Source organism: Pinus tabuliformis, chromosome 6 (assembly GCF_031772625.1).
Source record: "Pinus tabuliformis cultivar Carrire ecotype Pingquan chromosome 6, CPIR1, whole genome shotgun sequence".
Lineage (NCBI taxonomy): Eukaryota > Viridiplantae > Streptophyta > Pinopsida > Pinales > Pinaceae > Pinus > Pinus tabuliformis.
Window position 1 is genome coordinate 1,370,411,601 of NC_142292.1, and position 144,179 is coordinate 1,370,555,779.

Sequence of the window (144,179 nt, forward strand, 5' to 3'; positions counted from 1 at the left end):
CTGCAGCCACGACACCTTGTAAGGTGTGGGGTGCTTCAGCCGCTTCAACCCCAGTTTTTCCACCATCTCTGTGGCAACCAAGTTATCCGTACTCCTGCTGTCTATTATTACCTTGCAGCATTTTCCATGCGATTTACAGACTGTCCGGAACAGTGACTTCCGCTGTGTGGGTTCAGCCACTTCCTTGGTTGGCTTTAACAGCACTTTGTTCAAAATCAAAGCTTCCCCTGTCTCCGCCATGTCTTCCACCTCCCGGGGTTGTGCTTCAGCTTCTTCAGGCTGTGCCATCAGCGTTCCCCTCTGACCGGCCTGTTCAACTTCTGGACATTCAAAGGCTCTGTGCCCCCATTTGTGGCACCTGTAGCACTGGACATTAGTCCCTCTTCCGCGGCCATTCCCTCGTCCTCTCTGGTATGACCGACCTCCTCTGGTGCTATCTCCTTTTTCTGCTGTCCCTGAAGTTTTTGAGCTGCTGCCTTCTTCGCTGTTCACAGCACTCTTTCCTCTACCGTAGGATTGTCCCCGTCCTCTGCTACTTCCTCTCCCTCTTCTGCTGTTCTGTTTTCTGTTAATCTTTTCCTCAGCCTTTACAGCGCTCTGAAAGGCTTCTTCAATATTTCGGGGAGAAAGAATGCTAATTTCATCCAGAATTTCCATCCTCAAGCCATTGACATATCTCGCTGTTTTTTCTGGAGTTTCATCTGTATAACCAGCACGTAGATTTACCCGGTAGAACTCTTCCGTATACTCTTTGACAGTCATACCTCTCTGTCTCAAATTCTGTACTTGCCGACATAGTTCAACCTGGTAATCTTTCGGCAGAAATCTGCCCTTCAATTTTGCTACCATCCTTGACCAATTCCGTATAGGTAAGTTCAGTCTCTTTCTGTCTGCTTGGACATTATCCCACCACAAGAGGGCATGTCGCTTCAACTTAGTAGCAGCGAACTTGACTCTCTTATCCTCCTTAACTTCCTCATTTTCGAAATACTTATCTAGTTCGCTTATCCAATCCAATAGGATATCAGCAGACAGACTGCCATCGTAATTCGAAATCTCTGTTTTGGGTTTACTGCTGGCCAATAAAATTGAACGCAGCAGTCTCAATTCTGGAGCTTCTTCATCAGACCCGTCTGTAGCAGCTACCGCTTCTTCCTCACTATCATCTCCCAGTTCCGGGTCTCTTCGTCTACCCGCTTCCACTGCTTCCAAGTGAGCTGTCAGAACTCTAATCTGTTCCCTCAATCCTTCATCTGCTCCTCTACGTGCACCTCTTCCACGTCCTCGTCTTGGCACTTGCCCTTCTGCCATCTTTCTCTATATATATAAAAAAAAAAAAAAAAAAACGGCTCTGATACCAATTGATGTGGGCCCAGCCCACGTGGTCCCACACTAGCCCAATCCTTTGTGGACCTGCACTGATATTTTGATTTTGGATATGGTGTGATTGCAATTTATTTGGTAGGTGATTATTAATCAACCCACGGTATTGACTTGGTCTCTTCCCGCGACACCTGTTCTTCTCGAAATTACCAAACCCTAATTTCACTTTTCCCTTTTCACTGCCGGTTCGCGCCTATTCGGTCATTTTCACTCCGTCACTTTGCTCTCTGTGTTTTGCTCAGGTATTCGGCTCCGCCTCTGGTTCTTGTCCGACGTTCGGCACTGTGTCTTCAGGTAAGAGATTGTTCCTTGCTATATTTCATTATCCTCTGCTCGAGCTGGTGCTAACTCTCGCAGCCCCTCTGTGGTCAGGGTTTCACTTTGTTTCTGCGGCTTATGGATTCGGTTCACTTCAAGTATGGCTATGCTCCTTAGCCATACAAGGGTTTCACTTTCTGTCAACTCCTTTACAGCTTCACGACGTTGTTTCTGTTGCGAGGGTGTTGATTTGGTTATGAACCCTAACGTTGCTCTTCTGTGGTGGTTGCAGGTGACCAGTCCCGTGGCTTTGCAGGGACTTCGACTGCTTGTCTTCCGGGTAGCTCTGTTCTTACCTTAGTTTCTTCTGTGGTTCTTCGTCTTTGCCGTATTTACTTGCATCTGTGGTATGTATGTGAGATAGTGGTAGAGTCTGGTCTTTATGTTATTCCAACCCGTAGCCATAGCTTGGAGGGTTTCTGTAAGTTCTTTTATTTGGTGGCCGGGACCAACGAATCCTCGTTGCACAGTCCTTTCATGTTATGGGAGTCTTATAAACCTGCAATGTAATTACACAGTGGTATGTAATATATATTTAAGTTCGGTGCTGTTGCTTACCAATTTTGACTGTGGATTGTATCTTGCGTTATTGTTTGCCTCTCCTCGCTTTATGCTCGCTCTCGGTCTCGGCTGGTCATGAGACTTTTGGAGTCGTGATACTCCGTTACTGTGTCTACCTGCAATGAGTTGAATGTACAGCAAATAGATATGTGTATTCCTTTTGGGGTCGTGAAACTCGATTACTATATTTGCCTGCAATGAGTTGAATGTACAGAAAATATATATATATATATATATATATGTGTGTGTATTCTTTTGAAGTCGTGAAACTCTGTTACTGTATTTGTCTGCAATGAATTGAATGAACAGAAATATGTATGCATGCGTATTCTATCATAGAGGATATAAATCTTGCAATCTTGTATTTAATTGTGCATTGAACATTTGATGAAGGAAATAAAATGTATTTTTCTTATTCTCTTTTCAATGCTTCGCTCCGGAACCCCTCTGGGTTATTTCATCTGTCTTTTTATACAATAGTTTCAGCAGTTAGATAACTGCTTGGTAGTTACTACATTACAGTTTCTCGGCAGTTACTATCAACTTACGTGACTTGACTATTTGTTTGTTTACCTGTTTCCTCTGTTACATAAGGGTTTGCTGCTTACATTGATTATTGATATTAATCTAATTCTTAACAACTCTAACTTAAGACCGGTTACTACAGTCTCTTAACAACTCTAATTAAGACCTGTTACTATAGTTAAAACAAAATAAATAGAAATTTAAGCTAACAGAATCAAATGCTGTAGTTGACCTTGGAAGAAACAAAATAAAACATAAGAACTCTGACAGACTTGTTGTCCATTTGTCGAATTGTTCATCTTTCCCAATCTTCTTCAGAAACTTTGTCTGCCCCTTCTCGGTCTTCGCCCTGTCGACCAGATGCTCCTGCATCATGGACCCTTAGGCACGAGCAGTGATGGAGGGTTGAGATGGTACCATAACCCACAGGTCCCAGGACTTAGGTGGCACTAGGTTCCAGGTAAACCTATTGAGGATAGGATGGGCTAGAGGACTGTTTGGGATCTAGGTATTGAAGGATCCATTCAGGATAATTTAGCATGGAGGCATGGAATAACACACTTGTTTGTTTGGGATCCTGGTACTGGTATACATATACATTTGTTGTGGATAGAAATGGATTGTTTGAGGGAAAGCAATCTTTGGATAGGAGGATTTGTAATATTCCTTTTTCTTGATATTGTCAAAATGGATGGAATTAGTACCCATGGTGTTTAGCATGGTATTTTCCATGGGATATGCCCATGGTATTTTCCTTTCTTTTTGGAGGGAAAATAAAAAATTAAGATTTCTGCAGAGATCATCAAGCGTATAAAAGGGTGTAGAAGCTATGGCTTTGGATCATCCTGAGTTATCTATATCTTTTTTCTTTGTTGAATACTTGGTGGGTCCAGTTCTAATTTGATCCCAGGAATGAAAACCCCATGGGTGTAATTTGTATGGTGAGTCCATCCATGGTCCATAAGTAGGCTTCGAAGTTCAGCTGGTTGAGTTTGTTGATGAGCAACCTTGCATGCCATTCGCAAGGGTTCTTATGTTAATCATTCTGTCATGTGTTATTTGTAGTTATTAATTAAATAAAGTTGTTGTGTTTTCAAAACCCTTTGTGTTCTTGTTCTTACTGAAAATTTATTTTAATCAGAACACTAAAGTGTGCTACAACTGTTATAATCTTTAGTTTTTCGGATCTTACAAAAAATACAGAGAATATTTGTGTTAGCATTAAAGTACAAGCATATCTATTGGAGTTGTATCATACTAGTCTCCCATAGTGCTAATTGGAGTTCGATGTCCTGGATGTACAAGGTCTACGCATATACTATTATCTAAAGAAGAATTAAAAATATATAAATCTATTTTAAAATCTATACTTTTCTATATGTAATTTTAAAATTCCCATTAATAATTTAATATTTCTCTTTCTTCCTATTATCAAAATTGATCAACTTTAGCTTTAAATCACACTAAATTGATTTATTCAACATAACTTATGGTTACTTTTCTTGGAATTTCAAAGAAATGAGAGTCTCTTAGTGTTATCGCTCTTTTCATATAGTTGCATAGAAAAAACGACAGAAAAGGAAAAAGAAACTAACTAATTAACAATTATAAGCTACTCAATAATTATCACAATGGAAAATATGCCAAAATAGTTAGGATTGTGAGCATATGAGAGGAAGAGGAGATGATAGTTTGAGGCCGCAACCTAGCCACTGTAAATTGCAACACATAATGTCGAGGCTGAAAAGGGTTATTTTTCCTTGGAGGGTTAATACAACCTCCTTAAATTGTCCATGTGGAGGTAATCTCTTGTGAATATTCTCTAAATTATTCTACAACTTTCATTAAATATTCGAAGTGGTTATGAAAAACAAAATATTTAATTAAAGTGGAAATTATGCTACTCACTAATTATATATTCTAATGCATTTATTTTCTAAATCCATTCTGAATAATGTTTTTTACGTCATCATATTTATCATAAGAAAAGTGATTGATAAACGTAATCAAGCATTTTTCTCAAGTCTTTACCTAGAGGTCACATAGAGTTGAAACCCATCGAAGTATATATTATCAAATTGAGATATTACATAGATTTTTTTTTGTGTGATTTCAACATTGAAATGCCCATAAGACTTAAAGGTTTGAGCCTAAGATCTCATTCCATATGTAATAGCCTGGAATTAATATATAAAACTAATTATATCAACTTATGCGATTACTAATCAACACACAACTATTCAACTATCTAGCATAGAATTTTCGAAAATCACAAACAAAGAATACTTACCTGTAGTGAGGATATACCTTACACGTGATTCCAAAGTTGTAATGAAACTGAGGTCCTGCTGACTGTAGAAAAATTTTGGGGATGACTCTCCACCCAACCCTAAGCTCAACTGCACATAATCTTTCTACAACTTGCCACCCTGAATTCTCAATCACCTACTATTTACAGGGAATCCTCTATCTGAAAGTGCTTTCCTTCCAAAGGAATGAATAATGTTTTTGATCCCCCTTTTCGTCCATTAAATAGAATAAACATTAGCAAAAATGGAAAGGGATTGGAAAGGAATCCATGTGCACCCAATCTATGTGTCAGCATGCCAACTTTTGATTTCTTTTTTTTTTAAGTTTTACTTCAATATTTTTCTTAATCTAACTCCTTATTAGTTTATTTCTTTTTTACTTTTTTTTTAACTTTACTTACTCTTACAATTGATTATGAGATTGTATTTCAGGCTAATTACATCATTAATTTATGCTCGATGTTTCAAACCATATAATGTGGTTTATCCTCATGACAAAGGTGAAAAAATCAGTCTATCCAAAAGTTTAAATAGTAAATATGCATCTGGTTCTAGAGTCACTTATAGGGAATTAGTCATTATGGATTAGCTGTTAGGAATTAGTTGTTGAATTGACCATTTTATTTATTTATATTATATTCATTTATTTAAATTTATATTAAATTAATATGTGATTAAGAACTATATGAACTCTATTGACAATAATGTTTAATATTATTCAACTATTAATTTTTTAAACTTATTAAACAATGAGTTGAAAATATTGAAATATATAAGTGAGAACCCTTCATGTAGGTGAGCGATGTTTATTCTGATTGCATTCAAATCACCTTGGAGACTCTTTAGGTCAGGCACTAAATAGCCTTGAAATAGCTTAAATTTCTAATGAATCCATAAATAAGGTAACCACGAGAAAAAAATTAGAATTTTGAGGGAAGAATGTAAAAAATGATTTGAAAAAATTAGATAAATAAATAAAGTCAACCAAAATAAAAATAAAAATAAAATAAATTGAAAATAGAAAGAAATGAAATGAAATAATTGATTAAAAATAAATAAATAGCAATTAAGAAGAGAGGGTTAGAATTTTACTCCCTCTTAATTTTCAACCATTTTCTCTGTTAATAACAATGGAATGCTTCTCAATTTCAATGGCTTCTCAAAGCTTCCTATGAGGGAAGTGATCAACCTTCACGATGACTCGGGAATCCTCAATGCACACATGGTGTTTTGACTTCTCCACATGTTTAGCTAAAGCTGACAAACGAGAATGATTGTGCTTAATTTCCACGACATGCTCTTAGATTCTTTGGTTAATGGTGCGGCCAGTTTCCCCAATGTAAGGAATCTCGCCGGAACAAGGGATTGAGTTGACTCCCTTCAATTCCTTGGGGTTTATAAAGTCATTAACTGATCTAAGGGAATTCCTAATGGTAATGAGGGGCTTGAAAGTAGTAGAAAATATATTATTTTTGAGAATATAAGGAATCTTCTTAGTAGTCGCCTCGATGAAAGGAAGTTTCACATTCGATATTTGACTGAGTTGAGAATGTATAATCTTTGATTCTTTACTGACTCTTTGAAAATCTCTAAGACATTGATGCTTGCTATATCCATTATTTTAAAAAACTTTTAGAAGATGAGATTTTTCCTCTTCTAAGTGATTTTCATCAAAAATCATAAGGGAATGGGTGGCATGGGTGTTAATAACTCTGAAGTTTTGTGTCAGGAAAATATGAGAGCTATCATGAAGAAAAATCACACATAACAATATCTTCATGCTAGCTCTCATCATTTCCTAGAGCAAAAAAATGCAGTTCTTAACACCCTTACCACCCACGCCCTTAGGATTTCTGATGAAAATCAGTTAGAAGAGGAAAAATCTCATCCTCTAAAAGTTTTTGAAAATAATGGATATATCACACATCGATGTCATAGATATTTTCAAAGAGGCAGTAAAGAATCAAAGATTAAACCTGCTCAAGTCGGTCAAATCTCTAATGTGCAGCTTCCTTTCATCTAGGGGACTACTGATAAGATTGCTCATATTCTAAAAAAGAATAGAGTTTATGCTACTTTCAAACCCCTTATTACCATTAGGAATTCCCTTAGATCTGTTAAGGACCCTATAAACCCCAAGAATATGAAAGGAGTCTACTCAATCCCTTGTTCTTGCGGGATTCCCTAAATTAGGGAAATTGGTCAATCCATTAACCAATGAATCCAAGAGCATGATGTAGACATTAAACACAACCGTTCTCGTTCCTCAGCTTTAGCTCAACATACGAAGAAGTCCAAATACCATGTCTGCATTAAGGATTCCCAGGTCATCGTGAAGGATGATCACTTCCATAATAGGAAGCTTCGAGAAGGCATTTGAATTGAGAAGCATTCTATTAATATTAAGAGAGATGATGGTTGGAAATTAAGTGGGAGCTGGATTCCCGCCCTCTCTTCTTCATTCCTATTTATTTATTTATTCTAATTAATTCTTTCATTTCATTTCTTTATATTTTAAATTTATTTTATTTTTATTTTTATTTTAATTGGCTTTATTTACCATTTTTTTCAAATCCTTTTTTATATATATTTCAATACTTTCAACTCATTGTTTAATAACTTTAAAAAACTAATGGTTGAATAATATTAAACTTTTTTATTAGTATAGTTTATATAGTTCTTAATTAAATATTAATATAATATAATATGAATAAATAAATGAATATAATATAAATAAATAAATAAATAAAATGGTCAATTCAACAACTAATTCCTAATAGCTAATCCATAATGGCTAATTCCCTACAGCTAACTCTGGAACCATATACATCTTTACTATTTAAACTTTTGGATAGATTGATTTTTTCACCTTTGTCGTGAGGATGAACCACATTAGATGGTTCGAAATATCGACCATAACTTAATGATGTGATTAATTCGAAAGAAAATCTCAAAATCAATATGGATCACAAAAGTCTAAAATCAAGCATTACTCTTACTATTTTTATAGTTTAACTTTATGTATATTTATTTAGAACTTTAATTTATTATTTACCATTTAATTTATTTACTATTATTATATTTTCTTCATTATTTGTTATTTATCTACTATTACTATATTTTCCTTACTATTTATTATTTATTTACCTATATATTAATATTATTTATTATTATTATTGTTATTATTTATTAAAGGACTTTACAACCATTCTTAAATCATTCTTATTACACAACAAAAACTCTTCTTCGAGATGAAAAACTAAAAATAAGTTCATCATACATACCTCTTCAAGTTGGAAAGGTTTCTACTATGTGCTCACATAGATACTACAAGGTCCTGTAGATACCCATAGGAATAGATCCCCTAAAATATAAAAGTTACATGTGTAACTATGGTTATAATTGAAGTCAAGTTGCATACATGTATGTTCCTATATATACCTCATATTACCAAGGAGATCACATAGTTTGCAACCATATATCTCAAAGAAACTTATGGATAACTCAAACCATTGTTCTACATTTTAAAAAAAACATCAAATTAAGTACTTCCTCTTAGGCTCTCAGCGGCAAAGCCTGCATCATAAATCTCTTTTCACTACCTAAAAGGATAAAATTTTAATAAGTTAATCATTAGTAACAAGAAGAGCACAAACATAACTATTAACAGCAAGTTAAAGAAGGGCCAACTAAATCATATAGACTTTCACATTGACCTGTAAATTTTACCAATACAAATAACAACACAATATTAACTTAATACAAATAACAACACAATATTAACTTAAACATATGTGTTTAACCATATAAAAAACATGTAGAACCTATAACTTCTACCAATACAAATACCTCCAAAATACTGACTTAGTTAGGCCACATATAAAGAATGTAGCATTTATACAATAAAACATGGTTGGGAATGAAAGTCTAGCATGGGGTGACTTCACTAATTGAACTCAACAGTTGGGTTGTAACAACGCTGAAAAATCGTGGGCACTCGATGGCATTAGAAATCCTCTAATGAACTTTACCTCCATATCTTCTTTATTTCAAATCCCTAGGTGTAGATAATGCTAATATTTTTGTTATTTACTAAAAGCATTTATCATGGATCATGGCTCCCTTGACAATGTATGAAACTCCTTTCCAAATTGTTTTCTAATAATATAATTTTATGGATTTGAATGAAAGTATTTATGGTTTATTTTGCAATTGGTACTTCTAATTTTATTGGACATGTTAAACATGTTAAAGGGAGAAAGAATAGATAATATCATTACCAAAGGAAGCATTATGCATTCATATCATCATAGTTAGCCTAATTTGATGTAAGGGCATTTCATATTTAATTTTATGTAATTATTTAATTAAAGAATTTAAGATTTTCTAGATTTAGCTAGTCATTCTAGAATTAATTAGGAGATAGAGAAGTTAAGATATAATCATAAAATTGAAAGAATAGCTCTCAACTTCCTCTAAATATTTAGGAGGACGTTTCTCTAGAAGAGATATAAGAGACTTCTCTCCTCTAAATAAATAGCCATATAATTGTTTGTAGTGCTCATGTTTTGAGTGTGATTTAATTTAATAAAATTTCATATTGTTTTAAGTTTTGAGCGTTGCACCATTTTTGGTAATCCTGGGTGAGGGATGACTATGATTGCGCAGTGATTGAATTAGTTGTGTTTTTTAATTCATCTTGGGGGAGGCACATAAGTTGGTTGATGGTGGACTGTGTCTTTTGATCGTTGCTTGAATCGTTGCTTTTACAGAAAGCGTTGTTGGAAAATTGTAGGAATCATTGGGTTTATTAGCATCTGGGGTGCGATGGTTTGTCTATTAATAAATCATTTGCGTCAGAAGATAAGTGTGTTTTTTTCTAGTTTGTATAAACTGGTGTCCATGTGGAGAAGCCAAAATCAAAGGAGGGGAAATTTATTTGAACAACGATTGTTGTTCATGTGGGTATTTCCTTTAAATTATAGATGTTGAGTTGAAATGGCGTGAAGGCTATTCGAAAGGTGTTGAAGGCTATCCTTGCGTAATTTTACGTGGATTGGAGGCGTATTGCAGCTGATACTACATTGAAGATATTGCGAAGGACGTTTTCTGCGTGTGAGAAGCCGTGAGGAAAGTCTGTTGATTGAAGCTGTGAAACTTTTAAAAGAAAATTTCTGCGTGGAGACTTGTGTGGATGCTGCAAAAAGAGATTTGCATGGATGCAACCAGGCGTGGGAAAATGTTGAAGTATAAAAAATTACATTGAATATTATTCGGTCATCTCCAAATTTACCATATTTCATTTTCATACAGATCCCGTTGAAGTTGAAGCTGGCGGTGATAGTTTTAAAAAAATGGAAAAGGTATTTATATAGGGTGGCGGCTAATAATGTTTAATATAACTTTATATAAGTGGAGATTACATAAGGTGACTTTATACAAGTCTTAATGTTGGATGATTCATAAAGCACTTTTCATATTTCATTATTATTTTAAAAAGTTATAAAATTTATAAAGTGTTTTGATTATTTATTAAAGAAGGCTTTAAGTGAGAATCTGTAAGGAATTATTGCTTTTATTAAAAGATGGCTCATAGAGATAGAGGAGCCAAGGGATATGGGATTGGTCGAGGAAGACCAGATGCAAACTAGGTCTTACTTGATGAACTAAGACATATTACAACCAGATTGAACGCATTGGAGACAACACGTCAAAAAGATGTTGACATCGATGATATCAGTGAAACAGAAGAAAGCTTAGAAGAAGAAGCTACAGAAGAAACTCTAGGAGAGAAGATGGTCAAGATGATTGCAGGAATAAGTGCCAAACCAAGATTGGACGTGCCTATGTATGAAGGCAGTTTAAATCCTGAATAATTGATCGATTGGATCAACGCCATCAACAAATATTTTGATTATGAAGGTGTAGCAGACAAGAATAAATTTAAGTTCACACTGACCAGATTAAAGGGACATGCTGCATTATGGTGGGACAATGTGCAAACTAAAAGGATAAATCAAAACAAAGGAAATATCAATAGTTCGGATCCAATGGTGGCTAAAATTAAAGGTAAATTTCTTCCTCGAGATTATAAATTAAATGCTTTTCGCGAGATGCAAAATCTCAAGTAGAAATTTACATCTGTAAAATAATATATAGAGGAGTTTTATAGATTGAGTATAAGATCTGGTCATTTGGAAATTGACGAAGATAAATTAGCTAGATACATTAATGGATTGAAATTAGAAATACAATATGAATTGAATATTTTGTCTCTAAAAATGATTGAAGAATCTTATCAGATAGCTCTTAAGGTTGAAGAAAAATTGGAAAGAAAGCAGAGCCAAAGAGAAAGAGAATGAAGCAGAGGATAATCAAGTCGAGGGAAATCAAGCAGAGGAATTTTTAGTGGAAGATTTCAAAGAGAAGAAGGCAGGAGTTTAAAATAGGCAGAATCATCAAGAGCAGACTTCAGAGGATGAATACCATATCAAGGAGGAAGAGGTCGATCTTTTGTGGTAAGATGTTATATATGTAAAAAAGTTGGTCATAAGGTTAATGAATGTCCAGAAATATTTTCTAATCAAGGAAGCACACATATAACACAAACTGATATAGAAAGTGTAAAATCCTCTACACATGAAAATGCACCTGAAACTGGTGAATCTTTGATGATGAAGAATCTACACAAAGAAAAACATTGTTAAAAAATGTCTGTAAATCAGGAGGAAAGTGTTGTAAATTCATTATTGATAGTGGACGTACTGATAATCTGGTATGCACGGAAATGGTAGAAAAGTTGAATTTAAAGGAAACTAAACATCCTACTCTGCATGCATGCAGAAAGGACATCAGATACTAGTTAATGAACAATGTGAATTGGAGTTTCAAATAAGAAGTTATAAGGATAAATTTCTTTGCGATGTTATGCTTATGGATGTATGTCATATCTTTCTTGGCAGGCCATGTCAATATGACAAGAAAGCAATGCATGATGGAAGGAGAAATACCTACACTTTTGAAAAGGATGGTGAAAAGCATGTACTTTTGCCTTTGAAAAATTACTAAGCACCAAAAGAAGACCAATCCAAGGTAATGTTACATAGTGGGAAAGAATTTATTCAAGAAATCAAGCATGAAGAGATAAATTTTGCCTTCATTGGTAAGCCAAAGGTAGCCCTAAAAAATACAAATTTGAATGATCTTCCAAAAGAAATTAAAAACATGTTGAATGAATTTATTGATATTGTAGTGGATGACTTGCCTGATGGCTTTCCTCCCATTAGAAGTATTAGCCATCATATTGACCTCATTGCAAGTGATAGCCTTCCAAACAAATCAACTTACAGAATGACTCAAAAAGAGAATTAAGAGATTAAAAATCAAGTGCAAGAACTGTTGGATAAAGGTATTATTCGAGAAATCTTAAGTTCGTGTGTTGTTCCAACAATAATAACTCCAAATAAGGATGGTGGATGGAGAATTTGCATAGATTCTCGAGCAATCAAAAAAATTGCAATCAAGTATAGGTTTCCATTACCCCATATTGATGATCTTATAGATTGTCTATGTGGTGCAACATATTTTTTTTAAATAGACTTAAAAAGTGGATATCATCAAATCAGAATTAGAGAAGGTGATGAATGGAAAAGAATATTTAAAACTAATAACGGTTTATATGAATGGTTGGTAATTCCCTTAGGACTTACCAATTCTCCCACAACTTTTATGAGGCAAATAAATGAAGTTTTAAAAGAAGTCATAGGAAAATTTGTTATAGTTTACCTTCATGATATCTTAAGCTATAGTCAATCCAAAGAAGAGCACCGTAGACATCTTAAGATGGTTTTAATGAAGCTACAATAGGAGAAATTGTTAATAAATCTAAAGAAATATAGTTTCATGAATACAGAACTATTATCCTTAGGCTTTGTGATTTGAAGGGAAGGACTAAAGATGGACCAGGAGAAAGTGAAGGCCATAATCAATTGGCCAACTGCAAAAGTCATTTTAGAGGCTGAGACTAATGCCAATGGAAATGCAATAGGAGTTTTTCTAAGTCAAAAAGGAAAACCACTTGCCTGCTACAGTGCAAAACTTAATCAAGCCAAGCAAAAATACTCTTCTTATGATAAAGAAATCTATGTAATTATACAAAATTAAAAGAAACAAAGACAGAAGGTGAGATACAAGTTGAAGGAAGAACTCAGAGCAGCTGAGTATGAAGAATAAACTCACAAAGGTTTTTATAGAGGTGATGAACAATATTTTGAAACTATCGTGAAGATTGAGAAAGATGAAGAAAGAGAAAAAAATCCAAATTTTGTTCTTATGAGAGATGAAGAACAATACTTGAATGGAATGCTCATCAGGGATGATGAACCAAAGATAGAATGTGAGGATGGACAACTTCTAAAAGTTGTTGTAAATCTGAAAATTGAAGAATTTGTTGGCAACATCGAGACAAATTTCAATCAAACAGAGCAAAGAGTTTAGGAAACAAGTTTACAAGCATGGGATAAGAGTGAAGTTATATTGGTCTGGTCATGTACCCTTCTTTTCATTTTTTTCATGGTTAGGAAAATTCCTCTTGAAATGGTGAGTAGAAGCATGGTGAAGAAAAATGTTCTGTAGTGAGAAACACAGGAGTGGAGTTAGAGTAAAGTTAGAGAAGCAGATGTAAAAGGACAAGAACATGAACAAAATTATATACAGGATCCACAAAGACACAACAAAAAGACTCATGGTCAGGAGGCCATAGAAATTTTCTACTTGGGTATTATGATGCAGGAGCATGTCATATTTAATTTTATGTAATTATTTAATTAAAGAATCTAGGGTTTTCTAGAATTAGTGAGTCATTCTAGAATTAACTAGGAGATAGGGAAGTTAGGGTCGAATCCTAAAATTGAGAGGATATATCTCAACTTTCTCTAATTATCTAGGAGGAAGTTTCTCTAGAAGAAATAGAGAGTCTTCTCTCCTCTAAATTAATAGCCATGTAATTGTCTGTAGTGCTCATGTTCGAAGTGTGATTTAATATAATAAAATTTTATATTCTTTTAAGTTTTGAGAGCCACACCATAATCTCTAGTAATCGAGAGACATATTTGTATACATCAAAAAAATGAAATACTTGGATGAGATAAAACACTTTTGTATTACTATCCCCATTGTTAAAGTGATTATTCAGTTATGTAAATTTCCATACATAATAAATCGAGTATAAGGATAGCTAAAGTTTTGTTTTCTAAGTTCAATGACACTTGTATCCTGCATAGAACTTTCATTGAACATTCTTATATATGAAAATATCTTGAGTATTTATAACAAATCATTGTAGCATACAAATTATATTTCTTATGCCACCCATGTAGAGGTAACTTTCAGATATCTAGTCATGTTCATTTTCCTTTTTTTTTCTGTTATCATAAAATGGAAATTTAGTAGGAATAATTCATTAGAAACTTTCATTTCTTTGATTAGAGGAATTGAATGGAAAATGATTGATGAAATATATATATAGCACTAGAGATAAAAAATTAGGAAAAAAATTTACTAGTCATTTTTCCAAACCCATAACAAAAATTTGTTATCGACTCCACTAATATGAGTAGGGTACCATGAGGGATAGACATGGTAGAATAGCTTTAAAACTTGGCCCCATGAAAGTTGATCAATTTTACCATAAACTGAGTGAACTCGGCCCTCTGCTCATGTTAAGGACTGGTTTGGTATCCAACTGACATATTCAATGCATGGTTGGTCAGGATCAATATTAGACTAGTCCAACTCAGTCAATTTCGTACCTACTTGTCTATGTTAATCATCCTCCTCATGATAAAAAAAAAATGAGGAAACATTAAATTTAGACCAAAAAAGAAACTACATGAACCCTAAATCCTATCACCTTAACACATGGCACTATCATTTTGCATCTCATGCTCATACTAGTACAACTAATTTAGTTTCACATGTCCCTAAGATCTAACAAGCTTCAAGACTACAAACCAAACAATGATCATGTAGCTCATACAAAGGATCTAATTTCAAATATTGGCATTGTGTTTGATAATTGATCATGTTGATCAATGATTTATAGTAGGCCAATATCTTGTAGCATGTTTTTGGAATTTATAGACCATTTAGAGCTTCATTCATTAGTGTTTTGTTTCCAATATGTATTGCACTTGGTTCCATTTTGATATATTCATCCTTACATGGTACATACATGAGCATAGTTTGCATATTTTGTCTATAATGGTCTAGACACTTTCAAATACATCTTTTCATTAAAATTTCATTAAAATTTCATTTTTTATTATAGTTTGTAGTAAATAGAGTTATTAAGATCAAACCAGTCAAAGTCATGGACGATTCTTAGTTGACTCTCAATCAATTCCAAGGTTGAGTTGGAGTTTAAAAAAAAATGCATCATACCACCTTTCTAAGAGGTGTAATGCGAGTATTGGTTGCAGTTCAATCTCTCTAAAGGGTGTAACCCAAATCAATTTTTGAATGCTTGAAAAATTAGCAGTATGTAAAATTTTAAACATCCGGTAGAAGTTGAACTCCTTAAAGTTGAAAAATTGTCCCTCCACTACCACTTCAATTTATTATATGACCATTTCATATCATAGGGTTTGGTGCAATGATAACATATGAAAGGATTTCCCTATATGGAATTCATAAGAGTTGAATTGGTAACAAGTTCTTTCGATTACATTTTATATAGTTGGATTTAAAGTGAAATGTTTTTATAGCCAAAGGGGAATTGGTCCACTAGTGAGCTTGATAAAGTATTCAACTTTCCTCCAAAGTTCCATTCTCACTATGATCTACCCTGCCCAAATGACATGTTAAAAAGAGGTGAGATTGGATAAAAGTCTCTGGTGAATTTGGTGAAATAAATACCCATTAGATAAATTTTTAGGTTTAGAATGGGCCTCAAACAAAAATGTACAACCAAAATCAACTTTATAAGAACTAATAGGATAATATATTATGATGTCAACTGTGGGGGATGATTGACCATTTATGGAGTAAAAGAAAGCGAAAAGATATAAAAATAAAAAATAAAAAAAAATAGTTTTCAACTCATATTTTTAACTTATCTCCCTACAATTTTACTCAAATTTTGAGTGGGATCATTCGTTGGGTGCAGAATTTAATTCCTCATCCAAGCAGTAACCATGTTATATACTTTCAATGGACCCTTCTACATGAAAAATGAGAAATACATGAAAAAACATGATTGCAATGAAACTTTCATGTATTTCTCATTTTTTGTGTAATAGGGTCCATCAAAAGTATGCAACATGGGTAATCATTAGACGAGGAATGAAATTCCACATCCAATGAATGCTCCCACTTGAAATTTGAGTTAAATTGTAGGGAGATAAGTTGAAAAGTAGTTTTTTCTTTATTCCCTCCAAAATTTGATGACGTAATGTAATTGTATTTCATTATTTCCACTAATATTTTATAATATTACTTAGGAACCAATCTTAGACCTAAAAATTTCTATAATGCCTCAAACTTAGAAACTAAGCTAAAAAAATTGTGTTATGTAGATGAGCATCCACTCCTCGCATGCACTTTCCAAAGAAAATTCCAAATAAGAAGTAGCACTTGTATAATTTAATCACTAACAAGAAAAAATAAAGTTGCATCATATATTCCTTTACAAGATGCAATGTGTTGGATCAATGTTGTGACTGAGCCTATCTTATAGAAAACAAACTAATAGTTGTTTAGGGAACTGTGTAGCATTGTCTAATGGAATGTTGAGATTATAAGGAGATTGTTGATCTATGGTGAACATTACAACAAACCCTACTAAATCCAAGAAAAATACATCAAAAAAATATAACAAAACTTAAATAATGACCACAATATACATGACCCATACCATGTGCTTAACAAAGAAATCCAACACAAAGGGAGAAGATTGTTGTCCAATTACAAGTACTCAAAAGAAAAGTGTTAAGATACCCTTAGGTTTTTATTAATATAGAAAATTGAATGAATGATTTACAAATGAGAAGGGTGATGTATTTATACACCTTAGATAGTGTTAGTCCCAGGAGCATGAATAGTCTAACCTAGTAAAGTAAAGACAAATACAATAAAATGGGTTAATTTCCCATATGCAAGCTCAATAAAGCTACCAATACATCAAATAGAGGGTCAAAAAATGGCCTCATCTATAGATTAGCCATAATCTCAACAAACAAAAACCTTTCCCCAAAAGGACAACTTCATATCCTAAGAATGGGTCATACATCTAAAATATCCCAAAGGGATTTTTTCCCTTAGAGTTTCAAAAACATAGAATATAAGGAAAAGAGGGTGGAAAATCGTAAAATATTGTTTGTTGTCCAAACAATGAGTGTTGAAACCATTGTTTTAGAAATAAAATAGGACTAAAACAAGTGAAAGAAGAATTCACACTATCTCTAATACCATGTTGAGTTCATAAGGAGATGGTAGATCTATGGTCTAGCAATCATCCATACAAGGTCTAGCAACTTAATAGTAAACCACCACCAATGTACAAATCCATCACATAACACCATGGATCAATCACACACAATTCACATGACACATCTCATGAAGCACTTCCAAACATGGTGTAAATACTTCCAAAGTAACCCTAAAAGCTAATGTTGCATATAGGGAGACAAAAAAATTTACAATTCTTAGTGGGGAAAGATTAGTGCCTACATTGCTAGAGGCACAAAGAAACTAATCAAGTACAAAACTCTTCAAGATCTACATTATATTGATTGTTTAGAGGATGAATGAAAAATATTAATATAAAGTCCATCATTTCTTCTAGAAGTAGTTACTACAATGACCTAGAGTGGTCCAAATATTACCATGTGAACATAGAAAAAAGCAACAACAAAAAATGGCATGAAATAAAATGTGATATTATGTCAATGAAACTTGCTTCAATGAAGCTACAACTAGAGGATATCACGAATTTTAGATTCCAATAAAATGATCAACTAGACATGAAGGGGATAGGACCTGCTAGATCTTACCTTGTTTGAAGAACATATAAAGCAAAATCCCTATAGAGAAACAAAAACTAGACTTCTATATTCTATGGAGGGTGAAACATCCAAGAAATAGTTGCATATTTGAACAATATTTTCCAGGAGATAGGAGCATTCATATGAACCAATAGACTTGATTTTGAATAAATGTATGAGGCAAATCTCTCATGATACTTGTAGCCTTCCTTCCCATTTCAGGAAGCACGTGAACATAAATTAGTCAACATATCAAAGCCAGATGAGGAATGGGTTAAATGGATCTTCTAGTTGCCAACTATTTGCTTTGTTTAGCCTGTTTTATTATAATTAATCATAGGAAAAATATGAATTCACTCTTATTGATTTTATATTTCTTCAAATGGAGGGTGGATAGAATGCCATATTGTAATTTGTTTGACAATTCAAGATGATTGCTTCTGAAATATATTATACATATGCAAGTGGTGAACAACCAAAATTAAAGGAAACATCAGACTTTTATTTGAAACATAACTAAAAACAATTATTCATTAGTGTTCTCTACACAAACCATGTTCACCATGCAATTTCAATCATCAAGAAATAAAGCCTCACAGGGCCTGTGATGGGAAATTTTTACAAACCAAAATTTTCTAGGATATGTTCAAACTCCATAATACAATTTGATTGAATGATCAAAGTAAATTTCTACATTAATTTGCTTTTTATTACTCCTATATAATTTATCCTTAAAGTTAGACTGAGATCAAGATTTTACTTATAAGAATTACAGTAGAAACAATAAATAATTTCACTTCCAACCTCTTTTGCATGGTTACTCCCTGAATCAGAACAAGAGTTGAAAAGGGATGTTACCTTTAATAGTTCTCCCCTACTCTATTGTGAATGTGAAACTCTTCAGTCCTGAATCTTTTGTGTTGTGGAAGAAATAATGGGGGATTCACTCAATGAGCCTTTGACATATCACGTGTGTTTCTGACATACTAAACAATACCCTTGATTTGACTATATATTGGAAAATACCTCTAAAAATAACATTATTTTACCCCTACCATTATGAACCCAATACACCTTCTCAATTTAAAAAAATCATTGATTTCACTAGGTATTGTAGATATCCATTTTTTTATTAACATTTTTTATACCCCTTTATATTTTTTCATTAACTCTGAGCTCCATTTTTTGTACCTATCAATAGAAAAACCCTTTACCCCCTATTATATGGTCAATATATTATGTCATTTGTCCCTCAATATATATCCCCCAATATGAATGCATGTGGTATGATATTTCTCCCTAGTGAAGCCGCCATCGAAGAAACAAACAACAATGAAAAAAAACATTAAAATTCCTACCACATAGAATTAGAATACACATTTGCGATTATACCTAAAATTACACGAGTTGTATATTTTATTTTAATAGAAAACAATAAAATAAAATAAAATATGGGTATCAAAAAACTTACCTCGAAATGTTTTGAGAAAGCTCCTCATTGTTACATACATTGTGAACAAATGAACAAGACCCAGAAACATTAGATCTCATTTTAGCTATATTTATCAAGTTATAAATGTAAAAGATCAAATTAATAGGAACCATGTATGAATTTTCTTATATGGCCATGTGTTTCCCCTTCAAAATATTTCAACTTTAGTTAAAGTATAAGATGTGGGAGTTTGTAGATCACCTCTAGCCTACATTTGTGTAAGAGTAAACCCTACCCTCATTTTTAAATTGTGATCAAGTGCATTCCTTACATGTGATAATCCTCTACTTTGGTTCTCCAATTTACATATTTTTTAAGCCACCTTAGATTACAAGTGTCCAAATAAATATCTCTGCATAGAGTAACCTACATTGGATTCCCTTTAAAGTCCTAATCAACATCCTTCACACAATATCTATAGGTTTGACTCCCAATGAAGATTATAACGGTGATTCAAATTATTTCCCATAAGTAGAAGTAATTTCCTTCTTTTTGAATCAGTAGTCATTGAATTTATAGTATTCATAGTGACAACCTCTACCTTTATCATTATGAAATATTACATCAAAGAGACCTTTAGCCTCCTCATTGAGTTCAATTTGCAATTTGAAATTTGAACAGACATGGTATCGACTGTTATTTGCTACAAAGAAAGAAAAATAAATGTACATGGAAGCTAAAAGTTCCTTCCTACATGTCCCAAAGCTGACTTTGGAATTGGAAGTTGACGGAAAATACCAGATGCCTTACAGTATGGGGGATTCTCCATGTTCCTCAATCGTGGTCTTGAAACAGACTTGCATGAAAATGCACCTATTTAATTGTTATTCTACCAAACCCCTTGAGTGAGGAAATGGAATAGAACCCATCAAAAAGCTTACCATGCAACTCAAACACACACAACCAACATGACATGATTTTCATGTCCATTCCACCATTACAAGGTGGGTTCACTAATTTGTGGTTCAATCAATTTACCATATCTACTCTCACCCATTAAAAATAGAGAATATAACAATGAAACCTATGGGAAATAATAAAATAAAAGGAATTATGTAAACCCCATAACAACAACCTTAGTCATCACACTTCGTAGCCCCTAATTAAAAGGAAGAGGAGAGGAAAACCCAAAAAGAGTACTGACATAAAAATTTACCACCACTCTAAGAATAAAGCTCATGGTGATCTATGCATAAGATAAAAAATAAAAAAAATGAACAAACAAAATCATAAAGGCATAAAAATTGTAAGAGAAAGATAAAATCAAATTCCCTAGTAGAAGAAAAACCAAATAGGAGATGCGACAATCATGAAGTTTAAGACATATAGTTTTGATTTCATGACATCTCGAAGAAGGGGTCTCCCTCAAATCCTATGTTCTCGATTAGAAACTAGCTAATGCTCAACCATGGTGTGGGAATATCATTACATAATACAAAAAAATGTATAAAATGTTAATCATTCTTATCAAATTCTCAATTAACTTAGTTGTTTAAGGAATGGGTTTCTTATGAGCTTGACATCCTTTATATGACCCTTTGAGCCATAAGTGAAACATTTTAAACTATGTCACATTAGGTTGCAAAGCACAGGAACAAGGTGGACATAGGAACAGTTGACCAAAATGGTTAGAAGCTCACCCCAAATTTCCATGAATTCACAAGTTGCGAATGGAAAAGATGTATGTTAAAAAAAATTAAAAAATACATATTTAAAAAAGAAAAAAATTACAAAAATTTACTTATGAAATTGAAATTTTAAAAATTTAGCGATGATACATATCATAAAATTACACATGGTTAACTATTTATGGTTGTGGACTAGCTTTTGGGTCAGGAAAAAATGGACTCTATAATGGCACAACTAAAATCCAACTTTGTGTATCATAAGATGGAAATTACTAATTACTACATTGAGCACTACCCAATAATTATGAGTTGCGCAACAATAAATTGATTGTAAATGTTGATCTACATAAACTCAATGGTGTCCTGAAAATTTATGTTAATCCATAATGAGTTGTTATCATGTTCACAAAAATATATTTACACCTGAAACTTGGGGAAGACAGGTCTTATGTTGAAGGGGTGAAATATCCTCCCAAAATAATTCTATTTTAGCCTAATGCACATGATATGTTGCATATCAAGGACCAGAGTTTCATTCTTCTACTTCTAGTTAGAAGTGTTGTGAATCCTCATGCCAACCTTAATGTTATTGCTTTGGGTCCTAATATTTCAACCCCCAGTGCTTTTGTCATTCTTTTAATGTCACATAAGAGATCTAAGAAGTTGAGTAGAGGAATGGATGACGATAGAATCAACCATAAGACAACTCCATGGCAAGGAAAAGGTTGGAAGGATTATAGTCAGTGTCTAATGTTTTTCCCTCATATGAAATGGTCACCTATGAGTTGAAAAGTGGTCTGTCTTCTAGAAAAGTGTTTGATGAGATTCCAGCTTGACAAACACATTTTTAGATCATGATTAAATAATCTTAGGGAAAACCCTGGTGATGTGGGTATCTTGTAAAAAAAAACCCTAATCCAACAAATAAAATATATAGCATAAGAATATAGAATTACTTCAATAATGAATGTAATAGAGATTAACCAACATCATGTGCTTAAAAGAGAAATCCAGCAAAAAATAGAGAAGATTGATGTGAAAGCATAAGTAATCAACAGAGGAACACTACATTTAAACTTCACTTCATCTTTTATCCAAATAACAAATCACATGAATGATTTACAAACTAGAAGAGTGGCGTATTTAATCTTTTGTTGATGTTGTGATCAACACCTTCCAAAATTTAGTCCATGTTTGAATTTTCGAGCCTAATAAGGATCTCATGACCTATTGTCTATGTTTACTTCATGGTCGATTGATGTTTTTAAAGTGTTTAGTTCTTTTCCAAGTTTTAACTGACAAGACATTTTCTCACACATGCATAGTTTCGGTTCATTTCATCAGAACACTTTCAATATGCAATATTAAAAACCATAGCATTCTCCATTAAGAATTTACTTGTGTGATGTTGGAATCATGTTGATAGTCAGTTCACACTTTCATTAACAATTTCCCTCTCTTTAGTTGTATTTGTGCTTTTATTCTGGTTACTTTTCTCAACTGTTGTCTTTTCTATACTTTCTCTTTCACAAGTGTCACTTTCACATTCGTGGTTGTCATTTTGACTTACTTTCACTTTAGTAAGTGGAATTTTCATGTTATCTTCACTCTAGCATGTGTCTCTTTCAAGTTTTTTTGCATTTATAAAGTTGTGTCTTCATGTTTTCATCTTATCGTAGTTGTCCCTTTTGTTGCTTTCACTCTTGCATGTGTTGCACCTTTACATATCACCAATGTTAGTTCTGGTGCACCCTTCTGTATTACATGTTCCTACATATGATTGGAATATGGACTAGACACATTCCTACAACTTAGTTCACCTTTTGGTTATAGTCGTCAATCTTGTCATAAATTATGTTCTAGGTATCGTAATGTGTCGTTTCAGGTATTTCACTTAGAAATAGGTGTTTCTTGGTTGTTGTTTTGAAGGTGTGATTATTGTTCATGTGTCTTATGAATTTTTTTGGTTTTTATTCATGGAACTTATGTCTATGATCCTTTTTTGAGTCACGTTAGGATGAATTTATTTCTCCTACTCTTTGCGTCGCACACTTAGCCATTTTTAGAGCTCTTCGTGGTACTCCAACTTAGTGCAAGTTATCAAAGATTAAATCTCTAATCAGGTGATGAGCACCACTTATTGATGAGCCTAATTAACATATCTTTTCCTCCCATACTTGTGGACTAATTCTTTTCTAAGGTCTCCTCCCTCTCACAATGCATTAGTACCTCCTAGGATAAGTGACCTAGCCTTTTGCAGTCTCCTGTGATGAAAAGTGAATTCTAGATGGACAAGAAGCCACTATTCGAGAGAATTTCCCCTCCCAAGCTTGAGCACACTTTAAAACATTGAAGATCACTTCAAAACAATTAAGCACATTTTGAAACAATGAAGTGCACTTAAGACCAATGAAGCCCTGTCTCCTCTTGAGTGCATGGCTCACACATGAAGCATGAAGAAAACCTTAGGGCGCATGGTGCATTCATGGAACACAAAGCCTTAGGGCCCATGGAGAACTCATGATGGATGAAAGCTTCATCCTTCCCTTAGGGGGCTTGGTGCACTCTTGAAGAACAGAGCCTTCATCATTCCCTTAGAGTGCATGGTGCACCCATGAAGTATGAAGCCTTAAAGGGAATGGCATGCTCGCAAAGCCTAAATCCTTCATCCTTCCTTCTTCTCTTAGGGTGCATGGCATAGTCGTGAAGCTTAAATCCTTCATTTGAGCAAACCCTTCAACTCAAAGAACTGTGCCCTCCTTAGTCCTCTTGAGCGCATGAGTGCATTAGGAATGCTTAAATCCTAAACCCTTAATACCTTCAATATGTGCCCTTGCACCCTCCTTAGCCTCCTCGAGCACATGAGTGCACCTCAAACCCACAAATGATTCTCCTTCATGCTTTGGAATTGTGCCTTGCACCCTTGAGCTCTTTCTCTTCCTCTTTCTTGAGAACACAAGCCCACCTTAAAGGCCTCTTGTGAAAGTTCACCTTTCACTTCCTTCAACATAGTAAAAATGAATAATGGAGACTTTCTAAGCCACTAATGAGTTTGAATGCACTCTCCTAATCAATCATTCTCCTTTCAACTCTCTCACAGGCATATTATGTGTCGATCATTCCATGAGCTAGGAAGTGATAGAATAGATGTTTTTAAGATTGATTTCTCTTTTTCATGAATGATTTTCATTGGAAGGAGTACCTTCCTATAATTACAAGTTAATTCCCAAGTTAGATAGCATGGGGAAAGCATAAAGAATCACGTGTGATGAAGAAGAAAAAAAGAGAGTTGTCACAGAGACATGAAGTGGATCATGGATGGAGACTGAAATAAAGCATTTCCTGATGACTCAAAGGATTCTGATATTAATAAAAGACCCTTTGGAGGGTGAAGATAAGAAAAAATTCAATCCTTCATGAAGATGAAGCATAGATCAGATCTACCACCAAGGATGCAAGATGAAGCAACAAGGAAGATAACTTGGAATTGGCACCTCATCATGAATTCCATGCCATCATTGTCAAGTTGTACTTGTACACATATCATCATAATAGTAAATGTGTCTCCATGTGTCATGTTGCATCATCATTTGGAATGTAGTGATGTATTCTTAAGAAAAGGACAAAATATAATGTGTGGAAGACTAAGATTCATATGTTGAATATGAAAAGTCACTTAGTCATATATGGACAAAATGTCTTTAAGAGAAGTCCAAAAGTCACATGGAGAAGTCCAAAGGTCTTTTATAAGTTCAGGAGTTCTATAGAAGTAAAAATAACACATTGCAAGTACAAGAGTCATGTGGGTAAACCAAGAGTCAAGGGAAGATGAAAATGCATTCCTCTTGTTATACAAGAAACATCATAACTCAAGAAAAGGGCCTTTGGAGGCTCAAGCTTTGGAGAGCTAGTCTTGGCTTCTCTATTTGGCACAGGAGAGAAAACTATTCTTTGGAGAATCAAGAAGTGACTTAATGTCCCACTACTGGAACTAGTTCCTATTCATTGTAATTATGTACTTGGATCTTTCACCTTATAATTGAATCTCTATGAGCGAACACATTTTCATGCATGTATTGTGAATGTATTAGTAATATTTTGTAGATGTTCTCTATATGTTTCATTCATACATACTATGTAAATTGAAATATTTTGGTGGATTTTTTACTTAACTTGTTGAAGGTGTGTTGTATGTGGTGTAATGATCATTGTGTCTATGTGAACTATGTCACTAGGCAACTAACAAATCTTTATTTCCCGTGTGTCTATCTTAGTGTTGGCATTATTATACAAGTGTTGTCCTTGATGGAAACTCTCTCACAAGTCAGTTCAGTTTCGATGAAAGGAAACCCACAGTGTAATAGGTCCATTCAGATGTAACAAAGCATTGGTACAAAAGAACAGGAAGATGGAACCAAAGTATACTAATCATAATGAAGAAGTTGAAGGTAAAGGATAGTGAAAAGAAATTTAAGATGTATACGCAAGTCTGATTAGTCAAAACAATGTATACATGTGGGTTCACATAACAAAAAGAGCGTATACGTATACACATACTTTCACAACAAGAAAAGCACGTATATGTTGGAAAATCAAGTAAATTCAAGATGAGACAATACCAGGGATAAATACCATGGTATTAGCCCACAATATTGAGCGGAGTAATGACTATTTGATCCTATCCAAGAATACGATGGGTCCTAAGTGGTTTTGGTCCGAGGTATTGAGAAAGGCATAAAACTATATAAGGAGGAGAAGATCATAAGGCAAAGGTGTGTAAATGAAAAGGGTTTCTAAGGAATACTTCTACCTGAAGTATATTGTAGGGGCTATGTTTGTGATTTGATCTGAAATATTTTGTGCACCTTGAATTCAATGGTGGACCAGGATCATGAGACCTAAAATGACTTATCATTGAATGATATGATGTTGGTTGTGCTAGATTTGATTGTGTACACCTTTTTTATTTTTAAATGTCATGATATGAGTTTGCCTAGAGTCCAGAGTAGCAACGAAGTTATGAGTTAATATTTGCAGACCTATACGCTATATCATCTCGGTAAAAGTGTGTGTACACATAGGTTCTACTTTTCCAAGTAGCATACACAAAAGAAAATCCTATTCTTCAAGATCTGACTGATCTCTATGATCTGTTATGTTGTTTTATTGTTGTCTGTTAATGAAGTTTTCTTAGATATGAATGTAAAACTGAATGTATAAGGAGTTTGATATACGATTCATTGATTGTATAAGTGATAAGGGTGATCTCTGTTACTACCTATGTAAAGCTCTGTAAATTGACAATAGATGTTCAATATATTGTTGGTTCATACAGACTTGATTCAGACGTTTTATGTTTCTGTAATTTTGAAGGTATACATAGGTTTGATTAAAGGAAGTAGCGTATACATGCAAGTTGGGTTCAGTAAAGTAGTGTATACATTATGATACATGATTTTTGAGGTTGTAGCTGGTTCTGAATGATAATACAAGTTTCTGGTTTTAGCACAACGTTCTAGTCACAATGGTCTAATTGTTTAGATTAACTGATTATTGGTTGATGCAGTTTGAAAGTTATGATGGGTCTAGTATGAAAATATGATGAAACAAGGCCTTCATGTGTATTGTTGTGTATCAGGAGCATCCAGTCTGAAAATTTATGAAACATGGTCAGTGGAGGAAGAGAGAAGGTCATATCCTTCTGTAGGCCGACACCCATGTACTAGTAAACACATTGGCTAGTACAAGAACTAGGGGGTTGTAGCTCCCTTCTAATAGAACCTGGAAAACAAGAGAAGGTTGTAGCCTTCTACAGGTGCATGCCTTAGTACTGGTATGAGTCTACACCAGTAGAAGATTTTAAACATATTTTATTATTATTAAAAGAAGAGAGAGACGACAGCAGTTGGTGGTTTTCACCCACATTGGGTTTCCACCTTGAATCTTGGTGTTCATGTGTGTTTCTTATGTGTGATATTTTATTCTATTTTTACTACGTTGTTTAATAAGTTACTAATGCACTCGTTAAATATCAACACATGATAAATTAACTAAATCACAAGTTCTCTAGCTATACATTGGTTTCACCAATCATAGTAGCACGTACATGCTAGTTAACCTCATAGAAGTAGCATATATAAATCTATTTGGGGAATGAAAAATTATTGATCTGATAATACTAATTCACCCCCCTCTCAGTATTATTTCCAACAATTGGTACCAGAGCAGGTCCTTTAGAAGAAGCTTGATTGCTTGAAGGAAGATCTTTCAAGATGAATAATCACGAAGGCATGGGATCTATCAAACCACCAATATTCAATGGGTGCAACTTGGTATATTGGAAAATAAGAACTAGAGCTTATCTTCAATCACTTGGAGCTAATGTTTGGGAAATTTTGGAAGGAGGGTACCAATTTCCAGCAGCAATACCTACGGACTCTGCAGGTAAGAAGTTATATGAAACCAATGCCAAAGTTGTCAATACATTATTGGGAAGTCTGTCAGAATCAGAATTTGTCAATGTCATGGAGCTCAAGACATCCAAAGGGATATGAAACAAAATCATTCAGAGCTATGAAGGAGACTCTCAGGTAAAATGTGCTAACCTTCAAACTCTCAGAATTCAGTATGAAACGCTTAAGATGCATAGTGATGAGAGCGTTTCTAGTTACTTTTTACGTATATATGATATTGCTAACTGTATGAAGAATATGGGTGAAGATATAAAGGAAGCTACTTTAGTTGAGAAAATTTTGAGATCTTTGTCTTCTAAATTTGAGTCAAAAATGTTTGCTATAGAAGAAAAATAGAATCTTCAAACTATTACTGTGACTCAACTCCATGTAATCCTAACTGATTTTGAAATGAGGAAAGGAGTTCCATCAGATATGAGAGAAGTCGCCTTTAAAGCTTCATCAAAGGGAAAAGAAAACAAAGAGCACAATGAACCAGGATACATTTCAGAAGAAGAAGATGAGGTAAATTGTGTCAAAAATCTTCAACGGGGTTCCCGAAGATTCAGAGGTAAGTTATCATTCAAATGCTTTGCTTGTGGTAGAGCTGGCCATTATGCTGCCAAATGTCCTCATAAGTATAAATTTGGAAAGGGAAAGGAATATGCAAAAGGCAATAGAAAACGAGTTGTCAATAAAAGGAGTTACTATACGCATGAAGATAGTGATGTTTTATCCAATAGTGATGAAGATGAGACTGAACAAGATTATAGACTACTCATGGCTTATGAAATTGATGATTTTTTGGATGCTTTAGAAGAGGAAGAATTTCTTGAAGAAGTCATAAAACTCAAATCTGCTTAGAAGAAAATAATATGATCATAGAGATGTTGACACACCAACTCACTAAAAGAGAAAAACACAATGAAAATGTAGAATGTGAAATGATGGGTCTAAGAAAAGAACTTGAGAAGACAAAATCTCTTAATCTTAGATTTGCTAAAGGATATGAAACATTAAATGAAATCATCAAAGTTCGGCATTCTCCTATGATAAAGACAGGTCTTGGTTATACTAAAGAATCATCTCAATCACAAAATCTGTTAGCCTCCACCAAAAGCTATCTTGATGCAGCAAATACCAGTGAACAATATGTCAATCGTTATCAAAGGCCCAAAATTAATAGTCAAGGAAATCGTACCCAATTTATTCCAAGAATGAATATCAGAAGAAGCTTCAACCAACAGGTAAAAAATGCCAAAAGATACTATGATTGCAAAAACTTCTTTAATGGGCAATGTTTTTCATGTCATAACTTTGGGCATAAGGTCTCTCAATTTGTTGCTTACAAAACCATCATGACTAGAAAAGCACGAAAGTAAAGGGGTGTAACAAGAATCAATAAAATTTTCTATGATAACTTTTCTCCTCTTGAAAATGAAGCAGAATGTTTGATTTGTAACAACTTTGGTCATGAATAATCTAAATGCAAGAGCAAATTTCGGCCATCTCTTCCAAAGGAGCAAACATCATTAAATCCCAAGATATGGAGAAAGAAGGAATCTCAATTGGAAAGATGTGGCATAGCTCTGTATGTAGAAGTACAAGAAAATTAGTGGTACATCGACAATGGATGCTCCAAACACATGACAGGTGATAAAGAGAAACTTCATTCATATAATGCTTTAGAAAAGGAAAAGAATGTCTCATTTGGAAATGACACTCCAACTATCATTAAAGGTAAAGGTTCTATATTCTTGAAAGAAAAGGTTAAAGCTGGAAATGTCATGTATGTAGATGGTTTAAATCATAACCTATTGAGTGTCACTCAAATGTGTGATCAAGGAAATGAAGTTGTGTTTCAATTAAATGGATGTGTGGTCTGTGAGATTGATACATGAAAGACCATGATAGTGGGAACAAGAACTCCAAACAACTTATGCATACTCAAAGGAGGACAACAACAATGCTATCTAAGAAAAGCAGATGAAAGCTGGCTATGCAATAGAAGATTGGGACATCTAAGCTTTTGTCAAATAAGAAACACATGTAGGCTCAAGGTAGTTCATGATCTTCCTGATATCAGCATCCTAGAAAATAACATATGAAAACCATGTTAGGTCAGTAAGAAAACCAGAGTTCACTTCAATCAAAAGGAAGGATCAACAAGTAAGCCTCTTGAACCCATCCATACTGATTTATGTGGTCCAACAAGGAAAAAACCACCTCGTGGAGAAGAATACTTTATTTTATTGCTTGATGATTTTTCTAGGATGTGTTGGATAGGACTACTAAAGCATAAAGATGAAGCATTTGAAAAATTTTAAGCCTTCAAATATTTAGTAGAAAATGAATCAGATCAAAAAATCAAATGTCTCAAATTTGATCGAGGGGGGAATTCATATCAGATGAATTCTTTGACTTTTGTGAACAACTTGGAATAAAAAGGAAATTCTCTATCGTAAGAAATCCTCAGCAAAATGGCATGCTGGAAACAATGAACAAAACAATTCAGCAAATGGCTCGAGCGATTCTTGATGAATCTAGAACTCCTGCAACCTTCTAGGGTGAAGCTGCGTTTTTTGCTATGACTATTCTCAACAAAGAGAATGTTTGGGTCAATAGCAATCAAACTCCATATGAATTTTGGTATGGTAAGCCTCCTGCTGTAAAACACTTTAGAGTTTTTGGAAGAAAATGTTTCATCGAAAGGACTCATGAAAAACTTGGTAACTTTGAATCTAGAGAAGACAAATGAATTCTTCTTGGTTATTCATCTAGAAGTAAAGGATACAAATGCTATAAAAAAAGACTTTGTAAAATTGTTGAAAGAATTGATGTTGTAATTGATGAATCATGCAGAAATCTGGAACAAATGAAATCAACAAAGGAATATGACAATGAGGAATATGGGGAATGTTTTACCGCATCAAATAAAAATGATATAGAAGAAGAAACCAATGAAGCACCAGAAGAAGATACAACAGACAGCGAAAAGATTCCATCTAGATATGTTCAAAAGAATAATCCAGAATCTCAAATTCTAGGAGGAAAAGGGGCTGATGTATCGACAAGAACTCTTATCGGGACCTCAAGTTATCTAGCATCACTATCCTCCACTGAACCTCATAATGTAAATGAAGCTTGTAAAGATAACTATTGGGTCAAGGCCATAGATGAAGAGCTGGACCAAATTGAAAAGAATCATACTTGGGAATTAGTTCCTAGACCTCATGATAAAACTATTATAGGAACAAAATGGATATTTTAGAATAAGTCGAATGAAAAATGGAGAAGTTATTAGAAACAAGGCAAGACTTGTTTGTAAAGGGTATGCTCAACAAGAAGGTATAGATTTTGAAGAAAATTTTGCACCTGTTGCCAGATTTGAAGCCATAAGGATGTTTCTTACTCTCTCTAGTTTTCGAAAATTCAAAGTATATCAAATGGATGTAAAATCAACCTTTATTAATGGAGATTTAAAGTAAGATGTTTATATTGAACAACCATAAGGATTTGTTCCTGGAAATGATACAAAACTAGTACGCAAGCTCAAAATGGATCTTCGTGGTCTAAAACAGGTTCCAAGGGCTTGTTATTACCATCTTGACAAATATCTACAACAAAAAGGTTTCAGAAAAGGTTCTGCAGATAGAAATTTATACACAAAGATTGAAAATGATAAACTACTAATTATTGTTGTTTATGTTGATGATATCATCTTTGGTAGTAATGAAGAATCCATGAGTCAGAATTTTGCTTCAGTAATGCAACAAGAATTTGAAATCTTCTTACTTGGTGAACTTACTTATTTTCTTGGTCTACAAGTACAACAAACAAAATATGGTATCTTTCTTTCATAAACCAAATATCTCAAGAAGATATTGAATAAATATGTAATGGAAGATTCTAAACGAGTATGTACTCCAATGGTAACAAGATGTAGTCTCAGTTCTAACGATGAATCACTAGTATTGAACTGACCAACTTACAGATCTTTGATTGCAAGTCTGCTTTATCTAACAGGTACCAAACCTGATATCATACATGCATTAGGAATTGTTGGAAGGTTCCAAGCAAATCCAAAGGAATCACATCTTCAGGTGGTAAAAATAATTTTCAAATAGCTTCAACGAACTCAAGACTTTGGTCTATGGTATCCTAAAGATATAGATCTTACTCTTCATGCTTATACAGATGTAGATTGGGCAAGAAATGTGGATGATCGAAAGAGTACAAGTGGAGGAGCATTCTATATGGGTTCACGATTGGTGTCTTGGTTCAGCAAGAAACAAAGTTCGATTTCCTTATCTGCAACTGAAGTAGAATATGTGGTTGTTGCATCTTGCTGCACACAACTACTTTGGATGATGTAAATGTTGCAGGACATCCAGGTCACATGTACTCCACCCATCTCCATTCTATGTGATAACACAAGTGCCATCAGTATTTCGAAAAATCTTGTCATGCACTCCAAGACCAAGCACATACCCATTAAGTACCATTTTCTACAAGAAGAAGTTCTTGAACAAAAGGTTAAATTGGATTATGTTCCCTCCAAACAACAAGTTGCTGGTATATTCACTAAACCGCTTCCTAGAGAAACATTTGAATATCTCATACAAAATCTAGGAGTAGTTGTTACATCATCCTGTTGTTAAATCTAGTTTTCAGAGGAAGGTTATTATATGCGGGTTTCATGAAGTATAGTCATGTATACACGCAGGTTTTTATGGCTGAAGGAGCATATATTTTTTTTTGATAGAAAAACAGTGGGTCAGACTCTGATATGGGTGCTCTGTCTGATATTGATGATTACAGTCTGATGATATGCTTTGTTCATTGATTTTTATCTGACTGACAAAGATGCCTTGATGAATGACTTGTTGAAAATGCACAGGTAGCACAGGTTCAGGGGGACCATTAGGCTTCACATACATTCAACATTTTTGGCATCATGATTTCTAAGTTCAGCTATGGCTTTAGATACTTATATCATTTGTTGCATAAGTCATGTAAACATCTATGGTGTGATATGACTTCTTCTTTCATGGTCTATATTTGAATGTGTCCTATTAGACATATGATTTAATTTGTATCCCCACTTTCCATGGGATGGATGATGTAATAACTGCTTTATTTATGTCATGTATAGACAATTGGTATATCCCCACTTGGCTGGTTGGATGAGTCAAATATGGTGTATCCCCACTTGGTTGGGTGATTGATGTATGTATGAGTCATTTTTCATTGGGAGGTCATACTCACTTAGTTGAGTTATAGAGTCATGTTATTCTTTTGAAACATATCTCTTCTCAAAGGGATCATGGATAGCATAATGTATATCAAAGGGGGAGAAAATCTTGGTCCACCCTTTTCCCTTGATGTCAAAGGGGGAGAGTATTTTGGTGTTGATTGTTATCTCTAACAGTGTCTACAACTTGCAGTAATCAACATCAGCATGGTTTCCATCAAGTCCAAAGGGGGAGATTGTTGGCATTATGATAAAAGTGTTGTCCTTAATGGAAAATCACTCACAGGTCATTCAGTTTTGATGAAAGGCAACCCACAGTGTAACAAGTCCATTCAGATGTAACAAGGCATTGGTACAGAAGAACAGGAAGATGGAACTAAAGTCTACTAATTGGAATGAAGAATTAGTAGGTAAAGAAAAGCAGTTTAATATGTATACATAGATCCACATAGTCAAAATAACGTATACACACACTTTCACAAGAAGAAAAACACATATATGTTGGAAAATCAAGGAAATTCAAGATGACACAATACCAAGGGTCAATACTATGGTATTAGCCCACAATATTGAGTAGAGTAACAACTATTTAATCATGTCCATGAATACGATGGGTTCGAAGTGGTTTTGGTCTGAGGTATTGAGAATTGCCTAAAATTGTATAAGGAGGAGAAGATCATAAGGCCAGGGTGTGCAAGTGAAAAGGGTTTCTAAGGAATACATCTATTTGAAGTATATTATAGGGGCTATGTTTGTGATTTGGTCTGAAATATTATTTATACTTTGAATTCAATGTTAGATCAGGATCATGAGACCCGAAGTGACTTATCATTGAATGATCTGATATTGGTTTGGCCAGATCTAATTGTGTACACCTATTTTATTCTTTAAATGTCATGATTTGAGTTTGTCTGAAATCCGGAATAATATCGAAGTTATGAGTTAATATTTGCAGATCTATACGGTGGCTCATCTTGGTAAAGTGCATGTACACGCAGGTTCTACTCTTCCAAGTAGCTTATACCAAAGAAAAGCCTATTCTTCAAGATCTGACTGATGTATCTAATTAGTTCTATTGTTTTACTGTTGTCTGTCAATGAAGTGTTCTTAGATCTGAATGTAAAACTGAATGCATAAGGAGTTTGATATCTCGTTGATTGATTGTATAAGGGAGAAGGCCGATCTCTACTACTGCTTGTTTAAATCTTTGTAAATTGACATTAAATGTTCAGTATATTGTTGGTTGGTACATACTTGACTCAGAAGTTTTGTGTTTTAGTAGTTTTGAAGGTATACATAAGTTTGATTAAAGGAAGTATCGTATAAATGCAGGTTGGGTTTAGTAAGGTAGTGTATACATTCTGATGCATGCTTTTTGAGGTTGAAACTAGTTTTAAATGATAATGTAGGTTTCTATGTTTAGCACAGTGTTCTCGTGACACTGATTTGACTGTTCAAATTAACTGATTATTGGTTGATGCAGTTTGAAAGTTATGATGTGTCCAGTATGAAAATGTGATTAAATGAGGCCTTCATGTGTATTTCTGTGTACCAAGAGCATCAAGTCTGAAAATTTATGAAACATGGTCCCTAGAGGAAGAGAGAAGTTCGAAGCCTTTTGTAGGTCGGTGCCTACATACTAGTAAACACATTGGCTAATACAAGAGCTAGGGGGTTGTAGCTCCCTTCTAGTAGAAGCTAGAAAACGAGAGAAGGTAGTAGCCTTCTATAGGTGGGTGCCTACATACTGGTATGAGTCTACACTAGTACAAGATTGTAAATATATTTTCTTATTATTAAAAGAAGGCAGAGATGACAGCAGTAGGTGGTTTTCACCTAGATTGGGTTTCCACCTTAAATATTAGTGTTCATGTGTGTTGCTTATGTGTTATGGTTTATTCTATTTTTACTACACTATTTAATAAGTTACCGATGCAGTGGTTAAAGATCAACACATGATCAATTAACTAGATCACAAGTTCTCTAAGTATACATTGGTTTCACTAATCATAGTAGCGTGTACACACTAGTTCACTTCACAAAAGTAGCATATATAAATTTGTTTGGGAAATGAAAAATTATTGATCTGATAACACTGATTCACCCCCCTCTCAGTATTATTTCCAACATCATGCTGGTATTATTACTTCCTTATACTGGCTAATTTTTCTCTCCTCGCTCATGAAAGTATCTTTTTATACATTACAAATGATGTTTCACAATGTCAAATTACTTTCTTGTTCAAGGGTTATGTATATGATATCTTATGTCATTAATTCAAAGCAAGAAAAACCTTTGTATTATGGTGTTCAAGTAGATAGTATGGATGTGACTCCTACTACAAGGGGTGTGAGGTCTAATTGGGACTTCACATCGGGGAGACCCCTTGTATGTTGGCGATATCTAGCACCATCAACATTTTGGGGATAGAATGAGGGTCATATGATAATTTGTCCCTGTTTAGTTTGTTTTGAATCTCTTATCTTAAATGGATATTTCCCAAATAATAATATCGAGGTTTTTTTCTAAAGAGCTTGTTATTCCCTTCCATGTGGAATTATTCATAACTTTTCTCAATTTAGGTTTGATGGTGAGAATGAACTAACTGTCCTCGAACACTTATTTTCAATTATTCACTTTTGTCTCTCTAATGGAATTCATTCTAAATATCTCATGTCCAGGTTGTTTGCCCTCACATTTGAAGGTTGAGTTAAGAAATGGTGTCATACATTACTAGTTTCTTTTATCAATTAATTTGAGCAACTTGTTAAGGAGCACCGTGAATCTTTTGGCATATATGATTATGAAGATGTATGCGATAGAATTGATGTTCTTAAAATGGAACATGGTGAATCCGTAGCTGATTTTCTTAATTGGTTTCTTCACCTTTGTTATGAATTTCCCAGAGTGGCTGACTCAGGTTTCATCATGGAAACAATTCTTATTTTGGTTCTACTCACCTTGAGATATTTTGGATCTTAACCTCTGAATGATTATCCCTACCCAACTTCTTAAAACCATTATACACCTCAATTTTTTCGAGGAGGAACCTATTATTCATTTTGTTCCTTATCCTCCTCATTTTCTAATACCAATTTGGGTGCCCCTTGGCGATGACGTTAAAGTTATGAAATCTGAAAATCAATATGTTGTTATTTCGATTCAACCTACATCCACTTCTTATGATCCATGTATTATTGAGGAAAATTTTGAATGGTTCAGTAATTTCATGGATCCGAAAGTGAAGGTTGATCCCTTGGGTTTTCAAGATCATATTAATGTACATAGGTCCAATCTTGAATATGATCCAAATGAAAATTTGATAGTATCTAAGGATGCTCTAAGACTGTTGTAACCTATGTTTCATGATTACATGTTTTGTAATCCGCTTGATCAACCTACTTCAAATTTTAATGATGTTCAACATCTTGTTTCAAGTGGTAACAAAGAACAAGGTAATTGTCTTTCACATGCATAGGAGAAAAGTTTTTAATATATGGCGTGCACTTTTCCTATCTTTCAAGATGATCTCACACTCTTGTCTGGTCACCGATTTTGTAATCTTGATAACATGTCAAATGAATATGAATTTTACATCCAAATTGAGACTTTTGATAACCATCACCATTACATCCCTGTTTCCATTAACACACATGGTGGTGAACATTCAGTTATATCAGATGGTATTTTCTCTTCTTTTGAGGGCTTGGATTTGCAAGGTATCGATTTATAATCTGTTTCTCATAGTTTAAAATCTCCATTTGTGAATTGAGATGCTCTTGTAATTTAGAATGATCCCAAATCTTCTTTATTTCATACATCCTTGGATGAAAAATCTGAAGTGGAAATTTTTCAGGTTTTCAAATCTTTGGAAGATCCTGGTCAATATTAGTGTCATATTGGTATGTATATCTTTGACCATTATACATATAAAAATGATGTTGATTCTTTTTTCTTTCAAGTTCAATTTGATTTAAGTACAATTGTTGCTCCTCCTCCCGAGTCTTTCGTTCCTCCTTCACCTCTATCACACTATTCATTGTAGCCAAATATGTTTGATAATTTTTTCATGCCAACGACACCCCTAAATCATTTCAATCTTTATCTGGTTGATCATGGTTGCAATCAGGTACAAGATGCTGTGATACTGCAATCGGAGGATGAAAATATTGAATCTATTATTCACGATCTATTCAACTATAAATATTTCATAAGTCAGGAAGAATATTTCCCAACTATGAATGATCAAGGACATTTTCAAATTGATGTATCTCAATTTTCTATCCATCAAGATTCTAATATGCTTAATCTTAAATATGATCAAACCAGTGGCATTGACAATGTTTTAATTAATACATTAGATAATAATGGTGCATGCCTACCTGTTGATTTTTCTAAGCCACCCAAATTTGATGATCAAAAATCAAAAAGTTTTGATACCTGCCAGGGAGTCGAGGAACTTCAGCTCTTGGTGATGGCTATGTTAGGTCCTTGCAATTCTATTGAGATATCCAAACTAATTTGGATCAATATTTTCACACATAATTCTTTCCTTAACATTTATCCACTAGTTATGAGATCATCCTTAGAGAACGTTTGATATTTTCAAGTGGATAGTCAAGATATAATTTCTAATCAGATGAAAGGTTCTTGTTTGGTTAGTTCTATTTATTGTCAACCTTGTGGGCTATACCAAGGGTTGGTGAGAACATGTTTCACAGATCCTTACAGTTTCAAGGCCTATCATTTTGACAATTAAGATAATGTTCATTTTCAGTTGAAGTAGTTTTCTATGTTAAACTCTTTTGAATTTGATCATACTATTATCTTTGTTGTGCACATCATGAAGTTAATCATCTCCCTGGAACATTTCCTCTTAGGGAGTGATTTCAATTTCTTCAATAATTCTACTGACCAAATCCATTTTTCTCGTATAAGTATTGGGTTTGATTCAACACATGTTTCTAATCATTTTTCAACTCAATCTCCTAGTTAGTTTTCTGGATTCACAATCTCAGCAGTTATTTTAAATTAGATATCATTTTTGGATTCAACTGCAATAAGTAAGTTATTCATGTATGACAATTTCCATGAGAAATTAGTCAGTTAAGACTACCTCTCATGGAAATTGTCATACATGAATGACTTACTTATCGCAAGTCATTCATGTATGACAATTTCCATGAGAGGTAGTCTTAACTGGCTAATTTCTCATGATTTTTGAATAGTTCACTTAGCACTCATTGCATCAGGTGATGCTCACATGGGTGAAGAAGTGGGACTAAAACTAGTGAAATGAATCACATAGCATCAATCATCACTTTCGGGGCTTGCACCCGGTAACCAGGACTTCCCAGGAGGTCACCCATGCCAGATCACCTCTGGCTCAAGCGCACTTAACTGTGGAGTTTTCCCCACAATCAAGCCCACTTAGCTTGCTACCCCATTTTCAAAACCTTAGCAAGTATTGTGTCTCATGAACCATTCAAGTAGAGATCCCCTCACCCATTTTGAATTTAAGTATTAGGGGGTTTACGCAGTGCATTATATAGATATCATTTTTGGATGCAATGAGTGCTAAGTGAACTATTCAAAAATCATGAGAAATTACTCAGTTACAACTACCTCTCATGGAAATGGTCATACGTGAATGACTTACTTAACACAGTTGAATCCCAAAATGATATCTAATATAATGCGCTGCGTAAAACCCTAATACTTAACCTATTTTAAACGTTGTAAGCTTTCATATTGATAATTTTTCATTTAATTAGATACAAATGGAACTGATAAAGACTTGAGAATATTATATGTTAATCGACCAATATGATCATTAATCTAGAGATTCTCTTTGTGATTTGAACGTTTTAACTAAGAATTTATCTTCTCATCAATATCAAGTTCTTAAAAGTGGTGGTTATGAATATCATGATCCAATTACTAAATGGTTAGAGAAATATTATGTGGAATGATTCATTGCAAATAAAAATTTTTGATATCTTCTGATGTTTGTAAGAACTGAAAACATAGATGAATGTGTATTTGAAGGTAACTAGAAATATTTCTATAGTCAATATTTTAATAAATAAGGTAAAGCTCATAAGTGGTTAAAACTAGCCTGTATGGAACACTCTTTCATTAATAAGCCTGACCTTCAGTTAGTAGTCCATGTTTTCCAAGTTCTTCTCTTTTCTATTTCACATTATTTTATATTTCTTTTAATTTTTCATATTTTTGTGGTTTCCCGTTATGAATTATTTTGGCTACATTGGAAATATCATTACACCTAACCCTCACCTTCTAGCTGATTAGATTAAGAATAAGCTTAGTTGAATTTAGTTTCCCTTGCATTGCATTCACCCTATATCCTGCTCTCCATCCAATCTCTGCATTTTTTTTTCTTATTGTGTATTCTGCATGGTGTTTTATCTTCCACCTCCATTCACTTTATATTTATGTTTTGTTTTGTTGTATTGTTATGTATTTTCCTTTTGTTTTATTTAGTAAGACTTTGTATGACAAATGCTCCATGAGGAGAATTTTGAGGTCTAATGGGCCTCCTAAAAATATATATAACCAAAATAAAATTTATAAGAACCAATAGTGTTCAAGATGATGACATCAACCGTGGGGGATGATTCACCATTTTTGGAGTAAAAAAAGTAAAAAGATTATAAAATAATATAATAATAAAACTATTTTTTCAATTCATATTTTCAACTTATCTCCCTAAGGTTTTACTCAAATTTTGAGTGGGAGTACTCATTGGAGGCAAAATTTAATTCCTCCTCCAAGGAGTACCCATGTTGCATACTTTTGATGGACCTTGCTACATGAAAAACAAGAAATGCATGAAAAAACGTGATTTCAATCATGGTTTTCATGTAATCGAAAGTATGCAACATGGTACTCCTTGGATGAAGAATCAAACTTTGCATCCAATGAGTGTTCCCACTCGAAATATGAGTAAACCCATAGGGAGATAACTTGAAAATATGAGTTGAAAAAATAGTTTTTCTTTTTTCCCTCTTAAATTTGATGATGTAATCTAATGACATTTTATTATTTCCACTGTTATTTTATAATTTCCTTAGGAGGCCCATTTTAGACCTCAAAATTACCCTAATGTTTCTTGGATCAAAACCCAATGTAGAAAAACTTGAAAAGGGCAGTTGTGATGATGAATAATGTTTGGCTAATTTGTTGCCTCTTCTCTATATTAGGTTTATATATCTTTGTAGTCAATGATTTCTGAATGGAAACTACATTCCATTCCAGAAATAAATCCTTTGGTCAAACTAGGAAGCCTGTACCTTTATTAGGACATTCATTTTTGAATCAACCTAGTATTAAATGGTGTTTCAACATGTCAACTTGACCGAGTAGAGAAGGGAAAGGAGGAAAACTTTAAAACAAGCATGTATCTTTTAAATCCCTTAAAACAAGGACCAACCTCTTATGCTTTGAATAAGTTGGGATCCCTTTTTCACCCTAGTAAATAAATACGTGCCTAAGTATAGTTTTATGAATAAAATAAATAAAGGTTGAAAGAAGAGAAAGGCTTTTTGCACAGGGAGGTGAAGAAGCAACTTTGTTGAGGTATTGTCCAGGCTTTCCGAAAGCGAAGAAATTCCTATATTATCTTGAGATGACTCCATTAGGGTAGTTTTCAGCCTCAATGGAAGTGGAGAAACATTGGGGAATGTGCTTAAAATCTTAGTATACTTATTATAATTCTCCCCCATCGAATAAGTTAAGACATGACTAGCCTTGGGTTGATTTATTTCAAGACGAGATAAGAATAAATGGGACTATATATTTAACCAGGATAAGTGAAAAATCCACGGTAATCTAGATGGAAAATCAATAGTTCCTGAAGGACTCAGAAATTGCACTTAGAGAATTAAACCTAAAAGGAAAAGTTGGAGTTCTACCAATGTGTCGCCAAGCATTAACACTGTGATCAAAACCCTCCAAAATTTTGTAAACTGTTGAATTTTAGAACTCTTGATAGTGCTCGAAATCTATGACCCATGCAGATCTCCCTGATATGAAGTCCCAACTAGACCTCACACCATTTGCTGTAGGAATCCCATTTGGTATAAAGGCACGATTTCCATATACTTAGAGATCTGCCTTGGCTCTAGCTATAAGCACGGGAGAGTGATGCAATGGTATCTTCGAACAACAAGGTAAGTGTGCCTAGTAAGTGTGCAATTCCACTGTTTCAATGTTCTCTTACTGTGACAGTGGGCGGGGGGAGTGAGCCTCTAAGTGAGAGGTAATAGTACCACCCAGGAAGAGACACAAGTGAACCAGGAAGGTCTGTCCAACATCCAGCGGAATAGTCCACAATGGATGCGGTAGTCATTAAAACCAAAGTACAGGGAAATATTTGTTCACCATCCAGCCAAATAATCCACAACGGATGTGACTGTCGTTATAACCGATAGGCGAGAAAGGTCTGTCCAGTATCCTACAGAGTGGTCCACAAGCATGAGAAAACAGTGATAAACAATACAACACATTCCTAACAAGGTAAGCACTAAAAAAACTGAAATAGTTCAACTATCTTAATACATGTGAAATAAACATGAATTAAAAATTATCAAAGAATAATCTTACAAACATCCACAAGTCATGCATGGAAATGTGTTGCCCTGAACAGGCTTCTATATTAAGCAAAAGTTCCAAGACACATATTTATATCATACATCACTAGCCCCAGTAGTGGGACATTGGAGCCACTCCTTTCTCCTCAAAGAACTAATTGAAACTCTCTATGATTTATGGTAGGAGCCAAGGTCAAAAGTCCCTTGCTCATACAATAAGGGGGGTATAAATAATGAAGGGGTGATTCTTGACCCTTATGACTCTTTCACTACCCTCATGACTATTCGACTTCCTATGACTTGTCTATTGACATGACTCTTCATATTCTTGTGTGTCCATTGAAATTCTACTTTACATTACATTCTGTTCACAATAGACATGGCTCATAATAGTGATGTGGCCTTTAACAACTCATGACACCACTTGAAATGACACTGCTGAGATGCACTAGCTTACTGAGGTGGAAATTTCAAGCTGATATTGTTGTTGAGTGATAGATGTGTTATTGTATGTGCTTTCTCTTCTCCTTTGCATAACTTGATGATGTGGGGTCCTCAATGATATCTGTTCTTTGTGATTTGGTTGCATGCATGTGTTCCCTTTGCTTCTGCTTGATAAAATTATTTGTTCATTCAACTACAAGTGAGTCTTCTAACATGTTTGATCATCATTCTCCTTCTTCATCATCTTGTGATGGTCTAACAGTGTACCTGTTCCTGCAATTCACTCATGGTGGGATGACATCAAATCCAAAAAATCCCTAATCTAGATGATGCACTATTATCCATGGGCTAAGCCCGAGATAGGTGACAGATTGGGAGGGAGGGCCTAATAATTGCACATTGCATAGTTCTAGGTGACAAGGAGGGAAACTGGTTACTGATATTGCAAAGAGCGCAACTTAGGCTTAGCTAAGGAACTCTTAAGCACAGCCTTCACTTCTGGGAAAAATTACACAGAGGCCACTAGGAGACAAGATTGTGCAGTTGATACCCTCAATGGTTGTTGTAAGATGGGACCTTCGGGGCTAGGTCTACGTAGTTTTCAGAGGCAAGGTAGGACTGGACATCCAAGGGGCTTCGAGGATAGATCTACGCACGTTTTGAGATTAGGGAATTTAGGTTGAGGGAGGACACTATGGGACACTTCTACCCAATTTTGGGAGGCATGGCGGGCTTGGGTCTCTATTCATTCTGAAGTTTCATCAGGCAGGGAAGAAGTTTGATGATTGATCTTGCGAAATGCATAGTTTAGATCTGGCTAAAAGAAGCTATTGCACAATTCTGGGGATGAAGGAAGTGTTCTCAACTCTAGAATTACGCAATGCAACTACCATAGGTGATAGTGATTGTGCATTGCATAGTTTTAAGTAGTAGGGTTGCATCACTGAGGGCTAATACTGTGTAGTGCATAGTTCATTCGAGGTCCAATGAAAGAGAGCTGCCTAGTCAGGAGGATTTTTAGAAAAATGGCTAAGTGTTGGGGGCAAGTGAACTAGTGAAGAACTTGAGATTGTGATCACACACTTAACATACTTAGACAACACAACAAAAAAGACCACCAAAACAACAAGGCAAATGATTACCCTATATGAGGCTATCCTAAAACAAAAATCAATAAGTGTGACACTTGAGATAGACTTAGAATGACCGTGATGACGCTTGTGCAACACTGCTTGAAACTTTGTGTATGAGTACGACAGGTGTTTACATGGCTAGGAAAAATTGTATACATAAAGACCAACCTTCTAGGTCACCTGAAAAGCTCACAAACATGATGCGACAACCGAACATGCCAAAACGATGACAATTGATCCAACAAGCGAAAGGGAGCAAGACACTTAGAGAAAACGCATGGAATGAATTTCGGCGCTTTCAACTATGCATGTCATTGAAGACATAATGATATGAAAATGCTAAGTGGTACTTCATGCTACTTAAGGGGTGTATTTCAAAAACATGTTCTTTGTTTTCCATACCTACCCTCCAAAGTGTTATGCATAAGATGAAGTCTTCATGCGGTCCTAATCTTCTGTCATGCCCTGAGTTCCTTGGTCTCCTTCTCTTTCCTCCTTAGCATGTCATCCTTTGTGGTGGCCACTAAGAGACAAAATTTTGTAGTTAAAGTAGGCAATTACAGCTACGGGATAAGGCCCTAGGAGGACACATTTGTGTAGTTTGACAATGCAAGGCAGACTGGGCAGTTGAGATGCCTAAGGGACAAAACTACACAGTTTTGAGATACACTAGGTTTTGGATGAGGGAAGGACACTGGAGGAAGCCACCATGTATTTTTGGATACCAAGGGAGTCTAGGATTTCTACGCATTGTACAATCCTAGCAGGCAAGGATAAAATCTTGAAGTTTGCAAATGTGAAGTGCATTGTTCAGGAAAGTTGGATGAGGCTAGGTTGCTAAGGAAACTTTGAAAATTTCTTAAGTGTGGGATTAGTGGAGCCAATGTGAAAAATGATAGAACTTGACTATGATCACACACTTGAACACTTAGTGGTAGAACATAGATCATACAAAACATATAAAAACATACTTTTCTTTATGCAACAACCTTTGTGGAAGCTTACGACAACTGCGGCTTTGATGATTGACTTTTGGAGGATAAAGGCAACACTTTTACAAGAGTGCGTGAAACAAGTGTGAGACACGTCTATGTGATGAGAAAAACCCATTCTCACAAAGATTTCCCCTTGAAGCAAAATAACTTCCCTTTGCATGACAAGCAATAATTCCCATGCCTAAAGATGACACATACTATATAAGGATAAAAGTGTGAATGACTCGTAATATTTAGGAAGGGAGTTTCAAATCATGAGATTCACAATAATTGAATAAGGAACACTCGATCATAGGATCCATGATAGGCTCTGAAATTTGAGTGTAGGACAAAATTTTGGATGGTGTTGCAAGCACTACAACACTTGGTGACACACTCGTTGGATACCAGCTTCTCTACCTTAGTTCATTTTAGTGCAGGGCCTTCGTCCTTCAGGGAGTATTGATTCATCATGTATATTACTATGGCATCTCCAATTATCCCATCGGTAGACATGGTCCCCTTTGTACATTCTAAATTGAACATAACATTAGATTCAATAGGATCATAATGTTTCAAATTGGGAAGGGTAGTTTAGCTCGTGAGCTTAAGATGTTCAGAGTATGGTTTTTCATCTCTATTGTTTCTCCTCTGCTAGCAGGCTTGGAAATTACCCCAACAGAGTCATGGAGGAACATAGATAGTGCTCCACTCCAAGTGAACCTGGATAGTACGCCGGTGGAGTTGCTTGCTTCACCTCTCCTCACAAGAAGGCTTTCTCTACTTTTGCCTTCATTTATTTATTAAAGAGAACTGTGAATTGGCACTTATTTATTTTAGGGAAGAAGAGGGATCCTAATTTGTTGATATAAGGAGAGGTTGTTCCTACAGAGAAGCATATAAAGACCTCTCATTTAGGTTTGCTCGTTTAAATTTCCCCTTCTCAATTTCTACTAGGTGGATAATCTTGAAAACACAAAAGCATAGGATGAGTATAGGCATGAGGTTTCGAGACAGGACACAGGTTCATGGTTGGACCAACACTCTCCTTACGGATAGGTCATGTTTTCCATTAGAAATTCATTGGCTAAAAGATACAACCAATTACAAGGAAGTTGGAAACAAGGCTGGCTAAATGTTGAAGTGTCACAAGACACTTTTAAACTTCAACCACATACACACTTGGAAGCCAAACAGGTCTAGGCATAACACTTATTCATGTAATGGAAACAAAGGAAACCTAAAAAGGTAAGAAAACAAAGCAAAAATAAGGAAAACACAAAACCAAAAAACAAAATCAAAATACAAGAGAAAAAAATGACAAAAGAAAACATGATGTAGAATTAGAACAAGGAAACGAGGACAAACTATGGAGAACGAGTGTAGAATAAGTGAAGGAAAGGGCATGTTAATGATGCAACTACTCCTAGTCCTAACCTAACAACTAGTAGGTCAAGGGTATGTGTAATTAAATTTCTAGTGAGGCCACTGTAGTCGTTCCTAAAATTCATCCACAAAGATATGATGAATAAAAAATATATAAAGTAATGTGCAACAAAAGATACAAAAACTTGAAAAACTTTCACAATGAAAGGAAAGTCTTTCCTGTGGGCAGAATGGTGTATCACAACCACTACTTTCATCACTTTCACATGCTTACCTTTTTTATGAATACCATTTTAAAAAACCTTTGGAGCCTCTTGCAGATATGTCTTCATCTACACTGATCTCCCTGGCAAGCGTGAGGATGAATTTAAACTTGTTGTCTGCAACATAACTTTCCAAGTAAGATTGTTATAGCCATTCAATGATTGGATTGTAAAATTCATGATGGCCCTCATGAAAACCTCGTGATGTTTGAGAAGATGAATTTTTTATTCGAGAAAGAAGATTACGATGGGAATGTTTTAAGGAAAAAAGATCTAATCATTCTTGACAGTCATGCCAACATAGTGAGGACTTGTCATAAGAATCAGTGAAGGCTGAAGTGCCTCACATACTTGAAAAAAAACCTAATAGAGAGATGTTGAACGATGAATATCAAATAGTGTGAAATAATTGTCATTGGATGTGCTGATGGAAAAATGATAAGCTGAATGACAATCACCAAAGATAGAGAAGTGATCAGATGAGCTAGTTGAAGCATCATATTCATAGTTTGCAACAAACAAAAAAAATTAATTTGAACAATCTTGTGAATGCTCTGAAAAATCAAACCAAGTTCCTTGTAAGCCAGATATGACAAAACACCTTTCTGCAACTAGTGACCTATTGTAAAAGCATCATAGTCATCAAAATATTCTAAAAAGGATGCTAGCACCACAAATTCATGAGACCAATTGAGGCATGGTGAATGGGGAAGAACTTGATTCGTGTGACAACTTGTGCATTCATTATTGCTCAAAAGTATTTTTGGTGCGATGGAAGGTTAGGCTTGCAATACAAGATTTGCAAGAAGACTGGGGAGTTAACCATTAAGGGAGAAATTCGATCATTATGATTCTAAGCTAAGACCTTTCGGAGAAATCACATAAGAAATTTACGGTCGACACTTTCCGAACCTTTATCTAGGTTCATCATCAGGACAAGGATGAGGAGAAAGATCAACATACCATTAATTTATACCATAGATGCAATGGTAAATTTCCAACGTTCGAAAGAAAATATAAATGAAAATATCCTTTAGGGGATAAAAGCAATTTAATCGTTAGTTATTTTTTAATTTTATTTTTAATTTGTTTAATTTCTCTTTTCAAACTTCATAAATTATTATAGACTCTAACAAATTCTTAATGTTTTAGAATTTTTAGGATCAAATATCTTATTAATTCAAATTATATTAATTATAGATAATGATTTATTAAAAGATAAATCTATGTAATAAGAAGGGAAAATTTTATAACAATAATATTATTAATAAAAACCAATAAAATTTTATCTATCTAATAAGAAAGGAAAATAAAATAATAATAGTATTATTCATAAAAATAAATAATAAACAAAAATTCAAAATAGAATCCAAAACAAATACAAGAAAAGAGAACCTAGAACCAAACACATACCAACCCATAAAGGAGAAGGACCAAAGGAGGAGAGAAACTCAGGGGGGTTTAAGAAATAAGAGAAGGTAACCACAAGCTTCTTAACTTCCATGCATCATCCCTATTAAGATTCTTACTTCTCTTTTCAATCTCGATGGCTTTTGTTAATTTTCGGAGATGGAAATGATCAACCCTTGCAAGGACCTTAGAATCCTCTAAGTAAATATGGTGTTTTGTTAATTCAGAGTGTTCTGCTAGAGTAGAGGAGTGAGACCTACAATGTCTAAGGTCCACGGAGTTGTCAGGCCAGGCAGTAACTCCATAAGGAATAAATAATTTGATTGTTTTATTCCATCAGGTAGGTCCTCATTATATACATGAGGGAGAGACTGTTCAGTTCGTCTCCCGATGACTGTTCATATTTCCTATTTATCTATTTACAATAATTCACCCAATCACAAGGATTAGGTGTCAACATTCCCCCCCTTAATCTGAAAGGATGTTGGTGAGTCCAAGCATAATTTTGAATCGTTCAAGCTTTTCTCTTGCTAGCGCTTTGGTGAAGATGTCTGCAATTTTCTCATTTGTGGAACAATGACGGAGATGGATTGTTTTGGCCTCAACATGATGTCGAATCAGATGACATTTAGTATTGATGTGCTTCGTTCGATCATGGAACTTTGGGTTTTTGGCCAACTTTATTGCAGAGGTATTTTCAATCATGAATGGAGTTGATTGTACTTGTCTTACCTGCAAATCTTCAAGAATTTTCTTGAGCCACACAACTTCTTTTGTTGCTTCAGCTGCTGCCACGTATTCTGCTTCTGTTGTGGAATATACTGGAACCGATTGTTTGCATGATCTCCAGGAGACAGCTCCTAATCCGAGACTCATAGCATATCCTGAAGTTGATACCCCAGTTTCTTTGTCTCCATCAAAGTCTGAATCAGAGTATCCAATCAAGCTGAATTCGTCCACCTATGTTTACTTGATTCCAAAGTCTTGAGTTCCCTTCAAGTACCTTAAAACTTTTTTTGCAGCAGACCAATGTCCCTCACAAGGCTTTTGCATAAACCTGGAGAGGATTCCAATACCAAACGAAATGTCTGGTTTGGTAGTAGTTTGGTAGTTGAGACTTCCTACAAGATGTGTATACTTTGTTGCATCCTCAACTTCTTTTCCTTCAATAGATGTGAGCTTTAAGTTTTGTTCCATTGGAGTAGTAAGAGGATTGCACTCTGTCATGCCAAACTTGTTCAAAAGATCTCCAATGTATTTCTTTTGAGAAAGAAATATGGACTTTGGATGTTCTGTTACTTCAATGCCAAGATAGTAATGAAAATAGCCCAAATCAGTCATTTCAAAACTTTTCCCCAATTCCTTCTTTATGGATGCAATGTAGCTTTCGTTGTTCCCTGTCATCAAAAGATCATCTACATATACCACAAGATATACAACTGTTTTACCAACTTTCTTGACAAATAATGTTGCATCATGAAGATCAAAATGTTTGAAATTGAGTTTCAGAAGATGCTCAGTTAGTTTTTCATACCAGGCTCGTGGTGCTTTTTTGAGGCCATACAAGGACTTCACAAGTTTACATACTTTATGTTCATGTCCTTTCACAGCAAATCCTTCAGGCTGGGACATAAGAACATTCTCTTTCAGATATCTATTAAAGAAAGCAGTTTTTACATCCATTTGATGGACTTTCCAACTATTCTGAGCTACTAGAGCAAAGAGTGTCTGGATGGTAGCCCATTTTTCTATGGGGGCAAAAGTCTCCTCATAATCGACCCCTTCCTTCTGTGAAAAACATTTTTCCACAAGCCTAGCTTTGTGCTTGTCAAGTGAGCCATCAGCTTTATACTTGTTCTTGTAGACCCACTTGCAACCAATTGGTTTGGTTCCTAATGGAGGATCAACTAGCTTCCAAGTGTCGCTCTTTATGAGGGCATCATACTTCTTTTGCATCGCTTCTTTCCATTCATCATAAGAAGCAACTTCTTTGAAGGAAGTTGGTTCAAAATTTGTAGACAAGTTCAATTCACAATCATAAGAAACATCAATATCAATAGGTGAATTAGAGTCATCTACATCACCTCCATTTTGCCGGTTTTAATTTTTGGTTCCTGTCTTTCCAATTTCATCAGGATGAACACTTTCAAGCATCTTTGTCACCCACTTTTGGGGACCTTTTTTAGATGGTCTAGGCTGCTCCGTTGATTGAGTTGGGACTGAATCAAGATTGAGTCTCCCAATTCTATCAATTACATCACTTCAAGCATCATCTGTTGTTGGAGTTTCATGCTGGGGAGAGTGTTCTTCAGAAGAAGATTGCACATGTTGATCTAGTATAGGAATCCCCCCTTCAAGATGTGGAATCTGATTATCAAATTCTTGAAATGATTTTGCTTTTGCGAATCTATCCAAGCAATCAAGTTGTCGTTCAACAACATTGTCAGTTTTGGATGATTCAAGAAAAAATACATCTCTAGATACAACAAACTTCTTATTTACTTCATCATAGAGGTGGTATGCTTTGGAGGTGTTTGAATATCCTAGGAAGATACACTTACGACTTGTAGAACCAAGTTTGTTTCTATGTACCTTTGGTATCAAAGCATAACAGGTGGAACCAAAGACCCTGAGATGCTTTACCGAAGGAACATGTCCATACCACATTTCATATGGAGTCTTGTTTCTTATAGCATTAGATGGACATCTATTCTTTATATATGCAGCACATAGAACAGCATCAACCCAAAACATTACCTTTACATTTTTGAAGAAGAGCATGGATCGTACCATATTTAAGATTGTCCTATTCATTCTTTCAGCTACACCATTCTGTTGGGGATTATAAGGCATAGTTGTTTGATGTTTTATCCCATGTTGGTGAAGATAGTTTTCAAATTCATTTGATGTGTATTCTTTTCCATTATCAGTGCGAATAGACCCAATATTAGATTGTGCATCATTTTCAATCCATTTATGAAAATTCTTGAATGTTTGAAAAAAATCAGATTTGTTCTTCAATAAATAAACCCAACACATTCTGGTGTAGTCATCAATAAATGTAATGATATATTTATTTCCATTTGCAGAATGAACAAACATGGGACCACATAATTCTAAATGAATGAGTTCAAGTTTTCTATGTGCTCTTGAATTTGAATCATGAAAAGACTATTTGCTATGCTTTCCTAGAATACAAGCATCACATTGCTTAAGTTTCCTAGGAATTGTAGGGAAACCAGCAACACCATTTTTCTTCAACAAGCGGAGACTGTCATAATTCAAATATCCAAATCTATCATGCCATAATAAAATTGATGGAAGTGTACCTTCTTCATGATGAGAATTGTATGAGAAATGTTGTGCATGAGCAGAAGTTCCTTGCAGTTTGAGAAGCCTTTCTTCTTCTATTCCCCTCATGACAAGTGAGTGGTCAGATGCTTTTCTTACCTCAAGCTTTCCATCAAACATATGAATGGAGTGACCTTGCTGGTGGATGTGGACCAAGGAAAACAAGTTTCTTTTGAGCTATGGGAGATATAGAACATGATCCATAAGAAAGTCTGGAAGACCAGCCAATTTAAGCCTGATTGTGCCAAGCCCTGATGGCTTGATTTTTGATTGATCTACAAAGTATATTGCTCCATCAACATTGTCAGTGAAATCTTCAAAAAAATCTTTTCTATGAGTCATGTGGCAGGTTGCTCCTGAATCAAGCAACCAATCATTTTTCCAAGAAGCAAGTGAAGAATTAAATAAATCTTCATTTAATCCAATCTTACATTGTGCCACAACATAGTGAGAGGATTAAGGTGCTTTACCTTTGTCTGTATCATCAGTTTTACCTTTTTGTTGGTTTCCTTTCTGCTCAATTTTGTCCCATGGTAGCTTGCATGTAGAGGCATCATGTGATCCATTTCTTTTGCAGCGAATGTAGTGCAAATCTGCCTTTTCTCCTTGAGAATGTCTGCCCCCCTTGCCTTGAAATATCTTCCTCTTCCTCTTCGACCACCTCTTCCTGTTGTAGAATCTTGAGAAAGATGCTTTTCTTTATGAGCAAGGCACACAACCTCTTTAGAAGATTCAGGGGTTGTCTTCTTTCCAAAGGCTTTCTCTCTTTCAGCAAATGTTTTCACAAGAGAGTCAAAGGTTATATCTTTGGGATTCCCATTTGCTTGCAATGACTCAAGATAATTGGAGTAAGTAGGATAAAGTACCTTAAGAAAAGCAATAAAAGGAATATCCAATTCAACCTTAGTAGATTTGATATCATGCATTATAGACTTTACGTCAGATGCAAGAGCAAGAGGATCATTATTTTGCAGTTCAAGACTGAAGAGTTTACTCATCAGTTGAAAAACTTCAAGTGCAGAATGTGAGTCACAAAGTTCTTTCAGCTTTTGTAAGGCTTCAAAAGCAGTTCAATATGATGAAATATGGTGACTCGCGTCTTCATTTACAGATGTTGCGACTAATGAATAAGCTTTGCTGTTCTTGTTTTCCCAAACGACGAGATCTTTGTCTGAGGTAGGTTTTACTGGGTCATTGTCTCCTTCTCCCACACACACTCCTTTCCACAACTCATTGAAAATGAGGGTGTGTTTTATCATTCAGGACCATTCAGGATAGTTCTCCTTGCTAGTGAGAACTATTCCCACCATAGATATGATTGAATGCATACTGTAGCAAATAAATTTTCAGCTGCAAAACTTTCACTCTTAATTGAAAAAAAATATAGTTCTGATATAATGGGACATCAAATTCAAATATTAATTTGCATGCATCTGCACAATGTTAAAGCATAGAATATGGAAGTATAAAATACCCTCAACAGCACTGCGTCCACTAAACAAACCGAAGAACATAGTCCAGACATATTTGGACTCTCAATACCACGCCTTTTCTTGCTTGATTTAGAACCAATAAGTATACAAACCCCACAACGATTGTCAGAATGGGCATTTAAATATTTTTATTCCACGTTTCGAATAGCCAAATTTAAAAACCAGTTTTTTTTTGTTTGTTCAAATTGTACATTAATTTAATATATCAAACCAACAAGAAGGCAGAATATAATGCAGGGCTCACCGCCGCCTCTGTTCGAAGAATCTCTATTTGCAAATACCGCGATGAAGGCAGCTCAGGCAGATACCAGGAGGTATTCGCTTTAGGTCCCGCACTAGAGTGGAAGGCTTAGCTCGGGCACCAACAAATCTCCACAACCATCGACATTGATAATGAAAAGTGGGTAGCTCAGGCACCAGCAAGTCTCCACAGCTGCCGAATGTTGTGCGCTGCCTGTGTGATGGTGGAGGCAGAAGGATTTCACAATTGTATGGTCTCTATATAAAGGCCTCTGGCTAGAAGGGTTTCTTTCCTTATATTATCAAACCAATGGCAAAGAAGCTTATCCCCTTTCTTAATAGGGTTTTGATAGAGACAAATATTGCTCCGAGCAAGACTGTTGGCGGCATTTTTCTTCTAGAGAGCACTAGTAAGTTGAACTCAGGAGAGGTCATATCAGTTGGGCCTGTTTCTCGTAGCAAGGATGTAAACACTATTCCTTCTAGTGTCAAGGAGGGTCACCATGTTCTTCTTCCTGAATATGGCGACATAGAAGTAAAACATGCAAAAAATGAGTACCACCTGTATCGAGAGGATGATATTCTTGGGATTTTGCAGGATTGACAAAAGGAAAACCATAGCGAAAATAACTGTGGAGAGGACGTAAGTTTTCTGAGCAAAAAAAACTGTGGATGGACAACGTTGGATAGTATGAAGGGGGCAGCTATGTTAGGACAGCGCTTCTTTTATGAATAGCGTGGACAGTGCTGGACAGTATGGAGGGTGCAGCTACCATGTTAGGAGCAAATTAATTATATGGAGGAGTAGCTCAGCTATATGAGAGCAGACAAGGGAGCTACAAGGCACAAGAGCTAAAAAGGAGCTGGCTCTGAACTCCATAAGGTAGAAATAATTTGATTGTATTATTCCATCAGATAGGTCCTCATTATATACATGAGGGAGAGACTATTTAGTTCATCTCCCGATGACTATTCATATTTCCTATTTATCTATTTACAATAATTCACCCAATCACAAGGATTAGCTGTCAACAGGAGTGCTCTTGAATTCTTTGAGAAATGGAACGAACAATCTCTCCAATGTAGGGGGTTCCACAAGAATATGGAATTAAATAAACATTCTTCACGATTTTGGAATCAATCAGGCCTTTAACAGATCTTAAAGAGCCACGAATGGTTTTCAAAGGTCTAAAGGTGGATCCAGTATTATGATTCTTCAGAATCCTAGAAATCTTATCAGTCATCCCCTAGATAAAGGGAAGTTGAATACTACCTTTTTCTTAGTTCTAGGTCCCTAACTAGATTTTAAAAAGCCCAGGAAACCCTGGAAATTATTATAAGAATTCTTCTTGAAGACATTTAAGAGATGGATTTTATCAACCTCCAGATGGTCTTCATAAAAAACTCTTAAAGCCCTAGTAGCTAGAGTGTTGAGAATCCCTAGTTTTGCACTTGAAAATGATGAGATTTAGAATGAAGATATTGTTCTATGTGGGTTTCTTTACGAAAAACCCGGTGGAAGAAAAGACCATCATCTTTCTTCAATATAAGAACATCAAGGAAGGGAAAGATCACATTAACCTCACATTCCATGGTAAATTTAATGGAATCAGATTGATTATTGAGATGCTCAAAAAAGGATACCAATTTTTCTTGCCCATGGGGCCATAAGTTGAAGGTATCATCAACAAATATTTTCCAAATTTTTGGATTAAATCTAGATGAAGGTAAAGCTCTTCCTTTGAAATATTCCATAAAGAGGTTAGAAACCACTTGAGAGAGGGGGGAACCCATATCTACCCCACACGTTTTCTCATTGAAGTCACCTTCGAAACTAAAGAAGGTCGACGTAAGGTAGATTTCTACAAGATTTACAGTATTAGGATCCGTTATGTGACTGATAACATCAATAGCCTCCTTAATGGGGATGTTAGTGTAAAGAGAGACAATATCAAAACTAACCATAAAATATTCAGGCTCAAATGGGCAAAGATAGTCCTTGAGATGATCAACTTCACAACTCCATGATTTAATGAGAGATGGACATTCCTAACATTCCCAACCTGAGTTTGATGTGAGGGATTTACATGAAGATGAATGATTTGTGACAAATTCGTGAATGTGGTCATAAGTAAAATATTGAAAGATTGAGAGGTCACACCACGAATAGCAAATTTTTTTACATGAGAATTCATGTCAAGTGAACCATGTAGATAGATAGATTACGTGAGAGAAACTAGATCTAATTTAGTTTTGGGGGCTTACCAGAGTCGAGAGGTCTTGACATAACCATCAATAGAAGTTGAAGTGCCTCGACTCGATGGAAGGTCCCGAAAATTTCCGAAAATGTAGAATCACATTTTGAAGCTTGATCTACATCATGCACAATTTGAGGGTGACTTCTGTTGCTAATTTCAAAACCTCTCTTTAGATGGCAACCATCTTTGTCACAAGTTTCACCAGATTTTTTAGTTGCAACAAAAATCAAATTTGTCAATTGAAGAGGATATTCTGATATCACATTCAAAGATAAATACATTGGTGAAATCTCATGAGAAAGATGATTTGAAGAGTTGCCTTCAAGCAGAAGAAGAGATGATGAGGGGTGGGAGGAGTTCACTGCCTTGTGTCAATCGAAGAGATAACAAATCAGATGAAGAAGTAAGAGAACATAGAGTATCTCCATTGAAAATGAATGTGTTGTGAATGGTAGGACACAAGGGAAAGTGATGTGAAGGGGATGTTTTCGATATGAACATCTTCTTTGACCGAAGAATATTCTAGACTAAAATTAAATCTTAATGAGGAACCGAAAGATCGCTTGCTATGCTTGGGCATCCCTCCTAACATATAGAAACATAGGAATGATTACTTCCCAAGGCTGGGGGTGATTGAAAGATTGATTGTGATGGATTTTACATAGAGATTAAAAGATTGAGATTCATTCAAGAATGGAAATTGATTATTTTGATGTAGAAAATTTCGAAACAATGCAAAAAAATTGATATTGTCCTCACCTTTCTACTTCTTTACCTAGAAACATGATTTCCTTGTTCCTGATCTCAATTTGAGACAAAACCGTGAGAATCAAGAGAATGTGCAAAACTAGCTACTGAAGAAGATTGATCAAGCAAGTCATGGTACAAGGAGTCATGGAATATAGATGATAGAGGATGGTAGAGATCGAGATTAGATTTGAGACCTAAGTTATGAACGGTGACATCCTCTTGTGGAATGGAGGAGTGAGTCTTCATCATAGGCTTCATGAGCCATTCTGGAATTTCCTCCATTGAAGTGGGAGACGAATGAGAAGATGGAGTGGAGATTTGATTCACAGATTTCCTAGTTTCATGATCACCGCAAGGAGGCACCCACATTGGGATTGGAAAAGGAGGAGGACAAGGAACGAAAGGGGTAGTAGGCTCCTCCTCTATGATTTGAGGTGCCTCATGATTCGCAAGAGTTTGGGAAGTAGAAAAATCAAGAGGTTCAAGTACACCATATGAAGAGGAAATAACCAAGTGCTTAAACTCTTGTTTCAAGAAATCCCAGTTCAAATCTTCCTCCGGAATTTCACAGAAATGGTGAAGGAATTGATTAGAAAAGTTCCCAACTGGTTCATTAGGCTCCATTCTTAAGAGATTGATTCTTCCACAAACATCTCGATAGTTATACTTAAAAAGGGATTGATGGAGCTCCCTGAGGAAATGATGAAGGGAATGGATAGAAGTAGGTGGAATGGTATGGCAACACTGATTGGCATGACCTTCAAGGGTGAGGAAGAAAAGCATGCAAGCAAACTCTTAATTATCAATTACGTAAGGTTCACGAAACTGAAAAAAAATTGAAATGTTCTTTGTTATGGATGTTTCATCCTCACCATCTAACTTTAACTCGGACAAGTGATCAAGAACTTCATGAGGGGGTGAAAATTGATAAAGGGAAAAATTGAAGAAACGCCTTGGGAGTACGATTTATGTCTGAGCCATTTTAGATAAGAGATTCAAACTAGATGCAATGGGCTCAACTTGTCACCTGACCCTCCTTCTAGTGCCATTCTGTTGATGGTGCTAGAAATTTATCAACCAAGGGTATCTCCCCAATATGAAGTCCCAACTAGACCTCACACCATTTGGTGTAGGATACATATCTGGTAATAATAAAGGTGCGGTTGGCATATACAGATCTACCTAGGATCTAGCTGTCAGCATGGGAGAATTATGTAATGGTATCTTCGAACAGCAAAGTAAGTGGGCTTGGTGAGTGTGCAACGAAACTGTGTCAAGGTTCTCTTACTATAGAAGGTGGCAGAAAAGTGAGCCTATAAGTGTGAGGTAATACTACCACCAAGGAAGAGATACACAAGAACTAGGAAGGTTTGTCTAGCATCCAATAGAATAGTCCACAGTGGAGGTGATAATCGTTAAAACCAAAATAAAAGCAAAGATCTATCCACCATCCAACGGAATAGTCCACAACATATGTGAAGGTCATTATAACTAATCAGTAAGAAATGTTTCTCTAGTACCCTGCAGAGTAGTCCACACAGATGAGACAATGGAGATAACCAGTACAACACATTCCTAATAAGGTAAGTAGTAAAACAACCGAAATAGTTCAAATATCTTAGTACATGTGAAACAAACACGAATCAAAAATTCTCAAAGAATAGTCTTACAAACATCCAAAAGTCATGCATGGAAATGTGTTGGCTTCTATAGGCTTCTGTATTAACCAAAAGTTCCAAGACACATATTTACATCACGCATCACTAGCCCTAGTAGTGGGACATTGGAGCCACTCCTTTCTCCTCAAAGAACTGACTAAAACCATTTATTCTTTGTGGGAGGAGCCAAGGTGAAAAGTTCCTTGCTCATATAATGAGGGGCATATATATAACCAAGGGGTGATGCTTGACCCTTGTGACTCTTTGACTACCCTCATGATTATTTGACCTCCTATGAATTTTCAACTAACATGACTCTTCATATTCATGTGTGTCCGTTGGCCTTCCACTTTACATTAGATTTGATTTACAATAGACATGGCTCATAATAGTGATGTGGCATTTACAAACCCATGGCACGACTTGACATGACACTGCTAACATGGACTAGCTTGTTGAGGTAGCAATGTCAAGCCATTATTGCTGCTGAGTGATAGATGTGTTGCTGGATGCACTTTCTCTTCTCCTCCACATAGATTGAAGATGCAGGGTCTTTAGCGATCTTTGTCCTTTGAGAGGTGGTTGCATGCATGTGTTCCATTTTCTTGTGCTTGATAACCTTCTTTGTTTGTCCAAATGTAAGTGAGTATTCTATAATGTTCTCTCGTACTTCTCCTTATTCATCATCTCGCCATGATCTAGCAGTGTACCTGTTCCTACAATTCACTCATGAAGAGACGACATGAAATCAAAAAAATCACTAGTTTAAGATGATGCACTATTATCCATGGATTGAGCCCATGACAGGTGATAGAATAGGAAAAAGGGCTAAGTAACTACACATTGCATAGTTCTAGGTGGTGGGGAGGGAGACTAGTCACTGAGATTGCACAAAGTGCAAATAAGGATTCATTGAGGAGCTCTTGAGCACATTCTTCACTGTCGAGAAAAATTATGTAGAGGCTAGGAGGAGACAGGATTGTGTAGTTGATACCATGAATGGTTGCTTCAAGATGGGAACCTGGGAGTTAAGTCTGTGCATTTTTAGATGCTAGCTAGGAGTGGGCAGCCAAGGGGCCTTGAGGAAAAATATGCACACTTTTTTAGGTCAGTGAGTCCATGCTGACGGAGGACACTGGGAGACAGTTCTACGTAGTTTTGGGAGAAAAGGTAGGCTTGAGTCTCTACACATTGTGGGGTTTCATCAAGAAGTGAAGAAGTTTGATGACTAATCTTATGAAATGTGTTGTTCAAGTCCAGCTATAAGAAGCTACTGCCCAATTCTGGGGATGAAGGCAGTCTTCTTAGCTTTGGAATTGCATAGTACAACTGCCCTGGGGGGACAATGATTGTGCACTGGCTAGTTCTAGGAAGTAGGATTCCATTATTAAGGGCTAAGATTGTCTAGTGCACAGTTCAGTTGGGGTTTGGTGAAAGAGAGTTTCCCGATCGGGAGTATTTTTGGAAAAATGGCTAAGTGTGGAGGGCAAGTGAATTTGTGAGGAACTTGATATTGTGATCACACACTTAGCATACTTTGGCAACACAAAAACATAGACCACCAAAACAACAAGATAAAGAATTACCCTCTATGAGATTGTCCTAAAACAAAAAACAAAAAGTGCAACACTTGAGATAGACTTAGAATGAATGTGACAACACGTGTGTGAAAGTGCTTAAAATTTTTGTGTATGAGTGTGATAGGTGTTTAAATGGCTAGGACAACTTATATACACAAAGAAAAACCTTCGAGGTCACCTGGAAATATCGCAAACATGACATGACAACCAAACATGCCAAAGAGATGATAATTGATCCAACAAGCAAAAGGGAGCAAGACGCTTAGATGAAACACATGGAAAGACTTTTAGTGCTTTCAACCATGCATATCATTGAAGACATAATGATATGAAAACGATAAGTGGTCCTTCACGCTACACTAAGAGGTGCATATCAAAAATATGTGGTTTGTTTTCCATACCTAACCTCAAAATGGTTATGCATCATATGGAGTCTTCATGCGGTCGCGATCTTCTATCATGCCCTAGATTCCTTGGTCTCCTTATCTTTCCTCCTCATCTCCTTCATAGTCATTTAGCATGTCATCCTTCTTGGTGTCCAATGAGAGACAAAATTGTGCAAGTTAAGGGGGTAGTGACTACTGCAGGATAAGGACCTGGGGGGACACATCTACATAGTTTCAGGATACAAGGTGGACTGAGTAGCTGAGCTACCTAAGGCACAAAACTATGTATTTTCTAGAGACAGGCGGTTCTATCTGAGGGAAGGATACTGGAGGAAGGTACTGCATAGTTTTGGATGCCGAGGGAGGCTAGGCTTTCCATGCATTGCATAGTTCTAGCAGGAAAGGAAAAAGCTTGAGGGTTGTAGATGTGAAGTGCACACTTCAGGAAGGATGGATGAGGCAAACTCCGGAAATTGGTTAATTGTGGGATCAATGGAACTGATGTGAATAGTGATAGAACTTGACTACGGTCACACACTTGAACATTTAGTGATAAAACATATATCATCTAGAACATATAAAAACATACTTCATTTTATGCAACAACATTTGTGGCAGCTTACAACAAGTGTGGCTTTGATGATAGCCTTTGGGAGGATAAAAGTGACACCTATGCAAGAGTGTGTGAAATAAGTGTGAGACATGTTTATGTGATGAGAACAACCCATGCTAACAAATATTTCCCCTTGAAGCAAAACAAATTCCCTTTGCATGAAAAGTGATAATCCCTATGCCCAAAGATGACACATACTATATAAAGATAAAGGTGTGAACGACTTGTAAGGTTTAGGAAGGGAATTTGAAATCATGAGATTACCAATAAGTGACAAAGTAACGACGAATCATAGGATCCATATTAGGCTCCGAAATTTGAGTGCAGGCCAAAATTTTGGAGGGTGTTGCAGCTACTACAAGAGCCTACTACGGATCTCATGACCTGCCACATATGGTTACTTCATGGTCAATTGATGTTTATAAAGTGTTTATGTTTTATTCCATGTTTTAACTATCAACATCACTTGCTCACACATGCACAGTTTTGGTTGAATTCATGAGAACACTTTCTTTATGCATGTTTAAAAAATCATAGAACCATCCATTAAGACAGTTCCTATGTGATTTTCAACTCATGTTGACAGTCAATGTGCATTTTCATTGACATTCTCCCTCTCTTTAGCTACATTTGTACTTTTATTTTGGTGAGTTTTATCAACTGTGATATTTTGTGAACTTTCATTTTCACAAGTGTCTCTTTCACATTTGTGGTTGTCATTTTGACTTTATTTCAATTTAGTAAGTGGTTTTTTCATGTTACATTCTCTCTGGCATGTGTCAATTTCAAGTTTGTTCACATTTTTCAAGTGTCGTCTTCATGTTTTCATCATATTTGAGTTGTCACTTATGTTGTTTTCACTCTTGCATGTGTCATAACTTTGCATATCACTAATGTTACTTATGAAAAACCCTTCTGCATTACATGGTCCTACATATCATTGGAATATGCATTAGACACATTCCTATAACTTAGCCCACATTTTGTTCATAGTCATCACTGCTCTCGTAACTTATGTTCCAATTATTTTAATGTGTCGTTTCAACTGTCACACATAGAAATAAGTGTCGCATGGCTATTTTTTCAAGGTGTGATTAATGTTCATGAGTCTTGTGCATTTTGTTAGCTTGTATTGATGCCATTTATGTGTGTGATATATGTTTTTAGTGTTAGGTGCATTTTTTTCTCCTACTCTATTAGTCCCACAGTTAGCCATTTGAGATCTCTTCTTGGTTCTCCTAGTTAGTGAAATTTATCAAAGATTGAATCTTTCAACATGTGATGAGCGTCGCCTATTCATGAGCCTATTTGACATATATTTTCCTCTCATACTTATGCAATGTATTTTCTAAGGTATCCTCTCTATCACAGTGTATTAGTACCACCTAGGATAAGTGACCTAGCATTTTGCAACCTCTCTCAGTGAAAAGTGCATTTTAGATGAACAATCAGCCACTCTTGGAGAGAACTGTGCCCTCCCAAACCTGAGCACATTTCAGAACAACGAGTGTACTTTGAAAAAATGAAGCACTCTTCAAAACAATGAAGTGCACTTCAGAACAATGAATCCTTGTCTCATCTTGAGCACATGTCTCACTCACAAATCTTAAATCCTTAGGGTGCTTAGTGCACTTATGAAGCACAAAGCCTTAGGGTGCATGTCACACTCATGAAGCATGAAGCCTTCATCCATCCCTTAGGCCACATGGTGCACCCTTGAAGCACGAAGCCTTTATCCTTCCCTTAGAGCACATGGTGCACCCACAAAGTACAAAGCCTTAAAGGACATGTCACACTCATGAATCTTGAAGGATTCATCCTTCCTTCTTCTCTTAAGGTGCACTGCTCAGTCACAAAGCCTGAAGGCTTCATTGGAGTGTAGTTTTTCGACTGGAAGAACTACTCCTTCCTTGATATTATTGACCACATGAGCACACTATGAAGGCTCAAATCCTGACCTCTTCATCCCTTTAGTATGCACCCTTGTTCCCTCCTTAGTATCCTTGAGTACATGATCGCACCTCAAAGCCACAAATGATTCTCCTTCATTATTTAGACCTGCATCTTGTGCCCTTGAGTGTTCTCTCTCTATTGATTGAGTGCACAAGTCCACCTTGAAGGAATCTTGTGAAACTTGACCCTTCACTACCTTTATCATAGTAAGAATGAATAGTGGAGCTTTCCTAAGCCACTGATGAGTTTGACTACACCCTCCTAATCAATATTTGCTCTTTCAACCCTCTCACAGGCCTATTGTGACTTGATCATTCCATGAGCTAGGTAGTGATAGAATAAATGTTCTTAAGACTGATTTCGCTTTGTAACGAATGATTTTAATTCATAGGAGTACCTTCCTAGAATGACAAGGTAATTCTAAAATCATATAGTAAGGAGAAAGCATAAAGAAACATCTGCAAAGAAGAAGAACAAAGGCGAGTTGTCATGGAGACATGAAGTGGATCATGGACGAAGACCGAAATAAGATATTGCCTCATGATTCATAGGATTATGATATTGATCAAAGACCCTTTGGAGGGTGAAGATAAGAAAAAAATAAATCCTTCATGAAGATGAAGAATATATTAGATATATTGCCAAGGATGCAAGATCAAGCAACAAGGAAGACAACTTGGCATTGCCACCTCATCATGAAGTCCATGTCACTATTGTCAAGTTTTACATGTATAAATGTCATCATAATAGTCAATGTGGGTCCATGTGTCATGCTAGATCATCATGTGGAATGTAATGATGTATTCTCATGAAAAGGACAAAATGTAATGTGTGGAATTTTTAGTCATACATGGAATATGAAAATTTACTTAGTCATATATGGACAAAATGTCTTTAGGAGAAGTTGAAAGATCTTTTAGAAGTTCAAATTTTTTTTAGAAGTCCAGAGGACACACTGAAGGTCCATGAGTCAGGAGGGTAAACCAAAAGTCAAGGGAAGATGAAAATTCATTCCTCTTGTTATAAAATCAACCTCATAACTCAAGAAAATGGCTTTTGGAGGCTTTAGACTTGGATATCTAGTCCTGGCTTCTCTACTTGGCATAGGAGAGAAAACTATTCTTTCGACAAGCAAGAAGTGAATTAATGTTCTGGTACTAGAACTAGTGCTTGATCATTGAAATTGTGTATTGGATCTTTCACCTTATAATTGAAGCTTGATGATACAACATATTTTAATGCATGTATTGTGAATGTCTTAGGACTATCTGTAGATGTTTACTATATATGTTTCGTTCATATGTACTACGTAAATTGAACTATTTTGGTGGCTTTGGTACTTATCTTGTTGAAGGTGTCTTGTATGTCGTTTAATGATAAATGTGTTTATGTTAACTATTTCTCTAGATAACTAAAGAATATTTCTTTTCCCATGTGTCTCTCTTAGGTTAGTACTATTACTTCCTTCTAAAGGCTCAGTTTTGTGTCCCCCCACGTGAAAATCTCATTTTATACATTTAAACAATCAATGTTTTAGAATGTCAATTTGCTTGTTTAAGAGTTATGTATATGATCTCTTATGTTATTCATTGAAGCCAAGGTGAACCTTTGTGTTGTGGTGGTCGAGCTGATACTCTAGATGGGGCTCCTACTACAAACTATGTGAGATCTAATTGGTACGTCACATCCACGAGACCCCCTCTATGTTGGAAATATACAACACCATCAAAATATTTATATGCATGCATTAGGGTTTAGGGCACTAGATCCAAGACTCTGACTAGGCCAACCATCAAATATAGGAAAATATAATAAATTAGGTTAATTACACATGTGTAGGCCAAATAAAGCAACCAATACAACAAATAAAGTATCAATATGTGGTCTCAAGTGAAATTGTCCATAATCTCAACAAAGAAGCCAAGCTATATTCCATATGTTTATTGACCTAAATATTTTTTCACAAGTTCTAAGGACATAAATCCTCCCCTAACCTTTGTTTCTAGTTATTGAGCATCCATCAATGGAAGGATTATTTTGAAAAGTGACAACTACTTACAAGACTCTGAATCTATATTCAAATTTAGGTTCCTCTATTTTTATGTTTTGTTGAAAATTTGATGTTATTATCTTTTATGGTTCATGTCTATCATCATTTTATGAATACTAATTTTCGATATTAGGTTTTATTTCATATCTTTTTAATACCTGGTTGTATCTTTACTCAAGGGAGAGACTATAGTACTATGTCATTAATACACAATAGACATAAATTCCTGCAAATTCTTGAGGTAAGATTCAAGATCCATCCTACTTTCTATATAGTTATACATTCCACAAGAAGCTTCAACTACTATATGAAAAGTAATGGGCTTTTTCTTTCCATAGTAAGTAATTTATTTTGATGGTTTTTTAGTTATACCTAATGTCATGGAGTAAGTTGTAGCATTTCTTTCCCAGAAGCATCTCACTAAAAATGTTGGGACAGACATGTCGTTAGGTTTATATATTATACATATGTCATTTATTATATATTTGAATATTATAAGGATAAATCCATTGTTGGTGTAAAGGTATTTATATAGATACTATCATAAAAATTCCATTAGGTTTATTTTCTGCACACATGCATGTCCCATATTTGTGTGTTTGTATGCATCAAGTCTCCTCTCCAGAATTTTTCAGTACATTATCGACCTCAGAAGTCATTTACAATGAATAAGTCAAAATTATAAAATTGTTTTCTCTAAAATGTTCTTATGAGAAGTACACTCATGGATATATAACTAGGGTTATCTAGATATGTCACTTGTAAGATTCCTGATAACATTTCTGAAATTTTAGGTGTGTTAGAGACACAAGGTACTATTAATGATACTTTTGGAGGATAGATGCAGATGGTGTTGGATAGATGAATTCAATAATCCATGGAGATCTTCAAAAGGAAAGTAGGCATGAAATTTCAAGGATAGAAGCCATTGATGTTGGATAATTGAATCAATAATCCATAGATATTTTCAAAAAGAAACTATGCATGAAATTTCATTATATTGATACAATAAATATATTTTAGCAAGTCACAACATAATTCTCATGTTTGAAATCGGAATTCTTAAGAAAATTATTATAAGGAAAATACTAATTACTTCATCTTACAAAGGAAACAAATAAATAGGCCACAACTTTTGACAATGTAATCAATTGTGACTTAATCCATATCTTCCTCACAACCATGCATTCTGCAAAGTGATTACTTGCAGAAAGAACCTAAATGAGGAGATCTATGGGACTGTATGAAAAATAGGGATATTTCCATTTGTTTGACATGTCAAGGATTCTTTGAGTTGAGAAGCTAGGAAAATATGGGGTTAAGGATGCAACAAAGCTTAAAAAAACGTTTATTTCACCATTTAGCGATAAGTCAGTTCCATATTCAAGAACAAAGCACTTTCCAAAAACCAATATCTAATGAGAGGGGAAAAGATTCTTCAACAAATGAACTAAAAATCAAAGTAGGGGATTGATAAAAAAATGAATTATCAGAGAAATAATTCTCAGGTTGAAAGATTATTAATTCACAAAATTCCCTTTTCATGTTATCACTTCTTTTCTGCTCACTGCCAAATATCGTAATTGAAATTTTTGTTAGGATATTCTGACACATAAGAAATAGTTAAGTGTAACTTGGTCTAGTATAGAGTTAGGTAAAGTGTGTTTCTTTACTATGTACATTTTGTAACTTACAATCCGATGGTCACGATATGTAGTGATTCGACGGTTCATTCTCTCCTCGGTATTACCGACACTTGATCCGTGGCTTAACACCCGATTGGTCCATGATCTCTATTTAAAGAGCATGGAGGGTCATTTTGTAGGTTAACCGGTCCATGAGAGAAGCTTATGTAAATTTTCATTCTTTTATTAATAAATTGCCGGAAGTAGCCGCGTTGGCTTAGGCCGTGGACTATTTCCCTCTTTGAGGGTTTTAACGACGTCAAAATACTGGTGTATTGATCTGTGATCTGTGTGTGAGTGGCGTCTTTTGGTGTTCTATCTGAGGAACTTACCCTTTAAATTCCTACATGGTATCAGAGATATTCGAGGGCAACGTCCGTTGGTGATCCAAATCTGAAGCCGGTAGAACTGCATCCGACTGTCGTTTCCTAGATCTATTGTTTCTAACTACTTTCGGGCCGAGAGGACCACTCTATTTTGTTGGGAGCATCTGTTCCAGTAAGGAATCCCTTTCGTTTCACGCGAAAAGGTTTCCGGTAGCCCTAGCTACGTCATTTTTAAGATCTGGAGGTATACAATGTTTATTTGCACTTTACAGTTATTTTCTCTCTGTTTATTTCGGTTTCGATTTATTTAGCCTTTTTTATTACCGGATCTATACCTTTCATTTCTGTGTATGCTCTTTGCCACGCAACTCTATGTGGTCTGGGAAAATTAGAAATAGAAAGGAAGGATTTTTCTCATGCATATGCTCTTTTCCGCTGCGCCTTGTGTGATCTCGGAAAATTAGAAACATTGAGGAAAATATTTGATTTTCAGCTAAAGCTAACTTCGATCCGTAAGGTTCGCTTTTTTTGTATGTCCATGTTGGGTTTTGTGTTTTTTGTTTTGTAGGGAAGAAAGAGCTTTCTCAAGCAAGCACGCAACCCAAAGCACCCCCCCCCCCTCTCTCTCTCAAACTTTTAGTTTAGCTCACTTGGTCCAAAGCTAATTTATGAGAGTAGAGGTCTTGAGTTCAAATCTCTTTTTTGTGGGGGTAGACTTTTTCATTTCCACACATTCCCACACTTCGTCGGCATCTTCATTAAATTTTCTTCAAAAAGCCATAACTTCTTCATCCGGAAGCCGTTTTGAGAGCCGTTTTTTTTGAACTAGCCTAATTTTTTCGAGATCTTTCCATTGGAACACTTAATTTTAGCATCTATAAGTTCAGTTTCTGTTAAAATGGAAAGTCCATGCCAATTTATTCTTGACAGCACCAACTACATCCAATGGTGGTCCTACATTGTGGATTTACTTAGAAGTAAAGGTCTCTAAGAATAGCCTCAAGCCAAGAAACCAAACCGAAAGATGAAGATAAGGCAGCTAAATGGGAAAATAGGCAAGATCAAGCATGTGGGTTCATAGGAATGTCTATTTCTCCAGATCTTAGATTCCATATTGCAGAACTTGATACTCCTGAAGAAGCAATGAAACAGATCACTAAAGTTTTTGGAATTAAAAATGAACTTAAAGCCCATCAACTCGAAAATGAGTTTCTTACATTGGACCCCAATAATGTTTCTTGCATTGAAGATTGTTTGTCCAAGTTCAAGACCCTTAGACTTCTCTTGGAAGGTGTTAAGGTTAAGAAAGAAGATAGTAGCCTTATCTACTCCATTCTTACTAAGTTGGGACCAACCTATTCTGTGTTTGTTTCCACCTTCCATTCTACAAGAGAAGCCTTCATTTCTCAAGGACAAGCCTACAAGTCCACTTCCTTTGATTCCTTTTGTGATTCTTTAATGAGAGAACAAGAAAAAATCTTACGCCTTGGTCTTCTTCATCTTGGAAACTCTTCTAAGAAAGTGTTAGACACCTAGCAGCAACCAAATTCAAAGAATCCTAAGAGGTTGTATCCTAAAAGGAATGGTCCTAAACCAAACAAGGGTCCTAAGCAATTCTAGCCTCAAAATGAAAAATAGTTTCAACAAAATGATAATACAAATAAAAACAAATGGAAGAAGACTGATAGACATTGCAACTTTTGTAATCGATGTGGCCACTTAGAATCCAAATGCTTTAAGAATATGGAAGCCTTGGAAGCAGCAATGAAGAAGCATAATATCCATTTGGAGCACTCTTCAACTTCAACTTCATCTTCAGGAATGGCACTTTCTGCATGTGGCTGTCAAGCATCTCGGTCTGGCTATGCACTAAATGTATCTTCTTCTTCTCATTCTCATGAGTGGCTCATTGATTCTGGAGCTTCTTATCACATGGCCAAAAACAAATCCATGTTTTCTTCTTTAAATGATTGTAACACCAAAAATATATATGTTGGTGATGATAGATCTCTTAGTGTTGTAGGGACTGGAACTGTTCATATAGACAATGGTCAATTTAATGATGTATTATGTGTTCCAACCTTATCCTGCAACCTTCTATCTATATATCAGATAACTCATTCAGGTGAAGGTGAAATCGTTGAATTTTCACCTCACGATGTTGTAATTAAGGACCTAAGAGATCCTAGACAGATTTTAGCTACTGGCATTGCTGATGATTCTACAAGGTTGTATAAGTTTCACAACTTTGGTTCATCAAATCTTCCCTCAGTATTTGTTCCTCATAACGATGAAGTGAGAAAACTTTGGCATGAGCGATTTGGTCACTTAAACTATCGCTCCCTTCAGAATCTATGTAAAGAAAATATGGTTATAGGTCTTTCAATGGTATCTTGTAGAGATGGTGTTTGTTCTGGATGTGTACTCGGAAAACATCATCAGGATAGTTTTGAAAAACGTGCCTCTTGGCATGCCTCAGCCCCTTTACAGCTCATGCATAGTGATTTATGTGGTCCACTTCCAGTTGTTTCATTCTTTGGCTACAAGTATTTCTTAGCTTTGATTGATGATTTCTCTAGACACACTTGGGTGTACTTCTTAAAACTCAATAGTGAAGTATTTAACATGTTCTTGACCTTTAAGGCCTTTGTTGAAAAACAATCTGAACATCAAATTCTTAAGCTAAGATCTGATAATGGCGGAGAATATGTTAACAACAAATTCATCAACTTTTGCACTGAGAATGGAATTCAAATGCAACATACTGTTCCATATACTCCAACACAAAATGGTGTAGCTGAAAGGAAGAATCGCACCTTAAAGGAAATGGCTAATTGTATGCTTCAATCTAAAGGACTTAGTCTTAATTATTGGGCAGAAGCAATTAACTGTGCAAATTACATAATAAATCGCATTCCTACTAAGGTTTTAAAAAATATCACTCCAGAAGAAGCATGGAGCTCAATTAAACCAGTTGTAAGTCACTTTCGTGTTTTTGGAAGTGAAGCATGGGCCCATATTCTAGATCAGAAACATAAAGATTTAGAACCTAAGAGTGAAAAATGTATTTTTGTTGGATATTCTGAAGATGTCAAAGGATATAGACTTATTCCACTTAAGTCCAAAAATGTTATCATTAGAAGAGATGTAAAGTTTGCTGAAAATATATCAGCCTACGAGCCTAGTTCAGCGAATGTGCCACCTCTCCCTATCTCTTCTACTTTTGAAAATATTTCTTCTTCAGATGATGAAAGCGAGGATGAAAATCCTCCCCCACCTTCTCAGGATCCTCCTTCATCTCCTCAGCTTCCAAAATGGGTCCTTGCTACTCGGGATGCAGCAGGTGATCTTGCCGGTGATCCTACAAATCAACGACGTACATGTTCTCAGTTTGATAGAGCCTCTTCTTTACTGGCTCAAGCTTCAGTGAATTATGATCCTAACACCTTTGTAGAAGCTTCAGGCCATCCAGATTGGGAAGTAGCTATGAATGAAGAATATCATTCATTATTGGAAAATGATACATGGGATCTTGTTCCTCTACCAAAGGGACGAAAACTTGTTAGATGCAAATGGGTTTACAGAACCAAGTATGGACCAGATGGGAAAGTTGATAAACATAAAGCTCATCTTGTTGCTCAAGGTTTTCACAAGTTGAAGGCATTGGCTACACTGAAACCTTATCCCCTGTTTCCAAAATTAACTATATCCGCCTTGTGCTTTCCCTTGCTGCCTCTTTCAAATGAGAAGTCCATCAGATGGATGTTAAATATGCCTTCTTGCATCGGGACTTTCATGAAGAAATCTATATGAAACAACCTATTGGCTTTATACAAACAGACTCCAGCCTTGTATGTCGGCTTAAAATATCCCTTTATGGTCTCAAGCAAGCTCCTCGAGCTTGGTATGCCAAAATGGATAGCTTTCTTTTAGAATCTGGCTTTTCTAGGTGTCATTCTGACAATACTATCTACACCAAGAAAGTGGGCAAGTCTCTTATCATTCTTCTTCTTTATGTTGATGATCTTATCCTCACTGGTAGTGATCCCAACCTTATCAACCATGTGAAGTCCAGCCTTAAAAAGAAGTTTGAAATGACACTTACATTATTTTCTTGGTCTTCAAGTCTTGCAATCCAAGGAAGTTATTTCCCTTTCCCAATCCAAGTATGCTTGTGATATTCTACGCCATTTTCACATTGAAGACTGTAAGCCAACCCCTTCTCCCTTTCAGCCTGGAGTAAAACTTTCAGTCACTTGTACTTCTCCTGAAGTTGATGCTACCTTATACCGTCAACTTGTAGGAAGAATTTTGTATCTAACCCATACTCGTCCTCACCTTTCGTTTGTTGTTGGCCTTGTTGCTCGGTTTATGCAAAACCCACATGAAAGTCATTGGAAAGCAGCTAAAAGAATACTTCGTTATGTTCGAGGTACAGTTCAGTTTGGGATTCATTACAGTGCCAAAGCATCTCCTCCATTGGTTGGTTTCACTGATTCCAATTGGGCTGGTGACCCTGATGATCGAAAGTCTACTACAGGTTATGTATTCACTCTTGGTTCAGGACCTATTACATGGGCTTGCAAGAAACAAGGTGTCATTTCTCTTTCTTCAGCAGAAGCAGAATATCTTGGTGCCGTAGAAGCTAGTAAGGAAGCCTTGTGGCTTCGTCAAATCCTGTCAGAGTTTGGCTTTCAGCAACAACATCCGACTACACTTTGGTGTGATAATGAAAGTGCCATTCAACTATGCAAAGATCCAGTCCAACATCAATGCAGCAAACACATTGAACTGCACATGCACTTCATCAGAAATCTCATTCATGACCATGTTCTTGAAGTGCAATATTGTTCAATAGATGATCAAGTTGCAGACATCTTTACAAAGGCTCTCACAGAGGCGAAGTTCACTAAACTTTGATTTATGGTTGGAGTTCAGGAAGTTGTCACTAAGGGGGGATAGGCTCTAGTGCCTCCTTCCTTCTCCTATTGTGTCATATTTGTAAATCCTTCAATCCTATCCCAAGTTGTTCTTAAGGGGGGATGTTAGGATATTCCGACACATAGGAAATAGTTAAGTATAACTTGGACAAGTATAGAGTTAGGTAAAGTGTGTTTCTTTACTATGTACATTTTGTAACTTACAATCCGACGGTCACGATATGTAGTGATCCGACGGTTCATTCTCTCCTCGATATTACCGACACTTGATCCATGGCTTAACACCTGATTGGTCCATGATCTCTATTTAAAGAGCATGGAGGGTCATTTGTAGGTTAACTGGTCCATGAGAGAAGCTTATGTAAATTTTCATTCTTTTATTAATAAATTGCCTGAAGTGGCCACGTTGGCTCAGGACGTGGACTGTTTCCCTCTTTGAGGGTTTTAACCACGTCAAAATACTGGTGTATTGATCTGTGATTTGTGTGTCAGTGGTGTCCTTTGGTGTTCCGTCTGAGGAGCTTACCCTGTAAATTCCTACAATTTTCTATATTGTAAAACAAAAGTATCACCACGCAATAAGATAATATTGTCTTAGTTATCAATCTAAATCCCATAACCATTAAACAATTTAATGCATATATTTGTGGTAGGTGGTTAAATGTTGAGAAGAGGACACACTGGTTGAAATTGAAACATGAGTTTTTATTGGCTAAGCATATTTATGGACAAAATGTGGTAAAGAAAGAAAACTTCAATATAACAAGTTAGATTCACTTACAGTTCGATAAAGGAATGAGGTCACATGCCTACCATTAAGGTTTACATGATAGCCTTATGATCCTGCCCTTAAAGTAAGTATGAACAAGTTTCTTCTACAAAGGGAAATGGCCAATCCATGGTTGGATTTATTTCATGACCAATAAAATAATTATTGTTGTGGGGGAGCCCCCCCCCCGATCCTGCTCCCAATCCACGCTGCGGACAGGGGCGGCTTGGGAGCACACTCCCAGAAAAAAAAAAAATTGCCCTCCTTGCCAAAAAAAGGAGCGACCTCGGGAGCGATTGTTTCGCTTCGGGAGCAAAAAATAAAGCCCAGGAGTGATCAGGGAGCAATTTCTCCCGATCGCTCTCGGGCTTTATTTTTTGCTCTCGGAGTGACGTACGCTGCAATTGGGAGCGAATTCGGCGGAAAAGAAAATACACCCGCTAAAAAAACTAATTTTTTAAAGAATTTTTTTGTTATATAAAGGAAAGGAGGGCTTTTTGTAAGTCACTGTGACTTGAAAGAGCTTGGAGCCAAGGAGAGCCAAGGAGAAAGGAGCTTGTGCCAATGAGCGAGGAGCGAGGCTGCGAGCACCGAGGAGCAAGGAGCAAGGAGTCTTGGATTTGAGGTAGGTTAATAATTTAATCCTAATCCCTAGAATCTAAATAAATAAATAAATACATTTTTCTCATTCCCATTCCCATTCGATTTTATTAAATTTTGTAGATTCAAAACTACAAATTTCAAACATCATGGTTATATTTCTTGGAATTTTTTTCTTCTTGGTTCCTTTTTTGGTTATTATGGTGCTGGAGAGTAGGAAAAGAAGGGTTCAAAAGGAAGAAGGGGATGAAGAAGATGGAAAAGTGGATTTTATGAAAACCCTTGTGAGGAGGAGCTGGAGGAGGGTGAACATGATTCAGCAACTGAAAAAACTAAACAAGATGAAACCCCATTGTGGAAATATGTTAACAGTCCTGGAGCAGGGAAAGGGGTTGGAACCACTAAATTTCATTGTCCCCATTGCAACAATAATTACACAGGTTCATACACCCATGCTAGAAAACACCTCTACGGGAAAAGGCCATGGGATGGAGATAAAAAAATAGGAATCAAAACTTATGCAGGTGCGTTAGTAGCAGATAGAGCCAAATACATAATGGAAAAGGAGGAAGCCCAATACAAATCTAAAAAATAAAGGGGTTTATTTGAACTATGCTCACAATCACAAGCACAAAGAACTCCTTCAGCATCCTCCCAAGGTAGTGGATATGGAGGCATGGGGTCACCAGCTTTAACGTGTAGAACCATATCAGATTTCCTTAATGAAGGGTGCAGGAATGATGTGGATTCAAAAGTTTACAGGTTTCTCTATGCATGTGGGATACCATTCAATGTTCTTTGTCGAAATGGTTTCTGCCATAAATGTTGCCCCTAAAGGATACAAGAGCCTTGGGTATGACAAGCCAAGAACCATTGGACTTGATCATGAAAGAGCAAAAATATCACATTCTTTGAATAGAATGACAAGTTCTTGGACTGACGATGGGGTGTCCATTGTATCTGATGGATGGACAAATGTAAAAGGCAAGCCATTGATAAGTGTTCTCGTCGTGTCTGTTAGTGGTGCCATCTTTCTAAATGCGTATTAAAACTAATTCAACCACCATGTCATCATAGATTCTTTATGGCCTTCATCACCATCTCAAATCCACGTTTTACATTTCATAGACCCATCATCTACCAAAATGTACACAATATCAATATTTTGGATCTTAGCCCACATAAAACATGTGTGTGTGTGTATGACGTGAGAAGCCATCTTCAAAAGTCATATGTATCATTGATGACTGATTGACTTTTATTTCATTAATGCATGAAAAATAATATGTAATCATATGTAATGGGGCTAATGCATGCATATATGAATTACCCATCCTTACAGAGGAAAAGATAACCAACATATGCATTTTTGCACCAATTTCAAGAGAGTCAATTCCTTTTCTAACAAGCTCTAGTGTATATGAAATAATGAGAAAACTATATTTCTAAATCTCATTTGAACATTGAATTCATCCATGTGGATAAATATGGCATCACTATTAAAAATTTCCCAGCAATGCCTTTCCCACAATAAGGAACATCAATCAATCTTGTGGCATCCCTACTTTCCTATTTAGTCATTTGTGTCAACCTCTTTCTGGTGCAAAGGGATAGAGACAAGATGTAATATTTAATAAAAAATGATCCTAAAATTTTCAAGCTACCTTGCTGAAACTTTCCCTGCTTGAAATTCCATGTAACCCCATAACATTATGTTTTCACCTCTCTATGGGCTAGAAATATGGTCCCAAACCCTTATACTGCATGACAAACAAAAATAACTTAACTTTGGCTTTAAGCCCTAAAGTTAAAATCCTTATAATATACTATGCATTAATGGGAGACTAATAATGCTCAATGGTGTGGTGTTGGCATACTGCAAAAGCATCTAAATCCTGAAGCTGAAGGTTCGTTGTCTTGGTCTGAAGGGTGCTTGTAAGGGGAGTTCTAGTTCTCAAAGGTAATATAATCCTAAGCCTGGTTGACTGTTTGGTTGGATTCTTGATGGCTACTAGCTCATCCTCAGGTTCAAGCTCCTGCTGAGTGTGATTGGTAGTTCCTAATAATCCACATGCTCAAGCTAAAGGTGGTTTTTTGGTTGGTTTAGATGGATACTAGATTCCTGTAAGACTGAATGACTTCAAGGTGAGAGGTGAGTTCAATTTTTATAAGGTTGGTCTAATCATCGGCATGGTGCGTACGTGAAATACTAAGAATCATCTGGGTTCTGACTCTAAGACTCCTAAGCATCTTCAAGTGTGTAGGCATACTTCATGAATTGTAAGACTCCTAAGCCGGTGGTGTTCTAAATCCTTCTATGAGATGTAAGGTTGTTTGCTTGTAGGAAGTTTGTCAGACTGTCTTAAGGTGGCTAAGCTGTTTCTAGGGTTCTACTACGTCTAGTCTTGTTCTGAGGGTTTGATGGGAGTTATACAGATAAGAAGGTATGCGGATTCCATCCTAAGAAGGTATTGTAAGGATTCAAGGTCTAGTGTTTAATTGCAAAAATCACTAGCTCTTACATTTCTAATGTCATTGAGCACAATGCGAACATAACAAATTTTCCTATATGCAACATCTTATTACATAAATAAAACATAAAAGGACAGACATTAATTTTAAGAACCACATGACAAAGAAATGCCTAGAAAATTTCTTCAAACAATTTTTCATAGGGAAATATCAGCATATCCATGTACTTGTTAACTCCATTCTCTACTACAAAATACTTCAAGAAGTCCTTAGAAAACTCTACAATGTTGTGGAACAAATGCTTTTTTTAAGGAAATAGTTCATTCCAATACCATAAGAGATTATTTGAAATAAATAGGTAGTGAAAATGTAATAGTCCTCCATCACTATAATCTTGTTTGGTTAGGTTAGTGGAAAAGCCACGAAAATATTGTAACAATGATGTAATTAAATAATTGCTAGAGAATAAATAAATGAAGTATATGTACTTGGGAATGGGACACCTAGAGATGATATTCTTTCCAAAACAAAAGAATATAATCTCATTGGAAAATGAGATTGGATAAGTGTTCATGATAAGAATTCTAGAATGAAATTTTAGATAAGCTTAATGGATGGGAGAGAAAGATCCATTAAGTTTCTTAGCTAGAGAAATATTTTAAGCTTGGATAAGCATAAAAGTGTTGCAGGAGAAAAAGGCAAGTTTTATGGAAAATCATAGGCAATTGGATAAGAAAATCCTCAAAAGTTGGACACTGCTAAAGGAAACCTTATCATGAAAGAAAGGTATTAAATACCTGTTGAAGGGATCAACAAGGGGGGTTGTTGATGCCCTTGATAGGCAAGGGATTCTCAACTCAGGGGTAATCTGGAGGAAGCAGTTCTTGGTTGGGTGAAAAATAGGTGTGAGAATTCCAAGTACTTGATTTAATGACAATTAATTGTTATGTTTATAAGTAAAAAAGAAAATTATATGTGGTGGTGCATTTAATTTTATCTAGTTAGCTACGTTGAAGGTAGAAATTTCCTGTAAAGATGTATTATGTTGAGAGAAATAATATAGTAGGGTGAAGTGCAAGTAAGATGGAAATAGTTTTTATTTTTGCTAAATGTTATGAATGGTAGTGTGAAAATAACACAAAAGAAAAATAATTATCGATTCCAAACTTCTATTCACATAATGCAGGTATTTTTACTTATAAATTGATAAATCATAAAGAAAGGATTCGGAATGGTTATCGTGAACTCTAATTTTTCTGACGAAAAAGGAACAGAACGAGTATAGAAGGATAGGGATTAGCCCTTCATTCAATATTTTATTCATTTGTGTTCAATTTATTGGAAAAGGACAAGTATTAAGACAATAATAATGCCGAAAGACTAGGTGGGGTAGTTACCATCAACTAGAATGGTTAGCCTACACCATGTGTCTAGTAAATTTAATGTGTAAATCAGAAATGGCAGTTCTCTATATTGAAACTACAAATAATTAAAAAAATTAATCCTATAAATATAAAAAAAAAAAAGGCAGATGTATGATATAGTTTATGGGGAACTATCCAAATGTTTTTCAAGACAACTATGATATTATATCACCAAATAGATTATGGTTTGAGTAACCATTATAAAATTGACATCAAAAATCTAACCGAACATTATCAAGACACATGTGATTAAAGTAATTTTATAATAGAATCATTTAGTTTTTTGTCCTTTGTTTCTATTTTCAATAGTGCCATTTTGTGTGTGTAGCAAAAAATACTATTACTATAACTTCTCAAATTAGTGGACCTTGATTGGTCTACATTGTTTTCTATTTCCATTTCTGATTTATGATCCTAGTTAGTAGGTGCTGGAATAATGGTATTATGTTCAAGCCAGCCACCACATCTATATGTCACAACTGGGCCATGGATATTAAAGTGTGTTCCTAGCTTGGTGTAAATAGAATAGTTAGACATCTGGGGGTTTCATACATCCTTCCTGAAGTGTTTGAGTAGCAACACGGCTAGTGTATCACTTAGCATGGCCTACTAGTGAAGGAAAAGGGACCACAAATGGAGACCAACTTCAATAAAGAAGAGATCATCATGTAAACCCAGTAGGGAATTTCCACACTGTGGGTCCAAGTAGTGGCATTTCCCATCACCCCTAATGAAGCCACATTCATTGGAAATTATTTGAAGCAAATGTTGAAAAGGCTACTACTAGGTGAGAGCCCTCTAAAGAATCTATAGATGGTGAAGCCACTCTTCAGTGAGACTTATTATCTTTCAGTAAAGGATACTTTTCCACCACAATAGACAAAATACAAAATTCCAATCGCAATGCCCTTGGTGACACAAGTCCAACGGTCTTTCCACCTCCATGGAGACACCTTCCAGGCCCACCTGATAGAGTTTCCTGCTAAGAATCTATCCTCAGTCGATGAAATACTGTGAGCATTTGGATTTCTCGAAATCTTAGGGGCACATATTCCCCTCGTGCATATAGAGGATGACCCCAAAAAACAAATCATGCATACTATAATCGAGTAGGAGGGCTAACAGTTTATAGGAACTTCAACATGTTAGGGGGAGTATTTCTCAAAGCATCACCAATTGTCACCCGCAACGATGGATGGGTACTTAACTAAATAACAAGAATACACACAAGAAAAAGACCAAACATGAACTATGATACATGCAGATGCGTGACCTATGCTTTTTAGGCCCCATTTCCACTCTGAAGTTGTTTTTAGCCATGGCACATATTCAGCTACTAGCCAATGATCCAAAATATCAACTAAGAATCCTATGGGTTCGCTATGAACTGGAGATCTCCCCATAACTTATTGAAGAAACATAGAAGTCATTTAATAGTATAGAAAATCAATTAGAGTCTTCTTTGTGATCCGCGCAATCATTCACAAGTGACGTTCCACTAAAGTAGAATGCTCCTAAAGGTATGCATCAAGGGAAATTCACCCAAAATGTTATGCCTTTCACTGACTTGATGTGTGCCATTAAAGTGAGCACAGAAGAGGCTCTGATGAGGATGGACCAGATAGAGAAGTTCATCATAGAGCTACAACAAGTAAATAATGATCTCAATATGCAGCTCATGGTGGTCACAATAGATCGAGATTCACAATTTCAGATGCAACAATAAGTGGATGTAGAGTTGGAGGTAGTCAAGGGATGATTAGAGTATATGTGGTCAGATTTGTGGTTAACCAATCTAGAATTCATACCTTATTTCTCCAAAATGGAACTAGTTGATACCCTCTACTACTCATGGGTTTCTATGAAGCAACACATGGAAGAAAGCACAAAGAAGGAGCAACATATTCAACAAACCATGCAAAGGATCACTCAATGCTTAGAGGAATGTGCCATACTCTAGTAGCAGTTAGCACAAGTAGGATTAATATAATCCTATCATTGTCCCTTTAGAATTGTTATGTATTGTGTAGTATATTCTTTTTCAAATTTAGAAGATTCAATGAATTCTTAATCCATGTCAATATGGTCAGTTTCTCTAATTGATTGCTAAAAAAAAATATGTGATGATAGAAATCATAATGTTTTCATGTTAGAATTTTTTCATTTCAGCAATTCTTGTGAGCTTTTTTGTGAATAAGGAACTTGTTACAAATTTGGAGCTTGACTTTTAGTTGTTGGTCCTAAAGCCATATGTATCTCCCTGCTCACTAGGATAAAATTTTTACCTATCCCACCCAAGTTCACATTATCATTACTTGAATTCATTTGAAGAATATGACAACTATCATGAGGTTTAATTTGAGGCTTCCTAGAGTCTCCAACCTGCCCAACCAACAAATAATGTAAATGATGAATATTTCATCCAAGGGAATATTCGAAAAAAAATAGAATTTATAGTTAAATGATGCAACAAATTACATTTGAAATGGCTTAGAATTGAAGTCACGGGTTTCTCTTCCAACACAGAGAAACAATGATCCAACTTCCAAGCCATATTTTTAAAGACCACCAATTAATCCAATACAAATCATCAAAGCCACATGCCTTGGGTCACTTACTTCAACCCACATATACAAAATGAAATGAAAACAAAATAAAAGTAAAATATATTTTCAACTGTTACATCTCTCAAGTAGTCATTATGGACAAGATACAACTCAGTTAAATTCATTGAATCACCAACATGTCTTATTGTGGAAGTTCCTTGAGTGTCAGGTTTGGAAGAAATTGTTAGTGCTTGTAATGTATTTTTATGTTGTACATTTCAATTCTTTAGTGTGCTTCAATCAAATTTTATTTCTTTCCCAAATGTAGAAACAGATTCTCTACTAGGACCTTACTAGGGAGGATTTGTCTATTGACGTTGATTGGGATTTTGTGCAACCTGTGCTGACAACCTTCTATTGTTCTTGCTTAATGAGGAGTGTAAGCATAGATGGGTTTACTATTAAATCAATAAATAAAAAAGGTATATTTTATTTCTCTTCTTTGTTCCTCACCTATAGATGGAATCGTTAGATTTAAATTGATATTTGTCCTATTTGGTTGAATTTGATTGGCTTCAAAAATAGGGTCCACTGAAGTACATTCCTAATAGAATCATTTAACTTTTTGTATTTTGTTTCTATTTTCAATTGTGACATTTTTTGTGTGTGCAACAAACATACTATTACTATAACTTCTCAAATTAGTGGACCTTGATTAGGCTCCATTGTTGTCTATTTCCATTTTTGATTTCTGGTCCCAGTTAGTAGGTGTTGAAATAATGGTATTATGTTTAAGCCAACCACCACATCTAGATGTCACAGCTAAATAGGCCATGGATAAACAAGTATGCAACTAGCTTGGTGTAAATAGAGTAGTCACACAGCTGGGTGTTTTGTACATCCTTCCTGAAATGTTTGAGTAGCAATGTGGCTAATGTATCACCTAGTAGGAGCTACTAGTGAAAGACAAGGGACCATAGATGGAGACCAGCTTTGATGAATAAGAGATCATCATGTAACCCCAATAGGGAACTTCCACACTGTGGGTCCAAATAGTGTAGTTTCCCATCACCCCTGTTGAAGCCACCTTCATTGGCAAAGATTTGAAACACATGTTGAAAAGGCTACTGCCAGGTGAGAGCCCTCTCAAGAAGCTGTAGATGGTGAAACCACTCTCCAGCAAGACTTATCCTCTTCCAATAAAGGATACTCTTCCACCACAATAGACAGAATAAACAATTGCACTTGCAGTTCCCTTGGGGACACAAGTCCAACGGTCTTTCCACCTCCATGGAGACACCTTCCAGGCCCACCTGACAGAGCTACCTGCTAAGACTCTATCCTTGGTCGATGAAATACTGTGATCATTTGGATTTCTGGAAACCAAAGGGGCACATATTCCCCTTATGTATATAGACAATGACCCCAACAAACAAATCTTGTGTATATAATTGAGTAGGAGGGCCAACAATTTATATGAAATTCAACATGTTAGGGGGAGGATTTATCGCAAAATCATCAATCGTCACCCACAAGGATGGATGGGAACACACCTGAAGAACAAGAAGACACACAAGAAATGGACCGTGTACATGAGCAGCAACAACTAGGATAAATGCAGATGCGTAAGCTACACTTTTTAGGCCCCACTTCCCCTCTAAAATAGTTCCTAGCCATGGTACATATTTAGCTGCTGATGGGTGATCAAAAATACTAGCTACGAATCCTATGGGTTTGCTAGGAACTGGATATATCTCCATACCTTATTGAAGAAACATAGAAGTCATATAATAGAACAGAAAATCAAAATTAGAGTCTCCTTTGTGACTCGAGAAATCATTCACAAGTGGAATTCCATTGAAATAGAATGCCCCTGAAGACATGCAGTAAGGAAAAATCACCCTGAATGTTATGCCTTCTGCTCACTTGTTGTGTGTCATCAAAGTGAGCACAAAAGACGCTCTGGTGAGGATGGGCTAGACAAAGCATTCCATCATCGAGCTAAGACAAGCAAATAAAGATCTCAATATGCATCTCACAGTGGTCATAGAAGATCGATATTAACAATTTCAGATGTGATAGTAGGTGGAAGAAGAGCTCGAGGCAGTTAGGGGATGATTAGATATTATGTGGTCAGAGTTGTGGGCAACCAATTTGGAATTTACACCTTATTTCTCCCCTGTGGAACAATTCGATACCCTCTACTACTCATGGGGATATATGAATCAACACACAAAAGAACACATAGAGAAGGAGAAATATATTCAACAAACCATGCAAAGGATCACTCAATGCTTAGAGGAATGCGTTATGTTCCAGTTGCAGTTAGCAGAAGTCGCCACAAGTAGGATTAATATAATCCTATCATTCTCCTACTATCAGATTATAGAATTGGTCCACCATATCCTTGTCTAAATAGGTCTACACCTATTCAATGAATCTATATCCCTATGAGGGGTCCAACGTTTAGACTACCTTCTTTTCAAGATTCTTAAAAGAAATCCTACACTATTTTAGATTTAGGATAGAATCATTTTCAAAATCCCAATAAATCCTTAGCAATAGATGATACAGATCCTTTTCATCCAGGATATCAATTACTTTGAAATCCACATAGGTCTTCACTCCATCTAGATTCACTTCCATATGTTCCAGCCCACTGATCAGGAACTTCCTTGAGCAGTTCACTAGATGTAGCTGAATCAGTGAGTATAGGAGGTTCAGATGCCCTATTAATTCCCATGATTTTTTATTTTCTTATCTCTTCTTTTTCATGTTCATATTTGATCCCAGATCTAGCATAACCTCTTCATTTTTGTATCCACCTATCAGAGCAGTGTGGTAGAACACCTTTCCAGATATCTTCTTTTGAACCCAGTGCAGAGGTAATTCATCATCTTAAATGGATGGATTAAATATGTGCAAGAAGAGACCTTCACTTTGTTTTTGACTTATAATCCTCCAATATTATGATGAAATTATTCAACCAACCTTGAACATCGTCCTATGTGGGATGCATAGGGGTATTATGGCACTTGCTCGGTAACCTTTCCATTGGTATTTGTAGCACTGGAAGAGTCCTAGTTCCCATCTCTCATGTCAATATAGTGTCCTTGATCAAATTCATTTCATATTTGAAGTATTCCTTCTGCTGAAATGCACCAAATGCAACAACATCCAACTGAGACCTTTGAATTTGTTCAAGAACCACAGTGCCCACATATACACTCATTTTAGCACACCCTCTAGCCACACTTTTGGTGAGGCATTGTAGACAAAACATGACTCTATTACCATGTTGTGGCTATATTATATAAATAAATAAAGAACAAACTCTTGGATCCTTAATCAAGAGAACAAATTCACAAGGTACCCACTATAATTTGTTCTTTCATTATCCCCATGTGTTCTATTTCAAAAAGCTAGGTGAATTATAAAGCACCTTAAAAATAGAGACACATATTATGTGCCTAAAGATGATGTGACACTAAATCATTCCATGAATCCAAGTTGAATAACATCCTTGCTACAGTGTATCATCACCAAGACAAAATGAAACTGAGAACCAACCAGCCTCATTTTAATAGCACGTTGAAAACTAAACAGACCCGTAAAAAAAACATAGAACCTATCCTAGATCAATGAGTTGGTCTACCTCTAAGTCATATTGCATTTATGAAGGGGTACTATAAAATGATGGGTTGTTTTAAATATATTATATGCATTTTGTTTTGTAGAAGTGTAGCTTGTTCTCTTTAATGAGGAATAAGACCAATCAATTTCCAAAACTCCACAATTTTGTTATGGTGATAAATATGATTCCTAAGTTGTTTAGAATTATGGGAATCTTGCATAAGATCATCATCTGACTTGTGCTTCCTATCAAGAAATATTCCTACAACATGTTCCTTGTGATAACATTAGAATCAGTAGGGCAAGGATTTCAACAACCTTTCACCTAGGATCTATATTCTTTGGTTGGATTTTCTAAGAAGACCCAGTCATTACATTTAATAACTTCCCTATCTCAACTACACCCTTAATACTACAGATAACTGGTACTTCTAGCTCCTCTAAAGAATTATTTTGAATATTTAACCACATAACATTGGATTCCATGTATGAGTTCAATTCTGGAGTTCTGGAATCTACTGTTTGTACATACATTAATCAAGCTAAATAAATAGACACAAAGTTTAGACATAAAAAATCTTTTGCACAAAAAAACCATTGGCAAGGAGCATATATTTTCACTTAATTTCAACATTTATTTAACTCTTATATCTTACAATTTCTTAATATTATCTAATTTCATATGGTACATTAGGATCCTTCCAGATACAGAACAATTATAGCACCAAAAATTCCATAGTTTCAACTAGATATTGGAACAAGGACAAATTTATAAAAAGAACAAATATGCCAAAAGAGTATTTTCTTTATAACATCCAATGACCCATCCAATTAAAAATGGCTAATTAGTATATCTGGAACAATGCTCGCACCATACTCAGAACTGTCATTGCTGCTAATTGCAATTGGAGAGTCATGTATACTAGATTGCTTGCTTTTGGTGGCTTCTACTCAGATAGTATCCTGAGATGAGTTTGACATGATGGTCATATGAGGTTGGAAGCTACTTGGTGTAATTTTTCTTAAATCCTAAAAACAACAGAGAAGAAATGTCATTTTTTAATCAATTTTTATTGAAGCTTCTGCATACAATAGATGTTCTCACAATTGCAACACAAACATGTTCCATCAGTATGAATTATCAAATCTTAGCAGGCCAAATAGCAAGGCACATTGAATCCATTTTAGGGAAAAGAAGAATATGACATAAAGGTTCATGCCAGGAAAAATTATGCACACACGGTTGTTGAGTCAATACTTACCATGTGTTTCAGAGCCATACCGAAGGTTGGCTTTATGAGTTTCCTCCCAAAGACAGTGCTCTCTTGAGATGACATTGAATTCACTATGTCTTAAGGTGCAAGCTAGCATTGCAAGACTTAGTTGATTGATTTACTATACTTTGAGAGAGAGATCTCATTTCATCTATACCTTTCTCTACCATCTTGTTTCCAAGTGAAATGGGAATTGTCACATTGTGAATGCCATTACCATGTATTTTGGTATTCTACAAACTACACCTATCACCAGTAAGGTTGTCATACCAAACTCTCTCTTTCTCTATTCGCTGACCATGACTGTCATCTCGGATTGCTTACAATAGGAGCTTCAGTTTTACATCGCACAAAGTTGGGGGCTACAAGTCTACACCTATTAGCTAAAGCTGTATTTTTTGGCATTATGGTCCTTAAATTTGGAGGTGTTCCACTTGAAAAGGTAGGCATTAATGAAGGCTTCAAAGGATTTGTTTTCACTTTGAGAGAAGTTCCTTGTGGCATTACGAACTTTCTAGATGACGTGATGTTGTATTTGCTCACAAAAGAAGGCTCTGGCAGAGGAACTAAATTCTTCTGGCTTAGTTTGTTATGGAAGATTGAAACAATGGTTTTGACAACTGCATGGATGATCTCGGTTAGGACTTTGATGTAGACAACACTAACTTTTAAGATGTGTTAGAATACCTTAAGGAAGTTGCAGAGTTTGGTATTGTCACTGAAAGTTTCTATGTTTTTGGCTTTGATCCAAATACAATTGGCCTGGAAGAGGAGACTGGAGACCTAGAAGAAGATTTAGATTTGGTTTTTCTCACTGAATCTTTTCGTGTGGATATGTTTCTTAAACCATCGTTACCATGGGACATCTTTGGTGCATAGATTCTTGACCTTCATGACGGTATGGAAGACCTTGCAGAGGCTATAGCCTTTGGTGACGTCATTGACGATTTCTCTATTATTGTGTTTGTTAAACTTTTTATCCTAGAGGAGGGTTTTATCCAACGTGAATTTGAAACCCCCCTCACATTTTTCAATGAAGGTTCTATCTGAATGTTAGGGAGATGCACATTATATAAAGTCAATCTCATGTACCAAAAAATTTATAGACATCCCAAAAACTGAAACAACCTATTATATGTTAAAATATTACTATTTTGGTGTGGCTCATTGTTGTTTCTCGAAAAGTGAAGAGAGTGACAAGAGAGTGGCGATAATAAGCTATCATCATTCCCTTCATAGGTATGTAATCATCAAGCAATGAGTTTATTTTTATCTCCCAATAAAATACATCACCCCTAGTAGATCGAATTCATGTCAGATGAGAATCTTCCATATGGACAAGAAGCCTAGTTCTCTGGCTAAAATAACCAAAGAGAACATGTCTGATAATATTAGCAGGGCCATCACTTCTAGCCTTTAAGGTTGACCGATTTTCACAAATCTTAAAAACAAAGCAGTGTTCCACATTTATTTCCTACTCTCCAATGCATCTAGCATTACAAAACATGGTTGTAGTAGTTCTTGGATCTAAACCTTGAACTAAACATAAGATTTCATGACTTGAACACAACATAATTTATTTATTAAAACTAGAAGTGAGGAAGAAATATAACTTCTAAATTAAGAAAAATGTGGATTCTGTACTTTATCAAGAAATAAGTATGAATGTAGGATTTGCTAATTGGGTAATGAAAAACTGATAAAATTGAACATTGCGAAAACTGAAATTTGGCAATAGGTAGTGTGTAATGTCACTAAAACTATCAAAATGTACTTACTCTAGATATCCTAAACATATAGGAAATATTAAACACATGATCCATTGGGTTCTACTTTGGCGAGGTTATATAAATAATCATTCCTATAAGAGACCAACAAGAAACACAGGTTTTAGCACCTATCTAAGAGTTGTCAAAAATTAAATAAATAGATCACAACCTAAAACTAAAAAAAGCATTTCAAATATGGCTTGAGTGAAAAAACTAAATCTATTAAAATATGGAAAAATCTAAAATTACCAATCCCTTCAACTAGTAAAGAAAAACAAGAAGAAAGCACCCAGAGGACCACAAATAATAGTATAGTAGAAAAAAATAATAGTATCTCAGCAACTATAATTGCAAGGAATAAATTAATATCATATATTCCAATTGTAGCACTAAAAGAAAATTCAAAATAACATAAAATCAGAGACGACACTATATTACACAAGTAAACATTGTTAGTGGAAAGATGCAACACGGATTGGCAGAATCATGTCTTTATCAGTGAAATTTCATCAAACCATTGAACAATTTGATGTTGACAATATTCAAATAAGTTAAAAGAAACCCTTGAACTATATTATACAGTTTCTGAGATGGAAATCAATATGTAGAAACCTTCACTTGGTTTTAATTGGGTAGAGGAGGAATAACTTACAATGATATTGTATGTCTTCTCGTTTTAGAGCTGAACTTTTCAAAAAGGTTTTAGGTATCCACATTTCAAGAATCACTCGAATTAGTTGATAAAGAATATAGTGTAATCAATGGCTTTCTTGGGAGGTAGATTGACATTGGCCAAGGCAGTGTTGGAAGCAATTCCAATCTATTGGCATATTATGTCCTACATCCCTAAGGGGTTTGAAATAATTAGAAGGAAATTATTTAAAGCTTTTATGGATAGGTATGAGGAAGAAAGAGAGCATTCCACTTATCAGATGTTAGTCCTTGTCTAAACCCAAAGAAGCTAGAGGTTGGGATTTCAAATACATTCACTTCTTTGGAAAATTTCTAGCTACCAAAAGTCCATGGTAGATTATTTCCAAAATGGGTCTATAGTGTGGAAATCATTGGCATTGACTTTCACTTTGGTAGGTGTATGGTTAATATATGGAGTTGGAAAAGGGGATAAAATTGGAATAGGGGCTAATCCATAGTTTTGACATGGAGAAGCCTACATATTACCATTGTATTTGATCGCTACTTTGCAATGTCAATGAATTCATACCCTGGGTTAGGGAACCGATGCAATATTTGCCTTATTTTGGTAGCAAAGATGGAAGAAAGGAAAGGAGTTTGGTTTGAAAAAGATGGAAATACACCATTGGAAGGTATTTGTGGATCAACATATGAATATTCATATCAGAATAAGCACGGACGATTTTCTGCTATACTCAAGGAACCCTGCCCTGGGAGGATATACTCCTATATTAGGGTGCAAAGAAAATTTTGTAGATACAACCTAGGAAAAGGAGGCCAGGAGGTGAAAGATTCAATGGAAGTCTTATTATTCTGTAAATTCAAAGGTTTGAATGCCATTATTTCTTTGGAACAAAGCACTAACTTGAAAGAGACTTCAAAAATGCAGCAAGAATGGTTTAGGGTGGTGTACACTACATAAGAAGGAAAGAGAACCAGTTGATCATTCATTAACAATTACTCATATGCAAGTAAGGTATGGGAAGAAATGAAGTAACTGACGAATTGTAGGGAATGGTGACAAGTGCAAACTATGGAGGAGGCTTTGAGGAATTGGACCCAGAATAAAGAACTTGAAGGTTTTAGATCTCTTACTATTGCGGTTTCTTGGAGTATATCGTCAGCTTGAAATGCTGATATATTTTAGGAGAGATACATTTCTCCATTTCAATGTGCATATAATATCAATTCAGTGTTTGGAATCATAAAAATACATCAAAAGACACAAAAACCCAAGATTCATAATGAACCATGAATTGACTAATTGTGGTGACTTGTATGGTTCTAGCCAAGATGTTAAATTTGGCAACTAGGGCCAAAATCCATGTGGGTCATCTTATTTATTGCAGCTGATATTTTTCTTGGGTCCCTCTCATTGATAGGCATAGGATTGATCTAAAGATCATATGATTCTGATAAGTATTCATGGAGATATGAATTTATTTCTGTTATGGGACAATTTGTCAAGATCGGCCCACAACCAAATAACCCCCATGTGTGCTCAACGTTTGAGTATAAAATAAGGTGACTTAATAGTAATTTGTACACACACTTCATTCTTGATTTCTCTCCAGTTGTTTTGGGTTTTAGTGGAAGAGAAGTCTAAGAGGAGGAAACCCTAGATGCAAGAGAAAATGAGCCTAAGAATGGAGTCTAAACGCAGTCCTAGCAAAGCCTTAGTTCATGACATCTCTACACGTGACCTAGATCTAGGATGCAGTCATGCTGTGAAGAAGAGATGCCCTAATCCTCTACGATATCAAGGAAGACAACCCCCATCTAATATGTTGTCCCAAGGGTGACCCTAACCATAGTAAAGAGGCTCCCTATATCACTGTCTAAAGGATGCCCTAACTGCAGCCAACAGAGGCGACGCAACCAAAACAAAGAAGGGAGTTGTTTAGTGGTTTTCACCTACACATAGGCTGAGTATGAAGAGGTAAGACCACAAGTTTTTTGGGGCACATTTTATGGAAATGTATCTCTATTTTGAGCAGGCCGTGAGCATTGGAGGAAGGGTTGGGTAGGTCGCAGGCCTTAACACCCCAAATCAAGGCATGAGTAGGACTGTTTCATGCTAGTAAATTACTCAGATCAGCGGTGTGGAGGAAAAGGATACTTTTGGAGGAAGACACAATTGTTTAAGGGATTGTGTGGCTATGTTTTAGGGCTAACATGATCCATAGTGATGCCCTAACGAAAACACAGTCATAACAGCAATGGTACATGGTGCAACAATGGTACATGGTGCAGCATTGATACAGAAATGGGAGCAACAATAGGTACATGTTGTACAGTGCAACATAGTGCACATAGGAGCAGTAATGCATAACATGATGTACAATGCTACATAGTGCACACAGTAGTAGTGATATTGCAGCATGGTGTAGATTAGTGCTGCTAGACATTGGTGTATCAATGGGACAACATGATAATGATGGACATATAGCAGTAGTAAGAATGTATTGCAACACCAGGATGATGAGGTATTGCAATAGCAGGATGATGAGGTATTACAACATGCATTTGGGTGCAGTATAGTTCAAAGAAGAGCTTAGCATAGTGCAACAGTACAGTGATGGGTACAGTTACGATTAGTGAAGCATGATGAGATGCAACATAGTGATGATGGGTGCAGTGTGGTGCAACATAGTGAGGTGCAACATGATGATGAGGTGCAACACAATGATAGGTGCATCATGATGATGAGGTGCAGCACAATGATAGTTGTACCATGATGATGATGTGATGGAGTCACCTTGGAGAATCAATTGAAGAAGCATGTCTTCAACTGAGTTCAACTACCTCATGTATCATCTTCTTAGAGATTATCTATGCTCTTATTTAGATAAGTCAAAGTGTTGACTTATGTTGTATATGTACTCTCTCTCTGTGCTAAACTATTGAAGAAATATAAGAAGAATTGATCAAGGGTTTCCCCACATTGGGGTTTGTCCCTGCCTAGCTCCACATCTTGTGTCCACTTGACCTAGCTTGTCTTTTGCGATTTATGTTTATGTTCTATCTGCAATTTACTATTATGCTGATGTGATTGCTAATCTAGAAAAGATATTGAGTTAAATGTGAAAATTGAAATAAATTTCTATAGGCATAGGACATACCTAAAATTAACATGGTATCAGAGCTGAGATGAAGACAAAGCCCAAGAAAGAGTAAAAGAGAAATCACCAAAGACAGTTGGAAAGGACAAAAGGATCAATGGATTCATTATCCCTCTTAAAATTCACCAAGGGTGAAGTCAAAGTAGAGAATATTATCCAAGTGGCATAATGGAAGCATCTGATGGCCTACCTAAATATCACTTCAATGGGAAGTCCGGATCTAAGGGTGGAAGGAAAGGCAAATGCCTTGTTTGTAATAAGTTCGACCATTATACAAAGGAGTTTCTGAATGGTAGGGACATGCCACTTGATGATGATAACAATCATTCCAGGGACATCTTCAATAACCAGAGGAATGACAGGTAATGCAAGCCATCAAGGAAATAGCTGAATCTTCAAAGAAAGAAAGGAACCATAAGTATGAAGAATCAAATGTTGTTTTCGATAAGAAAAAGAAGCATTATCTTATATTGGCCCTCTCCTCTAGACTCTTTGGTAATTTGGCTTATTGATTGTAGTGCTTCAAGGCACCTCATCGGATAGAAGGGTGCTCTCTCTATTTGGTAGGGATGGAAACAATCGTGGGATTATACTTGGATTCAATGCCACATATCCCAAAAAGGGTGTAGGGAATGTTACCTCTCAATTGAATGAGGGTTACTTGATTCATTTAAAAGAATTTCTTTATGTACTTGATCACAATAAGAACGTGGTGTCCATTTCGGCAATAGAAGTCAAAGGTTTTAGGGTGGCATTCATCGATGGAAAGGTACATGTTTGAAAATTAAATTTGCAAAGATGTGTTTACTCATAGGTTCAGGGTTGGCAATTTGTATCAAGTTGCAGGAAGTCCATTGGGGACCGTATCAGTTGACACATCTCATCTATAACACCAGAGGTTTGCTTGTTATGGGACCCTACCCGATGTAAGTCATATGGTGACAGGGATGCTTGAATTCAAGAAGAGCATGAAGGTACATGTCTGAGATGTACAGCAGGAAAATCTTACAAGGGGACCATTCCCCTAATGTAGTAGGTCCATAGGTTTTGAACAACCGAGCAGTTTGAGATTCATGATCAGGAATATCGTGTATTCAGGTTGAAGAAATGTTTCTATGATTTAGAGATAACATCCCAGGCTTCATATGAGTGGATTGGTAGCTAATGAAGTTGAGATTCACTAGGAGTAACGCTGATCCAAACCATTGCTTGAAGGTTGTGGATGATATACCTCTCATACTGACACCTTATGAGGATGACCTCTTTATGACATGTGTAGACCCTCTCATTTGCAAAAACAAGAGGGAGTTGGATTTTGGATTTGGAATGGTGAACTGCAAGCCCATGACTACCTCGATGGATCTCAACTTTCATAGGTTATGTGGTAGGGATGCCAGACCTAATTTGGGAAATTCCTCTGAGTTTCATAAACTCATTCTAGCATTGATGTTCTTGGTGAACTCCTATCTGGATATATATTTTGCAGTTAGCATGTTGAGCTCATATATGGTTAAGCCTCACTGGATTAGTGCCAAGAATATTCTGAGATATCTTCGGGGCACAATCTCTCATGGATTGAGATACATTGTCAGAAATGTAAAGCTGCATGATTATTCGAATGCTGACTGGGCAGGGAGTGTGGAGGATCACAAGAGCACTTCTGAGTGTTGGTTCTCTTTGGGTTCTACTTTGATATCTTGAATGAGCAAGTTGTAGAAGATAGTTGATTTGAGAACCGTTGATACTGAATGCATAGCTATGAGTATGACCTCATGTGAAGCTGCCTGGTTGAGGAAGATATTCAATGAGTTTTTTGACACATGATGGATACCATCGTGATCTTCTATCACAACTAGAGGTGGATTCGAATGTTGAGGAATCCTGTGTGTTATGATCACTCCAAGCATATAGACATTAGGTACCACTTTATCTGGGATATGTTACATCGATGAGAAAGAAGGCTCCATCACATTGTGACTGATGTGTAGGTCGCAGACATTCTATCGAAGCCCCGAGGAAAGGTAAAATTTGTGGCTTTCTAGAATGACTTGGAGTCATTCGGAGACCCTTTGATGAGTGTCCTGTATGATTCATGCATTGAGTTTTTGGAGCGTCGGGGGGTTTGGGGTACTTCTTGGAGCAACAAGCGACCATACGACGACTCACCCTCCCCTAGTGGTGCGCTGTGTACATGGTGAATTGTTCAACCTTCCCCTGTGATACCTTGTAGTGATTTGTGGGCAGGATGAGTGGTTCTCTTGTTGAGGCATCCTACCCATGCAATTTGGGACTCATTTGAAGTACCTCTCATTTGGCTAATGAGTAGGGAAATAAGGATAGGGACCATAGTAGTACCGATGGACACATGTTGTATCTACTATACTCCCTATGCTAGGATGATCGACATTGATATGGGATCAATTGGAACTTACTTTGGTTCAATAAGAGTGATATAGCTCACTCTCTCTTGGAAATGAACTGGGATTAGTATGTGTGGTCTGAGACACTATTTCTTGATATTGATATGGGATCAATGAAATTGACTTCGGGTCAATATGAGTGGTTTTAGACACTCTCGTGTGATATTGGTCCGGGATCAATGAAGCTGACTTTGGGTCAATAAGAGTGATATAACTCGCTCTCTTTTGGAACTGATCTCAGATCAGTAAGAGTGGTATGACACACTGTCTTCATATGGGACTAACTTTGGGTCAGTAGAGAATGGTATGAGACATTCTCGATCAATTTTTCTTCTTCATGGTTTAATAGAGTACAGAAAAAGTAGAGAAAAGAAGTGTAGGGCACTGATGGTAGAGATAGTACAAGAGATCAGATGGATCAGTGGATGGATTTCTCCCTAGTTGAGAAGGATTGATAAATTTGGCAACTAGGGCCAAACTCCATGTGGGTCATCTTATTTATGGAAGCTGATATTTTTCTTACATCCCTCTCATCGAGCGGTGTAGGATTGATCTAAAGATCATCAAATTTTGATAAGTATTCATGGACATATGAATTTATTTATGTTATGGGACAATTCGTCAAGGTTGGCAAGCAACCAAATAACCCCCATGTGTGCTCAACGTTTTAGTATAAAAGGAGGTGACTTGATAGTCATTTGTACACATAATTCACTATTGATTTCTGTCCACTTGTTTTTGGTTTTAGTGGAAGAGAGGTCTAGGAGGAGGAATCCCTAGACGTAAGAAGAAAGGAGTCGAAGAATGAAGTCTAAACGCAGTCTTAGCAGAGCCCTAGAACATGACAGCTCTACGCATGACCTAGATCAAGGACCCAGCCATGTTGTGAAGAAGAGATGCCCTAATCCTCTACACTATCAAGGAGGACAACCCCTATCTAATATGTTGTCCTAAGGGTGACCCTAGCTACAATAAAGAGGCTCCCTAACTCATTTTCTAAAGGATTCCCTAACTGTAGTCAAAAGAGTCTACTTAGCCACAACAAAGAAGGGAGTTGTTTAGAGATTTTCACCTACAAGTAGGCTAAGTATGAAGAGGTAAGACAACAAGTCTGTTGGGGCACATTTTATGGACATGTATCTCTATTTTGAGTAGGTCGTGAGCATTAGAGGAAGGGTTGGGTAGGCCGTAGGCCTTATCGCCCCGAATTAGGGCATGCGTAGCATTGTTTGAGGGTAGTGAAGTACTCAAATCAGCATCGTGGAGGCAGAGGATACTTGTGGAGGAAGCCACAACTATTTAAGGGACTGTGTGGGTATGTTTTAGGGATGACATGGGCCACAATGGTGCCCTAACCAGAACACAGTCATAACAACAATGGTACATGGTGCAACAATGGTACATGGTACAACAATGGTACATGGTGCAACATTGGTACAACAATGGTTGCAACAATGAGTACATGTTGTACAGTGCAGCATAGTGCACATAGGAGCAACAATGCATATCATGATGTACAGTGTTGCATAGTGCACAAAGTATTAGTGATAGTGAAGCATGGTGTAGATCAATGTTGCTAGACATTGGTCCAAAAATGGGACATCATGGTAACGATGGACATATAGCAGCAACAAGAATGTATTGCAGCACCAGGATGATGAGGTATTACAACATGCATTTGTTGCACCATAGTGTAATGAAGAGCTTAACATAGTGCAACAATACAGCAATGGGTACAATCATGATTAGTGAAGCATGATGAGATGAAACATAGTGATGATGGGTGTAGCATGGTGTAGCATAGTGAGGTGCAACATGATGATGAGGTGCAACACAATGATAGGTGTAGCATGGTGATGGAGTCACCTTGGAGAATCAGTTGAAGCAACATGTCTTCAATGGAGTTGAGCTACGTCATGTATCATCTTCTTAGAGATGATCTATGCTCTTATTTAGATAATTCAAAGTGTTGAGTTTTGTTGTATATGTACTTTCTATGTGTGCTGAAATATTGAAGAACATATAAGAAGAATTGATCAAGGGATTCCCCACAATATCAGTTTGTCCCTAGCACCACATCTTGTGTCCTCTTGTCTTGGCTTGTCTTCTGTGAGTTATGTTTATGTTCCATCTACAATTTACTATTATGATAATGTGATTGCTAATCTGGAAGAGATATCGAGCTAACTGTGAAAATTGAAATAAAATGCTCTGAGCATAGAACATACCTAAAATTAATACAAGAGCAACATACTCTTTGTACTGCAGAAGGTAACTTATTTCTAAATGATTCTCTTCTCCTTAATTTCAATGCAAGATTGGTTGCATTACCAATAAATATGTTGAGTGGATGGCTTTAATGATCTTAATGAAAATGGAAGCATACATGGAGGAGACAAAATTGCTGATTTTTGGTGACTATGATGTGGTTATACACTAGATGAAGGGCTGCTACAAAATGGGGAAAAAGAATTTGCACCTTATGCTAGCTCAGAAGAAAAAAATTGAGACATTCTTCTCCAACATATACTATCATATTGCTTGTATAGAACCTAACACAAGAGCATATGATTTATCAAAATGACTACTTCTAGGAGTCAGACAAGTGTGATCCTGGAGGTCGAAGAAGGAATCAACCAGCTAGAAGGTTTGAAGATAATAGTTGGAGCTTGAAGTTGTTTACTAAGTCTTGAGTAGTAGGATGTCCATATTTTCATTTACTAATTTCTAGAATTGTTGAAATTCAAATAGTTTTTTGATGAAATACTTACGTATATGGACTGTAATGTATTTTTGAGAATAAGAGAAATAATTTATATTGCTTTTGTTTCAGAAAAATTGTTTGTTGAGAGACTAAATTAAGGGTAGTGTGGGTATAATTTTCAAAGAGTTATAGTATTCCTTTGGGTTTTATGAATATGGTTATAATAATGTGAAAAAAAATATCATAAACAAGGACATTGTGTGTGTGGGAGCGTGTGAAAATGAGAACACAGATAGATATATATACCAAGGTATTGTTACGGGTACCATAGTAGTTTGGATTTGTTCAAACTTGGGGAAACTAATTGGTCTTCCACTGCTTTACCTCTATTGAGTTTTCTTTGTCTCTCTACCTCGAGTTCACCTGAACGTCTCCGAGATAGCCACTCACTAGCTAGTGAAAAGTAAGGATCATCTAGTTTCCTCTTTTTGGTAATTTATTGAACAAAGTGTCCATTTGTAGATTCTTGATGGTTCAAGACTGGTCCATATTGTCTATTCTTTTCATTAAATGCGTCATGCTTCTCATTTATCATTGACAACAGATATTCAAACTTTACCTTACTAGGAAAGAATGGAAAAGATTCCATTGGTTGAGTTGATTTTAAAGGGGGCTCAACTCTAGTGATACCTTGACATTTACTAGCTTGCATAAGAGTATTATTACCATTAGTCAATTGAGGTCAGGTTGAATATTATTAAAAGATTTCAGGCATCAACTCTTATTTGGAGATATATTTAGTATAGATCCTTCATTTTGAAGTGAATATGGAATCCTACGAAAAAATCAAAAGCTATGAAATAGAATGTACAAAATAAAACCTCAAACCCAAACTTAAGCTATGTGGGTATATAAACAAGTATGAAAATCATTGCAATTGATATTTCGGATATATTTCTCCTTGTCAAGAATTTTCACGTTCATCAAAAATAAATGTTTGTTTCTTATCCTTGCAAATGTTTGATATTATAATAAAAATTTATCAACTTCAGAACAAATTAAAAATAACATAATAATGTTGGTTTCCAAATAGATTTGTGAATATCCAACACCATTTCCAATGGGATTGTGAGCCAATGGTGAGGGTGGTGGCTTCTCAAGCCATTCAATAAGGTTCCAATCACTGAAGGGCATGTTCTTAAGAGTTGCCCCTTATGGGATGGTTTGCATGTGCAGGAAAACAACATTAAGGTTCAACCCTCTTGTTCCAATGTAATCTGTCAGTGGGGCTAGGGGAAATGATAATTTCATTGTTTAGAGTTTTTCCTGTGCAAGGCAACAAAATTATGGTTCAACCCTCCTGGGCTAGTTTATTCTTTGAGTGGGGTTAGGGGAAATGATAATTTCATTGTTCAAAGGTTCAAAATTAACATCAAGAAGAAAGTCAATATGTTTAGCTTCTGACAAAGTAAGGCAGAGATACAACATGTGCATATTTCCACTCATTTCTCCTAATATGTTCCTGATGCTGAATCTGATGGAATCATTTCCCCTACATTCTGGAATAGATTGTAATTCTATGGATGGATGTACCTAAGATGGAAAATATCATCTATTATTGTCGTGAGGAGCTCATGTTTTATATGACTCAATTTCTTTGTTATTTATGTGAGTTAAAACTTAACATCTAAATACTATTTTCACAAAAAAAGTTGAAGGCTCTTTCAATCCATCTCACAATTAAAAAGTGAAATTAGAAAGTCAAACTTTCAGTATAGTATTTTGACTCTATTATATTCGATGGTGTAGACAAGGAGAAATTTAAGTCCAAAACAACCAAAAAATTACAACCTACCTATGCGTGTAAAACCCTCAAACTATCATAGAGGAAAGTTACAAAAATGAAAAAGAAAACTAAAAAACGATATATCTATGTTTGTTGACAACTGTAACCTCCTATACCCAGATATGGAAAAATTCCTATGATTCAGACACAAAACTCATTTCAAGAGACACAAAATATTTTTTAATTCATTTTATCAACCAAGTTCAACACTATTTCCAGCACAGAGACTCAATTAAGCAAAAATATTAGATGCATATTATTTAAATTGTCTAATGACAAGCTAGTTTGGTTAGGAATTAGTAGAAAGTTTTGCCTCTAGCAATAACTAGTTTGTTTCTTACTAAGTCACCAGAGGGCCCTAACAATGTTAAATGTAGCCACTAAATCAATTAATCCCACTAATTCCTTGATCTAGGTCATGCTATAGAATTTCTTTTAGATTAATTTAAAAACATGTGCAAACTAGATCCATTCTACAAATATCTAAATCTATTGTGTTACCCCTCAATGAGATAAACTTTATAGTTAGGGTCTTCCTCAAGTTACCATAAGGCATGAAGAAGTTAACTAATGATTTCTAGAGTTTGCAGGTGCTACACTAAAAGTGTTCAGTGAGATTTTTTGAGAGTTTCCTAGGCACTGAGACCAACAAGTTTTCATATCTTGGGGATAAATAGAATATACAATCATCGTGCAAACCATAATAGAACCTGGGTGTCTAACCAATGTTGAGCATGATCGAACACTGGACCTCACCAACTCATAAAAAATAAGATGATCCCATCAAAATCTACGAATAGGTTACCAACCCACCAAAACACCATACAAGAAAATAGGAAAAAATACAGAAGGAAAAAAGAGATTTTTTATATTGCAGAAAACAAATCTGAAACACAAGATCTAGCCCATTCTAGTTTAAAAGGAGGGCTTAGGATTTACTACCTCTAACTTATATTTATTACACATAATTGATCTATGACAAATATTCAACCATTAGTACCATCCATTAGCAAATGATGGGAATATAGCCTTGGATCCCATGAAAAAAATGAGCATGGTGTTCATTTTGATCCACTCAAGGAGTAGGAATGATCTTATTAAACCTAAAATATATATCTAAAAATTATGGAAACACACCATAAGCGAGAAATTCATTGTCATTTCAGAATTCATCATTTGATTAGCCAAAAACTACATTTTAATGTATTCAATAGGCTCCACACTTAATGAAAAATTTGAAGATAACAGAACAAAAAAATCTGGTACATGATAAACAACTTCCTTGAAATCATTTGCAATAAACATATGTTGATTACTTGGCTTCCCACCTCAGACTGCCTCCTACCTCCGAACACAAGTGAGGAAGTGGGCCTTGATGATGCTCCATGTAAGCAGTCCCAATTGTGGCCTAAAAATTTCTTGTCCTATGTGATCTGCTTCCTCAAGAGAATCACAATCATGGCTTGGATTTTCACTTGCACAAGTGATTGTAAGACTGAATGAACTTCAATGCCAGAGCATCTTGGTGCTTCTCCCTACATCGCAGTCATGGCTCAGATTTTCACCTACACATGTGACTGTAAGACTGTAAAACTGAACGAGTTTTAGGGCCAAGCATCTAGGTGCTTCTCCAGATGTTTGAAAACACCTTAACTTGGCATATCTACTAATTTTAGCCATCTCTACTCATTTTGACATTCACGAGGTGCACTTTCAGAGCTAACCATAAACTAAACTCATCTTGCTCATTTCGGCATTCATGAGGTGCATTTTTAGAGCTAACCATAAACTAAACTGTAAGACAGTAAAACTGAATGAGCTTTAGGGCAAAGCATCTAGGTGCTTCTCCAGATGCTTAACAACACCTTGGCTTGGCCTTTGTTCATTTTGACCTACTCATTTCGACCCTATCTACTCATTTTCGCCCTCTCTGCTCATTTCGGCATCGGCCCTCTCTACTCATTTCAACATTCATGAGGTACATTTTCAGAGCTAACCATAAATTAAACATCAAAAAAGGGTTTTTATAAACCCCTCTTGCATGCTTAAATGTTTCTTAAGTGCCGCAAAAAGAAAACACTAATTTTTTTTGGCTTTAATCTCTCTTAACTGCCGCCAAAAGCAAACACTAATATTTTTTTATTTGTTTTGGATTGGGTTTAGTTAAAAGTTTCTTGGGGCAATTTAATTTTCAAATTTTTTTTTATAAGAATATTTGGATTTTCAATAGTTAATCTATTTTTTATATTAAAAATTAAAAATTATTTAATCAATTAAAAATTAATTTAGATTATATTTTTAAATTAAAAGTATTTTTAATATTTAACAAGAAAAATAAGATGGCCATTAGATGGGGTATATTGTCAATATTGTTTAATGTTCATGTATTTGAAAAGTATGGTCAATTGTGTTTAGTGTCCAAGTTAAGGTAATAGAATGAAGAATGATTAACCAAGAGGCTATGATTATGTGACATCAATGATGAGAAATGTTATTCGAATATGCCAAAATAGTTCTAATAATATGAAAAAAATTAAAAGGTTATCCCTCATTACTCACCTACAATGTCATGATCCTCCTATAAAATATAAGAAAGGTATTTTCATCTCCACACATACATATAACAAAAGGAAATGATAGAAATTAAGGAAAATATAAATCTAACTAGGATATATAAGATTTCTTTTGTACTTGGTAGAAGGATATCAATTTCACACCTCATAGGTATAATTGAAGCATTCCTTTGAGGTGACAATTTAAAAAGAGGATCAAACAAGGTGTGAAGAAAGTATGATTCTCAACACTCTGATAAGCATGTGAGTACAACATGTTACAATAGGCTTGAATATAATCATTTCATTACTTACAGGCTTTGGCGATAGAATGTATCTCATTGATATAGGTTGGGCATCTATGAAAACCATCACAAAGTGTCTCTATAATAGACCATCAGATTTTTGTGTCATGTGAGAACTACATCAATGACATGAACGATTCGTTCATAAGATCCTTGTTGTGTAGCCATTCATCGACCATAATTAAAATGACTAACACAAATGACTAATTTGTATTATTGTGGTGCTTTTTAAGTAGTCGTATTTTTGTTCCTAAACTAAATCAGTCATTCATGTTAGTCATTTTTAGTTGCATTACTTATTATCTAGTCGTATATTTTAACTTGAGACTAAATTAGTCATTTATGTTAGTCGTTTTTAGGTGGGTGACTTAAAATTGCTCATTTTTTGTAGTATTTCACTTAGAAAAGTTGTGGTGACTAACTTTTTTAGTCACCTAGTCGCTAATTTCATCATTTTCTACTAGTGGTAGTTCAAGGTTCCAACTATAAGGTTTGATATTGGATCAAAATTAAAGTTTGGTAAAATTTGTGTATTAGAGAAATACCCTATATCTTAGGGAAGAGACTTGAATTCATAGCAATATTTCTCTCTCACACCTGATATTGTTCCTCTACCAAGACAAACTCATGCTGCCAATTTTGTGACGTGTTCCATGGGTATGGTCAAGTAATGAAACCCAATGATGCTAGTTATCACAAAAAGAGTATGTTCATTTGACATTTGACATTTTGTTTATTACTATATAGAAGGAAAACAATATGTCCAATCAAAAAGCATATAGAATGACTTTGTTCAAGTATTTGGAAAGATTTGAGGTCACCATGAGCATGTGCTAACGAGACAAATATTTACAAAAAGAACAGTCTAAGAGAGAAACCCAATGAACATGACAAAAAGTTGTTACTTACACCAAGATTTACTTCATATCTGTCATATATGTGAATAGAGTATTCATTTATACAGGTATATTCCCTATCATCAAGTAATCTTGAAATATTATTGCCATTTCATACTCAATTTGATTCAGTAAATGTCATTTCACACCTATAAATTATACTACGCAAACTTTCCTCGATTTTATTGTGCAAAGATTATCTTTATTGGTTTACTTTAAAAGTACAATTTGCAAATATGTTCGTTGCGCATGTTTCTACATCAAATTTCGAACAGTGAAGTCGAGTTCATTATATCGTCATCATATATATCACACCACATAATCCTTAGGATTATCGATGGGAGTAAGAATAGGTTTAATTGATATTATGAATGTTTAATCGATGCTAGTTGGAATAATCATTTGTCGATTCTATGAAATTTCAAGAAAATGAGGAATGGCGAGAAATTTATGTGCACAATTGTGATATGGACGAACTGTTTGGTGAACTCAAGATTGACATCCCAAGTTTTGTTGATCTATGTGAGTTATAGATTTTTAAAATATTTCAAAATTTAATTAATAGTATCTAAGTTAATACACGGACTTCAAAATATTTTTGGAATTTACAATTAATTACCTTTTTTAAAAGATATTTTTGAAACCTACAATCAAATTAATCACATAAAATAGTTTTTTTTCGAATTTGAAATTTACTAATGAAATTCAAAGCCAAAATGAAAAACAAATCAATCAACTAAATTTAAATAGGAAACAATTTTATATAATAATCCAAAAATTATTTAATAAAATCATAAAAATCATTATAGATCAAAGAATTCTGAAATCAAATATTATTAAAATATCATTAATTTGAATAACTGTCCGTTCATAATAAGAATCTATCCATCCATGCTTTGCTTCTGGTTCAGTTCGTCTTTTCATGCTCATATATTCTATTATCTTGGTTGTCATTCCATTCATATTCGTTCATAAATGAATTCGTTCACACATTTATGGTATGGATGAGCTTCGTGGCATAACTGGCCATGAAATTCATTTTGAAATTTATAAAATGATCTAGAAAGAATTATTCTGCATAAATATAAAAAAATATAAATATATATATATAATATATATATATATATATATATATATATTTATATTTATATGTATTTTAAAAATTATTAAGTTAGGAAATTTTATGTATTTTTATCAACACAAAATGTTGATATAATCTAATTTAGTATTGATAATTTTAAAAATTAAATCTGTCTTAACATATTTAGTATAGTGTTGAAATTTGGTTTTGTAAAATTTGGTATTTGTATTTATTTATAAATAAATATTCACAATAATATAATATTTTTATTTCTTTTTAATTTATAATCATAAAATTTGATGGTGATGACAATGAGAAATAATCTATTAAAAATTGTAAGACATTACTTACAGCATGATAGCATTTTATTTACATGTTTGAAAAGCATATAGAGAAACACTTCAATATCACATAGTTTTGTTAACTTAAAAGGTCAAAAACATTGGTAGTGTAGCAAATAATTTGAATGTTTTTTCATTGGTATGTTGTATTGATAAGCAATGGTATTTACCCATGGTATTGTAACATAGCCTACTTGAAGATGAAGTATCTCTACAGTAAAGTAAGGGAAAATCTCCATGGATAAGAATGTTGTTCCATGTTTTTTGAAATGTATATATGTTACTTATATAATAATTCCTTTTATAACTGATCATAATAATGATTTTGACGATGATGATTAACATCCACTAATACCAATGTGTTTTATTGGACCTTGAGAAAGTAAGAGATTAATTTCCACTCTTTAATATTTTATTTTGATGATAAAAAGAAGGAAAGAAGTGTTCCTAGATCACTATAGTTTTGTTGACTTAACAAGTTAAAAAGTTCAGTAGTAAGGATGTGGGTAGGAGCTCGACCATCCAAGAGAAATATTTTTCCATCTTCAAGCATCTTATTATTACAAAAGTGACATATTCTTTCATCCCAAGGTGTTTTGGGAATAGACCAATGTCGTGTTTCATTTCGAATATCATGAGAATAAGTTCTTATCTTCACAATGTTCATTTTCTTCTTAGTAGTGGTCAAGGGAGAAATATAATTCTGGTTAGAAAGACTCAAGTTGATCACCTCTTGATAAAACCTTAGCTTCCTTTTCCCTCTACCTCTTTAACATCCCACAACTTATCCTTAAATTTGGAAGCAATATGATGTTTAATATTATCCTTATTCTTCAATATGATTTCCTCGTTTATCCCCCAATGGTTGAAGCAAAACGTACATCTTTATGCCAATGTCACTTGAGCTGTAGGTGGAGGTTTTGGCTAGAGTTAAAAGCAATTTCATGATTATTTTAATTTTAGGTAAGTTAGATATATTATGAAGTGTTTTGATTCTTATTGTATAATAAATTGATGCTTGTCAACCTTTACCATTCTACTAGTTTACATGAACCCTCTTAGTGTCATCATAATACTCTTTCATGCTATAATATTTTAGAAATTGACCAATATAAAATTCGTGATAATTAATAATTATTTTAAACATGTGTATATTCTTTTTTATACTACTGAGCTTAGTAGTAAATCAACCAATGACAAATACAACATACTATTAATTTTTTTTATAGTGAATCATTCATAAATATTAAACAAAATAATATCTAACTTAATTAAAAAAACAACTTAATAATAATATCTACTATATAGAGTTTATTAATATTTACTATATAGAGCTTCAAAGATGATAATTAATGTTATATAGTTTTTTCCATTAATTTTAAATTTGCATTTTAATCTTTATAAACATAATCTGATTAAAAATCATAAAAATAAATGATAAATTAATAATTAATAATTAATATATCGATTCATAATTTACTTTATTAAATTAAACTTAAAATTATATCTAACAAAAATACCGTAATTTAATTTAAATATTTAGCAATCTTTTGAACTAAAATATATATGCAAACGAATGAAATAAAACTATAATGGGAGAACAGTCAACATGTTTCATAACCGTGAATATGATTTTACCGATAATATATTATTGGTTCATAACTGTAAATAGTATTTAATTCAATTTTTTTTAACATTTATATTCATAAAAGTTTTAATTTTTATTTTTCTAAATTAATTATCTTTTTTGAATTTATTTTATAAATAAATTTCATTTTCTTACTTATAAATTAAATATATATCATTTTCTTCTTCTAAAATATTGTGTTAATCAATTTTTTATTAATTAAATAAATTTGATGAATTTATTTTAAAATTTAATTAATTTAATTGAAAACATTATAAAACATTAATAATCTCATTTTTATTGTGCTAGTTCTATTTATTTAATTTTAATATTACAACCTTGTATGAAGGAGATGTGGTAAAAATATTTCACTTTCATTTAGAGAGCCACAAAGAAAATATTTTGATGTCTATGTTATATATCTTTTTTTTTTTAAGAAAACATATCTACATTATATTAATAAAGGAAAAATACATAATGTAAAACTGTGAGAGCAGCCTCTACCTCTGAGAAAGGAAACTAGAGAAAGAGACAAAAAATTCTCTACCCCTTGAAGGGGAAACTAGAGCTCAAGTTTTTGAGCCAATTTACTGTTAAAAATATGTTGACAGTGAGAAAAAATCGAAGCATTGAGCCTAGTGGCTCCATGTCGCTTGCCTGCAAGTTGGAGTTGTAAAGAAAAAAATGAGACTATGAGCCTCGTGCCTCCATACGAAGTGCACATAGACCAAGCCAAAATGATAGTTTCCAATGAACCAAACCATTTTGATGTTGACCAACCTGTTGCGTGTCATGATGCCCAGGAGGTTAGCACTTGCTACACTAAAGCCACATTGAAGCCATGTTGGAGCCGTCGTGAACTTGGGAACTTCCATGAGCCTGCACATTGCCAGAGTCTGTTGGAACTTTTTCCAAGATGTAACATCTAAAGCAACTGGGATGGGAGGAGAGAGGGGGGAGCATCAACCACCAAAGGGGAGGGGAGGTGCGCAATGGGAGAAGGAGGATTCATAGGTCTGTTGAGAGTCAAAGAGGACAAGCCAACTTGAGGGGAGTATGAGTGGGACAGAGTGGGGGAGATGGAGGAAGGGATGCTACAGGTATATTTAATTTTGAGGTCTCTAGAAAGACACTTGAGGAAGGAGGAGTGGCTATGGTAGGTAAAGATATCTGCAATCCATTTAGTGGCCTTCAATTTTTCTTGCTCCCTCTCCTTGATTTGCCGAGTGAGGAGGCTATGTAGGGCCCAAAGCATTGGATGACCCCTGCGAGTCTCTTTCTTGTCCATCACAATCACCTTTCTCCTTATATGATCATGAATGGCGTAGCCAAAAAGAGCAGCAATGGATGCTTCATCAAAGGTGGTGGGAGGATGTCAACAACCCCTGCCTCCATTAGGGTGTCATCCCCTACCTCTATCATTATTGATGTTCAATGGAAGAGGTCACATGACATGGAGTAGTAGGAGAAGGGGAAAAGGATGCCTGAGAAGAAATATTGGGGGGAGAAAATGTTGGAATGCCATGTCCCTTAGGATTTTAATTCCAAAGTTGATAGACTGGAGAGTAGAGTACAATGCTAGAGAATGAGTCGAGGGATAATTAATCTTCATGAACGCCATTTGTTGAGTGTCCTATGCCATGTGTTGAGCATCAGCGATTGATCTAGGAGAGTGTGTGTGGCCTCCCACGAGCACCCAGATCTAGGGGGTGTTTATATTTTATATCAACTCTAAGAGATTACATGTAATTAAAAGTTCATAATAATAATAATAATATTTACCTTGTAAATATTTCAGTATTGAAACCTAATAAAAGTTTGAATATTCATGTTAACTAATATATTTAAATATAGACTTCTTATATACAAACATATATATTTGTCATACTAAAATATTTCTATTACTAAGAAAAAACAATTAAAAATAAAATAATTCAAGTTCTTTTCTAATAAAAGAGGAGATGTGTAATTCATTGCATTTTTAATATAAAATTGATATGTAAAATTAAAAAAAAAATATGTTAATAATAACAAAAATATTATAGTAAGTCATAAATAAGATACTTTTTGTACAAGATTAGATAATATTGATATATATTAAAAATATCTTAATAAAAAATAATATTTTAATATGATAATGTAATTTTTCAATGAAATATATTAATTTATATATTAAATAAAATATTTCAATGTTATATATATAAATTCAATTTTTTACTGTTAAAAATTGATATCTTTTGACATAATAGATTAATATAGATATATATTACTATAAGAGAAAATTAGTGAAACTAAAATACATTTTTTATTCATATATATTTATAATTGTGAATATTAATATAACATTTTGTAAAATTTGAATTTTATTTAATATATAAATATATATAAATATTACTAAAATACTTATTGAACTTGAAAAAAGAAAGCTAAAAATTCAAATATTAAACTTCACTTAACAAACATAAAAAAATGGCTGTTTAAATTTTGAGGATGTATTATATTGCTTTACTGAAATATCAAGAGTTGTGTGAATGGTGAGTATGCTTTGTGCGTGAAAAGTTTATCCATTCTAAAGTTAAAATAGAGAAATTGATTTATAAATGATTGGTTAAAGTTTGAAGTTGTATTATATTGCTTTCCTAAAATATCAAGATAGTTGTGTGAAATATCCGAGTATGTTTTATATTTAAAAAGTTTATCTATTGTAAAATTTAAATAGAGAAATTGATTTATAAATAAATTTTTTTTTATAAAGTTTAAATAAAGTAATTGGTTTGCAAATCATTTTTAAAGTTTAAATAAAAAAGTCGGTAAAAAGTTTATCCATTATAAAGGTTAAATAGAAAAATTCATTTATAAATAATAATTTTTATAAAGTTCAAATAAAGAAATTAGTTTATGAATCAATTTTAAGGCTCAAATAAGAATGTTCTCTCGTAATTTAAGTGGCAATGGCTCTGGAAATGAAGTTTCAACAAAAAATCTTGAGTTCAAATTGTGTGCTACTCTTCCTCGTAATAGGGTGAATAATGCACATATAAACATGAAAATAGGAAAATCCTACCAAATTTATAAAAAAAATTCAAATTAAAAAAAATAGATTATAAATTATTTTTTTTAAATTTATTTTTATAAAATGTTAATTAATTTTAATAAAGGAAAAAATTTAATTTTTTTAAGATAATATTATTTAAAATTGTAAATAAATTTTTATAATTCAAAATTAAAAACGCTAAATTTATGAACATATTATAAATAGAGTATATGCGTATGAAAGGACAACCTCATAACAATGGATAAATTAAATACCTCATAACCATTGATAAATCATGGATAAATTAAATACCTCATAACCATGGATAAACTAAAATATTGTGAGGTGAAACGTTCCTAAAAGTTCAATGAATGACATCCAATAAAACGATAGAATACGATGATACGAAGTCACAAGTGTTAAAGTAGAACCAACGAAATATGAAATGTCAATTCTGTCAAACAAACTGGTCGTAAATGTCATATCATAACGCAATGGCGCACACATTATCCACTGATGTTGCTCCAACTCGCATCGATGGAAGATTCATAATTTCAACCCACGTTAATGCTGCTCCCATCGACCAAGACACATGAATATTGTGGGACACAGAAATATGATGAACTCAACTTCACAGGAATATGATGTGGAAACGTGCGCAGCCAGCAGATATCTCCATGTGATTTGGTTAAACAATATATATAGAGTTATTGGTTTATTAATGGATGGGTAATATATCAATGAGACAATATATATTACCCATTCAATAATGTGTTTGGTTAAATAAAACGAATTACCTAAACTATCCCGCTCATTAATAAACCAATAGCTACCTATATTGATCGCCGTGTGATTTGAGAGAAGGAAAAGTCAATAGCTACCTATATGGATCGCCGTGTGATTTGAGAGAATGAAAAGTCATGTGGACTAGCATGTGCACACCCTCGAAAAAAATTCACAACACAATTAACTTCAAATCACATTTGGTTGTCGTTGATGCGTACCAGTAAAGCTAAGCCGAGGTAATCGAGGAAAATATGCGAAGTATAATTTATAGTTAAATGAAAGAGCATTTACAAACGGTCATATTGAGGATCACGTAGGAAACAGAAATATAAAGTTGCGAATAGTTTATTCACATATATCACGTGAATTTACTCTAAATGGAAGACCTAGAAATGTAATTTGTAAATGAGACCAATATTTGTAAGAATCTAATTGATGGTATATTTGGACATGTTGTATTTAATGTTTTATGCCTCATGTGTTTCACAGATTGTGATAGTTAGAGTTAGTGTTTTTTAGAAGTAGTTGTTTTTTATGTGTATAAATTGTAGTTGTGTCATGTTTTAGTCATAGATTCACTTTCTTAAGATTTACAGTTGTAGAAGTAAGTGATTTATATTCTTATATGTAAATCTTGTGGGGTGAGTAAAAATAGTGTGGTTTTGTGTTGTGTGGGCAATTTCTCTAAACTCTGTTTTTATATTTTTATAATATGGTATACAGTTGGTTCAAATGACTTTGATTTTAGTTGTTAAGATCATATAGTTTTAACCATGATACCTCTATGTACATAGACTGGCTTACAAGACTGTAAAATATGTTTTATTTGCTGAAATGTAGTGAGTTTATAACCCATTGTTTTGGTTTTCCTGCAGCAGTTAAAAGAAATTACTAAACAAGAGGATTTGTTTTTGCAACGAGAAGGAAAGAGAAGGAAAGACCACTGTAGGGAGATCACCAAAAAAAAGTACCAGCTTCATCAAGCGCACATCCATAGATTGAAATTGATATTTCAATTAGATTGTTTGAATATGCTTTTAGGTAAAATAGTTGGATTTGGTTGCCTCGCTAATGTCTCCTTGAGTTTTGTGATTATAGAAGTTGGGAAAAGAAATCCCAAACATAGTTAACTTGGCATCCACATGGATGTCCCTGGGTGTCCATGGTGTCAAATATATTAGAGCCACAGAGATGCAGCAATTGCAATTAGTTTTTTTCAGCAAAATATTGTTTTTATCATCATATGTAGATTTTTTCTTGTGTATAGATCTAGAGTATAAGCAAATGTTTTGAGTTGGACAAGTGGATAGTGTGTGTTGAATGGTGTTGTTTTCAGTGTTATGGTTGTTGTGACAATGAGATTTTGCAAATGATGAAAACCACAAAGAACATGCCAGTTATTGAATAAACTAATTTAATCCGTGAGCTTTAGTTACATGTAGTTCTTAATAAGGTCAAACCAGTGTGACCCTTTGTGCTGGGTGGGCATCAATGGAGGTTATTTTATTCTTGTTCAAGTTGTAGAATAGTGTGTTGAAGACATTATGCTATCTTAGATAACTGATGAATACTCTGGAGGGTCATGGATTCAACAGTCTTATGAGATGGTTTTGTATTGACATTGTCCTTTGAAAGGTCTAGAAGCTCCAAAATACATCAAGGATGTTCTCAAGTTATTATGTCTTAAATGGATCAAGTGAGAAGCTAGAAAGTGTAATGAATAAAAGAGCGGAAATTATGAGATTTAAGAGTGGATGTGAATGATAGTGATGACCATATCACATAAATGTTTGTTTTCAATATTTATTACAAGTAGGCATTAAGAGACGCTGTTGGAAGTAATGCTTCCATGTATGTCATATGATTTATAGGTTGTGATAGTAAGAATTATGAAGTGTTATTCTAGAAATGGTTGTTTCCTATGTGTATAAGTTGTAGTCGTACCATTTACCAATTATAAATCAACTTCTTCAAGATCTAAATTTCTTCATAAATTAATTGTAATATATTTACATGTAATCGTATAATTTCCGTTTCTTTCTTTCCCATACATTTTTTTTTTATTACAAATAGCAAACCCCTAAAAAGTCCAATTCAGTAGAATTAACTTGTTACTTAAATTGGGACACAAATATATATCCTATATGGTCATGAAAAGGTGTTTTTCTTAGATTACCAAATCTCTAAAATTCAGTTATGCCATATCTGAATTCTCAATTACCAAGTATCTTGACCTCCCAAAATCGCAGCAATTCAGGGTTCGATCGGAAAGGTTTCATACTGGATTCGGGGCTCCATCTCCGAGGTTTCATATTGGATTAGAGGTAATATTTTTGTCAAAGATGTGTTTTGGAGAAATCCCCAATATCACAGGGAAGAGACTTCAATTGATAGCAAGATGAAATTGTTCCTCTACCGAGACAAACTCATGTTGGCCATTTTGTGTGTTCCCCAGGTATGGTTAAGTACCCAAACCCAATGATATTAGTTTTCAAAAAAAGGAGTATGGTCACTTGTCATTTTGTTTATTCTTTGATAGAAATTTACCAGAGAAAATTATGACTATATAGTACTTGGCATGGCATGTTTTCCTCGATTTGCTTGTGCAGCACTTTTGTCCGTACGCATTAACGACAAGCAAGTGTGAGTTGGGGTTGAAGCTAATTGTGTTGTGATTTTTTTCCACGCGGTGCACATGCTCCACATAACTACCTATGCCCTCAAATCAAAAGGCTTTAATTCAAGAGCACAATATCGAAATTGTTGAAGCTAATTGTGTTGTGATTCTTTTCCAGGCGGTGCACATGCTCCACATAACTACCCATGCCCTCAAATCACAAGGCAGAGCACAATATCGAAATTTTAAATTTACTGACTATTATATTTAATGGTACATCATAAAAATCTGCTCTCTGCGCATGTTGCTAGATAAAAATTTTGACCAGTGAAGTTGAGTTAATAATATCGTAAGCATATATGTCATGCCACATTATTATTTATTATTCTCTTTTGGATAAGACCGTAGGATTAGGTTTCGTTGATATTATGATTTTTTTATCAATGGTATTTGGAATAATCGTTTGCCCATTCTATCAATGACAAGAAACTTATGTGTATGGTTGCCTTATGTCCTGTATGTTGATTTAGAATTTCCATTTCATATTTGGTTGGCAGCTTGCTGGGTGAGCTGAACTTATTCAGATGGTAGATTGCAAAATATTTCCAAACTCAATGGATAACAGTGAAGTTAATTTAAAGAATTTCACCATATTTTTGGAATATGCAACCAATTATTCTGGTTACTTTCAATTAAATTTTAAAGTATTTTCAAAATCTATACCATAAAGATAACCTCAACTTCTGAACTTCTGAACTTGTCTTTTCAAGATTGAAACATTATCTATTCTTATTCTTGTTTATGTATTCATGTGGATGTCATTCATTTGAATTTTATAGAATTTTCAGTTCATAAGAATCTATCCATGATGCTTCTGGTTCAGTTGGCTTTATGAGGTTGTCTTTTCATGTTCATATATTCTATTAATATGTTGTTGTCATCCAATTGGTCCTCTTTCACATTTATGGTATATATTCTATTAATATGATGTTGTCATTCAATTGACCTTCTTTCACATTTATTGTATGGACCAGCTTTATGGCAGTCGGTACCATGATCTTGATAAAATAATCAGAAAAGAAAGAAAAAATTATTTTAATAAGTGGATAAATTTATTTTAAAAATTAAATTTTTAAATAAAGTAGAAATCTATATAGATGGACATTTTAAAGATAAAATTTTAATTATATTCTCTCCCGGCAAGTTGTCTTTTTATGTTTATGATTACAGGTTCTTACTGTCAACTTCTTTATGGTCTTTTGGGCTGCACCGTTTCTACCACTCTGCGAACTGTTATCAACTCTTTTTATGTCTATAATTACAGGTTCTTACTGTCAATATATTTATGATCTTTTGGGCTACACTGTTTCTCCCACTCTGCGAACAGTTATCAACAGTTTCTTTCTGCTGTTTTGTATATTTTCTTCATGGATCTCACTTTTTCTCCATGTGATTTTTTTGTGCTAAATGTCGTTATGTATGGGGCGGTTAATGAATACACATTTATGTATATATGGAGAATGAATACACATCTATCTATAGAAAACGTAATTTTCTGTATATATAGAGGATGTAATTTTCAACGATAAATGAAATTTTTCTCACTAAAAATTGGAGAAAAATGTATTTGGGTAATAATTATTAATTCAAACTAATTTAATATTGAAAAATAAAAAAAATCAAATTTATTAATTAGCATACTTAATGTAGAGTTGGAATTTGGTAGTGTGAAATCTAGACCTTTAAATAATATTCTAAAATTTTATTATTTTTCAATTTATAATTACATAAATTGATGATGATTGCTATGAAAAATGATTTATCAAATATTTAAATGGTAAATAATTATTTAGATTTTTTAGCATTTTATTTTTGTGCAAGCATATAAAGAAATACTTTAAGATCTCATTTTTTTTACTTAAAATCTCAAAAAATTGGTAATACAAAAAATAATTTGAAGATTCTTTTTGGATATGTAGTGTTGATCAACTATAATATTTTCTCATAAAATGGGATAAATCTCTATGGATAAAAATGTTATTCTATATTTTATATATATATTTAACTTATATATTAACTCTTTTTATTAGTATGGTTAATAATGTCATAATTTAGTTAGTTTTTATGGCTTTTTAAATTTTAGCAACCTTCAATGTATTATGATGAAGTGTTTTGATATTTAGTATATATTGATGCCCCTCTCCATTTACCCAACATTTAATTTATATGCCTTCTTTAGTTTACATCTAATATGAGTATAATCTAGACCATTTAACAGAATGTGCTTTCCATTCTCAATTTCATCATAATGTCAAAAATGTGATAGACTCTTTCATTAGTGTTTTGGAAATTGAATAATATGAAACTCATAAAAATTGGTACTTATTTTAGCAATGCTTATCTTATTTTTTACACTTTAGGTTTACTATTAATTCTTTATATGTGGATCATCTACAAATATTAAAAAAATTAGTATTTATGATAATAATCAAGATAACCAAATTAGTAATAATATTTACTATATAGAGTCTCAAAAGTAATTTCTTAGCACATTACTTTGATCAACAATTCATCTTCTTTCAGTAAATCGAACCAAGGGATTTGAACTACCTTGGATCTATTAGTTAGAAGAGATTAACATTTCATGGATTACCAATTTGGATGCCCACAAGGTTCAAAGTCATTATAACAATATACTCAACATGAGCTCAACAATAATTGATTTTTTGTGAGGAGAATAACAAACATTTCTCCAAACTATTCAAAATAAACTTAATTACCTCAAAATACCTATTATTATTATAGGATTCATTTCATTAATATCTCAATTACTTATTCATTTCTATCCAAATCATCTTATTAAATAAATTATTCACAACTTAAAGAAATAATAATAAATTAAAATTGATATTCATAAATATTATCCTCAATTCATAATTTATTTTATTTCATTAATCTTAAAAATATATATCTAATAAATTTTTCTTTAATTTAACTCACTCAACTATTTAACAATCCATATATATATTATTTAAAAATATGAAAAAATAAAAATTTACTTAAAAACAAGCCCCATTCATATATATATAAAAGATATTTAACATTCCATTTCTTTTAATTAATTATATTTTTGTAAATTAACTTCGAAAGGAAATATTATACTCTTGACTATAAATCACATATACATCATTTTTTTTTTATATATATAAAATATTATATTAACTATTTTTTCTTATTGGATAATTTTGATGAATCTATTTTATTATAACAATTTAATTAATTTTAAAAGATCAATTATTTTAATAATATTATTTACAATTATAAATAAAATTTAATAAATTTTAAATAATATCAAATCAAAGTAATTGTTAGATTAACCATGAAAACATTGTGTGTTAATTTAAATTAAAATATATTTTCCACTAATATGTACTTTTAGTTATGAAAAATATTAGCATAGTGGATTAGTTATTAAAAATATTAAAAATACTAACATAGTGTAATATCCATGTAAAATGTTATATAACTTATTCACTAGCAATTATTTAAATTACTATATAAGATTCTTTATTGTCTATTAGATAGAATCTTCGTTATTACATAAAGTAATTTTAGTAATGGAATAGTAAGTTACATAACCATTAACAAATATTGTTGTATCATATTAATATAAACTTTCTGATGTAAATTTGTATCATTTTCATGATTCCTTTAACAAGATTAGTTAATAACATATTTGATATTATAAATGTCACATTATGTAGGGAATCAACATAATCAAATTGACACAATAAGAAATCACATCATTGAAGACTAATATACCTTGGAAACCCCATAGGGTGAAAACCAATAAACGTTTAATTTTATGATGAAATGCTCATGAGGGTGTTCACCCCTAACTCAATGAATTATAAAGAAATCCATCACTTAACCATTGTTATAAAATATTACAATGAAATATCATTTAAATACAACATATCTAGCTAAAAGCTATTATAATCATCATGATATCATTTACACAAAAATATTCAATCTCTATATCTTTGTGGCCTCGTAATTCCACTAGTGAACCATCCTATAGCTCACACTCATCTTCATGGTCCATTAATTCTTTACATGCCACAATGTTAAACATAAGCTATCTTTTGCATAAGTCACCATCTATTCCTGTCATTCTTGTCATCAACAAACTTTGATATCATGATTACATAAAGTATTAATCAACCAATAATAAATCTTTAATGGTCATTCTTCCACATCTATACATGTGCATACATGAAATGCAAATAAATTATCACAACATGTTTCTTCTAGCAACATTGCTCATGCATTAATTATAAGAAAATAATTATCAAAGCTTGTCAAAATAACTACATAACCATGATCCTTCTCACACAAGCACACATTGTTTTCCAAAGTAAGACCACTATAACAATTCATTTTCTTTTAAGGATACTAGAATCTTAGCTTTGATTTTTGTGCATGTAATTTTATAAAACTTATTCAAAGAAAGTTAGCTCCTCATCTTTTTTATTTATGCATGTAACTATGTAAACTTTCCAGTACAATAAATATTATTATTATTATTATTATTATTATGCAAATGCATGTCCCCTTCTAAGGTAAAGCTAACATAATAGATACTATTATTGTGCATGCAAATGCAGGTCCCTTTGCCAAAAGCATCTTTCCTAAGATATAGCCATTTAAAAAGTCTATTATACATCCAAATACATGCTCTGTTCTAAAAGAAAAATAATGTATTGGTTATTATTCCTTGTGTGAAAATACATATATTTTTTCCAACGGAAAGATAATGCATTTATTGCATGCGATTTCTTGTTTTACTTTCCAAGGTCTAACAAAGTAATTATTCTTTTTTGAACATACATTCATATTTCTCTTCAAAAGTTCTAACACAATCGTTATATTATTTCCATGCATATTTCTTTTCAAATAATGCAATATCATAAGTGTCATTTTCATGGATGAAAAGATCATATTTCCTTTCAAGAGTCTAAACAAAATATTTCCAATTTTTGTGCAAACAAATAACATATTTCTTTTGAAGGCATACCAAACATAGTATTTCTATTTTGTGCATGCAGATTACTTATTTCCTCTAAGGAAATATCAAGCATAATACTATTTTGTGCAGACAAATAACTTGTTCCCTCTCAAGAAATATGTAGTACAATAGTTCTATTTAGTGTACGCAAATAACTTATTTCCTCTCAAGAAATATCAAATTGAATAGTTTCTTTTTGTGCATATTTCTCATCAAAAAAATATAATAAAATAAACACATATTTCTCTTTAAAGGTCTAGTGGTTCTCTTTAGGAATCTAATGCATAGGAATCATGTGAATAATTTCAAAGGCATTAATAATCTAGCTTCCTACACATAATTCCATGCATTTTTTTTTTAAATAACTCAATTTCTTTATATTTTCTCAAGCAAAACTCACATGAATTGTTTATGAAAAATAACATGAAATCTTAAATATTTTTGTCCATAAAACATGCGTAATTTTAACACAATCAACATTCCTTCTATTGGTACAAACAAAATCTTTTCTAAAACCAACCAGGGCTCTTTTCTATATACACATAATTCATAAACAAGTTTCTAAGAAAATAACCTTGATTCTTATTGTCTAATGCACAAGAATTCATATATTTTTATTTCCAAATAATTGGCGCAACTAATTTATCTATTCCTATGCATTGTTCCTAAAATAACATGGATAATATTTTATGCAAATGATAATTATGTTCATTCTTTTACTGAAGACTAGTATAATCAGTTTTAATTTTACCATGCTTGTATGCAGGAATATCATTAACTTTAACACAATTAGAACACAAACATATGTTTTTCTTTTCCAAACATAACCTATCGGATTTGGTTATTGTTTTAATGCATGCAAGAACTTGTCATAATAGCCATTCTTTAATGTAGGTAAAATATAATTCAATTTAAGAGGATCTAGCTATTTCTATTATATATGATAATGTCTTCCCCTATTCCAAAACAAACTGATGCAATTATCTATTGTTTTCTTTCGATCAAAATATGTGTTCCTTTCCAAATAAAATAACTAGAATTTTATGTATGCAAAAATAAACACATAATCATTTCAAGGACTAGTGGATAAACACATTTCATTTTTGCAATAATTGCTTGGTTACTTATCTTTCAAAAGGCTAACTCTCCCTAGTGACTTGAGCTTCTCCTTGTTAAATATATGTGCAATGATTTCATATTGGTGAGAGCACTGTCCACCATTAACACTACACCCTCTTCCACTCTAGAAAACACATACTAAATACTATTTGAATCTTAGGATCTAAAATGATTGGAACCTACAATATAACTCTATCCCATAGCCCATAAGAGACATGGTAAGAAAAAGGTTTTTCAACTAAGAAAATCAAGTGAATGTTGACCATTAACTTCCTCTTCCCAAAATTTTCCAAGGTATGTATTGCAGTGTACTTCCACCATTTTCGTTGGTATTCTTCCCCCTTTTCATTGACAGCTGCATACCAATAACATATTCCCTTTTGTTATATGTAAGATAAACATGCAAGATAAATCGTTGAAAATCCCTAACGAATTCTTGGCTCATGACTAACTAAGATAAATATTATTATTTTGCAAATTTATAATTTTTACAAAAATTTCTACGGTATTTTATGATAGGGATATTACATACTCCCCTCGTAAATGGAACATCATCCTTAGTGTTCATCTCTCACTATAAGTTTAACTTTTACTCATGATATAATAATTTTTTCAACCTAAAAGGGGATCCTTTCCCTTCAAAATGAAGGATTTTATTTCTAAAAAATAGCATTAAGCCAAAAACATTAATGGTTTATCCATATTCATAAGAATTTACAATTGCAAAAGTAAGAAATTTCTACTTTCCATCACTTATCCATTATTCAAATTCATAGAAACAAACAAGAGTCTCTATACCAACATACAATTACTTACCAATTATTCTTGGAAATCATGGTCACTTTTATTCGAGCACTCTAATGGTTTGACAACCTAACAACAAGTTCCCTGTAATCTATGATCAACAAATCCAATATAATTTCCTTAGTCACAACATTTTCAATCAAATGAAATACTTATAACTATCACTTATTTATATAATTTGAAGTGATATTCTAATCGCAATACTTTTACAAGTACTCAGAGAGCACCTGGCTCTTTAATCACCAAAATTATCAATAACTACATCAAATGAATATTGCCTTAGCCCCATGCTAAAAACATCTATATAGTATTTCTACAAATTCTGAGAGAGCACCTAGCTCTCTCATCATCAAATGATCAATAAATGCACCAAGTGCACACTATCTTAACCCATGCTAAGACATTCACAAGATTAGTAATAGAATAAAGGAATTTACACTTCCAATATTTCATTTATGAGCACTAGGCTCATTTAATGTAAAAATGTACATAAAATTTTTATACAATTTTACAATAAATTCATTTTTAACACAACATATAACTGATTAGTTATAAAATAAATCTATGAGAACCACAGTGGAAAAATAATGATCCTCCCAACCAATGGCACTAGTTTTTAACCAAATTGAGTAATTTCCACATCAAGACAATTCTTTGACAGAGACCACACCATGTCCATTTTGGAAGTTCACTAGTCAACCAACTCAAGAATTCCAATGACCACATAGGGTCTAATACAAGATTTCTCTTGGGAGTTTCCTACCTATTTGTTATTCTCTTGACTTGCAAGAAATCCAAAATACGAAAAATATGAACAGATACAACCAAGAACACATAATTATCACATGAAATGAGAAAAACTACAAAGTATTTTATTATTCAGAAACAAATTCAATTTTCACTTTCCTCTTCAAGGGGGCAACCTCCAGCAGAGAATAGTTCGATTGCAATAAGATTTGATGATCTTTCCCTTACTAACTATGACTATTTATATCTTAATGACGTCCAAAACCCTAACTACTAGTGGCCCTTGGATAACACTGGTTAACCACTTTATTTATTAACTATATCCCATTTACAAATAATTGTTGTCAATTTTCTCTAATGTGGGTCAACCACTTACAATTATTAATGCTCGATTTATTGAATTTCTAACTAATATGACTCTGACTTGGCACATTGGGATTATTAATAAATATAGGGGTTAGGGTTGGACCATAACATGCCCTCCCCAATAGAAAATAGCGTTGTCCTCAATGGGAAGCTGCGGAAACTACTGAGGAATAGTGGTTGGTTCCCAAGTCACATCTTCTGGAGAGGTGTCTTTCCACTTGATGAGGACTTCCTTGACTGTGCATCCACGTAGATGTCTTTCATGAGTATCGACGGTTTGTTCTGGTCGAAGCTAAAGTGGCCTTCCTCATCCAATTCAGGTAGGCTTGTTTGAACTCTACAATTTTTCCCCACCACATCCTTGAAGCATGATACATGCAAGACTCGACGGGATTTTCATGTAGGTCGCAAGGCTAGTTTGTAGGTGATGTCTCCTATGTGCTAAGGTATTTGATATGGTCCATAGAATTTTGGTGCTAGTTTCTCAAAGCCCTTTTCTTTCAGATATGTTTTCTTATATGGTTGGATTTACAAGAATATGTGATCCCCTTCTTGAAATGTGCACTCTGAACAATGTTGGTCTTCCTGTTGCTTGATTCAGTTTTGAACTTGGTGTAGATTATCTTTTAGATGAGCTACCTTGGTGACATAGTTCTATAGGAGTTGACCAAATTCCTATACTTTAGAACATATAGGGATATAAGAAATAGGTTAAGGTGGAAGTTGGCCATACACTGCCTCATATGGAGTCATCTTGGTGGCTTCACTATAGTTATTATTATACCACCATTCAGCTAAAGGTAGCCACTGTACCCATTGATGAATTTTTTTTGAAGTGAAGCACCTTAGATATGTCTCCAAACATTTGTTGACTACTTTTATTTGACCGTCGGTTTGGGGATGATCTACGGTACTTACATGGTGGTACTTACTTAGAGTTGCACCATGTAGCTTGAAAATTTCTTACCAAAATTTGTTGGAGAAAGTGGGGTCGCAATCAAAGACAATGGAAGTCGGCATGCCATGCAATTTGAAGATCTGGTCGAAGAAAATTTGAGCCACCAAAGTGGGGGTAAATGGGTGTGGTAGAGTGAAAAAATGAACATATTTAGAAATTTTGTCCACAACCTCCATGATGAATGATTTATTCACTAACTTTGGAAGACCAGTGCTGAAATCCATGGAAACATTTGTCCAAACAGCGGTAGGGAGTGGTAATGGTTTTAAGGTACCTAGTAACTTGACTGTTTCCCCTTTGTTACATTGGCACACATCACATTCAACTCCAAAAGTAAAAATGTCATTTTTCATGCCAGTCCAAAAGAAAGACTAATGTGCACAAGTATAAGTCTTCTGAAAGTCTAAATGGGTCCATAAGTCTTTTGAAACGCTGATATGGATGTCCACTCACATTTACTTATTAATTAATATGTTTTTCGTTGGCATTATTCACCTTTTTTGTTTAGAGACACATACCAATAACTTATTCCCTTGAATTATATATAAATTAAAATTACAAGATAAATCGGGTAAAATCGCCAACCAAGTCTTCGCTCGACCAACTAAAATAAATATTATTATTTTGCAAATTTATATTTTTTACAGAAATTTCTACAATATTTTATGACAGAGATATTACACGAATATATATGTATATATACTTAAAAAATGAAATGATAAAACTTTCAATATTAAACTTAAGGGATCAAACATAAAAATAATTTTTGTGTTCAAGCTTCTGTGATCCATAATGAATTAAGCAAAGTCTTTTGGTAGAAATCACATGAGAGAAATTTTTTGCCAACGCGTTTCAAACCAACAAGTGTGGTTCATCATGAGGACTAGATGATGAACCACACTTGTTGGCTCAAAACACGTCATCCAAAAATTTCTCTTATGTGATTTCCACTGAAAGACTTTGCTTAATTAAAACAATTGTCAAATTTTGAGGATTTATTATATTGATTTATTGAAATATCAAGAAAGTGGCATGGAGGTGAAAAATTGATGCATTGCAAAGTTCAAATAGAATAAAATGGTTTCTAAATATTTTTTTTAAATTTATTTCTAATAAATATTTTTTTATATAATATTATTTAAAATTATAAATTAATTTTTATAATTAAAAAACTTTATTAATTATTTAAATTTCTAGGTTTAAATAAAAAACAAAAATATTTGAAACAATAAATTTATTTAATATATTATAAATAAAATATATAAATATGAAAGAAAGATTCATAATCATGGATAAATTAAAAATATCCATAAAATTTAACATGCCTTAAAGGTATCAATTTAAATTGTATTTTTAAATGTTATATAAAGCATATATATGACAAAATAAAAGTACTATAAAAAGCAGTTTTTCTAATGATATATACATAATTTCCTTAAAATTATATATAATATATACATGATTGATATTAAAATATTTTACATAAACATTTTATATAGAGACAAAATGATTTTTTACTATTAATATATTCAATATTAATTACAACATTTTCTATTTAGAACATATTTATATATTAAAAGATCACATATCAACTCTGTTAATGAATAAACCTTACACATCCTTATAACTTATTTATATTTTAAAGCTTATTTATATTTTAAAGAGTTACTGTCAACTCTAAAGATAGATGGACAAACTTATCCATTCTCTAAAAATGACTCAAAAAAGTTGCACATTCCCTCGTACTACCTGTAAAATAAATAAACCTCTCCGCCTCGCTCAATTATTGTGAGATAACAATTTCTTGAAAATTCAATGAATGGCCTCCAATAAAATGATGACTACACCAATACGAAGTCGCAAGTCTTGAAGTGGAAACAGCCAAACAGCGAAATATGAAATGGAAATCTTTGCCAAACAAACAGATCCCCTATGTCATATCATAACGCAATTTCTCGTGTTTCTTCATTTCATTTCATTTTCATTTTTCACAGTATCCTCAACCAACGTTAATCCAATTCTCATGGCCGAAGCATAATGTGGACGATATAATGGCGGACCTTCAAATGTACCGTACTTTGCAAATCAGCACACACATTCGGACGGATGATTCGGACGCATGATTTGTATATGTACGTTCTTGTAAATCTACTTTACTATCAATCAAATATTTCTCGTTCTTATTGGTATGTGAAATATATTAACGTAACTATCTTTTAGTCTTCTTAGTATGTGAGATGGATGGGATTTTTTTTTCATATTTTAGAAAACTAATTCTTATTTTATTCAAATTTTCTATAAAATATTTTAAGCTTTAAGTTTTAATTGCTTTAAAATTAATTAAAATAATATATTGTTTTACTATATACTAAATATGATAGAAATATGAAAACATATATATAAGAGAAAACATTAAACTGCCTAAAAATTTAGCATAGACTTATTTAATTATTATATTTATATTTTTTATATAATATATTATATTTTAATTATTATGTTTCTGAATTTATATTATATATATTATTTTTTTAATATTATTCATATATTTTATTAGGTAAAAGATTATTTAGAATGTTTTACCATTTTATTTGTAGTTTGTAAAGCATTAGTATGATAAATATTTTTGAAATTAGGTCTTTTCATTTTCAATTTCTTTTACTGTTATCTCATGGTATTTCAGGAATTGATTTTCATCATGTTAAATGTGGTTGTGGGTGAAGAAGATAACAAATATTTCTCTCAAACACATGATATAAACCCAAAATGTATTCATTTTAGCATAAGGTAACATATGTAACTATTATTATAAATAAAATCCAATTTAATTATACCATTTGTTAGATATATATAATTAATACACAAGTAGTCCATCTCTTCAAGACTTTAAACTGTTGCTAGTCATCCTTCCATATCAATTTTGTTTCAGATTTAGTATGGATTTGCATGTTTGAGCTATACAGTCTACAGAATTTGAGTGTCTTAATGCTTTAATAATGTTTTGAATCCATTTATATATTCAAAACATAAATTTAAATAAAAAAAAATTATAATCTCACACAAAATTACTTTGTCAACAAAAAAAATAAAAATATAGATATAATATATATATATATAGATATAGATAACTCAATTTCTCATTAATAATAATATTTGCATTTCAAATAGATATTTGATCTATTTTCTATTTAATAAATCTAGACTCAATTAATTTTTTCAAATAACTTCAAGATCTCAAAAAACCCATTTATTACTTAATAAATGTAAATGCAAGTAATTAATTTTGTTTAAGATAATACATCAATTTATGAAGGATAATAAAAATAAAATGTCATTTCTTTTGAAAGTGAAAATTGTTTCATTATACCACCTAGGAGTTTATTACCAATCACCAATTATTTGGTTTCAAGACATAAGGTTGCATGAATTTTAGTAAACAGATTTAAAGTACGTTACAAAAATTATTAAATCCGGAAATTCATTAATAATAAAGGCAAAATGGTCATCAACTTAGGATGCGTGTAACTCACCGAGTAGAACTAGATTTTCCATAATTTTTTTTGGATGAACATATTCAACATGCCTCTCACATATATGCTTTGGGGAGATAGCTATGAAAACACTTTAAACTATACATATTTATACATTGCAAATAGCCTCTTGCAAATCAGTGTGAGACCTTCTCATTAGAGGCATAACCAATATAATAATACTTATTAGTTATCATTCTCAACCACAAAAAATAACCTATTAAATTATTTTAAAATACAAATTTTAAATGAGTTTAACTTCATATTTTACCTTTATGGGGGTGTTAACATTATTTTAATGGAGTTACATGATGATACGATGGGGCATCCCTCCACAACAACCCTCCACATGCCACCACGCATGTTAGTCTTTAATGTGCGTTGCCTACCAAGAAGGTGGCATATCACACTTTGGAATGTTTTACTATTGGCCTAGAGTACAACATCCAAACCTTTTGTGATTATGATATTCCTTTTTGACAACCTTCTAGCCACACTGCTACTCCACCAAATCCTTATGCTAGATCCCAATGTTGGTCGTGACCTTCAACCAAGTCTCTATAGGAATTATTTACTGACTTCTCTCTGCTATATTTATCTCCAACTCTGGTGGATTTTACCGAAGTAAGAAGGATTTCACAAACTAAAATCGAAGTGTCACCCTCCTAATAGGATAATTTTATTATATTCATCTATCAAGATGTGCTCCATTTCTTTACTCTGCACTATCTTAATTTAACACGTGTTTTGGTGCCTCTCATTTCTATCATGCGACAATGAACATGCTATCATAGAGGAGGTGGGGTTCAAGACATGGTTGGTGGTTCAAGGGTGTGCTTTTGTGAAGAATCCTCAACATGAAGATACTAGGAACATACTCTCCTAGATATTTGAAGGAAATTTGAGATGTTCAAGAGGACATCTGCCCAGAAAGGCTAGAAATATCACACTCAAATGTCATGGGAGGGGTTGTTCTATGGGTGTTAGACGCAGGTAGTTCACGTGGAAATTAGAACCATTACATGCATAGAATGGACATCTATTTGCATGTCAATTTTCTCCTTCACAAAAGTTTTTGTGGACAATGACAAAACTTATGTTAATCTAATGCACAGGTTCAAGGATGAGTTAAAGAATGTATTACTAGATGTTGAAGGGACGTTGGCCAAAATTGGGATGGTATCACCCCCCTTCTCTCATTCCATCACCATTCAAGGTTAAGGAGCATCATATCAACTTGGGTTCTTCTTTATCCTCCTGAGCACAGGTTTTTATTATAGTTGTTTATGTTTAATTTCTTTATAATTATGATAGCTCCATTAAGGAATCTCTTCCCCTATATGAAGAAATTTTAATTTTATTTAAACAATCCTGTTTGAACTTGCAAAATTTTAATGCCCCTTTACGGAATAAATTTAATTGATGGTTTCTTCATCTATGGGGGTAGAACTGCTACTTTTACTTATCTCAATAAGTCATGGTTTCCTCCATTCAATTTTGGTTTTCTTAACCCAATACTCTTTTGTGTGTAGTCTAGTTTCTCAAGTGGAAAGAGGGTATATTAGACATGATGTAATTTTTTGAATTATTAATTCAATGTGTAGCTTTAAAAAAAGATAAAATTAATATTTTCATTTTTAACAATAAATAATTAATTTTGTATAAATTAATTAATCAAATATGTATATAAAAGTAGAATCTTTGATGTCATGTTTCACATGGAATAATTTTTTTGCTAATTAATATATATGGATGAATGAATGAAGATGGGTTACACTTTTGAGCTAAATGTGGCAATGAAATTTTAAAATTTTACTATTTTATTGAAATTAAGGCCCTTAAAATTCATATAAACATTTTGAATTTTGATTTGGAGTAAAAGGACAATTTGCAAAGAAATACGTTGTTGTCCTAATGATTTTTTTTCGCAAAAAAAATAATTAGTTTTTTATAATCTTAGGGAAAATTTTAGGGGCGAAATTTCACAAATGAGCTATCTTTTGGACATTTTTTGTAAAAAATATTCGCCAATTTTCGTTAAAAAATACCTATTTTTTTACATATATATGATCAAATGGACGATATTCGCCAAAAAAACCACCAATTTTAATAGTAAGTTACATGTTTTTTATTGAATATTTGTCAACATTCTATGTGAATAAATCTTCAAACTAGAATATTTGTCTGCAATACTATATATAGGAAAAATATTAAATACTTAAAAATACCCACTATAATCTATCATTTTTCCATTAAATGAAATGATTGTCCTTGTAAACTTTTGCACATATTAAGAGGTATTAATGTGCTCGCGTAGTATAACTTCATCAAAAATGTCTATATATATATATATATATATATATATATATATATATATATATATATTATGCAAAATTATATTGTTTGTTATTTTTTGAAGTTGGCAAAGTAATATTTCAATTGTATTTTGCAGACTAACGTGTTCATGTAAGTTTTACAACTATTTAAATAAATTTAAAAAACAAGAGTACCCTTTTGAAGAAGATAGTGGTATTTTTGAAATTTTTTGGTTGTCTATATTTTATGTTATTGATTTTTACTCAGCATCTTTGAAATTGTCCAAACAAAATTCAAGCATTATGTTTAAAAGGAATTAGATGAAAAATATTATATGAATTTGAAAATTTCAAACTCATATGCCATTGGATAGAGGATTCCTTCACTAATCCAACATGATCAACTCCACCACTTAAGGGAAAATTCTGCCCTCAGTCCAGTGGCGCACAAACGGTGCTACAGAGACATCTGCAAAAGGGGTGCTAAAATTGTGGTGTTTAGGACATGAGAAGCTCGATCAAGTGATTAAAACACTTGATCAAGCCATTAAATTATAAATTCAAATAGCTCGATCAAGAGTTTAATAAACCCTCAATCGAGCCATTTTTGTGGTTAACAAGGGGGTTGATTGAGCTGTCAAGCTCAATCAAGCTATGAGGCTTGATCGAGCTATTAAGCTCAATCGAGCCATTTTTGTGGTTAACAAGGGGGTTGATTGAGCTATCAAGCTCAATCAAGCTATGAGGCTCAATCAAGCTATTAAGCTCAATCGAGCCTTTGTAAAAATACAGATTTCTATATTTCATGTAGGTTTTATTTTTAATGATAAGATCCTTATGTGAACCCCATAGTTTTAGATTCAAGAAATTTCTAAAATTTAATCCATTAATAATTTAAGCAAGTTGATATGATATTATTTTACTTAAAATGGAAATTCCAGTAGAACTAGGTTATGAACAACATTAAAAAAGTACATGTTATTAATAAATACCATGTGGTAGTTTTATATAAAGCATGGAAAGAGTTACACAAATGCTTCATATCGGATTGTAGAATATATATATATATATATAAGCTCTTTTAGATAACCTCAAAAGAAATAAAACAGAATAAAACTTATTTGTAGTTTACATCTTAACATCTTTTAAATTTGAATAAAAATTATTTCAATTCTATTTGTATTCTTTAATTGAACCTTGAGAGAAGAAATTGGTCGAAATACTTAAAGTTGACCATGTAACGGTTTACGGGTGGGTCACAAAATTTCCATATATAGATTTTTTTATTATAATATGGATGACTTTGTAATTCAAATAATTTATTTTTAAAATTGAATTGTAATAAAATACATGTTGATTGCACTAAAATACACTTTCTACAAGTTAACATGAAACATATTTGTAATTCTTTCCATGCTCAATATTAAATTGATACATGGTATTTTTATGTAGTAACACATTCCTTTGAGAATAGCTCCCATCTATGACATTGCGTGTCTTCGTGCACTATCAATACTATGTGTTAGATGATTAGAATATTTTCCATCTTTGGATGATCATATACATGGTGGGTGGAGAATGTTGTAGTGAAGGTGGTTGATTGTTGGAGCTGAAAGCATGTTTCCTTTACGATTGTGTTACAAAATACTATGTTAGAGTTGAAAATATTACAAGATTTTGTATTGACTAATTCTACTAAATATTTCATTGATTCTCTTCATGAAACATCAGGGTTTTCTATAGGTGTCGCCCAATGAGTGCAAAAGAAATTGGAATAAGAGTTTTTTTCTCTTTATGATAGTGTTACAAACTACTATGGTAAAGTTAGAATAACTACAAGATTATGTATTGACTAATTCTAATATATATTTCATTAGCTCTCTTTAGGAAACATCAAGACTTTCTATAGGTGTTGCCTATTGGGTGCAAAATAAATTACAGCTAGAGCTTTTTTTGTAGTGGAATTTGATAAATCTAAAGACAATGAACTTGCTATAAATATTAATGGTGCTTCAAAAAAGAACTTCAAATTTGATCGTGTTTTCACTCGAGAAGATAATCAGGCTACGTATATGTAGCTCTTATTCATTTGAATAAAAATTATTCTAGGAGTTTTAACGGAAGGTTAAATATCAAGGGTTATATATAAATTTTCTTAAACTACATATGTGTTGGTTTTTGGCATGCATGCAATTGAAATTCACTATTATGTAAATTCATAGACGATGTCTTTATGTATATTTCCCTAGTCATTGTCTCTTTTTTAGATGGGTACAATGTTTGCATCTTTTCATCTGGAAAAACTAGAACTGGAAAAACATTTATAATTGGAAGGTACCCTTGAAATTAGGGGAGTTAACTTTCCAGTGGGCGAGGAAAGAAATACACAATACAATTATAATATCTCAGTGAGCGTATTGGAAGTTTGAAAAGAGAAAATTTTACATCTTCTTGCAACCCCAACACAACAATGACAACATGCAAAGAAGCATCGTTTTTTTCTTCTATTTGCACACTTTCTTTTAAAAACATGGCAGTATTGAATTTATATCTAGCATTTCCATAGTACAATTTGAAGTTTAAATGGTTAGCCATAATGACCACACAAAAACCCCTTGTAAAGTTTAGGTTGTTTCTCTAATACAACGACTTATTCAAAATGTTGACGGTTTTGATGTCGGAAGGTTCGATAAAGCATGTGGCTGAAGGGGTTTAGTAGGTGCTAAGACTTGTGGAAGAAAAAGTGCAAAACATGAATGAGGTTTGGGATGTGTTGCAAACCGGAAGTGCTACTAGAGTCGTTAGCTCCACGAATGCAAATCAACTTAGCTCTCATTCACATTGGTTTGTATACATCCATCCAGCCTTTTTCAACGAATATTAAGTCACATTTTTTTAAATAACTTGATTTCTTTTTGTTGTAATGACATTTATTGCATTAGATACCTTATACTTAGAACATTGATGTCAAAGCTTTATAACCTCTTTTATTTCAACATTCTATAGTATGAATAGTGTGATGCTAACAACGAAGAGTTTAATGAATGGGAATTTCACAATAAGTAAGTTGTGGTTGGTTGATCTTGTAGGTAGTGAGAGAATAGAAAAAAATGATGTCCATGGTGAGTGTTTAAAAGAAGAAAAATATATCAATAATTTCTTATCTTCACCCGGTGATGTCATAGATGCCCTTACAACCAAAAGCAGTCATATACCATCAGGGAAAATTTGAAGGATGGAAAACTATATTGAAGTTTAAAAACATTGGTGGATCACACTAGCCCCTAATATGCAAACTATAAAATGTTTATTGATATATTTGTAAAATTATTAAAATTTATAATGATTTTATATATATTCTCTATATAATTTTGGCAATTTTTAAGGTAAATTAATTTTATATTTTAAAATTTCTGGTGAATCATTTTTAGAAAAAATTGAAGTTGGTGAATCTCGTTTTTGAAAAAATCATGGAAAACTAGCCCACCTTCGAATATTAGCCGCAAATCTTTTCCGTATATACCATACAGGTTTGTTGCTTTAACAAACTATAAGGAGCACGATACTTTTGCAATGTTATTTTCTCGTTAACTCTTTTGCATTATATTACTTAGTCTATTTCCTTTTTTCACTATATCAAATTAGTAATGGTAGTTTGCTTGGTGACAATAGGAACTCTAAGATTACGCATTTGTTGCAAGATTCATTGGGTAATTGCTTTTAAAAATTTCATTATAATTTTAAGTTTTTTCTTTGAATTCACAATGTTTATTGTGTGCTTCTTCTCTTTCTTTGTGGTATTCATTTTGGGTTGAAATATTTGGTGAAAAAAAAGTTGAAATTTTAATTTAGTGGTATCAAGCATAATTTAGTTGCCTCTAACACTAATATGATGCATGTTCACCTAGGAGGAGATTCAAAGACTTTGATGTTTGTAGAAATTAGTCCCCATGAAAATGATGTGGGACAAAGACTTTGATGTTCAAGGATTAGAGCTTGGTCATACTTGGAGATAGCAATATGTTGGTGAAGTTTTCAAACCTAAATAAATTTGATGCTCTAGTAACTTTATTATGCAACCTAGGAGGATTATATAGGATGGAAAAGAGCTAAAGAGGATGGAAGAGAGCTTGCAAAATATGGAGATCAAATTCAAGGGAAGGGAAAAAATGTGTAGAAATCTTCAGGATAAGGTGGAGAGGACTTGTATTTTGTTTACTTTAATTTGAAAAACTAGTAATAATGACCTTGCAGTATGCTAAGACTTTTGAAATAATTAAATGGCTCTTACATATAAAAGAACTCAAAGATAAACTGGCAAAGGAGTGGAAGGCTTCGACTATAAGTGAGACCAAGCTGAGAGACCATCAATGGCATTGAAAAAAAAATTATTGAGAAGTAGTCTCCACTATTTCGTGCGTGCAGTAGTCTGAGAAGTACTAGAGGAAGAACCCCTTTGAGCAAAAATCTTATTAATCTGCCAAAACAGGGATTAAATTCAGGCAAGGAAAATTTTAAGGATGGAAATTTATCTTAATGTTTAGAAAACTTGGCAAATCTTACTAGTCCCCAATATGAAAATTGTAAAATGTTTAGTGATATTTTTGTAAAACTAGGAATTGAACGAGATGTTTCAAAGGAAATGTTGTAAGGCATAGATTCCAGAGGAATAGTGGCATACAAAAAATGATTGAAGATTAAAATTAGTAAACAAATTCTATTCAAAGCTAGGCATAGATTCCAGAGGAATAATGTCATAGAAAAAATGTTTGACGATAAAAATTAGTAAACAAAATGGCATTCAAAGCTAGAAGATAGAGAGCAATCACTTGCATTATTCCAAATTGACAAATTTTGTTTCCAACATAGATTTCCTCTTAATCTCCAAATACGATCTTTCAATTTCCAATAGAAAATATTTGATAAATTTTGACAAAATACATGTAGTAGATGACATCAGATGAGCTAAATAAACTAATATTAATTCATGAACAATATGATGACTATATTCCAAAATATAAATTTGCATCAAAACCTCACAAATTTCAGATATCTCCACGTCTTAAATGAAAATGAGTCACACGTCAGCTCCCAATTATTCATAAATTTTGGTGTAAAATATGTAACTTTGATGGGAAACTCTAGTGTAGTGTAGTTAATGATGCTCAATATCTCTAATGTTTCCTCTGAGAACATCATCTCTGCAATTGTAAAGAAACATTTTGAATTGTGTTGACACTAACAACAAAGTATTTTAGTATTTTTCATTGCCCACTCAATAATATAGTGTTTGCATCTCTTGGCATCCAAAATTGTAATATATAGTATAACTTCTTGTATATATCATTGATTTATATTAACAATTGCAACATACCATTGTAATAGTTTACATGCTGAAGAACCCTCTACATGGTTGAAGACATTGATTATTCACACAATCCAATAAACCACGAACCACCTATAACTTGACCAACTCAAAAATACCCAACAAAAATCAATTAAAAACAAAAGACAATAACGTACAATTTTTATTTGAACATAAGTTTTTTTATTTCTTTCCAAATTTACCTTAACTAATTAACCAAAATTGATAAGAAAACAACACGAATTTTAATTTTAATATAGGGTTTATTTTATTATTTTATCTCATGAGCACCTTTCATTGATTTTTAATTTAAGACAACTTTTACGAAAAATTTGTTTCTTTCTAACAAATTGTTCAAACTCCCTTTTGTGACAATTTTGTAAGTTATTTTACGCTGATGGGGGAGTATTGTCATCTGTGTAACATTCACAACCCTTCGATTTTAAACTACCTTTTTGTCATATTTTTTCATAAAGAATACCCTGTTCTATGCAATAGAAAATCTTAGTATTTTTGTGAGCCTTACTAATCCACACATATCTACTTTTAAGGTGTCATTCATTATCTTATTTGTTAGGAAGACCATATCTCTCTTGTTATAGTTTTCTAAGAGTGGTTAGTACATCCTTTGAGAATACCCCATTGGAATTAAGATACAAGGATTTTATGTTATGTTCCACTTCATTTAAATAGGATAATTAGTTTTATTTATGATGTTCAGACCATCGTTTCACAATCTATTTTAGTCTAGAAATATTCTTTGTAAATTGAGTCATATAGGAGATCAAGCATGAGGGATGTAAGTGTCACCATGCATCCTCAAACATATTTTTAAAATCCTATTTATAAAATGAATTGTGGTTTAAAAAAAGTGGTTGTGAATGTTTATTTGAATCGAGAGATGATCTAAGAAAAATGGGGAGATGATTAGACAATTTGTTGTGAGATATCCCACGGGTTTATAAAATCATTTGAAATGAGGACCCTGCTGAGGAATTTGTTTTGGATATTGTTGATGTCCAAAATGGTTTGTGGAAAGCTAGGAAACCTCTGCTCCAAGGCTAGTATAATATTTTATGATCGATCAGCAAGAATTACTCTCCTTTCTGCATCTCCTACAAAGTCTTTCATCTTACCCAGAGAATACTTGGAATTAGGTTTTCTATCTTTTCGATGTATGTTTTGAGTGATGTTTTTTATTCCACAAATGCATTATAGTTTTAATGTGATTTGAAATATCTAATGTGTGATGTTTAGATGACAAGTGTAGGCAGTCTGGAAGACAATATGGGGAAAAATGTTATGTTTTTATGTAGTGGCCCTATATTTTTTATTTAAATTCTATTTAAAGTGACAAATTTGACTCCAATACTAGTGAAGTAACACATCATTTTAATGTGGTATACTCTATATTGACTCTTATGCCAGTGAAATAAAATATAATGATAGATTGTTACCAAATCCACTTACAAGAGTTTCCTTGCAAATGAGTTATGCTAATGGATTATACTCTATATTGATTCCTTTGCGAGTCAAAGAAATATAATGAGAGATTGTGCCAAATCCACTTGAGAAGAATTTCCTTGCAAATTCCTCGAGGCCTATATGTTCATTATTTCAATTTCAATTTTATATATGTTTATCATGTTATTGATTTGTTCAATATTCGAGATCCTCATCTGATGCTCTACAATTAAAATTCCATAGTTGGAATGTATAGTCTCGATATGCCATTAAATGATTAGAAGGGGGGATATGTCGACTTTCATAAAACTGAAGAGGATTCTAGACATGATCTAAATTAAGTAATTGAGACATTTAAGTAGATTATACACTAGGATCCCAAGAAACACATTGAATAAAAAAATATTGAAAAACAAACAATTCAAGTGAAAATTTCACCATGATCAAAACATTTATGCCCACCAATTTCCTTTGCTATATAAAACAAAACGAATCATAAGTTCTCAATGAATGAATTCGGTTAAAAAACAAGGGGTCCAATCCGTCATTTGCGACACTTTTCTTATAGAACCATTTGATGCAAATGAATGGTTAATGAATATCGATATCTCAATGTAAAGTTCTTCACACATACTAGTTCAGGTAAGGTTCCAAGTGCTTGCCAACACAGAGGAAAAACCTTAATGATAAGCGAGCTTTAGTGTAACACCCCTCCTTTGTGTGTCAAACTATTGCAAACCTAAGTTGAGGAAAACTATGTGTGATGTGTAATATGAAAAGAAAATACATTATTAAATAATTATTAAATTGATCACTTCGAAACGCAAGACACCAAAGATGAGATTCTTACCAAATCCCATTGACAAATGGGATAGGATAAATATTTCATGATAAATCTTCCATATGTGATTCTAGATAAGTTGGATGCATCGGAGATAAATATCCGTCAAGAAAAGCATAAAATATTTGTGGGGGATAAAGGCAATATCTTGTGAGGAAAAGCCTCGTAGGAGATAAAGGCAAGCTTTTCCGAGAAAGGCCTAGGAAGATGGATAAAAATCCATAAAATCAGGGTGTCGCCAATGGAAACCATATCATGAAAGATGGTATTAAATACCAGTTGAATAGATCAATTGGAGGTAGTTGATCCATGGCAAGAACCTCGGCTAGGGGGGAGTCAAAGGTGATTCATGGTTGTGTGGTGGTGCTCCAGTCACCAAGTGATGTTTTCTCTCTCTTCTGATCTTATTAGATCCCATTGCATGGGATGTAATATATGTTGTTACTTACCATATATACTATTGTAATTCTTTCAGCATGTAAGAGAATGGTTGAATAAGGGTACGACGATAACTATATATGATAAATGATTTTGGTTCTAAGTCTGAAATTGTAGAGCCTGTGGTTTGGGTTATTTAATCTATGCATTATGCACTATAAGATGAATTACAGCCATTGAGGCATTCTAGTTCTTTATTTGTGTTGCATAAGCCATATGTCGGTGGTGTTATCTGTATTCATGTAAATTATTTCATTCTTATGAATGTTACGTTTATTGACTGCAAAAGTAGAGTTAGTGATAGAAGCATAGTAGGTGGTTGGTATTTCTTGGGTTGGGGAGTTATCTTCCTCATGATAGAATGTGCATGAGACCATTATGCATAAGTAGAACTACATGCACTAACTTTTCTTAAGATATTAACATGTATGGTTGTGTTAGATATCCATCGTCAATATGTTTAGTGAAGGAACGTAGTATGCATTTAACGTTATATAATGTCTCTGGTTTAACATGGAAGATATTTGTGCATAAGACATAGATGCATGTGGGTTATCTATTGCATGCTTACTCGATGAGGTTAGTTTTACCATTCTACCTGTTGCATAAAGTTATAATAGTAACATTTTTGACTATGTGTATAAAATTGTGATCATGATGCATGACTAGTCTAATCGTAATAGACTTAGGTTAATGTGTCCATTAATGCTGGTGGGGATTAACCAATGAATGTATGTGTTGCTTACTATGACTAGTTATTTTCCACAATTTGTAAATTGTGCTTAATGATGGATCTGATGAGTAAGTTGTATAATGAACCTAAAGGTCCCATCTTCGATCTGCTAAAGTGTACAAGGTGTATGTAGTACTATTTGTTCCGTACCTTGGTATTGTTTAACTGTTATGAAAATGAGTACGGTGACAAGAATAATACTTGTTCATGAAAGGGATATAAATATTACTTGAGATGATGGTAAAATCTTAATTGTAAACAAAGAAATATTTACAAGGAAGGGAGTCTAGTATCCAATTCTTAGGGTAGGCTTAGGAGGTATGTTACAAATGGTATCATAGCTTCAAGTTCAAACCTTTCGGCCTATGGGTCAATCCACCTTTGCGGGATATGACAAAATAGGAGAACCAAATAAGAAAAATCACCCAAAATTTATAAAGGGTGAAGTTAAATTTTGGAACTTACAACATGTGAATATTATATTGATTTCTTGTCATGAAATGAGGTTACGATTCCTTAAGGATAAATTCAAATATTAGCATGGTTTATTGAAGAATCAATAACCTTCACTAGCCACACATGATATTATGTTAAAACATTTAAAAATTTGTGGATTGGTTTCTATGTCATGATGGGAATATTTTTAAAGGAAACCCTTAAACGCTACTGCATGGAGGTCATATAATGAAAAATAATGTATGGTGTCAAAAATTAAGAATTGGTCAATTTTTAAGAAGTTGTGAAACGCTTCAACCAACCTTACCTCAGTTGCTATCAAATTAAGGTGCACCTCTATTAAAATATGCATACGACTATGTGGATTGTTTAGGAATGAGTCCAAATATTTAAAATGTTTTGATTAAGGGAATGAGGAAATGTTGATATATGTATATTCTAATCCACTCCATATAAAAATATTATGATTACATAAAGCTGATTGTCAAGAACTAGTGGGTTTTATGCATTAAAAGAAGAGCATTTCTTATCCAATGAGGATTTTTGGTTAACTTTTTGACATTATCTAAGATACCAAGGTTATTTCCTTATTTTTAAGTGGATAATATGGTTTTAGAAGTCTCCAAGATTAATGTGCTAAATCTAGAACAATCGACTAGCAATAAAAGAATCAACGGAAAACTAATCTGTTATGTCATAAGATATAAAAATATGAGTACATACATTGACATCTTATTGACCTCTTCATAGTCAATCTAAGATTATATACTTCAGAAATATAATATCACCTCTGTATGTAGTGTTGGACGCTTCATAGAGAAGAGGAAGGATTTTAATGAAATCAGTAGGCTCAAATTACAGGATCAATTTCTCAAATTCACTGACATAAACCCTATAGTATTAACCATCAACTGGGGAATGAATGGCTTGTTTTGTTAGTACTTGATCCCGAACTGGTTGATGTGGTTTCTAACACAGAATCTGAAAGGGACACTATTTCCAACCACAACTTAACCATAGTTATGGCATTAGATTCCAAAATAAAAAATAAAAAAAAAATCACTTTCCAGATGGAACCACCAAAAATCCACCTGTCCGTCTATCGTGGAAGGCTATCCTTATCACATACATGAAATCCATTATCTGCTAACTTCATAAAGAAATACCAAATAAGGTTCAAACCATTACCCATATGCGTTCGGGATATGATCTACAGTTTTGGAAACATCTGGGAGAGCTCGACCTCATCCAATGATTCAGAGAGATACAAAATCCTTTCATCCAAAAAGTCTACTCTCTTCTTACATATTTAGAAATGTTATCCACAGATGTGCTGATAAAGGAAGTCACATAACACTGTGTTTTTTCTAAATAAATATATGGATGATCTTAAAGATATAGATTTATGAGATAAGACTTATCTGCAACCATTTCCCAACCACCATTGGCGTATAAGCCATGCCGATGTGGAGGCAATGAATTTTCTTTTGATTTATTTTAGGACAAAGGGATGGAAAAAGCCACAGGCTTTTGAGTCATGCCAAGAATCGAATTGAGAAAAGATTGTTGTTTCTTTTTAATGCTGCCTTTCAGGTTGCTTTACCATAGATTTGGAGGAATCAAGGAAAAGTTTTAGCATGGTTGCTTCATTTTGATCAAGTGCGAATGCCTATCCGCCAATTGGAGACATTGGTTGGAATAATGATTATCCTCATGGGTGGGATAGATTTATCCATAGATTCCACGATGCTTAACTGTATCCATGTGATAAACACATATAAAAACTAGAAGGAGGAATATTGTGTTCAATCGATCACTCTATGTGTAGAGGCTACGCATGAACAAGAAGGCTAACTCAGTTCTCTGTAGATAGCATGAGTATGTATTTCTGCTTGAACTAGCTAGATATAGATATAGTATGGAAAGTATGGACAACACTCACTACTAGTAACGGGTATTATGAGTGGAACTTAAGGGTGTAGCCTTATTTTTTCCGCATTTACCACCATGTTGCTCTTGTCTTCCTGGCGGAGGGACTCATAGTGGCTTAAGGAGTGGAGGTAGCCCTGTAGGTGACGAATCAGATGGGAAAGAGATCATAGATGAACTGAAGCCAAAAGATTGCGATGATTTTTTGAGAGGATGGGTTGGTGCATGTGGGCATGAGAAACCATGTTGTCAAGTAGTGTTGTCCAGTGATGGTTGGTGGTCAGGAGATGGAGCTTTAGTGCAGTGCAGTCTGACCCCTTCACCTGGATCTACATGCCCACCTCTGAGTTAGGAAGGTAAATGTAATTTCTACTGAATCGAACATTAAATTTTTTGTTAATATGAAAAATTCTCTGCAAGGTTGTTACACATGGACGATGGTATGAATATATATATTTTTTCTAATGACTCTGTAACATGTTGAATATTCTTTTTGAAGCCAGATCAGGACGAGACGTTGTTACTTGTGGCTCATTAATTATAAAATCGATTCACTGTTGCGACCTCACGATTGTAACGATCATCTTGCAACAACAAATATTGGTGACAGTGGAATCGATGTGATTATATTGATGTCACAGGCTTAGGTTCAATGATGGTTGTGGTAGATGTGGAGAAACTTGTATAAAGGGAATAACTTTTAATTTATAGTGGTTTAACTATTTATCAATGAAAAGAAGCAAAAACAACATGTAAGAGATTACGTGTCTTTAGAAAATTTGTTTCCATTTTTGTCGGTATAAGTTTGGATCCCTGAGTTCTCAAGGGAAGGATGTCTACACTCTTTGACCGGTAGGAATCCATATTGAAAATTTAAATGATGGATATTTCCGTCTAACAAAAATTGAACTATTGGGAAAATTGGAAGCATCACATTATAATAAATTTGTTGTTGCATCAAAATAGTTGGGTAAATGTGTTGTAGTCCCTACAGATACAAACCTTGATAGTTATGGATTTGGTAAAAATTGTAACTATTGATATAAAGGACCAAGCTAATAATGATTGTGTTATGTGTACTTAAATTCATTACTGGTTATAGTGTCATAAAATTTATAATCACCCACATACTTACATACAGGTACGACCATCGTGTCTTGACCATAAGATGCAGTTCCATGCATCCTGCGGTGATGGTGCCAATTCTCATGCATAGGCTACACGTAATTATGAGTTGTGTTTAGACGAAAGGTGGAAAACTTTTTATCATCCCAAAAGGCACCACCCAATTTTTTTTTTTGGCTTCTTTTAGGTTATTATTTCTACTTTGAGAGGTGTATTGTTTAGGTGCCTCTATTTAATTATAGGTTGGTTGAACGGTTATGATGAAAATTTCTCCTACTATGCCTGAATTTTTGGTGCTAAATATTCTTACGTTAAGCATGGAGGCTTGTGCTAATGACCCTTCCTTGCATAAATTTCTATGTGATCATGAGATAGCTTTTTACACAGAACTGATATATAGATATAAAATTGATGGTGTCTTATGTTGCTAATAATTGCATAATGCTATGAGAATTTTCTCATGATTTGATTTTGAATGTTATTGTTCCCTTAAATCAAGAGTAAATTGTTTCTTTGAGGAATCCCACATGTAATATGGTCATATGGTATATGAATCTAAGTATTGTTTAACTTATTGCTGCTATCACATAGACCCATCAACAAATACGCTTGGATTATAGATTGATGATGAGATAATTCTCAGGGGGAGCATATTTGGTATATGATACCAGGATTTTCTCTAGTATGTTGCATGCATCGAACAATGTTAAAATAGTAACATGTTTATTAATGTTAGTAAGTTACTTTTACTATGTCCCTTCATGTATGAGGAGCTTAAAAAAAGTTTATTTAATGTGAGGATTCAAAATTTAAGCTTTGGTTAAGCATTCGTATATCATGATTGAAAAGCACAACATGATGATTAAACCATGGGTATTCATGTTAAGTCATGGATATGATACTAATGCAATATTAACAAGTAAAGCATATATGAGAAGATTATGATTACCTGAGATTGTACATTGGCATGACAGAATTGCATGCAATGAGTGACATGGATGTGCTTTCATGTGTGAAGGAATCACAATTATCACAAATGAAATTATAATGAAACAAAGTGGATATTTACCATGTATGTGGGGAATATGTAGTGTATTGGGTTCTAGTTAGATACCATAAGGGTCAATTATCAAACTATGTTTCTCTTAAAAATCATTAAATAAACCTCTAAGTGAGTGTCTATGTATAAAGGCCATGTGGGATGTTAATCATTACACCTATGATAATGGTATGGTTAATTAGTAGATGTAATGGTATGGCCATGATATCATATTTAGAATCATATTCTGAGAGTACATGTTTCTATGCAACGGAAAAGGGTAATAAAATGCAAACTCATGAGGGTAATAAGTCATATTATTCTCTCCATATTCAAAATCAAGTTATGAGTTGTATGGGTTCTAATTAAGAACATAACCTAAAGAAATTAAGAAGGAATGTGAGGTGTGAAAGCCATGTCTTTTATGTAATATGAAATTTAATACTTTAAAGTTGTCTTTCAAATTTAGTGTGGTTGTGTTGATCAGTGCACATGTAGGTAATGATGGAATTCACTTTGCATATGGTTTAAGTATTTTAATAAGAAAATGTTCCAATTACACATTAATAAAGAAACAAAACCTTATCATGGTATGATGCATAGTTAAGAAAACATGCATATGTTGGAATCTATGTGATTTCGATTGAGTAAAGAAAGACGCGTAAAGTACCAATCAATTTATGGGATGAGATTGTGAAGGATGCATAAATTTAATACAAGATACAGTATAAATGTTAAAAGTAACTTCATACATTAATAATGATGGTATAATAAGAAGGTCAAAGAACTGACACCAAAAGTACACCTACTGTACATACATAGTGGAAATCTAGAAGCAAGACCTAGTGCTTCTTGGTTGATGATAGAAAGATAGTGTAATCTTATGAACACCTTCTCAACATACTAATTCGTAAAACGTTGCAAACATGTACCTTAATGTACATATTTGTGAAGATATAAATGGCACTCTTGGGGTAACCTCTCACAAACATGAACCTTGCCAATCTACAAAATAAATTGACGTATGACAAATGTACTTCTAGGGAGAAGCAACAAGATTAAAATGAAATATGTGATTCTACTCTATATAAACAAAGTACAAGTACTGGGGCTTGATGCTTCTTCAAAAAATGCCTCAGAGTTAGTAAGAAGAAATTGGGTAAAGCAAAAAGGTCTTGCATAATTACCGCTCATAATGTTCTAAAGAAATAATGTTAGCACTAAAATAACACATACATCAAGTAAGATAAGAGAAGATAATTGATCTTTTAGTCTTAAGGGTGATTTAATGTTAAAAGAAGATTTTAACATGTAAATACCCTTGGGTCACACCCTCAGATACAGAGTTGAAGGGTGTGAAGTTGTGAATATTATTACTTTCACTTATAACTCCTACATGAGAGATGTATGCAGATGCATACTATTTAGCCAATGATGTTTAGACCTACATAAAATTTATCATAACCAACAAGGTGTTGTAAGAAGGAAATCATATGACATGATTGTTTAAAGTGTGGAACATTGGTTAAGTACCAAACAAATCTATTCTTGGTTAAAGACAAGCCAATATGTTTATTAGACTTCAAACATATATGATAGTTTTGTTAAAACCTGGTGCATGTGATAGATGAAATCCAAAAACTAAAAGTTATGAGGAAATTGTAGTAAGCATAATTACTTTTATGATACTATTATTATGTTGCAACCACATGAAACCATAGAATGATTTGCTAAATTGAGGCATTTGAATACTATGACATAAAAAATTTCATTGGTTGCAGAAAAGGAACAGGTCCATGAAATTCCTTAGCCAGAAACTGAGTACAATTTGTTCCAATTGCTTAAAGGTAAATAAGGAATTTTTGGCATAATACTAACATGGTTGGAACATGTGGATAACGTATATGTCATGCAGGTGAAGCTATGGACATTGATATGGGTACAAGTGGTACAAATGGTACTATGTACAAGCAGTACATACAGTACGAGTATCAATACATTTGATTATGATTCTGATGAGTATATATGTTTATGATGGTTATGTGTGAGTTAACCTGTTATGATATTTTATACATATGGATTTGGAAAATATGGTAGATGACTTGTGGTATGCAGAGAATGTGTAGGAAGCAAGTGTTTGGCAAGAACACAAAGGCTTGGAAGAATGCAAGGGAGGCACATGAATTTCTTGAAACACAATAAATGACAGACAATATAAGATGTAGCTACTTTAGTTGTAGTGTACATAAATTGTGGTAAATATAGTTGAATTTTTGCATCTAGAATTTCTTACAATTTTTTTGAAACCAATGTTATAGGTAGAAATGGAAGGAGATGTGCTGGGATCACTCCTTGTAACTGATATATATATATATATATATATATATATATATATATATATATATATATATATATATATATATATATATATATGTATGTATGTATATATATACATATATATATATATATATGTATGTATATATATACATACATATACACACACACACACACACACACACACACACACACATACATATATTTGTGTGTGTGTGTGTGTGTGTGTGTGTGTATATATATATATATATATGTACATATATATATATATATCAGAATATTTGCATTAGATGGAAAGGCCATAGAACCTGTGGATTCAAGAGACAACTACCTGTGAACAAGGATATCGATATCTCAATGTAAAGTTCTTCACACATACTAGTTCAGGTAAGGTTCCAAGTGCTTGCCAACACGGAGGAAAAACCTTAATGATAAGCAAGATTTAGTGTAACACCCATCCCTTGTGTGTCAAACTATTGCAAACCTAAGTTGAGGAAAGCTAGGTGTGATGTGTAATATGAAAAGAAAATACATTATCAAATAATTTATAAATTGATCACTTGGAAAAGTGAGACACCAAGAGATGAGATTCTTGCCAAATCCCATTGAGGAATGGGATAGGATAAATCTTTCATGATAAATTTTCTATATGTGATTCTAGATAAGTTGGATGGTTTGGAGATAAATATCCATCGAATGGATTGGAGACAAATATCCATAAAGAAAAACATAAAATATTTTTGGGAGATAAAGACAAGCTTTTATGAGGAAAATTCTCGCTAGAGATAAAGGCGAGCTTTTCCGAGAAAGGCCTAAGCAAGTAGATAAAAATCCATAAAAGAGGGATGTCGCTAATGGAATCCATATCATGAAAGAGGGTATTAAATACCTATTGCATAGATCAATTGGAGACAGTTGATTCATGGCAAGAACCTTTGCTCGGGGGGAATCAGAGGTGATTCATGGTTGGGTGGTGGTGCTCGACTCTCCAAGTCATTTTTTCTATCTCTTTTCATCTTGTCAGATCCCATTGCATGGGATGTACTGTGTACTTTTCCTTACCTTGTATACTATTGCAATTCTTTCAGCATATATGTTTAGCTGTATGTGTGATCTTTTTAAAAGAGAATGGTTGAATAAGGGTGTAGAGCTAACTATATATGATAAATGGTTTTGGTTCTAAGTATGAAATTGTAGAACCTGTGGTTCGGGTTATTTAATCTATGCATTATGCACTATAAGCTGAACTAAATCCATTGATGTGTTCTAGTTCTTTATTTGTATTGCGTAAGTGATATGTAAATGGTGTTATCTGTATTCATGTAAATGATTTCATTATTATGCATGTTACTTTTATTGCCTCCAAAAGTAGAGTTAGTGGTAGAAGCATAGTAGGTGGTTGGTATTGGTTCGGCTAGGGAGCTATCTTCCTCATGATATAATCTGCATGAGAACCTTATGCATAAGTAGAACTACATGCACTAAGTTTTCTTAAGAGATGAACATGTATGGTTGTGTGAGATAACCATCATCGATATGTTTACTGAAGGAACGTGGTATGCATTTAACGTTATATAATGTCTCTAGTTTAGACATAGATGCATGTGGATTATCTATTGCATGCTTACTCAATGAGGATAGTTTAACCATTCTGCCTCTTGCATAAAGTTATATCATTAACACTTTTGACTATGTCTATAAAACTATGATCGTGATGCATGGCAATGCTAACCGTAATAGACTGAAGTTAATGTTTCCATTAATGTTGGTTGGGATTAACCAATGAATGTATGGGTTTCCTTCTATGACTAGTTCTTTTCCACAATTTTTAAATTGTGCTTAATGATGGATGTGATGAGTAAGTTGTATAATGAACCTAAAGGTCCCATCTTGGATTTGGTAAAGCATACAAGGTGTATGCGGTACTATTGGTTCCGTATCTTGATATTGTTTAACTGTTAAAAAAATGAGTATAGTGACAAAAATAATACTTGTTCATGCAAGGGATAAAAATATTACTTGAGATGATGGTCAAATCTTAACTGTAAACAAAGAAAAATTTACAAGGAAGGGAGCCTAGTAGCCAATTCTCAGGGCAGGCTCAGGAGGTACATTACATGTAGTTTTTGGTTCAATTATTTGTTGTGTACCATTATCTTCATCATGTGGCAATCATGAATTATATTTAGTTATTTTTGTTTCAATGCCTTTGTCCTCTAGTAATACATGCACAATGCATGAATGAAAGCTTCTAAGTAATGGAATTTTTAGAGTTTCAATTCATTATGCGACAGTTTCTCATATGATGATATTATCGATGATGATACTATGATTATTGTAGTTATGATGTTATTTTAAATGTGAAAACTAACAATTTTATAACTTAATTTTTCTTTTTGAATGTTGATATACTTTAGTTTAAATTTTATAAATGTATTATTGTAAAATGAAAACATATCACTAAATGGTCTAGGGATGGTGAGTTGATTAATGCACTCTTATAAATGAAAGCTACACATGTAAGAGCAAACAAGATATTACATGGCACCCTGGCAGAAATTGAACAAAATGGAATTGAAATACAATATAAATTTAACATGAAGGAAATGGAATAAACAATTTATGAGAATGTGTTGAAGAAATGTGAAACTTAATGTCAACATTTAAATGTAAATCTAAATACAAATATTTCAATGTAATTCCTCATTGACATTAATTTGTATAAACATGTTTAAATGTAAGCTTATATATAAACATTTCAATGTAAATAGTAAACTTAAATGTAAATATTTCAATATAAACTACGTAAATTTAAAATTTGAACATTCAATGTAAACCACGTAAACTTAAATTTAAACAATCTTTCAATATAAAGTATGTAAACCATCTATGTAAACTTAAATGTAAATGTAAATGTTTCATTATAACATTGTTATAAATTTTCATTGGAAAACATGAGTAGTCTAAACCCAAATGTAAATCTAAATGCAATTTTTTTCAATGTAAATGTTGCAATTGAAAACCTAAATGCTTTAAAATGTAAATGTTTACAATGATAATGCTTTAGAAATACATTAATAATACTATCAATGTGCATGAGAATGTTTGAAGTTATTGAAATTCAAAAGTGAAAGTCATTAAAGCTTAATAAAAATAAGGTATAAATGCAAAACTAAATTTTATGCTGAAATACTATAAAGTTGTATCTTATTATGGTTGTGAATTTAAAGCTTAATAAAAATAAGGTATAAATGCAAAACTAAATTTTATGCTGAAATACTATAAAGTTGTACCTTATTATGGTTGTGAATATTATGGTGTTACAGTAAAAAAAAAATCAAAATATAGAAGATATGTAATTTATGTCTAGTTGTGTTGAGTTGGCTTTTTCGTGTTGAGTTTTTGTCATATACTTTATAGAACTTTCTTTTCCTTTCAATGACATGATAAAAATATATAAGAATATTAAGAATATAAAATTAATAATAAAATTGTATAAAAGTACTAAAACAATATAAATTCTCGAAGTAGTAAATTTAACTATAAATATTTCAATATAAACGTAATCGTAAAGATTTTATTGATAATAACTAAATGTAAATCCAAATTTGATACTCATCATAATTTCAAGTAGGAATTTATATTATATATTTTATTAATAACATGCACTAATGTATCACATGATTTAATGAAGGATGTGGACTAAAATACAAAGTAGATACTACATAGGGAGTCATACGTAGTTTGGTCAAGGAGTAAATAAATTTGTAAATATAATTTATTGATTTTTAATTTTCTTATTTCACTTACTTCCAATGTCAATCCGAATCCCTTCTGAGTTGTCTACCTTTCTTGATTAGTTGTTAATCACAATGTCTATATGGTGATGCCTATCAAAGGGTTTTCTCTCGTGTGTTTCACCTTGGGTTATGCTATTGAGTTTGTAGCTCCTTTCCATTAACTTTCAACTAGAGTGGAAACAAGTGAAGGATATATTTTCTCCACATAAGTGGTTTACTTTTCATATTTATTTTCATGAAAAGTCCCTCTACAGTGAAGGATATATTTTCTCCTTTCATATTTATTTTCATGAAAAGTCCCTCTACACTGTGTTAGGACAAATTTTGTGGAGGGTATCTTTAGTTTTGGTGCTAAACTAATTTTATAATCAATCTTTGGTTATCGATATGTTCTCTTCGTGGGGTGAAATAAATCTTAACAAAACCATCCACCAGATTCACTCCGTAAATATGTGTTATTTAGGTAAGGTACAGAGGTAAATTTGCACATATTTTTTTATGTGAATTAACTATCAAACCACCAAAACCTTGCAAGTTAAAAATATAAACTGATTACAAATTTCAATTATTTATCCCATTCCTATCTTCATATAGCTATAATAGCATTCTAGAATAAATTTTGAATAGACAACACACTAATAAAGGCTGAATATTGGGAACACGATGATCAAAGTAATACGAATGAGTAAAGAATATATGTAGAATCGTGAAGGCATTTATCCTCTGGACACAATGCTAAAGGTTGAATAGTTGGATCATTTGTCCATGTGCTT